Source organism: Cyprinus carpio, chromosome A18, assembly GCF_018340385.1.
Source record: "Cyprinus carpio isolate SPL01 chromosome A18, ASM1834038v1, whole genome shotgun sequence".
Taxonomy (NCBI): Eukaryota; Metazoa; Chordata; class Actinopteri; order Cypriniformes; family Cyprinidae; genus Cyprinus; species Cyprinus carpio.
The window spans coordinates 22,089,459-22,233,637 of record NC_056589.1 but is presented as its reverse complement, the minus strand read 5'-3'; the positions used below and the strand labels follow the sequence as shown (position 1 = coordinate 22,233,637).

The 144,179-nt window shown below is 35.9% G+C and overlaps 5 protein-coding genes and 1 pseudogene across 8 annotated transcripts in view; all 6 read left to right on the top strand.

The window, feature by feature from the left end:
* Positions 1-44,819, top strand: part of LOC109109917 (solute carrier family 66 member 2-like) — a 55,739-nt gene extending 10,920 nt beyond the window's left edge. Inside the window, exons 1-5 of one of the 4 annotated variants that reach the window (XM_042775462.1) lie at positions 2,119-2,412; positions 5,357-5,598; positions 6,548-6,681; positions 28,723-28,939; positions 40,182-44,819. In XM_042775462.1, the coding sequence (XP_042631396.1) occupies positions 5,399-5,598; positions 6,548-6,681; positions 28,723-28,939; positions 40,182-40,356 (726 nt within the window). In that variant the 5' untranslated portion in view covers positions 2,119-2,412; positions 5,357-5,398 and the 3' untranslated portion in view covers positions 40,357-44,819. Of the gene's footprint in view, positions 1-2,118; positions 2,413-2,456; positions 2,838-5,101; positions 5,138-5,356; positions 5,599-6,547; positions 6,682-28,722; positions 28,940-40,181 lie in introns of those variants that run through there. The other 3 variants (XM_042775463.1, XM_042775465.1, XM_042775464.1) reach the window with 3 other exon arrangements.
* Positions 44,820-59,659: 14,840 nt separating this feature from the next.
* Positions 59,660-83,451, top strand: LOC122148602 (potassium voltage-gated channel subfamily G member 4-like). Its single transcript, XM_042775460.1, has 3 exons — positions 59,660-60,208; positions 61,880-62,798; positions 81,451-83,451. Exons 2-3 carry the CDS (start codon positions 62,049-62,051, stop codon positions 82,315-82,317), a joined length of 1,617 nt encoding a protein of 538 aa, XP_042631394.1. The 5' UTR covers positions 59,660-60,208; positions 61,880-62,048; the 3' UTR covers positions 82,318-83,451.
* A 5,878-nt stretch (positions 83,452-89,329) lies between these two features.
* Positions 89,330-107,066, top strand: LOC109110534 (annotated as a pseudogene).
* A 3,531-nt stretch (positions 107,067-110,597) lies between these two features.
* Positions 110,598-118,872, top strand: LOC109110728 (WAP four-disulfide core domain protein 1-like). The gene is made up of 7 exons (XM_019123703.2): positions 110,598-110,723; positions 116,551-116,746; positions 116,958-117,041; positions 117,425-117,565; positions 117,785-117,835; positions 117,941-118,004; positions 118,086-118,872. Exons 1-6 carry the CDS (start codon positions 110,610-110,612, stop codon positions 117,997-117,999), a joined length of 645 nt encoding a protein of 214 aa, XP_018979248.1. The 5' UTR covers positions 110,598-110,609; the 3' UTR covers positions 118,000-118,004; positions 118,086-118,872.
* Positions 118,873-119,608: 736 nt separating this feature from the next.
* LOC109110043 (U3 small nucleolar RNA-associated protein 4 homolog) lies at positions 119,609-125,589 on the top strand. Its single transcript, XM_042775458.1, is given in 18 exon segments — positions 119,609-119,743; positions 120,057-120,229; positions 120,372-120,560; positions 120,972-121,056; positions 121,156-121,245; positions 121,352-121,563; positions 121,950-122,121; positions 122,229-122,320; positions 122,413-122,509; positions 123,201-123,265; positions 123,449-123,571; positions 123,695-123,851; positions 124,245-124,351; positions 124,434-124,529; positions 124,625-124,810; positions 125,134-125,176; positions 125,179-125,243; positions 125,341-125,589. Coding segments are annotated over 17 exon segments (2,055 nt in total). The 5' UTR covers positions 119,609-119,743; positions 120,057-120,070; the 3' UTR covers positions 125,458-125,589.
* Positions 125,590-126,338: 749 nt separating this feature from the next.
* Positions 126,339-143,819, top strand: LOC109110042 (VPS9 domain-containing protein 1-like). The gene is made up of 16 exons (XM_042775457.1): positions 126,339-126,494; positions 127,028-127,100; positions 128,349-128,516; positions 129,247-129,406; positions 130,254-130,365; positions 131,809-131,871; positions 132,557-132,609; positions 132,855-132,942; positions 133,260-133,345; positions 133,432-133,955; positions 134,220-134,349; positions 135,184-135,389; positions 136,742-136,826; positions 139,323-139,427; positions 142,100-142,216; positions 143,433-143,819. Exons 1-15 carry the CDS (start codon positions 126,396-126,398, stop codon positions 142,209-142,211), a joined length of 2,064 nt encoding a protein of 687 aa, XP_042631391.1. The 5' UTR covers positions 126,339-126,395; the 3' UTR covers positions 142,212-142,216; positions 143,433-143,819.
* Positions 143,820-144,179: the final 360 nt, after the last annotated feature.

Sequence of the window (144,179 nt, the reverse complement as noted above, 5' to 3'; positions counted from 1 at the left end):
GTATGGTTTGTTAGGAGGACAATATTTGTCTGAGATACAACTATTTGAAAATCTGGAATCTGAGGGTGCAAAAAAAAATATAAATATTGCGAAAAATATTTGAAGTCCAAAGCAAAGCATTTTTTTAATCAAAAATAAAGTTTTGATACATTTATGGTAGGAAATTTACAAAATATATTCATGGAACATGATCTTTACTTAAAATCCTAATGATTTTTGGCATGAAAGAAAAATCGATAATTTTGTCCCATACAATGTTTTGTTGCCTATTGCTACAAATAAACCCCAGCGACTTAAAACTGCTTTTGTGCTCCAGGGACACATTTATTCACTCACTCATAACAACAAACAACACTGAACTACACCTAAACCATTGAGATATTCAACACAGCAGACAATAATTAATGACAATATGCATCTATTAAAGCAGCGTATAAGATAAATTAAAAATTATCTGCTTTAAAAAATGTGTCCATGGACAAAAGTTCATATCTGTCAAGAATTTGAATCTGCTCAAAGTGCCCCAAAGTGTTGGACGAATTTAAACATGATGATGTTTTGTCAACAACTAAGTTTTTGCAACTTTTTTGAGATTGCCATATAAATATATGTATGGATAATCTCACATACTGGTAATGTGGTTTAAGTGGTACATTGTCCTAACAAATTTTCCTTCTCTTTTGCAGGTCTAAGACAGCTACAATGAAGCCACAAATGCAGTTCATAGTTCCTGTATTTCTATAATGCATTAATGAATAACAGTAATTAAAAAAAAATTTAATGTCAAGGTTTTGTGTTAATTCCAGCTATGTTGAGTATTCTGTGAATAATTTAGATTTTAGGTGCATATTCTTAATTCTTTGCAAAACAACCTGAACTGTTTGCTATTGAAAGGTTGGTATGTAGTTTAAATAAATAAAAATGATATTCTTGACAAAACCTGTGTATAGTTGTATTAATAATTTAAATTATTTAATTAATCAATGGCCTAATTACCAGTTATCAGGTAAACATTAAAATCAGAACCAATACAAAACTGCAAAGGAAACCAATAAATATGTGCAAATAAAGACCAATAGAATCTTGTAATGGAACCATCAGAACCAATACAAAACTGTGATGGAAACCATTAAATATGTGCAAATAAAGACCAATACAAACTTGTAATGGAAACACCAGAACCATTACAAAACTGTGATGGAAACCATTAAATATGTGCAAATAAAGACCAATACAAACTTGTAATGGAACCATCAGAACCATTACAAAACTGTCATGGAAACCATTATGTGCAAATCGTGACCAATACAAATTTGTAATGGAAACCTATACAAACCAATAAATCCTAATGGAATATGCCCAAAACACACTACGTAATGGAAACCATTTGGTAATGGTTTTAATGGTTAATTGCTGATGGTTTGTAATGGAAACCATTAGAATTTCTGTAATGGTTTCTATTGTTTTTTTCAGCAGGGATATGATATACATATTTTTGCATATTTAGGGAAATTTTCTAAGAAAACAGGCGTAGGTAGGTTAATGGGTACATATAGACTGGATGATAAATTATTTTTTAAAGCTGTTGTGGGTAAGCGGAATATATACACAATATATACATGGTAAGCCACACATAATCTAATCATAGTTACATATTTAATTTATTTTAAATTTCAAAAAAACTTAAAAAATACAGAATTCAACAGCAAGTTCTTGACATATTTCTAACATTTACATATTTTCTGAGTACAAATTGAAACACAATTTAAATAAAATAAACTTAAAATACAAATTAATTAGAATACAACTTAACAAAATAGGCTACGTTAAATTAATTTAACAGACGAGACTTTTTTGTGCTTTTCGATTTTTTAAAAAACTTTACAGATTCTAAATAAATGACAGTGGAAAGAACATGAGCAGAAGTGGATACTACTGGATTTTAAACAATTCGCTTTTATTAAATTATGAATTTAAGTGTGAAATCTTTAAGAATAATAGGTAAATAGACTACTATAAACGGGGCTTGAAATAACCAATACGGGCTGCTCTGGGATCTTATGAAATATAGCGAGTTTAGACATTACAATGAGTAAAACAATTGCCAGAAATAAGCTGGGGGACGTTGTTTTGTTATTGCCACGTTTTACCTTAGGCTACTCTAACCTCAAAATGAAGACTATGTGAGTAGTAGCGCTACTCAAACAAATACTTGGTTAGATCTCGTGGTGTTCCCTGTTTATTTTTTTCCTTCCTGTTCCTCTGTAACATTAGACCGATGAGAGCTGCGCGGTCAAGCCCACATCTCCAAACTGCATCAGCCTGATTTAGATTAGATGATGGCTAGATGAGACAGCATATGCTCATGAGTGTGTGTGTGCTAGTTGTCAAACAAAGTCTTCGCCCGAAAAGGTATGCTTGAACTCCCTAAGGCTTTTCTTTGCTTTGCAACTTCTTTCTGTTAGGCTATATCAAGCTGTTTCGTTAAAAGTAAACCAAAACCTTTGCAGCGAAAATGCAAAAAGAGTTTGAGTTCAGCGTTTAAAGCGAAAAGCATCACGGTGTTCTTGCGTTTCTGCTGATCGGAGAGTTCTTGCACGCGATTATACATTAATTTTCACTTTGATTTATCAGGTTCTCTTGATACTGAACAAGACCATCAGTCGTTAAAACATGTAGGCTACTATCGGATTCATGTGGCTTGTCCATATCCTTGATTTGGACAAAACTGTCCGTGAACGAATTGTTCTTTTGAATCGAATCTTTTTCAATGAATTATTTGAACCGGATCACAATGTCGCTCGTGAAAAAATCTGAAGCAACATCGAGTTAACCAGGTGGGTGGGTGTTTATCTTTTGTTTCTCGAAATAATACATAACTCTTTGGATATGTCCAATTTGTTATGAGCCGAGAAGCCATCGTGATTTTATATAACTTTAAAGTAGACTAAATTTATTCAAGTCAAAAGTTGCTTCTGTTTCTAAATAGCTGAAATGTTAATTAACAGAACTGAGGATTTTTACTACTCCATTGTATGGCGGTTTTAAATAACTTTCCGCCTTGTGGCAAATAAATTTTATTATTTAGTACTGTAAATTCAAATCAACCTACATTTGGGTTCTAATTTACATTTTATGAGTTGAATCATGGCTGTGACAAAGTAGCTGACAAATGATTAAACTCCAAAACTTAATAAAAGTATAATAAATGTGCATACACGGCCTTATTCTTTAACTCAAAGCTTAGAAATTTGATACATGACGTAAAAGAACAACTGAATCATTTTTGAACCGATCGATCGAAACGAATTGTTCAAAAGAATCGATTCAAATTATTCAGACTTCCCATCACGCACGGGGCTTTATTGGTCTTAAAACAGCTATCGGAGTGCAAGTGAACTACTTTTTAAGATGCAACTTTCACAAATGCTTTATACAGGGGAAAAAAAAGTTTCAAATGCAGTAAAACCTGTTTTTAAGTAAACCAACTCTTTAGGTTGGAACCAATTTAAGGGATTTCCCTGTTGTCCAAATTTGCTGCTGGATCCGATTTCTAAAGATCATAACACAGATGTGCACCTGGCATTATGAAGTGCCAAAAGCATAGGCCTACCAAACGTATGTTATGCGCATGTTTGCCATTCCAGAAAAATGATAGCCTTCTTATGTCCAGCAAATCTGTTTACAGTAGGTTTGGATCTAAACATCTGTTCATGTAAGAGACAAAAGAGAGAGAAGTCAGACATGTCAGAAGAGCCCAACCCCCTACGGAATGCAGAAGTTATGCAACACCTCTATATACAGTAGCAGTTCTCATTAGACCTCCTGATCACGAGCAATGCTCAAGTACTTGGTTCCAGCTGACTTCATGGGGATTAGGGAACATTCCTTACTAATCTGATCACTTAAACCCACGAAATCTCCTTTAAAATGTTGCAGGACCTTTAGACTTGATTTTGATCTTGAGTTTTAAAATTGCAAATTTTCCTTGTCAACCTTCAACACTAGCATAGAGTACTGGTTAAAAAGATAAAGTTTTGTTGAAAGTAATGACATCTGTAAGAATTGTTTGAAAATGACAAACCACTCTCTTTTGCCATTTATGCCACTATATTCCATTTATTAATATTATTTATTTTTTATGGGTAGTATTTCTTTTATAGTTTTATGTAAATGGTTATACTGTATGTGTTTTAAAATAAAAATAAAAATTCAATTAAAATAAATTGTTTATTTTTCCTCTTTTTTTTGAACACGCGAGGAAAAAACAAGAAAAGTGAGGTAATGATAAAAATAAAATACATGTATATAAAAATATGTACACACAAAAGTAAGACACTGAAATGTACATAAAATAGGACCTCATAATTTTTAGCAAAATGCAATATTGTTTATGGATTTATAGCTATCTTGAGGTTTCTGATTAATTGTAATGACTGTTTAATTTCCAGCAATTGTTTTGTTTTTGTAAAGAAAATGTAACATTTGATGAAAAATAAATTATATGCGTGAAAAACATAATAAATATTTAAGTGTTTTTTTTGTAAAAGGATGTATTTTAAAAGCTCTTATATTTATTTTACTTAAATTATAATTCATGTATATTTAAAAATATGCGTAATATAAAAATACAATTTAAATTCATAATTTTCTTTCTTTCTTTCTTATGTGTGTGGGCCAGTAAAGCTGCTGGTCAAGTAGAAATCTGAATTAGTCAGAAAAATAATTAAATGTAATGTAAGCATAGATTACACTTTCTTGCATCACAAACCTTTTCTTACATCCTTTAAAGAACATTCACACCCTCAGGAAACATATCTGTTCTGAATTGGGGAACTGATGCTGCAAACTAAGCTCAAAACTATTTCATAACTTCTCATCTGTGTATTCTAGAACGTGCAACTCAGCCTGTTCTTTTGATGTGACGTTTGGTCAGAAACAAAAAGGAGCCTTATCTTTTAGTGCACAGTCTTCCTGTGAGCACAAGAGTCCTGTTTAGCTGAGATACCGTCAGAATGGGTGGCAGCATGTAGATGACTATTACTGTTCCAATTTACTGTTCCTCACTACTAATTTTCCCTCATTGTATTTCATGTCCAGAAAGGCCCAGATGAATCATTTACAGTGCGTTTATATTGTAGGTATTGTTGTTCCTGTGGGAGCTTTAAGGTTACTGAAGGTGGCACTGTTGCTTTTATTGGTGCTGTAAGGGTTTGTTGCAGCAATATATGCCTTTTTTATTAGTTTTAGCTTCTTTTACCTAGCAGACAGCTACAGTAATTTAATCTTGACTACATTGCATTGCACTTTCTATATTTGTGATCAAATATAAAAGTTTCCTAACCTCTTCTTGCAGGGTATGGGAGTATACAGACAGTAGTTTGTGAAGGACTAAACAATGGAGCAGGGATCAGAGGAGAACATGGAGAGCTCATGGACTCTGCTCTCCGGGCTGGCTTCTGGCGTGATGGTGTTTGGAGGTGCGTTGCCCTACATCCCCCAGTACCAGGACATCCAGAGGACCAATAACGCTGAGGGATTCTCAACAAGAGTCTGTCTGGTGCTGCTCGTTGCTAATATACTTCGCATTTTCTTCTGGTGAGTAGAGGAAAGTTAAATCTAAATTAATAAAGGCTGAATTGTAGTATATGTATTTATTTATTTATTTATTTAGGTCGCATTTTGTTTTTAAAATAGAATTTCTTCACTGAAATGCAAATCAATTTCTAACCTTTATATAATGTGTTTTTTTAAATTTTTTGGTTTATATTCTGTCTCTAACCGTTAAAATAAACCTACCATAAAAATGACCAACCCTTCATTCCTTTGTAAGTGGGCAAACTTACAAAATCAGCAGGGGATCAAATAAATATTTTCCCCACTGTATGATATATGCTGGACTTCTAAAATAATTTAGTCTGCTTGAACCCGCCCCTTTTTTGAAAATTTGCATTCAGATCTGCCTCCATCCAATGAATGACCGGAGGATAGAACCAATCCCCACGCACATTTTATTTATTTTTTATTTTTGACAATCCGTTTCACTTGCATATGCATCACAATGCAGAAGAAAAGATCTGTCTCTGTTTTAGTTACATCATGACTTTAAAGGAATAGTTCACTGCAAAAAAAAAAAAAAAACACTTGCTGAATATTTACTCACCCTCAGGCTAAGATGATGAGTTTGTTTCTTCACCAAAACAGATTGGCAGAAATGTAGTATTACAGTAGTGAATGGATGCGGTCAGAATGAGAGTTAAAAACATAACAATAATCAACAAGTAATAATAAGGTTAATCCACATTACAGATGTTTTTTTTTTTTTTTTTTTTTTTTTTTTTACAAAGACAACTTTAATAAGCCATTCATACATGTTTCTTTGTTTGAGTATCTGAATCAGCCTAACATAGCAACAGTGGCTCAACAAATGGCGTGCGTTTGGGGCAGGGTTCTTTTTCTCAACAGTTCTTTTTGCAGTTCTTTTTGGTTTCTCCAGTGGCATAGTTTATACACACTTCACCTTTAAGTCAATTGCTTTGTTTTGCAGGATAGGCAAGCAGTTTGAGCTGCCTTTGCTCCTGCAGAGTGTGGTGATGATTCTCACCATGTTGGCTATGTTACATTTGTGCTGTTCCATCCAGAGCAGTAACCGTGTCAGTAGTAAACAGCACCACATCACAGGTAATCACTTTAAACACTCTGTATCCAGTTATAGTCTGAAACACTTTGCTTGAAAACTTTGCTACATAATCTTTGGTTCAATATTTTGTTATCTCATACATTTTTAAGTGTGGTTAAAGTGTCCAGTATTTTGGGGGATCATATTAAGACATAAATCATTGAAAGGTAGTGATAATCTCTGGGTTGAAAGTAGAAATATGAAAAGTGCCAGTGGTATATAAACTTCAGCATGTGAGAACATTACTAAGCAGATATCACCACCTCCTCTACTGTCATATAGATGGGATTAAAACAGCATAAATGTAAGTCATTGCCCGGGGTGCCAGTCTAGTCCCATATTCATTTATAATAAAGATGTAAAGTGTATGAGAATACGGGCGTAACGTGGGCCAAGGTGCAAACTGTGTGTAATTTCCTTTTTGCTCTTCCACAGAACTGATTTATGATAAAGTTAGACTCCAACTGATTGGCTTTTTCTGGGTCTCTTTTTTTTAATGAGATCACTGTCTGGGAGGGAGCTTGGATGATAACATTTTGTTATGTTGTAATAATTTGAAAATTGAATGTGAAATCAGACAGTGCCATAATTTACCAGTCATGTTGACTGATTAAGCTGGAGGCTGTAGCTTGCTCTTTCACTTTGTTATAAGGTTACAGTGTAAAAAGTCTGTGTTAATGCTGATCAGCACACATTGTTAGATTTAAAGAAATCGACATTTCGACAAATCGACTGAATTCTAATGTCACCCCCCAAAATAATGTTTAGGTCTTAATTTAAGATTTATGTATCTGAACAATTTTCCACCATTTGGATTATACAGTTTTAACATAAACTAATAATTTAATGCATATTTGTCAGTTATACATAAATGAAACGGGTAAAAAAAGAAATAAATATTTGATAAACTAAATGTTTTGTCCCAAATACACAATAACCAGGTTTATACATTTATCATCAATAAGTCTTTTTTTTTTCAATCTTATACATTTTTAAATAATTGAATATTGATTGTTCTATAACTTGTCATATTTTAGTGGTTTATACTTTTTAATTGAATAAATTTGTTTTCACAGTGAGCAGATTTATGCTGATACTAAACAATTTGAATAATTGCATTTTAAAAATATGATTAAATGAAATCAAATAGATACATATAGTAATAATAAACTATGCTGTGATGTTTTTGAGGGCAACAATCATACCTTGTTACCTATGCATAAGTCCAATTAGAAATGCCTAAACTTATGCAAGTATTTATTTATTTATTAATGTTTTTTATACTCTAAGTTGGAGAAAAGAATTTGCTTTAACAGTTAATTTCTGTAAAATGTATTTTCTGATTGAACACTAACATTTGGATTTTAACACCATTTTCAAATTTGATTTATTATTATTTAATAAGACGTTTTTTCTTGTATCAGCTCCCCCTAGTGTGTCTGCTAACAGCAGTTTCAGTGCTGAACAGTGTGCATTAGTGGGTTTGTCTGAATGGCAGTTAAGGTGTCCGGTTACAGCAGGGAAAGAAGGGAAGGGTGTGTGCTGGACCCAGAATAGCACGGACATTGGGCTGCACTGAAAGTTAGACATCATGTGAGACCCTCTTTAATCACTGACTATCCCGTTGGCTATGTGCGACCTACTGCCCACCTGTCCCTGCATACCTTTACACCTACACTCACAAACACACACACACAAGCTGTCAGGCTACAAGAACAAATCTTTAAAAACAACACCTACATTTTTGAAGGTATATGCTCAAAGTGACAAGTTAACCTATGTTCTTATGTACATGTGATGTATGATGTACCCTCACACATTTCTATTGTCAGTGACAGGGAATATGTAAGGTCATGTCACATGTTAAGCTTGAGTCTGTTTACTGCAGTGAGCTATGAATGAGTTTGCGTTGACTCACACTGATTGCCCTCAGGCTGCTCATTAGACTCCTGCTGTTGTCTTGACATGAATTTGTATATGTTGAGAGAGGTGTTACAGTGTGACCTTTAGAAGACCAAATTAAGGAAGCCAATGTCCCATATCTGTTTCATTTGTTGTTTTAGAGTGTGCTTTAAATGCCAGTGTGCTTTGCCCTGGAGTTTGTGCCAGTTCGATTTCATTCAGTCTACTTTTCCTTCTTGTGGCCTTTTCAGAGTATATCTACACATATTTTAGCAAAACTGTGTCGCTGCTTCACAATAATTAGCCATTTTATTACTGTCATTATAACAAAACTACATTCACCCTGCAGCAAAGATCTTACACTATCATTCAAAAGTTTGTGGTCAGTTTTTTATTGTTTTTGAAAGAAGTCTTTTATGTTTATCCAGGCTGAATTTATGAAGTGTGCAGTAAAACAGTAACATTGTGAAATATATATTACCATTTAAAATGAATGTTCTACTAAATTTCTATTTTGATATTTTTTTTTTTAAATGTAATTTATTTCTGTGACGACAAACCTATATTTTACAGTCTTCTGTGTCACATGATCCTTTAGAAATCATTTTAATATGCTGATTTGGTGCTTAAGAATAGCTGTACTGCTTAATATTTTGTTGAAACCATTATTCTGGAATCTTTACGAATAGAATTTTCAAAAGGACAGCATTTATTTGACATATTTAAGATTATAAATGTCCTTACTGTCACTTTTAGTCAATTTAATTAGTTCTTTCTTGATCAAAGTATTAATTAAAAAACATTTTACTGACCCAAACTGTAAATATTTAGGCCGCTGGGATGTCTTGGGTTATTGATTTTTTTTTTAATTATTATTTATTTACTGATGTTTTAAAGTGGATCCCTGACATTTAAAGGACCGTTTTAGTAAATTAAAGTAATGAGACATTAAAAACTAGGACAGCAGAGCCCTCTTGTGGAGACATGTAGATCATGTTTGAATGTACAGGGCCCTAAAAAGTATTTAGTAGTGATAGTAATGATTTTACATTATTATTTATTTTTATGGGATATACATGAACTTAGTTGAGGAACAAACTTGTGTGAGAAACAAACAAGTGTGGCCACTTACTGGGGTCTCAGCTCTGATACTCATTTAATTAACACCTTGGTGTGTCTCCAATTAAGTCAAATTGTAATTTAATAAGTACGTGCAACAAGGTGACACTGTTTTGCTGAAGATGCAGTTGCATAATACAACAGTTAAGTTGTATCCATTATGTATTTGTTAGAATGTCTTTGTGTGTTCGTGTGTGCACACTTCAGCTTTACAGCAGTGTGAAGTACTGATTCATTTATATGTGAAAAGTCCACCTGGAGCTCCCGCTGTCTTGTGAATATTTGACACAATTGTAAGGCTTAACACTTCTGCTGTAAAGATGCTTACAGTACGTGAATTATTAAGACTACATGGAATATATCACCCCTGCCTTGCCTTTCCCTCCCACTGAACATGTTTTGATGTTTTATATAGGCTCCTGTGTAAATGTCAGATTATGTGAAATATGGATAATATCATACAGCAGGAATTAATCTGCTTACATTTCCATCTTCCTGCTAAGTCAGGCATCACTATTTGGCATGTTACAGGTCCTGCATTGTTTGTGCTACAGATTTAAAAGATATTTCAAATAGTATTGCAGATGTGCTATTACGTTTAAAAGCAATAAGGCTCGGCATGAATGAACGGAGCTAGGCCTGGGACTACTGATGCATGGCAATGTTTTTTCTTCTGACATTTTGGAGTATGTACAGGAATGAAAATGTTTTTTTTTTTTCGTCTCTTTCAGATTGTGAATTGTTGATTGTATGTCTGTTGCTCCCCCTTCCCTGTTTGTTAAAAAAAAGTTGATCACAAAAAAAATAAATAAAACGCAATAATAATAATGATTTTTCCGTGGAACACAATAAGATAAAAAAAAAATATGTATTCTCGAGTTTGAATGTAAAGTTTCCACAAAAAGCATTAAATATAATAATAATAATAATAATAATAAATCATTATTTTTAATAAGCGCACACATAACATTAAATAAGAATAAATTACTATTTTTAGAAGTTTAGTTATATATGAATAAATATGAAAATTAGTTATAAAAATACATTACATCTACAAATTAAATTTATTTGTGTGTGTGTGTGTGTGTGTGTGTGTATATATATATATATAATATATAATATATATATGTATATATATATATAACTATATACCAATGCCTTGGAAACCACATCCTTGCACTTTTATATGCATTGCACCACTCACATTTTTTACATTTTTAAAATAGTCATTTTCCCCATTCACTCTGCACATATCTGTCTCACTTTACTTTGAGTCAGGAGTTCGTACAGCTCATGCATTAGCGCAGGAAAGCTCTTTAGTTCTTTAGTGTGGCTGTGTCTGCTGGTTATTTGTGAGGTGCTTTTATAAATTCATAATCTTTGACCCTCGGTTCTGGTGTCTGGTCTCAGCAGGGGCTTCTCTCTCACTGAATCAGCAGTGGATTCTGACAGGTGGGTCACCTCCCCATCCCTCAGTCACTCCATCCTTACTGAGCTCTGACAGAACAGTCAAATGGCACGCAACAATGTGAAAACTTAGTAAGGAGACAGTCTTATAGACCTTGAAACAACACCGCAGGGTCATCGTCTCTAAGCTCTACTTACGATGCCTTTTCAAGAGCTCTTCAGCGAGTCTAAATCCCTTTCTCCTTCTGAGCACTTTCATTTTCCTGCTGCCCTTTTGCTGCTCTTTCCCAAACCTGATCTCCATAATACCTTTGGCTCCTTCTCTATCATTCGCTACTTTTTTTCTCTAGCTGGGTGAATCTCATAAAACCTGTGCTTAAATTTCATTAAAATAATGTTGCAATGAAAAAAAAATAATTCTTTATGAAAAATATTTTTTTCTTTTGGATAAAATGTGACCCTGGACATGTTTTAATGAGATTCACCCCTCTAATTTTCTCTTTGTATTGATTTTTTTCCACTCATTATTTTTTTTAGGGAATGCTGCCTTGGTTATTTCTGATGCAAGATTCATAATAAAAGTATGATCCTATTATTTTAGTTTACATGTAATGTATAATACCGTTCAAAACTTTAAAAAATGTACATTGCATGATTCATTTGACTCCTCATGAGCTCACACCTAAGTTCACATTTTACAGTTACAGATACCATTATGGACGAACATTACGTAGTATGCCACATGAAAGTATCTTTATAATAGACAATGCAATGACTCCTCAATTCTCCTCTTTTCTCAAATGTAGATGTGGCAGCTCTGGTGACAGTCCAGATGGATTATAAATGAGAGTGCTGGTTAGCCACCGCTTGCCCCCAGGGGCCTCAATTCCACATGTTGCCTGCCTCATTTCTATTATTAAAGATAACTCACACACAACACACAAAAAAAAAAAAAGTCAAATTAACAGTATAAAAAAAAAAAAAAACTCCTGTGATAGTTTCTGGTATTAATTGCATATTGGTGCCTATATATAGGCTATATTCAAAAACTTATTTCAATAATTTTCAAAATTTTATTTTTTATCTTCAAATGTACTGATAAGCATCATAATAATAGAGGTGGCACAGTAGAAAGCTACATGATGAATTAGAGTTCATCGTTCATTGCCTGTCCAATACTTGTATATAGATGGTCCATATACTATATTTTTTCGTACGTACTTAAAGGGATACTCCACCCCAGAATGAAAAGTTTGTCATTAATCACTTACCCCCATGTCGTTCCAAACCCGTAAAAGCTTTGTTCGTCTTCGGAACACAATTTAAGATATTTTGGATGATAACGGGAGGCTTGTGACTGTCCCATAGACCAGTGACTGTCCCATAGACTGCCAAGTAAGTAACACTGTCAAGGTACAGAAAAGTATGAAAAGCATCATCAGAATAGTCCATCTGCTATCAGTGTAACGTTATGAAGTGACGAGAATATAACAAAAATAACGACTTTATTCAGCAATTTGTCTCCTCTGTATCTCTCCACATCACCGTAGCGCCATTTTGGAGAATATATACAGGTCCTTCTCAAAAAATTAGCATATTGTGAAAAAGTTCATCATTATTTTCCATAATGTAAATGATAAAAATTAAACTTTCATATATTTTAGATTCATGCACACCAACTGAAATATTTCAGGTCTTTTATTGTTTTAATACTGATGATTCTGGCATACAGCTCATGAAAACCCAAAATTCCTATCTCAAAAAATTAGCATATTTCATCCGACCATAAAAGAAAAGTGTTTTTAATACAAAAAAAAGTCAACCTTCAAATATTATGTTCAGTATGCATCAATACTTGGTCGGGAATCCTTTTGCAGAAATGACTGCTTCAATGCGGCGTGGCATGGAGGCAATCAGCCTGTGGCACTGCTGAGGTGTTATGGAGGCCCAGGATGTCTTCGATAGCGGCCTTAAGCTCATCCAGAGTGTTGGGTCTTGCGGTCTCTCTCACTTTCTCTTCACAATATCCCACAGATTCTCTATGGGGTTCAGGTCAGGAGAGTTGTGCAGGCCAATTGAGCACAGTAATACCATGGTCAGTAAACCATTTACCAGTGGTTTTGGCACTGTGAGCAGGTGCCAGGTCGTGCTGAAAAACGAAATCTGCATCTCCATAAAGCTTTTCAGCAGATGGAAGCATGAAGTGCTCCCAAAATCTCCTGATAGCTAGCTGCATTGACCCTGCCCTTGATAAAACACTGTGGACCAACACCAGCAGCTGACATGGCACCCCAGACCATCACTGATGTGGGTACTTGACACTGGACTTCAGGCATTTTGGCATTTCCTTCTCCCCAGTCTTCCTCCAGACTCTGGCACCTTGATTTCCGAATGACATGCAAAATTTGCTTTCATCCGAAAAAAGTACTTTGGACCACTGAGCAACAGTCCAGTGCTGCTTCTCTGTAGCCCCAGGTCAGGCGCTTCTGCCGCTGTTTCTGGTTCAAAAGCACACGCCTGTGCACGGTGGCTCTGGATATTTCTACTCCAGACTCAGTCCATGCTTCCGCAGGTCCCCCAAGGTCTGGAATCAGTCCTTCTCCACAATCTTCCTCAGGGTCCGGTCACCTCTTCTCGTTGTGCAGCGTTTTTTGCCACACTTTTTTCTTCCCCACAGACTTCCCACTGAGGTGCCTTGATACAGCACTCTGGGAACAGCCCAATTCGTTCAGAAATTTCTTTCTGTGTCTTACCCTCTCGCTTGAGGGTGTCAATGATGGCCTTCTGGACAGCAGTCAGGTCGGCAGTCTTACCCATGATTGCGGTTTTGAGTAATGAACCAGGCTGGGAGTTTTTAAAAGCCTCAGGAATCTTTTGCAGGTATTTAGAGTTAATTAGTTGATTCAGATGATTAGGTTAATAGCTCGTTTAGAGAACCTTTTCATGATATGCTAATTTTTTGAGATAGGAATTTTGGGTTTTCATGAACTGTATGCCAAAATCATCAGTATTAAAACAATAAAAGACCTGAAATATTTCAGTTGGTGTGCAATGAAATATATATATATAATTATTTTTATTTTTTTTCAATGTATATGGCAGTTTGTTTGGTACAATACAATACAATTTTATTTGTAAAGCACATTTAAAACAACCGAGGTTAGCCAAAGTGCTGGACACTGACATAATTTCAGACAAATTTATAAACACATGACATGAGTACAAAATACAAGTTAAACAGGTGACAGACTCAAAGATTAAAATGCAGAATATAAACTCTCAGGCTGGTTTAAAAGCCAATGAATAAAAATGAGTTTTGAGTCGTGATTTAAAAATGTCAAGGCTGGAAGCTACTCTGACATGAATAGGCTGATCATTCCACAACCTAGGGGCCACGATTAAAAAGGCTCGATCTCCCCTATTTTTAAGTCCTGTTCTAGGGACAGATCAGAGTTGGTCAGCAGACCTTAATGACCTCAGAGGAGTATGCGTCTTCAGTAGATCATCTATGTAAGCTGGGGCTTGACCATGAAGAGATTTAAAAACAAACAATAAAATCTTAAACTTTATTCTAAAACAAAACTGGTAGCCAATGAAGAAAGGCAATGTGGTTTACATGTACATTTTTTATCCTTATAACTTTTAAGTTAACCAAGCTGTTTTACGTTCCTTTTCTCTATTTAAAAAAATATATAAAATATTTTAGTATCCTCATCTTAACTTGGTATAATGCAGTTTAGGTGCTCCATAGTTAGCTGGAGGTTTCATCTGGGCTTTGTTCTGCCCTGTCCATGCGTATCATGCTGTGCTTTCTGGACTTCAGTTCCCTTGCTGCCTCATTAAAAGATATCAAATACAGCTCTCCGATGCCTACTCGGACCCTGGAGTTGGGTTCTGCCTTACGGTTAGCACAGCTGCATATTTCTTCTAATGGTCCCCACTATTCTTCACTTCTTCCTTTTGCTTTCTCCAGTGACCTCAGACTCATTCCTTTGATTGCGCTCTCTCATTCTGTCTAGGACTCTTTGTTCTTTATCTCTCTCTCTCTCTCTCTCTCTCTCTCTCTCTCTCTCTCTCTCTCTCTCTCTCTCTCTCTCTCTCTCTCGGCTTGTCTCTTTCTCTCATTTCCTCATTCGCTTTCTCTTTCTCATTTTCTTTGCTTTCTCTCTCTCAAGGCCCATTAAAACCAGATCTGTATCATCCATCAAACGTGTGCAGACAGATTCCACCCATTTCATTACGTAGAAGATAAAAGGTGCCCACTGCTCTGTGCTACACTGAGCTACTTGAGGAGTAGACAACTTTTATTCATCTACTAAAAAGTTTTGATTATGTTTTTGTTTTGAAAGCTTTTGTGGAAAGCTGTTTCTGGATCTCCCGGTGTTACAGACCCACGTTTTGTTTTGACTATAGTCATAGCCATTTCATATGGAAGATATCTGTTCTAGATCAACCACATCTATTTGCTGATGCTTTTATTTTATATAAGGGAATTTTATGTCTCAAAGGTTGGTTTTTATCCAAATTAACACGTTGTTTGGTTTTTATTTAATAAACAGTTGATAGTTGACAGTTGAATTTTCAATCCTGATTCTGGGAAAATAAATAAAAATATGAATTATTACATATAAGTATGAAGTTCAAAGTATTATAATCTAAGCAAAGAGTAAAATAACCAAAAATGCATTATATATGCAAAAAATAAAGAGAAATCATGGTAAATATCACTTGTGAATAAAATATGTCTCTTGAAGCTGAATTAAATTTTATGAAATTATGCAAAAAGTGTAAAAAAAAAAAAAAAAAACGTATTTAATTGTTAGTATTAAGGGTACATAAAATGTTAGCTATGAAATTAGCCTTAGCAAGGAAAAATGTTGACAATTTAATTACATACTATACCAAACTATTTTAAAGTTATTTCCAACACAGAATTCTATTGAACAACACATAATTTGAGGTGTGGTGAAAGTGACACTGTGGTATGACTTTCATGAAAATAAATAAATAAAACAACTTTATTTAAATAAATTCTATAAATATTTATTTATATTCTATGAATATAAATCATTATAAGTTATACAAATTTCACATTTTTAAGTCATTTAATTATAATTTAAGTTGAACTTATAAGAACGGCCTTATACTTAAAAAAAATTGAGCATTTTAAGTTGAATTAGGTGTACATTTGTTTACAGTGTATATTTATTGTTGGACATTGTTTGTAGAAATAAACTAGTGAGAGTGTGAAAAGTGAATTTTTATTTTAATAGTTGAAGAAAAACGCTTTTTTACATCATTGTGCCATCTATGAAGATGTCATCCATGTCCTCCGATATACACTGAGGCATGAGCATCAAGATAAAATTAACACAATGACCTTTAACCCTCTTGACCTTGTGGTGAGACAGTAAGATGAAGGTGACAGTAAAGCATCAATATTAAATATGAATGATGGATGGAAAGCAAGAGGGGATTTGCTGAAATGCATTTGCACAAAGAGTCTCAGCCCGTAATGGGATGATGTGTTAAAAGTGCAAGTGTGTGTATGTACATGGTTATGTGTCTGTGTGTGATTCGCGTGGCTCTATAGTTCTGTCCTGTCCATTTCTTTCTGTGTCTGGTGGGGCAAATAGCTGACAGTCAGTGTAGTGCACTGCACCACACTGTAAATTTCTTTAGGGAGACACGCAATATAACAGACGCTCAAACTAAATAATTCATTCAAGTCCTGTGGCTATACATCCTGCTTTTTATTACACAGCTCTCTTAAATATTTGAGCCATGGCATTGAGCGGTCAGATATTTTTGACTAATGACTGCTAAGATGTATATCGCTGTTGTCTCTGGCAACATGCCAGTGTTACTTTCATATCGCTTTTATAACCTAAATATACAATATTATATATTTTTCACACTTTTTCATAATTTGGTCAGTTTACAGAGAATATGTTGTTCAAAAGTATATTTTCCTTCATTTTCACAGTTTTCTTTGCACTTGTCTCATATGGCATGCTCTTTACTGACATTCTCTCCATAATAAACAAGTCCACACATTTCTGTTGATTATACATAATTTTCACTAACTAAATATTGATATTAAGCCTATCGCAGGGTTATTATAGCTAACTAAAACTAAAATTAAAACCAATTTTTAATACACATTAATTAAATAAAATACAAAAAACTTTTGTATTTCAGCTAGTGGCCAAGGCAACATTTATTATTACTTAATAAGAAAATGATTAATTAATTTATTATTTATTAAGAAATTATAATTTCTTAAAACTAAAACACAACAAAATGACTGAAACTTTACCTAATTGAAATGAAAACAGAAAATGTAGAAATGAAAACACATGAAAAAAAATATATATAGTAAAACTCTAATAGTATCTCAGTAATGCTAAAATAACACTTTTTTTTTTTTTTGATGACAGTGTATAGGAATTAAATAGATGTTTTAATCTTGCTGTATTTAATGATGGAAGCCTAAAGAATCAGTTATCAAAATAAACCTTGAATGTCATATTAAAAAGTTTCCAGGACAGTTTTAATGTGACCTTCATATAACAGAAAGAAAAAGATGTTAATTTTATTAAAATCAACTCCTTTGAAGACAAAGATAAAGTATATTTGAAGAACCACACATTGATGAAATGACAGATTCACCTTGCTTGTTGATGAATTGTTCTGTTCTGACTTTGAAAGTTTCTAATCTCTCTTCACACCCACTCTCCATTTGTACTTTGTCCGTTTTTGTCCTGATGGCACTTTTTCCCCCTTTCTCATTAGCATGAGTTTCACACCCTTCCCTTTCACTGTGAATTATGTCATTGACTGAATTGTGCAGCACATCCTGGACCTCTGCAGTCTTTATGCAGTCATGGTGCGGCACAAACGGCTGCATTGTCATAGCAGGTAAATCTTGCATTGGCTCAGCCTCATTGTTTGGGGAATCCCTCCTGCACCGTCTGTGTGTGTGTGTGTGTGTGTGTTCTTTGTGCTGTGTCCTTGACTCACCGTCAGTGTCTTGCGTAGTCTTATGTAACCCGTATCAGAGTTGCTTTTAGTGCTCTCCACTCTCTCTCATCCAGCCTTTCTCTCCTTCTCCTGCATGCCTAATGCTGCCTCGTAACTCCAGAATCCCTGAAGAAATACAGGCAGTGTTTTTGCCCAGGTAATCACTGACAGGCCAAGAGGAAAGCAGTGAGGGTAAGATTTCATCATATAGTAGAGTGTCCATCACTTGACATTGATGGGGTAGTATGTGGACGCTTGAGTTTAGAGTTACTTAATTGCTTTTCAATGATCTCACACATCCCTTGCAGTGAACTGTGGCCCCCTTATTGGTTGACTGGTTGAGTTCTATGTGCCCTACTAATTAGAGTAAAACTACATATTAGACTAGTTCACTAATTTATCTTACAGTGTCCCTGAATAGGCTAGGTTCAAGTTCAGCTAACCTGTTTAGACACATTTCTTAAGTAGCATTCACATGTCATTTCAAGTCACCTTTATTTATATAGCGCTTTATACAATACAGATTGTGTCAAAGCAGCTTTACAGTGATAAACAGGATTAGTAAAATGTGTGCTGATAATGCAAGAGGACAATAAAAAAACAGTCAGTTTATCAGTTAAAGTCAGTTCATTGTTGATGCAGTGATGTCATCATCCAGCTTAGTTCAGTTCTTTTCTATTAGTGTCTGTGCAGTCAAGTCACCAATGTTTCCTGAAATTGTGTCCCCAACTAAGCAAGCCAAAAGTGACGGTGGTAATGAACCAAAGCTCCATCGGTGACAGAAATTGAGAAAAAAACCATGGGAGAAACTAGGCTCAGTCGTGAGGGCCAGTTCTCCTCTGGTCTCCGGGCTGCAATGCACGTCAGATTGAGCAGAGGACTCGTCTGGTTCTCATGGTCTTGTGAAGATGGCCAACGAGTATGCACAGGTGGACATGAAGAATTGCCTTGGCAAAGCGATCTCGATGTCATTGTCTGAGGTTAGAGAACGGTCGAGCATGACTGGTAAACTCAAACAGAATATAGTCATGCAGGCCACAGTCTGAGAAAATGCTTTTACCCTTAAACACCTAATCTCTCTTTTTCCTCTCTCATTTTATGGCCATTTAGATTTATCACAGAGAAAGATTAAGGTTTTGTAGCATAATCCTGACACATGCACGCACACATACACACACCGGTGTGAAGGTGATCTGGATGTCCATCAGTAGCAAAGCAGCTGTACGGAGAAGAAGTGTGATAAGCAGAGATGGACTAAAAAAAAATTAGGCCTCTGTTCAATAATGGCTTTAATTATCGACCAGTACACACCATCGACAAGGCAGCTGAGAGGCAGATAAAATGCTTTAAATTACCCATAATCCCTAGTGTATGTTCTCTGATGAGGCAGCTGGGCCTTCTTCCATACGATTAATTTACAATCAACAAAGATTGATCTAATAGATAAAAAATATGGTGAACCTAACAAGGAATTTATTGTATACTAAATTCTGTTTTTATTTAACAAAAAATAAAGCATCAACAGGTGCAGACATTTCTGCTATGCTGTCGGGAAATGTCTGCACCTGCTGATGCTTTATTTTTTGTTAATTTAGCCAGTGTATTGAATAAATACCTGGGGTTGTGTTTCTTTTCTTCTGAAAGAAATGAAAAGTAAGCAGAGCTAGCTCCATTTAACGCTCTTCTTTATTAAGAACAACTCTTCGGACTGTCAACATTAAACACCTCTAGTTTTGTTTTCTTCCAGCTGTGCTCCATTTTCCGGGCTGCTTTCTTGAGGTCATGGTGTCGGACTGTTTTCCTTAATCTTCTTTAAGCGTTAAGGAGGGACCATGTCTAAAGTGCTAGGAAAGAAAGAGTCAATAATTTCTGTTACGCCATCAAATTTTTCTGATCTTTTGGGTATGCTGAGGATTTGAGACAAATTGGGAAGATTATTTACAAAGCAGTTTTTTGTTGTAGAAGTGATGGTTCTACCATATTTTTAACAAGGAGTTGAATTTGCAGCTTTAGCTATATGGAGTATACATGGGACTGATCTGAAATATCTCTGCTCTGCTGCAAAATTTCAACGCCATTAACATCAATTCCATGTGTTAGTATTAAATCTAAAGTATGATTATGACAATGTTGTCTAACCCCAGCATAGTTTAGAATGTCTATAAATGCTGATCTCAAAGCATCTTTTTCATTATCTACATGGATATTTAAACTACCAACAATTAAGACTATCTGCAGCCAGCACTAACTCAGATTGGCAAATTCATTGATAGAATCTGTATGGTGCCCTGGTGGCCTGTATACATTACCTTTGTAAAATGAGCATGCATATGCCTGTATAAAATAGCCTATAAAAAATCACAAGGAATTTTCAATAACACTTATTACACTAGATTATGTTATATAAAGCACGATTACTTCAAACAAATTATACTTGAAGCCAGACCTCTTAGGAATACTGAAAATATTGCTATAAATTGTAGCAACACCTCCCCCTTTCCCTTTTGGATGCAGCTCATGTTTATAACAGTAATCTTGGGGGTAGACTCATTGTTTCGGCCAAATAGAGCACATCTAGTTTATGATCTGTGATCATATTATTTACAAAAAGCACTTTTGTAGAAAGGGATCTAATTTTCATTAAACCAAGCTTTATCGTGTGTTAATCTTTATTATATCTGTTTTTTAATTGTTGAACATCAATTTAAGTTTTCTGTAATTGCTAGTTCGGGGAATCGACACAGTATCTATCGTATGATATCTAGGTGAAAGAGTCTCTGAGTGTTGAGAATTAACTGACTTCTGTGACATGAGATAGCAAGCAGATGGTTGGTTTAGCCAGTCTGTCTGCTTTCTGACCTGGGCCCCAGTTAGTCAAGTGCAAACTCTAAGACTGCCATATTTCCAGAGAGAAGAGCAGCACCACCCCTAGAAGGATGAAGACCATCTCTTTTCAACAGGTCAGGTCTGCCCCAAAAACTCATCCAATTGTCTATGAAACCTATAGTATATTATTCTGTGGGCATCACTTAGACATCCAGCCATTGAGTGACGACAGTCTGTTTTTTATCTCATCACCACGGTAAGCAGAAGGCTGCCAGAGCATATTACAGTGTCTGTCATCGTCCTTGAAAGTTCACATACCTCTATAATGTTATTTTTAGTGATCTCCGACTAGCGATGTCGAATATCATTAGTGCCGGTGTGAATATCAATCTTACTGAATTTACGTTTAGCATTTGCCAGCACTTTTAAAGGGATAGTTCACCCAAAAATGAAAATTTGATGTTTATCTGCTTACCCCCAGGGCATCCAAGATGTAGGTACCTATCTCTCAATTTGACCATTGACACTCTATCTACAATCTCAATTAGGTGGCGGTAATGCACTTATAAGTCTGCAATCCGCCATAAAGCAAGAAGAAGAAGAAGATGCCTTAGACACCTGCTGCTGTGAATGCGCGTTCACAAGAATTTTAACAGTTCGGACATTATGTGAATCAGAGGTAAAAAAAAAAAAAAAAACACTATATAAATACTGTTCAGTTTCTTGCACAGACCAATCGTTTTGTCTTTACACATCAATGTATCGTCACAAGCCGCAGGGTTTAATTTGGATTTGTCTGTGCATGTTTTTTTTACTCTCATAGATTTTCTTACCATTGCCATGCATTATACGGCTGAGAGACTGCAACAGCTGGAGTTAAAAATCATAATTTGTGTTCTACTGAAGAAACAAAGTCACCTACATCTTGGATGCCCTGGTGGTAAGCAGATAAAAATCAAATTTTCATTTTTGGGTGAACTATCCCTTTAAATTTGCCAAGATGTCAGGCGCTCTGGCTCCCTGTAAACATGGTACTATGGTGGCTGGTGGCTCTATTTTCATTTTCCGTACAATAGAATCGCCAATAAAAAGGTCACTTTCAGCAGATTTCTCATTGGGTGCGTCACTGAGTGGGGAGAACCTGTTTAATGTTTTGATCGGAATGAAAGAGCGTTGTTGTGTCCCGCAACAATGCCGCCTCACACAGTCAGCCATTTGCCCTGCTGCAGGGGTAACAGTTAGTTGAATGCAAAGCCATATCTAAGAGCCCTCATATTCTTACTATCCTAAATTAAAGTTTGGATGCATGTCTCCATTTCTGAAATCTTCTCTGTCAGCCTAACTATTTCCCTCCATTTATCATATGTGAATCCCTCACCGCTGATGGAGAAGGCTACACTTTACATGTGGGAAGCAGTGCAAGTGACAATAACAGGAGAAGAAGCCATGACTCACCATGATTGCTGAATGATTCTAATTTACCAAAGTTGTTTGATGAATTTGTGCAAAATGGAGTGTGAGATAAAAGAAATGATAGGCACTAAAGACATACTAACAGAATGCTAACATGATGCGCTAGCAGTTAAGATCAAAAAGTGAACAATGTCCAATTAGTTTGATGGATAATATCAGACATATGGTGATAATTAAGTTATATTTTAGCAGTTTAAACAACAGAGAGTGATAGTAAGAGAGATCCCAATAGTAAAACAGCTACACGGAGCTACAATCGTAAACCACTCAGCAGCATGGCTAAACTTTTCAAAATCGGCTATACAAACTTTTTAAAATCCTAAGTTTGTGTTTTTTTAGGTTTAAATTTCAATTACCTAGACTCTTAAAAAAAAAAAAAAAAAAAAAAAACTCTGCATTGTACCACTGTACCTGTGCTTATTTTTTATATGTGTTTTACCTGTATTTTGAAATAAGCATTGCATTGTTTGATGTTTTAGGGTTGAAGGAAATGGTAATTATAGTTTTGTTGGTTGTTTTGATAGAGTTACCATACTGAAGGTTATGGGTGATGTTTGTCTGAAGATGTCAATCTTCCTGAGTCACCACCCTCTATGGTCCAAGGATGCTTTGTGAAAGAAGCACATTAACCATCATGGATCACAAAAGGTCACACTGCAGTGCTGTGACTTACTAAGGTTAAATTAATCATTTGACTTTGTATTGACAGGTAGTCAAACCACTAGTAACATTTCTCTGCATTGTCACACAGATGTTCAACCTTTAGATGCTGAGGTGTTTTCTCAGCACATGCTGTTCTAGTCACTTCCCTTGGGCAAAACCTCAAAAACACCCCCTAAAAAACCACCAAATAATCATCTTTCATCATCTAATTTAAAGTCTCTATTTAAGCAGGATCTCAATCGATTACCTATTTCCAACACAAAATGCTAGCCAACCAAGGGCAAACCTTGAGGCATCCCATCACACTATCGTAGTTTTCACAACCATCTTCCAATTATTTCACAATGTATTGCTGTAAAGTTGCATCAGGGCTATCAGAGCTCACCAAGGTTACCTGTAGTTTGTGGAGACGTTCAGGTTGGTGCATTCGGAGTGGGACTCGCTCGGTGCCTGTTCCAGATGTTTCCTCATATTCCCAACAAAACATTTCACAAATACGACACATGCATGTAAAAAAGCATGTTTTCTTAATGAACTGCTTCACTAATTAACCTACAAGGTTGCTAATTAATATTCATTGAGCTCTAAATAGATGTTAATGTAGATAGACTGGTCACACTTGGCAGGAAATAAGTGCATGCTATGGGTACGCATGCACGAAATCCATTTCGAAGTAGTGTGCGTGTCATTGTATTTCATGAATATTCAGTGAGTGGATCAACTCAGAGTAGTTTTGACAGTCAAAAAGAAGGTTCATTAGGACTCATACTGCTTATCATGGATGAACTGTGTGTAAGAGAGAAAGAACTGGTTAATGTAAATAGAACCGTCACACTTGAGAGAAAATATACTGAACGCATGAATACTAATCATCAATGCAAAGTAGTATCACCAAATTGTATAAATATTCATGAAGTGCATCAGGTTTAAGCAGCTGTGATTATGTCAGTCAAAAAGAAAATAGAAATGTTCTGAATATTCAAATGAGGAGGCGGGGTTAAGACTTCTGTGGGTTATTGATAGACCAAAGTGTGTGTGAACTAAACATGGCTATTCCTGATGATGTTATCAGCTTCAGCAGTTCTGGACATCTGTTCTTCAGCATGCCTTTAATTTTAATGTTCTCAAAACCCAGAAACCTACTGCAGCCACCATAGATAGGGTCCACATATTGGGACGTAGGAACGATCCTTCTCAGCACATTAAAAAATCTCATCAGGCTCTTTTCGTAAGTATGACACAGTTCTAAATGCCTAACTAACAAGAACATAAGAATCAATACAAAAAATGAAAATTTCAAAAAACATAATTTATTTCATTGATAAATTCTCACTAATTACACATTTTCACACTTTACTTAAAAAGTGATGATTAATTTTGTCCATTCCAGTGAGGGGCAATGATTTATGATTTTGGATGCATCAATATTAATATTCTGGCTGATAAAGATAAGCTGTTATTTTTATGTATTAAAAATGAAATCCAAACATTAAAATTAAATATTGGCTGGTAAGTGATGAAGCTAAAATGGAAAATTATGCAATGTCGGCAACAGCCCACATATCATGCATCCTAAGTATGTACACATATACATATATACATACATATACACACATAAATATATATTAGGAACACACACACACACATATATATAAAATATACATAAAAGTGTAAAAATACATTTACATTTTTTACATCATTTTTTTTTCTTACGTCCTCTTGCATCTTGGATTGACTTTTTATGGCAGCACATAATCAAGGATTCATATCATACCAGAGACATGTGCATCTGCAAATAAATATGCATGATCATGCATGCAAAATAAATTTGTGCATAAATAAACACTCATGGGATTCTGCAAAACTTCAACATGGCCTTGAATGGCTTTGAGTTTGCTGCTAAATAGGGAATAGCCCAGAAAAATGACAGAGCCTGGACAAGCATCTGCCATAGGGCCCTTGGCCTTCATGCAGGCATGAACAGAACTTGAGAAAGGGCTCATCAGGCTGTAAACCTTGGAAACAGGGCCACTGTAAGAGAAGCAGAAGAGATGGTTTATTTGGATGGGCCTCCTTATTAGTTGTCATTCTCTTCAAAGGTTCATCTAGCCTTTTTTTTTAGCTAAGATAAGACTGAAGTGGCCAATGAAGATGTAGGAAGCTAAGTTTTTTTTTTGTTGTTGTTGTTTTTTTTTGTTTTTTTTTTCAAGAGATTAGTGCCACAACACACACACAAAGGTTAAGGCACACTTCTGACTTTGAGGTGCTGTGTGTTACTAATTGAAATGTTTGATCTATGGACATCTGAGAAGAAAAGGCTGTGCTCGATATCTTTCGTTTTGAAGTGTGACCGTTCCATTCTGAATGCCACTAGTGGAGAACAAGACATCCGGAGCATGACAGGTTATAGCTTGCACGCCAGCCAGGATGAAGAATGATGGCATTTTATAAACTGCTACAAAAAAGTAATAGGTACATGCTGGTCAAAAAAACCATGATGATCTTGTCCTAAATTATGGTTTGGATGACTCGTTCAATGTGAGTCTGCTGGATTTTTTTGCTGTTGTATCGTCTATCAGTTCATTTCTATAGAAAAGTAATAGCACATCTCTCAGGAACAACCCATATGATTTGAGATTTCATTTACAGTGCGGGATGAGCTACATGGGGCATTTTAATACTTAACGATTTGTTCTGAATTTATGAACGGAGTATATTTTTATGCAGCTCTGCACACAGATGAATAATGAAATTGTTAGAGCTTTTTATTTAATGCTGCTTTTTACAAATGAAGTATCAGTGTTTGTCCTGTGCACCAAATGATGGTAGTGCATTTGTGCTTCATTTGTGGATATCTGAATTTGCATAGTAGTGCTTCATTTTCAGAGCTGCTAACCAGAAAGCTACTGCTTTGATTCCTGCAAGGAGCTTGTAGACTTGTAATATTGTGAATTAGTATTAGTTTTAAATCTGGTTTCTATTTGAATATATTTTAAAATTAAACTTTTTCCTGTGATGCCAAAGCTACATTTTCAGCAACAATTACTCCATTGTCACATGATCCTTCAGAAATTAATTTAATAAACTGATTTGATGAAACACTTCTGATAATTATGTGTTGAAAACAGTTATTTTATTATGTGTATAAACAGTTACTTATTAATATTTTAGTAGAAACTGATACTTATATTAGTGTTGGTCGATGAATATAAAGTTCAAATAATTATATATTTAGTGCAAGATTTTCTTAATTGATGGCTAATTTTGGACCATGACTATATCACATGCATTCATGGAAACAATTCTTTCATATTGTCAGGTAGAGGCCGTTCCCTTTTTTTTCTTCCTAGCTTTGCACTTAACATTTATGTGATTTATGAGGCTTTTTAATTCCTGATCCTATCTGTTCTCCAATTTCAAGCTGTGAGTTTTCTGATAATATATGGTGCATTAATCACACAAACACTCATCCGGACGTCTCGCCCCTTGCTTTACCACACAGTCATGCAAATGTTTCCAGACAGTGGATGGCACGGCAGCCACACTACAGTGTCGGTGCCTGTCAGGTAAATGCATGCAAGTAATCAGAACATAAAACCTACTAAATGACAGCGTGTGGTCTGTGGGCTCTTTGCCGCTGAACATGACACTCCAGTCAGAGCTGTAACAAATAGGGCTATTATTTAGCTATCAGTTCTCTGGAGCTGATGTCAGCTCATTTCAGGATCCTGTGCCATCAGTTTGGGTGAGAGACAGGTACTCGTTGATCATGTCAAGATGTCTTACACGGTGCGCGATCACTAATGTAGAGATGACCAATGTGACGCAGAAGCTGTCCTTATCTTGTGTCTTATTTGTTTGTCTCCTCTCTGATTCTTAAGAGACTGGACAAAACATGTCCCACATTTGCCATTAATTTGAATAACATTTCCATTTTGACATTAATTAGAGATGATCACTAGATACAAATGTAGTAATTCAATTATTTGATCAAAATACTACAATTCAACAATAATACTAAAATACAACTTCACTTGGCACTTTTTAAATTCATATAGAAAAAAAAAAATTAGGTTACTTGGTGCACTTTTATATAACACATTTTTAATGCTTTAATTATTTGTTGTTTGTAATGCCACCATAGTTGTATGATTTCTTGAAAATGTCTGTTAAAATACAATATAGTACTTAATCTATTCATTGTTTCAATTTTAGAAAGTATAATGCATTGCAAACAACTTACAACAAATTAAAACATTGCAAACAACTAATTTCAGATGTAACATGGAATCTGCTTATATTATAATGCTTTTTAATTTGGTTACAAATAGATACGAAAATATTTAATGCATTACAGGGTACATTATGAATACCTTTATAATGCTTTATGAAAGGCTTCAAGTGTTACCAAAATATTATAATGATTTCCATTTTTGTTAAGTTTATTTATGCATTTATTTATTCGTTATTTTTGCTGCAATCTCTGTATAATTTCTGTACATATTTTATACAAAGTTTTTAGTAAGGATAAAATACATTGTGTGTGTGTGTGTATATATACTGTATATATACTGTAAAAAATAAAACGGTAAAAAATGGCAGCTGTGGTTGCTGAAATTGTACCATAAAAAATATGCTAGCACCATTTTAGGGTTTACGTGTTTTTACTGTAAATTTACAGTTAAATACCGTAATTTCATTAACTGCTATAATGTTAATATACCGATCTATTGAGGTACTGAAATCTGTTTTGTACCTTTGTAATACACTAATAACTACCAAATGCAGGTGGTGATGAGAAAGTCACATGATGAACCAAAGGCCATCTCAAGCAGCTTTTAAATAATAACATATATAGAAGGTGCACAGTATTATTCACACAAACACTAAACACCATCATGGTGACACACATGAAACTGACAAAATGCAATAAACTTTCATTTAACAACATTAGGTGTAACACAGAACCCTAATATACAAAACTGATACATACAAAAAAATCTAAGAAGAAACATAGTTATTTCAACAAAAAAAACCTAAAATTTGAGATGTAAAGCAGGGAATTCTGGGAATGTCAATTTATGGTTATTCACTGTAAATTATACGTTTTCTTTTTCACTTCCAAAACCGCGTAACCGTGTTAACGGTAAAAGACTGTAATGTTTTTGCAGTCTTTTACCGTTAAATTCACGGTCATTTTTTTACAGTGTATATACATGGTCTCTTTCCTGCTGACTATAGAACAGTCAAGGTTTTGTCTTTATTTTATGCGAGTGCTTAATCCTCACTGCAGAATGTTTGGCTGTGTTCCCCTGGAGAGCCTGGTCATTTATTTCACGGTTCTCAGGAAAATTGTAAATGAAATGTTGAGTTGTCGTAAATGAGTTTCTTTATATAATGGAGATTTGAAGAAAGAGGCACAGGTTTCAAAGCTCATTTAACTTTTCATATAGCATGAGAGAGTTTGTGTGAGGTGTTGAGCATTGTGATGCATACTAATGATAAAATGCTTTTCCCTTTCCTATTTTCTTGGGTAGTATTATAGAGAGATGCTTGGAGATAACACATTGTCTGTATGTGAAATATTTTTATGATCCTTTTTTGTCTTTCTTTCTTTGTCTCTCCTACAGATTTGGACCTTCGGTATTTCTGGAGCTGGGGTTCTTTTGAGGACTATCTAATATTCTGCTTTGCCTTTACGCTGCTGTGTGCTTTCATAACGTTCCTCTTTCTGGATTGGGTCCTATTTGTGGAGGCCTTGGGCTCTTTGGCTGTGATGTTTGAAGCCATGTTGGGAATGCCTCAGCTGCTGCAGAACTACAACAACCGCTCCACACGAGGCATGAGGTAAACAAGGCCCCAACTGTTATTGATCTTTTATTAAAATGTTTAATTTAGGCCTTAAATTACATTAAAATGTTACATTAAAATACCAAGTGGAAAATGCAATCCCAGAATTCATTGGGTATAGTATATAAATGCAGTTTAAGTAATGCTGACCGTAAATATTAGGGATGCACAATATATCAGTACCATATTAGAAGTAATTTATCACTATTGGATATTTAATTGTTCATGCTCATTTCCCCTAATATCAAGTGAGTATTAGATTACAGCAAAGGTGAAGTTATTCTTTAAAAGCACTAATCATTTAATAACAGCTCTATGCCAAATGATTCTGAAAATGAATAAACATTTTTCATAATGTACATGATAATGTTATGACGCTTAAAGGTATATTTCACCCAAAAATGAAAATTTGCTGAAAATGCACTCACCATCTGACCATCCAAGATGTAGATGAGTTTATTTCTTCATTGTAACAGATTTGGAGAAATTTAGCATTACATCACTTGCTCACCAGTGGATCCTCTGCAGTGAATGGGTGCCGTCAGAATGAGAGTCCAAACAGCTGTTAAAAACATTACAAAAATCCACAAGTAACCCACACAACTTCAGTTCATCAATTAACATTTAGTGAAGTGGAAAGCTGCATATTTTTAAGAAACAAATGATGGATTTTGTTTCTTACAAACAAGTTTTAGCAGCTGTTTAAACTCTCATATTGGTGCATGCCTAGTAAATATATAGTTACATTTTTTTAAGCAGTGCTGAAATTATTTCAGTCTATTAGAGAAATTACTTTTTATCCAGTATTGATGAATATAATGAAATGAGGTCTTCTGTTCACTTTACGTGAGGAGCTCACACAGTTCTGCCCATGTAAAAAATAAATAAATAAATAACTACAACAGAACTGTTCATTTATGTTATGTTCCATGTAGCATTCAAAACGTGCAACAGCAAATGTATCAAATCCTCTTGTGGCAGTTTTTTTTTCATTGTTGCCATAATGCGTGTCACCTGTGCCATGACAGAAGGTGAGAATGCTAAATTCACATATGGTAAATGTTTGCAGGACATGCCTCCACCAAGACATCATTCATTAAAGGCACGTAATGATGATAATTAATATTAGACATCTAATGAGCTTGTTTACTGATGCCATAGCCCACTCTGCTTGATTCTGAAGACTGAAACAAAGTTGACTGTACTGGTACCTTAAAAAAAAAAGCCTGCAATGAGCACCAGAGAATTTGGAGTAAAGCTAATATCTTTAGCCTTAGGCTTCAGTCAGCAATAGTAATCACAGCTCAATTTCAGCTCCACTTCAGCTGAAGCAAGCTCTTTTCCCCTCTTTTTATTTAAAAAAAAAAGGAAAAAGCCCTTATCTCATGGTCTGCTCCACAGAACTCAGTGTGACACACGCTCCAGGCTCCCCTTTATGAGCCAAATTAAACATTGTGAGCACAGTTTAGGCTGAGAGAGGGAAAATGGATGCTAATGTAAATGGCATTCCTCCGGAAATCCATCTTTTTATGAACACAGTGAATGTGTCACTGCCATAATGTGTAGTGTGTAATGCCTTTGCCGTTGATGGGATTTCAGAGTGTCTGCAGGCGTCGATGGCCCTCGACCGATCACTGCACTGACATCTGTGTTTCTTTGCGGAATGTGAGTGAATTTATTATTGGAAAAGCCTTTAGAGACATAGTTCAGAGTGTGTATTTAAAGCCGTCCTTCAACATCTAGGAGTGAAAAATATCTGTCACCAAGACAATGCTGCAGTGTTTGTGTGTGTATACAGTATATTGTGTGCATATATCTGCGTATAAATATGTAGTGAACCTGACAAGGCTCCACACAAACTTGTTGGGATTGTCTAAAATGATTAAATGTGCAGTGACTACAATATTAAAAAAAATTATTCAGTAAAAAAAAAAAAAAATCTATCAACATTTACTCATCCTGAAGTAAAAGTGCATCATGCCAGGTTTGACATATTGCATTTGTGATCTGTCTGTAATTATGTTTCAGTATACAGACATGTGAAAGAGAATTGAGAGCTTCTGCAGATAATGAATAATTGAGAAATTTCGGTTTGTTCCTTGTACAAAGTTATTGTTTGACTATAGAAAACTCAAAATATAATGAACAAATTTTATAAACTATTTTATGGCACTTTGGGGAGCTTGACAGCCACTGGTGACTATAGCTCCATTCCAAAACTTACTGATCTGCTTATGTTGATTATATGTAAATATCTTTTTTTTTTTTTTTTTTTTTTTTTGAATAAAGAATGCTCAGTACCTCAACAAGTCAACTTTGTTGAAATCAATTGTGGGTTAAGTCTTCACGCGAGGAGTGCTACTGTCAATGTAGAGAGTTACAAATTGATCTCTTATTAGATTCTGTTTCAATTAGTATGCTACCTTAGAAGGCAGCTCACTATGCTTTGGGAATTTAGCCTATATGCTTTCACTGAATAGAAAACAGCAGTGGCAAACCTTCTTTAAACATCTGTTCCAGAAAAGAAAAAGTCATACAGTTTGAAATGACATGATGGTGACAGAATTGCCATTTTGGGTGAACTATTTCTTTAATGTACTTGAAAATATTAACAATAATATCTTAAAATTTGAACCCAGGCTTATCGGAAAACGTACCTGTGGCAATATTTTTGCAAAATTATATTTGCATTTTGCACATTTGCCAGCACTTTCAAAGTTAATAGTCCAGTAGATGTTTTAAAAAGAGATGAATCTGGTAATGTTTTATTATGTTGGTTGCTGTATATATTGCAGCTCTACAGTGGCTCTTATAGGACTCTACTATGTTAAAAAATAACATACAGTACCATGTACACTAAACCAAACTGAGATAGAAGCACATTTGCTGGAACAACCATGCCATTTTAGCTTGCTTCTACAAGTCTTTGAGCTCTTTTATCATGACGCTTGTTTCACAGTACCCTTACCTGAGTGTATTGCTCTACCAGGTGTGCTACCAAGCAAGTTTGCTATGTAAGAAAAGCCATACATATGGAGCTAGTTATGTGATACAAATGTCATTTTCAAATCATGCACTATGGTAAAAGTGTTTAAGCACATAACATATAGTATTGAGCAAGTTACCATACTTAAATCTATGTTAACATTATATCTGCTTCTCTAAACACTTTTTGTGTGAAAAGTTTTTGGTGTTTTAATGTTCATTTCACATGGAAACTGCAATGAATTGTATGTGTAGGTACATTTTTGGAATTTTGCAAAAATGTCAGTATAGGCACTGCTTTTTCCCACATTGAGTTTTGGTTGTAAAATGCTGTTGAGGTGGGAAGCTAGATTGTGGAGCAGAGCTTGTGTTTGTGTTGCTGTGCCCTTGTAGAGAGAGTTTTATGAGGTATTGTGATAGTCTACACATCAGTAGCTCTACCAATGACACATGCACTACTGTCTTTAACAAGACCAACCATCCATACCCCCTAACAGTCCTTAATACGGGCCACTGAAGCAGGGAGGGTCCAATGCTGTGCCCTTGAGCCAGACATTTATTGAACCTGATGGATTTAAATGGCCCATCTCCCCTTGCTATTCTCTGAAAGCTACCATCTCTTGTTGATCTCCTTTCTTCTCATTTGAACTTCTCGTTGATTCTGTGTCCACTTCTGCTTCTGTTTAAATTCATGTTGCTCTGGTGGAAACACAGATGTAAGAACAGGATGAAGTGAGAAACATAAGGGCAATGTGTGTCACAGAGTGTGACTGACATTAATGGGCCGGGTATCCAGCGACACACTGGCTCCCTTCTCCCATGAGGCTTTATCGCATTTTTCAAGTTCTGAAAGGCCCTCAGAAGTCTTGACATAGGGTTTTTTTTTTGTGTGTTCACATTTGTATTTTTACAGAAATTGATTCCTTATATTTTTCATTTCAGATTTTTGACCCTGAGGGCTCTGTTGACGCATGTGAGCAAAAGGAGCTCAACCTATTTTATCTAAGATTTTTTTTTTCTCTTCACGCTATCGTGTGTGTGTGTCTGATATTTCAAATGGCTATCGTCTTTAGCCTTGGTGTGGACTTTTTGATAAATTAACTAAATATAAAAACAACAACAAAAAAACGTATCATATCCACCACAACAAACACATTCTCTAACACAAATCACACACTCTAATAACATTGACTCATTCTCATTATCCTCGGTTTAAAACATTTTGTCTGATGCAAGCAAAGACCTTACAAGTTGTTGTAGTCGAGGGCCATTCACACCAAGACTGATAATGACAACTATAACTATAAAGTTTTAATAATTGTTCTAAAAGTTAGAATCTAATGATGAAATAACTGCAGCTTGTGCTTAAAATAAAATATTATTATGGTTAGTGTGGGTGCTGATATATATTATAGGTTATCGATATGTATATACCTATTATTCTTGGTGTTAATGGGCCTCAAGAAAATGAAAACCTTTTCTGATTTTCCAGTACTGGCTCATCTGCTCCAACAGTGTTAAAGTCTTTAGGTATTCATAAAACCTGATATTTTAGCACAATTTAGTATGTAAATAAAGGTAAAACAAAAGAGTATTCATAATTCAGTATGCAAATTTTTTAGTGATAGCATCAGTGTTGGTTCAAGTCAGTTGTAATATGAGTCAAAGGTAGATTCTCAACAAAATAGTGTTGAAGTTTTAGGTGAACTGAGGTTTTAGACTTTGGATTTGAGCAATTTAAATGTTGCATCACAGACGCATTTGTTTCTTATGTCATGACACTGCTGCATTAGATCCAACAAATAACCTGACAGTGTCTTTGTGTTGTAAGATTATGTTCAAATTAAAGAGAAAAGGAAATTGAGGCATTTCTATGCATTTCTTTAATTCAAAAGCACTAGATTTAATAATTTAATAAGTCCCAAATACTCAGATTACACAACATCACTATGCTGTCGCTGTCTCTCACCTGCTTTCTCTCACTTCTCCTAGTTCAGATGCCTCCACGGCAGCTTTAAAAAAATGTTTAAAAAGTTAACAAAAAAAAACTTCAAGCCATTCAGCTCTAATATCGGCTGAAAGCAGTTTCTGGGGTTTGGGCTCCATGCTAAGAGTGTAGTTAGCATCAGGACCCTGCTGTGTTGATGAAGCCAAGTGTGCTGTAATCTGTCTCCCTAACAAGCAGAGACATGCAGCCAGATTCTCCCTCGAAACTGAGCTTCGCCATGGGCCTTGCTGCTCACACAGAGCCCTGATCGGCTTTGATTACCCCTGGGAGTTTCACGCTCATAGGAAATGTTTCCGATATTTATAAAAATAAGGAAGCAGTGGATATAACTTCACTGTACAGGGTATCTGGGGAACAGAAACTGTCCTCACTAGTATAGATGCAGTTCTGATTTGTTGTGGCTGCTGTTATGACAACAGGTGGGAGCTATTTGTCTTTCTGTGGTCTGTTTGTGCATGTGATCTACCTAATATTGGCTTCAAATGGTGCTCAGCGATACACCCAGGTGGCAAAAACTCATTTATCATAGCTAGCTAAGCAAAATACATAAAAAATGGATACACGCAGAGTGAAAGAAATGCTTTATTAATCTAAAATAAGTCAACAATGAGGGATGCCTTTACTCTTTCTACTTAACAACAAGAACATGGGCTACTGTACTTTTAGAATGGAGTATACATTGTATAATACTTACTGTTGTTTAATAACATGAAATACGTATGTATATTCTCTGAAAATAAGTCTTATTATCTTACACAGTTTTGCTTTGCAAGTAAAACTACCTTGTTTTAGGGATTTTACTGAAAAAAACAAATTAAATGCATATTAAGAAAATATTATTTCACAATGTAGAAGTTTGGGGTCAGTAAAATGTTTCTAAAAGAAGTCTCTTATTCTCATCAAGGCTTTTTTTAAGGTTAAAAACAAAAATCACTATTTTCAATTTTAATATAGGTATGAAAAACCAAAAGTGAAAGTGAAAGTGAAAGTGAAAGTGAAAGTGACGTGACATTCAGCCAAGTATGGTGACCCATACTCAGAATTAGTGCTCTGCATTTAACCCATCCGAAGTGCACACACACAGAGCAGTGAACACACACACGGAGCAGTGGACAGTCGTTTATGCTGCGGCGCCCGGGGAGCAGTTGGGGGTTCGTTCGATGCCTTGCTCAAGGGCACCTAAGTCGTGGTATTGAAGGTGGAGAGAGAACTGTACATGCACTCCCCCCACCCACAATTCCTGCCGGCCCGGGACTCGAACTCACAACCCTTCGATTGGGAGTCCGACTCTCTAACCATTAGGCCACGACTCACACGACTCACTAGTGAAATCACTATTTTCAATTTTAATATATTTTAAAATGTAATTTATTCCTTTGGTGCCAAGGCTGATTTTTCATGAATACTCCAGTATTCAGTGTCACATGATCCTTCAAAAATCATTCTATTTTGCTGATTTGCTGCTCAAAAACATTTCTTATTATTATTTCTCCATCAATGTAGTTTACGTCAGTTATTCCCTGCATATAGAAAATAAACATACTGTATAGAGTTGCACAATATTAAATACAAGCCAATAATTGCAATCTGATGAGCCAGTAATTATTTTCATGTTATACCCAATAACTGATAAATTGTATATATTGTAAATCTAATCTAAACAAATTTTATTTAAGAGTGGCAGGAGTTATCTAAATCTTAAAAGTATTTGAATACCCAATATAGTCCCCTACTGTTAAATCAAAGAATTCATCCTTCATGGCTGATAACCAATATTTTGCGAATGTTTATTGCATCCCTAATACAGAGCATAGAATTCATTATTCATAGTCCAGAAATAGTATGGTAGTATTGTGTTCTAAACATAGCCATTGACTTTCTGATACCTGAAAATTATGTTTCACCTCCACACATATTAGCAAGGTATGTCAAGACAAAATTCGATCTTTGAGTTGCTATCGCTTAGAGGCACGCAAACATACAGAACTTTATCAGTAGAGTTGTTGCCCTCACAGTTGTTGGCTGCCATGTCTGGGTTAATTAGAGAAGAAAAAGCCATTGGAGTGGATCCCCAAATGATCCAAGGTGAGCTCTGGTTTGCCGGCATACTGCACATTCCCCATTGATCAGACTGAGCCGTGTGATTGAATTAGAGGAGCCGCTAGCAACCACGGCTTGCCAGGACCAGTACCGCAACAGAATTATTCACATTCCCTCCAGGGCAAAGCACAGCAGAGTAGGGGGAGAGGAACAAGAAATATACAAGAGAGCAGAGTGCTGGCGTTCTGGAGGGAATGAAAGAGAAAACCATCGTTTTTTCTGGCTGACATGCAAATTTGTATGACATTAGCGTCACTCTTAATGGGTTTCTGTATACAGAAGTAGAAATATATCACGGAGGATGTTATAATGTCCAACCATACTGATTTAAAGGTCGCTTGAACACTCTACTTCCATCCAAAGTACGTCGCAGCTGTGCTGAATGTATTTCCAGACTGTTTTGATTGGTTAAGCTTTGTTTGTAAGACAGTGATCTGTGTGAGCTTGTTTGATAGCCATATGGTGGAGAAACATAATTTGATTTGAGGCCTTTAATGTCTCCATCACTTTTTCGCTGTCTTTCTTTTGGAGGTTTTTCTGTGGTTTTTCTTTTTTGTGTGTGTGTGGTGGAGACTAATCTCTTTTAGGAAAAGTGCAAACTCTTCTGTGTTTGAGCCGGATGGATCGATCTACATACATATTTCATTTTTTATTCCTTTTTTTTCTTTTGAGGATGGCCTGTCTTTTCTCTCATCACCCATCTTCAAATGTGCCAAAGTTTTGAAGAGCTCACTTTACCATGAATAGTTCATACACTAGCTTTCCCTGGCCGATTCTGAAGATTTTGTTTTCGCTTGTCTTTTTCTTTTCACAGGCGAAGAGCGACTAGAAGCAGGATGAATTTCTGTTTTTCTTCAGTCCCTTTGTGGACATTTCATCACCTTGGAATTATAAGGCTCTATCTGCATTCTGAGGAGTTTCGAGATATTCATCAAAAAAGTTGCATCACACAAAATAGTGATATGGGATATGGGGAACAAGTCTCTTTCATACATCAGTCCCAAAATGTAGACAATACAAAAAAATCACAATGTAATTAAGTTGTCACAGAATAAGAAAATGTGAATAACTATATTTTGACAAACAGAACCTTATAATTGCAAGGTGGCAATTTGTAGTGAGTGAGGGTCTTTATGAGAGAGTTTTGGTGCCTCTTTCAGAGTTTCTATTTATCCCTCCAGTAGAGAGAAACCGGAGAGACTGTAAAGAAGGAAGAAGCCGGTTTGTCGATACATCTGTCTGGAGCAGATCTTCAGCATGTTGCCCCTTCTTATCTCATCAGAAGCCCTAGTAGAAAACTCAAATCTCATAAAAAGCCCTAGTAGAAAAATAAATAAACATAAAAAACCTTTTAAAAAAAAAAAAAATCGAAAAAACCTTTTAACTATCGACATGAAGTCTGCTTTACCAGACCAACTACAGACCAGTTATACAGGAAGAGGTTGTATTATTCTATGTATTGTTCTAACTACAATTCTGTTTGTCTGCTGGTCTATCTATCATTCTTTCTGTCATTCTATAAATCGTTGCATCTATCTATCTATCTATCTATCTATCTGTCTGTCTGTCTGTCTGTCTGTCTGTCTGTCTGTCTGTCTGTCTTGATTGATTGTTGTCTATCAATCAATTGATCATTCTATCACTTTATCACTATATCACTATTTATCATTCTGTCTGTCTGCCTGTCTGTCTGTCTGTAGTTGTTTATATTTATACATAAACATTTTAAAGTTCTTAAACGTTTAATAAAAGTTTTTATTTTTCTATTGCTCTCTATTTTTCAATCATTCTGTCTTTTCTGTTTTTCTTTTGTTCCATCATTCTATTATTCTATCTATTGTTCTATCACTCTTTCATTCTATCTGTGTCTCTATCATTCTATATACCATCCTATAAATTCTATAAAATCTTTCATTCTGTCTATTCTTCTATCTTGGATAAATATTTCCATTTCTTATTTTTTCTATAGTTGTATCATTCTGCTGTTCCTTCATCACTCTATCATTCTTCCTGTTGTTCTGTTATTCTATCTATCATTTTTTGTTCTGTCTATCTGTTGTTCTAATGTTCTTTTTATAATTGTCATTTTTCATTTTGTCATTCTATTTATCCTCATATCCTTCTTTGTGTTGTTCTAACACTCTTTTCCTCATTCTGTTTGTCTGTTGTAACTTTTTATCTGTCTATTTATGATGGTAACGTTCTATCTAGTGCTCTATCGTTCGTTCTGTTAATTTATCTGTCTTTATCTATTTGTCTTTTCTTCCATTTTGGCTACTATTAATCCTTTCTTTCTTTCTTTCTTTCTTTCTTTCTTTCTTTCTTTCTTTCTTTCTTTCTTTCTTTCTTTCTTTCTTTCTTCACTAGCCACCTCTCTCTTTCCTCTCAGTGCAGATATGAGTGTGTCGGGTTGAAGAGGATCAATTGAAGGCTTGTCAGGGTTGAGTGCAGAGCTGCTCAGTGTGGACTGGGAGTGCTGTAACCGTGGCCTCAGTTCTTCTAATCAATGCAATAATCACTTCTACCTCTCTCACAGGCCCTGAAGCACTGCTCACTGTTTGCTGAGCATTTCTTTCATCTGCTGTCAATCCGCATAGGGCTCGGAGGGGAAGCGGAGCAGGGAAAAAGATAGCGGTTTGTTTTTGTGAGCAAAAAAAAGGGTGGTGTTTGTCTTAGAATGAATGTTTGGGAACAATTGAAAGTGTGTCTGCTCTCTAGGTGGTTGATGGAGAACCATTAAGTGGTTTTTATTGCGGAGTCACTGTTATCATTGCTCTTGTACAGATGACCCACCCTCCTTAATTACCTCATTAATGTTTCATCCCCATTAATGATGTTTGAAGATGGTCTCTACAGTAAACTAATGCTAAAGATGAATGAAGGAGGAGAAGAGTGAGGGGTGTAACTTAAAGATCATATAACTTTCAGCTTCCATATTGTGCTTTTCCAGTTCATTGCTATACCTTATTCACCTCCATTGCACTGTTCAGTTTGTTTGGAGCACCAATTATCAGCGTTTGGTGGAGAAAGTGCTCCAGGACTATGAAGATGTAGTGCCTAATCTTTTTCATTTAGCAGGGCAGTGTCCATAAAAGGACATTTTAGCACTGTAAAGTGTCTGAGATCCAGATAAATGAAGATATTTCACACTGCTGTTAGCAAACATCGCATCTCCTCCCAACAGATGTTCCTACATCCTCATTCACGATCTTCCTGTGACACTAAAACAATGCACAGACAGTGTTAAGGAAGAACATAATGCACAATAATCAATTGTGTCATGTTAACTTATTTAACTTATAACTTATTGTATGACTTATTTCTTTTGTTGGGGCAACTGCCATGAGTGCGAAAAGTCCAATGATCATTTCTCTCTGTCTGTGACAGCTGATGTATAGTCTGTACTCATCTTTATACCACCTTTTCTCTCTTTACACTTGAATGAAGTTAATGAACTCATTCAGCAGAAATACCGCTGAGAGAGCAGCGTCTATCCTTGGTGGCTTCTTGGAAGTTTTCACAGCTAAACTTTTCAAAAATGGAGGATTGACATTTACAAGTATTGTGCTACGGTGGTCCCACCTGTCCCAGGATGCACCATTCCTCCTGTCTCTTAAGGTCAAATTGACATTTGAATGTGAATTTTCTGCATATAATGCATAAATGGATCTATTCATAGCTTCTATGAGCCGCTATATACCTTAAGTTAGACAATTGTGTCTACCCATTTCCTCACCCCTTCACGATTTTATAGAAGTTTTATATTAATAATTGCTTACTCTAAATTCACTTAAGTGTAGCTGAAAGCTGCACCACATTGCACTCAATTGCACAAGACTTCAGAGTCTTGTAAATGTGTGAGATATACAGATGTATGACTTTATCAAGTAGGAGGACAGGACATTGTATAATACATTAGTCTGATGTATTGGTGACGCCTTAAAAGGTTTCGAATGAGGTTCATTTGTCAGAGCTTTATAGCTAAGTGGGATGTTTACAACTGCTGAGAGATTTTTCATATATATATATATATATATATATATATATGTGTGTGTGTGTATGTATGTATGTATGTATGTATATGTATATATTTCTGAATACTTCAATAAAATTTTTGATTTCTCTGTCTCTCTCCCTCTTTTTCAGCGTAAAGATGGTGCTTTTATGGACGGCTGGTGACATCTTTAAGACCACGTATTTTGTGATCAATGAAAGCCCCACCCAGTTCGTGGTCTGTGGTGCGGTACAGATCTTAATTGACGTTGCTATTCTACTACAGGTGGGCTACTACGGACAGGACACCAGAATCAAACTGGGCTGAGATCACTACAGTAATGATGGTGATCAACACTCCTAAATAAGGATATTCTGCATGCTTCTTACCTGCAAAACTACATGCTTTTACTTTCACAATTTTTATTTTATTTATTTTTTTAATACACAGTGGGGTTCAAAAGTCTGAGGCTGCTAGTGAAAAAAAAGTCCCATTTTGCTTTTCTCTAGTTGAATATGTCTTAGATTTAATGATTATATTTAATCATATATTTATTTATTATTTTATCGAATGTTTTTCTTTTTAAGAATTGCATTATTAGCAATTTGTGTGAAACTTTAAATTGAAAATGTTAATTTATTTGGAGAAGCAAATTATTATTATTTTTTTTAAATCTGAGCTTTAGTATAAAGCTTAATTAGTGGCCTAGAAGTAGAAGTTCTAATATTTTGTATTTGATAAGTTGTAATGCTTTTTGGTTTTAATTCTATTTAAAATCCTAAAACTTATATTAGATTTATTTTAAATTTGATTTTGGATCCCAGACTTTCAATTTGGTTTCAGTCTGTTGAACCCTGCTGCATATTCATTTTTTATTCAACAAATGCACCTGAGTTCAGGGAAAAATTTCTCTGTCCTTAAGTTATTCACATCTTACCAAACAGCAAGTTTTTCATTCAAAGAAGAGTGAACAGGCCTTATATGCACAGGCTGTTGGCCTTTTTTTTTTTTTTTTTTTTTTTTTTGACTATATCCTGACAAATGAATTGCCCTTCACTTTTTTATTTTTACATTGTTTGTATTTTTGCTAGCTTTTGTGAGAGCCAATATGCTCTTAGTGCAATTGAAGTGCTGGGAAATGCATGTGCCAAATGTGTCTTCCACAAATGGATTCAAACTGTTAGCTTATTTGTCAACAATTTTATGGTCCTTTTTCATTTTAGAGCACTTAAATCATTGTTACTTGCTTAGATGCACACAAAAATCCACATTTTAAGCAGCAGAGTAATGTTAGGCTTTTAAATGTTAGGCTGATGAATGATTTTATTACCTAACCTTAATTACCAAACCGTATCAGTGGAAATGCATGAGGGTATGTCATAAATATATAATGCTCAACTGATTTATCACGTATGATTGCATTGCAAACGAGAAAAACAGACAGATTTGTTTCGTTTTGTTATCTCAGATCAATAGTCCCTTTTAAGCACAATAATTTCACTTTAATGTTGGAGCCAGTGTTTTTTTTTAAATATGTATTTTTATCCAAAGTTTTTGATTGGGAAATATGTAATGAAAATGTGTAATATTCCAATGAAAAAGCAGTTGTAGTTAATAGTAACCACACAAAGCCAGAGATGGACAACTTTGAGCCATATTGGGTTCATCGTCTGCCATGTCCTTTAAAGATGACAGTGATTACCTCAACCAGTCATATATCATACATGTTTATCCATGCATGTCACACCAAGATGAAGGACAGTCTACCCACAAAATACATTTGGACTGTTTTTATGCCTAAGTTGAATGGAATGATGAGAGAAAACAATGCTGTCACCTCAACTCAGATGCTTCTGTGGTTGATCAGCTATGAGGAGACCTCATCATAAAATAGTTACACTCTATAAAGTTACCATTCACGCCGGCACAGAGTTATGTGCTATTTATCACGGCAAAGAAAAGGTCATTACAACTTTAAATCCCACTATAGCGCCAGGCTGCTCAGGGAGGACTACAGATGTGGCCTTAAAAAAGCACTTTCAGATTCCTTCTCAGTTTTGGCTCTCTTTCTTCCTCACTGCCCATATTTCACAGTAGGGATTTTGACGTGCCAATGGAGTGTTTAAGCCCGTTGGCTCCTTTAGCATTAGTTTATCATCAAAGTTTAGCCGTTGGTTATGACAGATGGTCACAAGGCCTCAGCCTCTCAGCTGTTTACTCCCTGCATGGGCAGCTTTTTTGGCTTTAGTTCTCATTGTGATAAGTCTTTGTGTGTGGTAAATATTTGTTCTGTTGTGCTGTTAACCACCTCATTAACATATCTGACCCCAGCAAAGGTCAAAACCACCAACACATTTAGTCACAGGATGATTATGTGTGAGCCCACTCTCTTCTAAAAAACAATACATTGCATTAATGTAGCACTATGCAGTACATATGTTTGAATGTCATATGGAAATATATACTTTTGTTCATTTTAAGTTAATATTGCCTGATATTGACAACATATACCGTTCAACAGTTTGGGGTCCTTTTTTAATAATAAGAACTGTTAATAAGAAGAAATGTTTTTTGAGCAGCAAATCAGCATATTAGAATGATTTCTGGAGGATCATGTGACACTGAAGACTGGAGTAATGGCGGCTGAAAATTCAGCTTTGTATCACAGGAATAAATTACATTTAAAAATGTATTAAAGAGAAAACCGTTATATTAGATTAGATTAATAATATTTCACAAATATTACTTATCCTACCATCCTCAAACTTTTGAATAGTTGTGTCCATGATTTTTGTCCCATTAAACTGTCCCATCTCACACCAATACACTCCCTAAGAGGAAAGATTTATTGATCAGAGGTTGCACTTTCAGAACTCCGGAGACTTATTGGGTGTATATCAGTTATGTTTATCAGTAATGTATCAGTTTTTCATTTACATTTTCTTAGTGACAGTAAAATAGACGCAAATTAGACACTTGTTGATGATAACATTCAACTATAAAATGAATATGGATATTTAGTTTTGGGAGATTTTGTGTTTGAGTGCATATTGCTGTTTCTCAATTTCTCAGTACATTTACAGTACAGTACAGTTGTCTTATGAAACTCTAGAAGAGACGCACGTGAGATTTCCTGGATCTTTTTCTCCAAAGAAACACGAGAAGCTGATTTCAGCAAATGTCTCAATTTTCTCTACATGTCATCTCAATGCTGTCTAGGGGGAAAATACAGTTATAAGAGATCTCCTTTGCTTGTTCTTTCTTTTGGGCCAACCATTTTGGACCTCATAAAAGTTACTTTAACCAGAAAAAATATGTGGTTACATCCAAAGACTTCCTTTTTTTTCTTTAATAATCATGGATATGTTTCTATTGTGTCTGTTTATGTTTCCAATTTTCACAGTTTTGTTAGTTGCACATGACTGGTGCAGTAAATAGCTTTGCCAAGCTTTGTAATTCTCTCTTCATCAGTGAGGAAATCACACTGATGGGCAAGATAACGGTCTATTATGTGTTTAATGTTGTGGGATAATGATTGTTTAATGTTGCCTCAATGGTCTGAACATTTTTGTCATTCAGGTCAAAAATGTGCCTTAAAAAATGACATGTCAAACAATCTTTAACCTGTCATTATTAATGCAGCATTATGGACATTATTTTTTTCAGGATATTAGTGATTATATCATGATGTATGTACACACACACACACACACATACACATTAAATGACTGAAATGTTATTGTATGAAAAAAATCTATGTTTCATATAAAAACATAAAATAACCAAACAATACTCTGTACTTTTGTCCTTACTTTATTTAGTTTGTCTTTTTCTTCCTTATATCCTGTTGTAAATACCAGATGAACCCACGTTGTCAGCATGTTATGTAACAATATCTGTATTGCTTGTTGAATTTTATTTTTTTTTAATTTGCTGAATTATTTGTATTTGCAAAGCTTTAGCGACGTACTTGATTTAATAACATCTTATGCATGATTGCACATTTGAAATTACATGTAAATTGCTTGTGTGACCAGTGTAGTGGGGTGTAAAATTGAAAAGCCAAATTCCATCCTTTCCTGATTCTATACTGAGCGTGTGTGACAGAAGACAGTGAATGACCCTTACTGATAATAAAAACCGCTTCACTGATCAGAAAGTGTTCAGCTTTCCTGCACTGCACTTTGACCCACAGTCCTGAACTTGACAGTACTGTACTTTACAAGGCTGCATGATCATTTGGTGTCAGCAGTGAAAGAGGCTCGGTATGAAATATTCAAAGTTGTGGGTAAGACTGGATTATAGATGAGAGACAACGCCTTCAGGATACCTGTATCCCTCCATTAAATGAAATCCCATACATAAATGATATGGTTAAGGATGTCACACTGATGACTGAGGGAATCCTGGGTGTTCTTGGTCAGTCCTAAGAATGGGGCGTTTGGGTGGGAGGTAGAGGAGCAGGGACAGGGAAATGACGTGTTGAGTTACCACATTTGCTCGTTTTTATCTCCTGTAGACAGTCCATTACAATGATGAAAGTTTACGTTTCAAGTTTTTATTACTGTATTTTTGATCAAATAAAATCTTTATTTCAAAAACATAAAAAAAGAAATCATGTTTCAAGGCTTCAGCAGCACAAAGAAAAGCAAGGACCGACAGTCAGTCAGGTCAGATTTAACCCCTTTGGGGTTGGTGAGATTTATTTAATTAAAAATACAGTCAAAATGTCAAAATTGTTAATATTATTGTTAATATGTATATATTTTAAAATGTAACATAGTGATGCAAAGTTGAATTTTCAGCAGCCATTACTCCATGTTCCTTCAGAAATCATTCTAGTATGCTGACTTATTATTATTATTATCAATGTTGAAAACAGTTGTGCTTTTTGGGGAACCATGATACACTTTTTAAAATCATTATCAATGTTTTTACTGTCAGTTTCTTATCAATTTAATGTGTCTTTGATGATTAATTAAAACAAATTTTACCCCAAACCTTTTAATGGTATTATATACTTTTTTATTATTGTGTATTATTCTTTATTTGTATTATTAATACTTAAATTGTAAAATTAATTTAGACCATTTTAATGTATATAATTAAAATAATTATTTTACTCATATAATGCAATACATACATCATGGTAATGAGAATCTGAGGGCAACTGAGGTTAAACTGTCATTAAAATAATTTTTGTTTTTTAATATTGGGGAGAAATGTGACCTGGGTATGTTTTCATCAAGAGATTTACCACTTTCACCTGCATGTTACGTCAAGATTTATATGGGGAGAAATGTGTGGTTGATTTCTCTGATATCTAATAACAAATGATTCTTGCTCAACCTTCTTGATGCACCATATTATGTCATGTGGAACATCTCTGCTGTGCTTTAAAGCTGTTCTTGAGATGTCCTGATAATTGCTTCTGCAGCGGTGGCTTGACCTGACGTAATATGACCTGACCTGAGTTATGGTACATTTCTCCTTTGCCTTAATATCGGTTTTCCTATTTGTATACAGTTACGTGAGAGAAAAGGCAATTGTGTCATCTGTGACATGATTGATGTTTATATTAACTTCCTTTTATAGAGACAAAAGCATGTGGAATGTTGCCAGTGGAGCAGTCCTTCAGCATGATGTGTGTTACCTAACTATAGTGCAGGTGTCATATTTCTCAGGACATAAGCTATTTTGATAAAGTCAACATGCCAGAAAGTATGTACTGTACAATAATGCAATGCTTTTTAAGGTTCTTAAAGCATGCAGTATATGTCTAGATTCAGCTGCTGGTGATGATGTATTGTAGATGCTTTATGAAGTATGTGGGCAGTTGGATATTTTGTTCCTAACTGCACAACATCAGCTGATGGGGTCAAGGGGTCATGCTGTACTTTAGCTCTTCACTTGAGATACCATAACAGATATCATTACACATATGCAAGTGACACACACACACCGCTTAATATTTTTGTGGAAACAGTTATAAAAAAAATGCTTTTATCAACAAGAATGCATTAAATTAGTGATGTGACATACAGCCAAGTATGGTGACCCATACTCAGAATTCGTGCTCTGCATTTAACCCATCCAAAAGTTCACACACACATACACCGTGAATACACACCCGGAGCAGTGGGCAGCCATTTATGCTGCGGCACCAAGGGAGCAGTTGGGCGTTCGGTGCCTTGCTCAAGGGCACCTAAGTCATGTTATTGCCTACCCGAGACTCTCACCCACAACCTTAGGGTTAGGAGTCAAACTCTCTAACCATTAGGCCACAACTTCCCAACTTTTCAATAAAAGTGCATCAAATTTATCAAAAGTGACAGTAATAATTTTTATTTCAAATGAATTCTGTTCTTTTGAACTTTCTATTCATCAAAGAATAAAGATTTCCACAAAAATATTAATCAGCAAGAAGTTTTTGACATTGAATAATAACTGAGCACCAGTAATCATTTTTAATAACTGAGCACCAAATCAGCAAATTAGAATGCACCAGAAGAGGCTGAAATATCTTCCTTGTCGCCAGGCTACACCTGGCTTACTACTGCATATTGCAGCGCAAGGAAATGTATTTATGTACATATGCTATATTTAAGTACAAAAAAAGGCAGAAATTCACTGTTAAAAAACAAAAAAAGAGGCATTCCACTGTTAAGTAATATTATATGTAAAAATATATATATATATATATATATATATATATATATATATATATATATATATATATATATATATATATATATATAGTGGCAGTATTTCAGGTATTATGGGATGGCATTTTTATGTCTGCATTTTTTTGCATATTTTCATAGCCGTGTATTTCAAATGTTTGGAATCATTCAGATAATGTTAAGATAATCCCTTTGATGTCGCTTTTGATAAATTTAATGCATCCTTTCTGAATGTGTAGCCTATGTACATAGAATTTTATTGATATTGAAATTTTAAATTTAAATGATACTTTTCCGTATAATATTAATAATTTTAACTGTAGAAAATGTAAATGTATTGTCCTGTTAAATTAAATATATATATTTATACTATATGGTATGATAACTTATAAACAATTTAAGTTTTTTTCTAAAGCATTTTTTCTTTCTTCGTCTGTTAACATTTTTTAAAGTGCTTTAGACTTGCCATTTATTACTTTTGCTTCCCTTTGGATTTTTCTTTCTTTCATTCTTTCTTTTCTGTGTAAGGTCAGGCTGTCAGCTCACACAGCCTCGCAGACAAACTGCAGCACCAAAGATAGTCAACAAAATGACTCACTCACTGCCACCGATACTGTGTGCTGCTACTGCTGTTCCAAATGGTTAGCAGAGTGGCTGCACTCACTGACTTCCCTGAATGACTTCCTCTGAATGCCCCCAGGCTCCTTTACTCGAGCAATTAGCCCTAAATCTGATTGAGGGCAGTCTCCATCTCAGCCTGAATCACTGTGCTACACCATATTTAAATCAATATCAGTTTCTCTCCCACCAATTACAACTTTTTTCTCATTACTGGTGATTCAAATGAAACAATCACTAATCGGGCAGTTTGGCAGTGGAGCTATTTTCTGCTCACAGGTTATTATGAGCCATGTTAAATTACTACTGTGAGTTTATGGTGCACACAACCTTTCCCTTACTTTCCTCCATTTATTAACGGGGAAATATCGATTTAAGTTTTTAGCATAATGATGAAGCATATATTCCTATGACTCATATAGATCATAACTGTCATTGCCTTCTCATCCATGCTATAGGCACACCAGAGAAAATGTCCAACTGGGGAATTGCAAAAAGTCATTCAAAGGCTTTGGAAATGGAGCGTAACTATGGTACGAAGGCATCTGTGAGAGATTATGACAGAGGAATATCACTTTTGTTTATGGCCGCACCCCTCCCCTTGCTTTTAAAGGGACAGTTCACTCAAAATGGAAGGTTCTGTCATTACTTATTTATCCTCATGTTATTCCCAACAAGTATCAGCCATAATTTATATATATATATTCTACCAATTTCTATTTTTATAGATGTTGGTAATACTTTTTAGCTAACATCTTTGTAAGAGTTAGCACAACCTCTCTTAACCTTCCTTGAAAAGTGATCAAAGAGCAGAGGAGACATTAGGAGTCACACTAATATGGTGTGTTCCAACTCAGAAATGGCCCTTGTGTCTCCGTTTCCTTCCTCACATCACAGAAAATGAGATTTCAGGAACAGAACCAAGCACTCTATTTCCAAACTGCTCCCTGGTAGGCTTATACAAAAACATGGATGAGTGCAGGTGGGATTTTATTAAAACAATGATATTTCAGTTCAGTCAGAGAAGTTTCCCATGATTATCTATCTATCTATCTTGCGGTACATCCGTCCATTGTTTAATTTACAAATTACATTTATGTAAAAATAATATGAAAAATATGTATTTATTTGAATTTCAGTTAATTTTAGTTCTACTTCCTTACATTTCTTAGAATTGGACCCTGTTTTATTATGAACATTTATGAGCAGCTGCACATTTATTGCGTTGTGTGTATCCTCTCCATAAGAATCCATAAGATTAATCCAATCCAGTCCTTGAAACCTCTTGTATTTGCCTGCATTGACGTTGTGCTCATGCTATAGACACAGCCTCTGGGAAATGCAAATATATGTAGCGCTGAAGCTAATCATTATTTCTATCCACACTTGCTGAACTGTATCTCCTATCAGTCACAGCTCCCATCTCTCTCACCTTTACCTGTTCCATATGCCTCCTCATTTCCAATCCATCTCTTTGGTGAAAATCTGCCTGAATATGTCCTTGCCATACATCGCTATACATTGTGTCCCCCAGGGTAGACCCCTTTTGTTAGGTATGACTCTCATTCCATGGCAGGGGATGTCAAGGGTATCCTGGTCTATTATGTGGCCTGCTCCAACCACCTCCCCCCTGGCGATTGTTATTGCCCATCCCCTGGGCAGTAATCCCACACAGACTAATTAAACAGGGTCAAAACCGTTACAGAACATAGTACCGGACCTTCCTTGTCACTGCTGAAGGTGACCATGAGAATCTCATGACGCAGGTAACTTTGTTTTATTCATTCGATGCTAATGTGCATTTCAGCAAGAAGATATAAAGTTACCAAATGTATAATCTTCTATATAGCTCTGCTTGTTCCTGTATATTTCGTTACTTATTTATATCTTATGAGGTGCTTTATCTTTCATTCTCTCCATTGATATTCACTGCTTCTCATGTTGCCATCTCAAATAGAAATGGATTCACATTACATGATATAGAATTCATCACTTTAGTTTCAGCATGCAGGGAGCATGTGCGACATCAGACTTAAGGCCAGTTTTGGTGGTCTCTAAAACAAAAAAAAATAATATGCATCATTAAGCAGAAATAGATTCAAAGAATCATGTAAAATTTCAGAGTTGTCAGAACCTCTAAACTGACCCTCAGTCGAAGCACTTTACTCATTATGAACAAGTTTGTTCAGTGTAGTGATGAGAGGAAATGCAATTATGGGAAACCAAGACCATTTCTACAAAGTTAGGTTTCAATTAATTCCAACAAATCCAACTCTGGCAGGCATAGCAGAATCACTAGCTAAAAATGTGCATTTGGGATTTGTCTGTTTCAGTACACTGGATATTTTAGGGGTCTTCACTTCATTTAGACAGAAAAAAAAGAAAACGATGAGCCTTTGCTTCATTTGCATAATTTCTTCATTTCTTATATATTCACTGTTCTCTGCTGAAGTGTTCAGGTAAGATTTGGCTACTCCATTATGTGGGCAAAAATCTGTTTTCCAGTGACAGCCTTTCAAAGGTAGCTATATATTCTGACTGGTGCTGACTGGAAACTGCAATTGAGATGAATAGGAATGCTGCTAACAGATAGTTTTCAATAGGTATTGTAGACCTCCTTGGGCCAGACAGGTGGGGAGAGTTCTTTGGAGAAGGTGAAAATCTTGCCAAGATTAAATGGAAATTTAACCCCTTCTGCCCTACAGACATTGGAGCAGATCCAAGCAGTTTTCAGAGGACTTACATTTACTCTTTTTCTATCCCATCTACAAGACACCTCATGAAAAATTAACAGCACATCTAGTTCACTCAGTGGACCTGACTTGCAGATTGTTCTTTAGGTTCAGTCCTCTGCTGCAGTGGTCTATTCCTTCTTCTTCAGTCTTTCTCCCTCCCCTTTTTATTTTAAATAATGAATGTTCTGTGTAAGATAATCTGAGCTTGGGAAAGTCTGAGATCATTGAAAGGGATCCTGAGCATTGTGGGTTAAGTTTCCATGCCGTTTTAAGCCCTGCTCAGGTTGGCAGACGAAAAGTAACAATTTTTGGAGAGAGAAAGCGTTTTACAGACGTCACCCTTCCCTGTAATATTGTGCTGAAATCTTCTGAGCCTCATGTAAGAGTTTTTGAAAGGTCTCTTATGCTCACCAAAGCTGCATTTATTTGATCAAAAATGTGTGTGTGTCTGTGTGTCTATGTCTGTGTGTGTGTGTGTGTGTGTGTGTGTGTGTGTCTGTCTGTCTCTGCGTGCGTGCGTGCGTGCGTGTGTGCGTGCATGCATGCGTGTGCGCGCGCGTTTATGTGTGATCAGTGTGATGGCACCACAGCGAGTTTCATTGCCCTGTTTAAAAACTGTTCTGTCAGGATTTATTTATTTAGTACTCTGTAATGACGGACAAAGCAGTGTGACTTTAGCAATAGCCGACTTTTTTAAATGCCTAGAGATTAAGATAAAAAACTAGGAGCATTCTCCTCCTTTCCTGAAATTGATCATGGGATGAGCGTCTTCTATCTAAACATCTCTCTTTCCTACTTCCTCTCACCTGTCCCTGGCCCACTTAACAGTGCTATGTGAACACTGAAAATGCATTAAACAAACCCAGTGATTTACCACAAGCTGACCTATGGTGACACTCAGGCCCTCCCACACCTAAGGGGAAATTGATGGGACCACCAGTATAAAGTCTTTGAAGTTGTGACATTTCAGTGTCCTTTCTCATAAGATGTGAAAAAGATTTGTACCCTTTATTCTGAACAGTTGTTAGTAACTGCTGTATATTATCACAAGTGAGTTCAACAGGTGGTCACTTTTTACCAACTAGAGTAGCAAGTAAATGTTTATTCTAAATACTCCTAAGTGTATTGTATTCCATTTGATCATGTAGAATCATGATTTGTGTTTGTACTGTAAGGTATAATGTTTAGTCATTCAGTCATTATCACAAAATAAACATCCCAAAGGAATTGTTGATTTAAGAAGAAATTATGCTATTGTTTAAGAGAAAAGAGGCTGAGGATTAATATAAAAGACTAGTCAGATGATTATACAAATATATATTTGTGCAAAAATGATATAGGGGTCATTATACAAAAATGTTCTAACTGCTGAAACCAACCACAGTCATTTATAACTGAGAGCTGTGTAATAAATTGTAATAGGTTCTTGGTATTTAAATGTAAGACTTGTATTGTTAACTATCAGGGAAAAAAAGTTAATTTTTTTTTTCTTTTTTTTCCATACAACACTACATAGAAGAGTAAACGAATACAAAGTATCATCTATAAAAAATAAAGACCATAAAAATAAACCACTTAATAGGTTTGTTTTGTGAATACCAATGAAGGATTTAATATGAGACCAGAAGAAAAGAATGAGAAAATGAGCTTTTCAAATGAAAGATCTCATTAAAAGCCCCCATCTCTCTCTGTTTCTTAATTTCTCTTCATTTTCTCTCACAATTCAAAGATTTTTTTGATAGCCTCGTGGCAACAGCTTGAAATGATGTGGTTTCTGACCAACCATATGTGTCTTTGTTTACCCCCTTCAATATCTGCAGGCAAATCTACTCTTCTTACCATATGTGTTGCTCTCATTTCTGTCCACTATACATTAGTCTCCCTGCTGTGACGTCAAAATGGGCCAGATTTACATTTTATATTGGTAATTATGTTGAGAGTGGAGGTGAATACACTATAACCATATCAGCAATGGATTAGAAAAAGCTCCCCAGTTCTGCCCTTTGAGTCCCAGAGCAGAGGTTTCAAGTTAATTTCCATTTACAGAGTTTACTTCATGCTTCACTACCAGAATAATTTCCATCCATAGAAACAGAAAGACAGTGGTAAAAGAGAAAATCACTACAAGAAGGACTGCCATCAGTTTCTTTGGTTGTTATGTATATAATAGTAACATATTTGAAATAACTACTGGGTAATGATGTCGGCTTCACACCTGATAGGAAAGCAACATTTATTTGCTCAGACAGAATTTAATTCAATTGGTATAGTGCTTATAGTATTGGTCTGTGTGATTAGTGAGACTGGAGATCAAATGTTACTTTCTCTGTTTCTTAGTCTGCTGCATGGCCAATGAAAAATGTACTTTATGTTTTTAACCTACTATACAGTACATATCAAATCAAATTTATAATTGCTATAAAGTGCAGTTCATGGGCATTTTGAGTTACTTTTTTATATTTAAATGGGATGGTAGCACACTTGTCTTTTTTATGAGAAAAGATATAATCGCTAGATTTGCATTTTGTAATAAATTCTAAATTTAACCTATATAATATTAATGAACCTAACTGGTGACACATAATTCAAATATGATCCATCCAGAGAGATTTACTGACTTTAATCCTCTTAAATACTGCCTCTAATTTGGAATGTACTGTATGTTTTATAGGGATAGTTAATCTTTAAAATGCACAATTCAGTCATCATCTTCTCATCGTTTTATCACTTGGTAACTGTTAGATCTGATTTCAGAGCAATTTAGACAACCAACAGCCAGAGTGAAAACCATTGAGAAAAAAAAATAAGTTCTGTGAATTCTTCTGTGAAGAAATGTGGGTCTCTGTTAAATCAACAATCTGTACAATCAAGAATGAGTAATTTATTTCAAATTAATAAATTTTTTAAATGTTCAATGTTTGTAATGTGCTTTTTACATACACGTTTTTCAAAGTGCATATTTAAATACACATATTGCTCATGCATATTTCTAGATATCTTTTATGACAGCACATGTCCTCATCCACTTTCACTATATTGAATGGCCAGGTTATTCTTCAGGAAGTCACACTATGCATTCCATGGAGGAATAAAGTTGTGTGGTCTTTGTTTCAGCATGAGAGTGAGTAGATAATGACAATTTTATTTTTTGATGAACTGTTCCTTTAACAAGTGTGTATGTGAGTGTGTGAGATTGAAAGCAAAGGAGGTGAGAACGGCCCATGATGAAAGGAGAATAGGGAGGCTGGCTGATTTTGACCTGTATTTGATTAGGAAGAATGCCGAGAGCTTGCTGCTGAGTTCTGTACCCTAAAGGTGTGTGTGTCTTTCTGTGTCTGTATCAGCATTTTAATCTGTCCGCTACAATCCAGAGTGTACCTCAAATACAAGGCATTACCATTAATTGTCATCTTAAACACATTTCACAACACAGCTATATTACATCAGCTAATCATAGCTGAGATGTTTTGAATTGTTTACCAAGGATCCCTTTATGCTCATGATTAAGATGCTTTGTTTCTCTGTTTTGTTTTTGTTTTGTTTTGGCACTAGTGAGAGTTAGCAATTCTAGAAATTGATACCAATCTCTAAACCTTCTGAAACAAAGTTTTCGAAGATACAGTGTATGACATCATGCTCTCATGACTATCATGTTCTCTTTGGTGTTTGTGAGACCCCAAGGCCATTTATAGCTTGAAAAAATATGCTTATCATTGAAACGTCAGGTCATATGATGCGATTTTAATTTTTCCTTTCACTTTGGAGTGTTACAAAATCTTGGTGCATAAAGAAGATCTGTAAAGTTGCAAAGACTAAAGTCTCAAATCCAAAGAGATATTCTTTATAAAAGTTAATACTCATCCACAGCCCCCTCAAATGGCTCGTTCTAACACGCCCCCACATATCTACGTCAGTATGTGGGAAGATTTTCCAAGCCGGCCGCAGCTCACTCTAGGCTTTCGGCCTCCACTCACTCAAGGGCGCGGTGTGTGACGCTGTTTCGTTGAGAAAGCGAAACTACTTTGTTTTTGCCTTCTAAAAGAAATGCATTTGACCAAACAAAACTCACATGACATCTCTCGTCTCTCAGGCCGGACAGGGCATCCCAATATGTTAAGGGGCATAACATTTCTGTCACACGCTTGATGCATTTGACCAATCACAACGCACTGGATAGCTGGCCAATCAGAGCACACCTCGCTTTTCAGAACGATGAAAATAATAAAAATTTACAACCTTAAAAAGCAAAAACAGTATAATAGAAACAATTATTTACATTCTGTCAACTTATCTACCCACAGAACAATGTTACTACAATGGATCATTGTTACACCAATACAAGTTCTTTTTAGCAGCATCATATGACCCCTTTAATAACTTCTTCTGACCTGATAACGTACTTCATCTGTCTTTTAAGTTTATTTCGGGGGGGGCAGTGTTGTTGTTGTTGTTGTTGTTTTTCTGTCATCTTATCTACCCACAGAACAATGTTACTACAATGGATACCAATCACATTTCTGGAAAGTGCTTGCCTTTTATGTGGTAAAATAGAGGAATAACACTTTTGTAATGCCTGTCTAATTGGTTTTGATAAGGTTTCTGGTCTCAAACTTTAATTTCAACAGAGCATGAGAGTTAAAGACCTTGGTTTATGTTCATACAGTATTTGTCATCATTGGTGTATTTTAAAGTATGTATCACAGGATTCATTTCAGCAGATTTCATTACATTTCTAGTCAGAGGCAGCTGCATCATATTCAGCAGGCAGGACTGGGAGCACTGATCCTTTCTCTCTTTATGATCAGACCGGCCATTCCTCTTTACTCCTATCTGATCACAGAGGGTTGTACTGTACACTGCTGTCACAAGAGAACATGACTCAGGCCTAGCCGGTCGCACATGTTTTTTAGATGAGGTCTGAAGCTTTGTCATGTACTTTAGAGGTCATTCATTAACCTTGTTCTGTTTGTCTTGAGCTTGTCTTCTTAGGCAATGGCAATCCTGTGGTATTTAATATGGACTGTACGCAAAGGCGAACATTTTGTGAGCTTGTATGTGTGTTCACCATTTACTCACAAACCTGTTTTCCAAACCTACTGCTTCATGGAAAACAAAGGTCCAAAGCACTCTTTTTTTATAATAGGATCTGAAGCATTTTAGCCCAATAAATAAATGAGCGAAAAGAAAAACAAACAGAGCATGCTATATTCAAAGTCTCCTGAAAGGTACTATATACAGACATTTTAACGATGTTATTTTAGTATTTTTTATTTTATTTTATTTATATACTATTATAGTATTTATTAAAACTTTGATACCTATTTCAGTTTTTATTTTAATTTCAGTTTAACTTTAAGTGCTTTTAAAAAATATTATTTAGTCATTTTTATTAGATTTTATTTTTAATTTTATTTAGCTCAATTTTATTTCAGTAAGATGTCAAGGTAACATTTCTCATTTTCATTTAGGTTTTAATTTTTTTGTATTTCAGTTAATAAAAACAATATTAAGTTTATTTTTTATTTAGCAACACTGTTTAAAACAGATATTTAAGCTGCTATTCACTGAACATATTCTTAAGAATCTTAGCAGAATATTTTTAATTTCAGTAATATTTATATTATCTTTTCCATGCAATAAAACTTTTTTGAAGTTTGATAGTTTAGTTACATCAAACATTCTGATAAAGTTTTATTTTTTTAATTTTTTTATTTTTTTCATGGAAGAAGTCATACAGGTTTGGAATGGCATGATATCAGAATAACAATAAAAAAAACTAAACTCTAAAACGTCATTAAACTTACTCTGAACCAGCCTTGCTCCTCGTGTTTGATTAACACGTTTAAATATCATGGCCTTGCTCCTTTTGTGGTATCAGAATTCATCATGTACAGAGCTCTGATCTAAACCCAGCTAGCTAGCAAATACTTCCTGACAAGAATATTGAATTCTGTTGGAGTGTAATGATTAATTGGACCAGGCAATGTAACAGCCCAGCATGTGTTTGCTTATCAGAGTTAGTTCTCAGCTAAAATTAAAATAGATAATTTCTGCCCGGTTTTAATTATTGAAAACTTTTTTCCCCCTTTTATTTGCCCCTGGGCTTGGATAGGTGTGGAGGAGAGAGGCTGACTGATTCAATCTATTGGGGGGGTTGTTATAATATCAATGTCAATGGCTGAAGGAACTTAATTTTAAAGCTGGAATTTATTGTAATGAGTTAATGATTCTTAAAAGGAATTGAGATTTAGATGATCTACTGAGCAAGTTTGCTATATCAGAAAAGGCATACATTTGGAGCTGACTATATGACGCAAACACCAAAATGTATTACTTTACAAATCAAACACTATGGTAAGAATGTTTTAAGGTAATAATAGTATTAAGGAACCTTTTTAATGTTAATCTGCCCCTGAAATCATAATTGGTGTAAACAGGAATAAAAGTTGTTGGTGTCACTGACACTAGAGTAAGTTTCAGCTGGAAATTGCAGTGAATTTCATGAAATAGGTATGTTTTTTTTTTCCATTTTGGAAAACTAGAGACATGTATTTCCAATGTATGCTGGTCTTTTGGAGTATTATTTAACCAATATTGAAAAATCCAGCAATTTTTGTGATGGCACAACTGATTTGAAAAAGATTTGCATTGGGATACTGAGGGTGATCCTGACCTTCGGGGTCAAAAAATCATCCTCAAAAGTGTGTTCTGGTGGTTCTAGTACTCAGCGCCCAATTTCTTTCAATTTCTGATGGATAAGATCAAATCTCAATCTATATTTGTTCCTCGCCCTGTTTGCTCGTAAATGTATCACATTACAAACTTTAAATGGGTTGGAAAAGCAGTTTTATGTTGACTTTAACAGGAGATGAGACATTGCAATCTTATAAAGGAAGGAAGAAAGAAAAAGAAAGAAAGAAAGAAAGAAAGAAAGAAAGAAAGAAAAAGAAAGAAAGTTAGGATTTCCGGTGTTCTGATTTGATTCATGATGTGCTGGGAAATGGAGCTGCGCTGTCTGTAAACTGATCAGAGATCAGGGAAGTGAGACGATCGGGTTGAGCTCTCAAGTTCTTATCCAGGTGTGTCATTACAGGTAACGCGAGCAGCAGGGTAAAGGCTGCTGATGTAAATAGACTCAATTATTGTGGAAATAATACACTGCACACACAGCAGAGACCACAGAAAGTCCCTCACTGTGAGACGGCCGGTCCCCTGTTAGTTTCACTGCTGGCTGCAGTTATGGCAATGTCATGTGTCCTTGTCAACTATATAATTTGATGGTGTCAAGAAGAAGTGGACAGTTCTAAAGTTGCATGTGAGAGTTAGTTGATAGGCAGACGGATTCATTCTATAGGACATGAGGTTTGTTCGAAATGCTGACAGGGCACTTTTGGTACAGGAAAGGCTCAGATGTGCTTCACCCTGCACAGATGATGAAGACCACGCTATTTTTGGCCCTCCTGTATGGGGATATCCGGTCTGCAGTTTGCTTTCTCACAAGCACACACACATGCACACACGCAGAGAGGTGGTGTGACTCAGGGAGTTCTACATTCCTGGCTATTCTCAAATTCAATTTTAGCTCAAAGGGGGGTTTGATGTCTGCATAAAGGGATAGGTCCACTCATTCAGTCCTCCAGCATTAATTTTTAATATGGAACACCATGGAAGGCTTCAGACTGCATAACTCTCTCTTCAAAAATCTCCAGCACTATTACCGCCCCAAATTACAGATGACTGACATCTGCCATCCCCCAGGAGAAAAGCTTCCCTTGGTTGCCTTCAGGATTTGATTACAAATTTGAATGTTATGTAAATCATCCTGGATGAGGTTTGCCGTCCAAATAACAAAACAGAGAATGGTTATGTCAAAACCAGCATTTCATGCTCAATCATACCTAGTCACGGTGCTTTACACACATAAAAATCATGTCTTTGATTATATTGACTCAAATGATGGGGGAGGGAATTAATCAAGATAGTCTTATAGCTCTACAGCTCATTCTTCTCCATACTTTCTCTTTTTCTTGTCAGGCCACAGATCGACAGTAATCTAGCTATTCACACATCTGCTTGTGGAGCAATTAGGTTGATCGGAACATTCACTGGATCATCTGAATACCACATACCACTTCCCATCCAGTTAGGCCAGAGCTGCTCCCTTTCCTGACCCCCAGCACAATTCTCTCATCAGTCTGACCCCATCTCGCTGTTGCTGGGGATTACAGTTTAATCCTCCAACTGATTCCTGTCCTTTTCCCCCTACGTCTCATTCTCAAAATGTTGTAGGTCCGTCACTTCAACCACGGTATCCTTATCCTCCTGTTTGTGTATATAAAGAAAGACAACACCACAGAAGGGTGTTATCTGGGAGACAATAGGAACATTGTCCTGTGCACTTGGGGAGTCCACTTAGGTATGAGCGGTCTTCGAACTTTGAATTCAAGTAATGGCCCTGAAATCGCATATAGAGTAGGATTGGGACCTCTAATCGGTAAAATCAATAACATATGTAATGAAAATAATTGAAGACAGATTTCAATATTGATTTGTCTTTTGATAGGCAGATGAATCTTACTGCCTATCAAAGCATTGGAAAACAATTCTATGCAGAAAAGTACACATTTACTTAAAAATTTCTGTATATACTGTATCCATGCTTTTAGATTATGTAAAACAAATTTACAGCAAGCATGTGATTAAAAGTGAAATGTTGCTCTCATCGTTAAACTAAATACATAAATAACTATTTATATTTTATACTTCCTTGTTTGAAGGAAATTGGATGGAAGAAACATTTAACAAATTAAATGATTATCAAAATACACTGAATTAAAAAGATTTTTTCTAAGTTGTAAATAAAACAAAGATTACTGGAGTGTATTTTACAAGAAAATACTTTTTCAAAATTTTATACAATATAATCTTTGTACTTCAACGTTTCATGCTTAATTCAGTGTGTTACTTGCCATTTCTTTGTAATTGTTTGTGAATTTTATTAGTTACTTCTGCAGTGAAAATTGTGAAAATCCTCCAATTTTTCCCAGTGTACAGAGTATTAAAAATGCACTGAAACTTAGTACAGCTTTATTATGTAGGAAAATAAGTAAATGTTTATAATTGAAGGGGTACAAATAAAATGAAACAGCGAGGAGGGGTGGCAGTACATATCTGTGCAATTATTCATGGGTTTTATGTGTGCAGACCTTTGGCATCCAGTGATGGAGAGTGTGAGTGCACAATTACAGGTGTCTCGCATTCATATGCCACCAGGACCAGTGCAAACTGCTTAGTTATTTTAGCATTTCCCTAGGCAACCTAATGAGTACAGTATGCACACTTTGTAAGCGTCTGTTTTGGACTCAATAATAGTGCTGCCAGTTGAACAGCATGTATGCAAATACTGAATCAAACTAATTGGGCTGTCCCGAGGTGTTTGCACTGTGTGCAATGCATAAATATGACATTATGATATCTACAGTGTGTGCAGCAAACAAAGAATCTAGACGCTCTTACCTGTAGATTTGTGAATAGTTGTAATGGAACAATATTGCGGCTGAAACAACCCTCATGAGACAAATATCCTTTTGGGAATGCAGACTATGCCTTATGCTCTTCATATTCATTTAATAAATTCAGAAATAGCTTGAAAACTACAATTGTGACCACAAACGGGTTCAAATAGAGAATTCAAGTGTCCATTGCGAGTGTAATAATTCATCACGCAATGACTTGCACGTCTCAAACTCGTTTAATACAGGAACAGATAAAATAATAAAATTATCTGCTGTTTATAAGGTTTATTGTCGGAGTGCGAACGGTACGTGACCAGGGTTACATTCAGTACATCCCCACGACGATTTAGAGTTCGCTTTGAACTCACAGTGCCTCTCTCGAGCGCAAGAGGGGCGCGCGACCGACCTGCCTTCACTCACGCACACATTAGCTCTGGTCTGAGCGCGCGGGACAGTGATGATGTGTCAGCGAAGAATATTTGCGTTCTGATCATTTCCCCGCTCCTGACTTCAGCATTCCACCAAGAACCGTTAAGTAAATCCTAAAGTGAGTTCGTTTAACCGGTTATGGATCATTGTGGAGGGAAAATGTCTCTGCTGAAAGTGAGGACCGGAGTCGTGTCGTGGGGTGAGTTGGGAGTTTCTACTTTGATGCTCTTGTAGATTTCATTTAATAAACTTATATAATCATTAACGTATGTATTGTTGTATTTATTGCGTGTTTATCAACTTTTAGACTGTCAACTGAGCTTTTTGATTTCGCTTAGTTTGATTTGATGTTTGTTCTTTCGTGAATTGACTGTACACAGCCTAATAATTGTATTCAGCGAAATGTTATTTGAACCTTTTTGTTTATTGTAGCCTATATTGTATGCCATTTGAACCTATTAGTTAAATTCAGCAGTATAATTTCTATTTTATATATTAGGGTCAGTAAATGAGCCAGCTGTTTTAATAAATGTTTAAGTACGTATTTGTGATACATGACAGTGATGGGATAGGGATAGGAATGTATGATGCATCTTGCCGATTCTGATTCTTCTTAAACGATTCCGATTCCTTAACCGTTCCATAAACGATTCTGTTGGGACTTTTGATGAAGAAGTTTCTTTATAAAAAAATAAAAATAAAATGCAGTTTTGTGTACTGTGTTGACAAATGGTCAGATAATTTCAGATTTCAACAGAACGTGTATAGAACAAGTCAGAAATAAATTTAATTCAGTTATTGCAAAATGTGTTTCCGTAGAATTTAAAAAACTTGTAGTTTCTTTTAGTGGTGGCATAAATATGATACTTAAAAAATTGTTCTAAAATTGTTGAATAAAATACTTACACATAACTAACTGCTATTCAGTAAGTGAGATTAATTCAGTAACTGCCCTGATGTGATTTAAAAGCTAAAATGATCTGGATCTTTCTTCAGAAATAATATATTATAAGGCTATACTTAAAAATATTTGGGATTTAAACGTTGCTTGCAAAAAGATTTGTCGGAATAAGCATTTTTGAATGGTTGGCAATGAAGAAAAATGCTCTTTGCAACCAGATGGCAGATATGAACACTGGAAATGTTTTTTTTTTTTTTTTTTAATGGAACTCCCTCTGAGTTAAAGTTACAGTATAATGATCTTTTAAATTTGCAGTCGGTAAATCAATCAGACATGCAGAGATTTTCAAATAAGCTTTTTAAAGACAACAGAAGTGGCTCTGACCCTTCTTGCATGCTGTTTTTGTAAAAGTATGCCCATTATTTTGCCATTGTTTAGACACATTTGCAATTATCATGCATTGTGTGCTTGGTGCACACTTTCTAATTTCCACCCTATTTTAACACCTGCTTATGTGTGATTATGAAGAATCTTGCTCCCCTCACTTTCTGTTCATCAGCCTGTACTGGAGAGAATGTTCCTAATAGAGCCACTGCCAGTGGGCTGCTTAACACACTTCCCTCAATTAACTTTCCACACAGTAAAGCAAGCCTTGCTCCCGACGGGAATATGCTTCTATTAATAAATAGTTTATCACTCTAGCTCCCACCCTAGCATAATGGAACACCTTGACAACAGCAAATTATTAAATCTCTGTTAGAAGTTGTGGGATGTCTGGAGGTTTCTGCTAATACTGCCAGCCTCCAGGGACTGCCAAACAACAGTGTCCTTCTTTACTGAAATACGAATAACATTTTATGCAATTTTCATGTCATTTTAGAAAGTTATAGTACTATTGCAAACTTTGCTGTTTTATGAACACAACTTCTTGACATCTTTGTATTTTGTATTCTTTTTTTTCTCCAACAGTGTGCAAATGATGTGGGCTGTTTGGGTCTTCACTGAACTGTGCACGAGATCCTTTTGGATCTACCTTCGAATAAACACCTCAGTGCCCAAAACCCAGGTATCAGGCTAACGCTAAGACAACCTGAGCTTCGCCCAACCCATTTGATTAACTTTCCTCTTCAGTGCCATCATGCCAATCATCAGCAATGCCAATCATGACTTCAGCAACCTCTCGGTCAGTGACGACAGCAGCTTGGACCACATCTTTACCGAGATCCCGGAAACTGAGACCATCAAGGGAGTTTATTATCAGCGTGCTCAGTTCATTCGCCGACCAGAAGATCTGCTTTCTGTGGACCATGGTCTGCAGGCCCTCATCAATGTGGGGGGCAACCGTTACACCTTCCCTTGGAGTACATTGGAGAAGTTCCCCTTGACGCGTTTAGGACGTCTTCGATCATGCAGCAGTCCTGAGGAGATTGCTTGTGTTTGTGATGATTATGATGAGGCACGCCGTGAATTCTTCTTTGATCGTAGTCCCAGTGCATTCCGTGTAATCCTCAACTTCCTAGCAGCAGGAAAGCTCAGAATGTTACGGGAAATGTGTGTGCTCTCACTGCATGAGGAGCTCAACTATTGGGGCATAGAAATGGCCTACATGGAACGCTGCTGTAAGCGCAAGATCTACACTCGCATTGAGGAAGTCGCTGAGCTCGAGCGGCGGGAGGAGGAACGCCGTCAACGCAATATGCAGCTGGGCCCTCCTGTTGAGGAGACACGTTACCGAAAGTTCATGAATGATTTGAGGGACATGGTGGAGAACCCTCAATCGGGTTTGCCGGGAAAGATGTTCGCCTGTTTGTCTGTGTTGATGGTGGCAGTAACAGTGATCAGCCTGTGCATCAGCACCATGCCAGACCTCAGAGAGGAGGAGAACAGGGTGAGTGCATACAAAATGTCTCAGCCTGATCAAGAGGATGGTTCACCCAAAAAATTAAAAGTCTGTCATCGTGTCATTCCAAACCAATATGACTTTTTCAAAATATCTTTGTTTGTGTTCCACCAAAGAAAGAAAGTCATACAGGTTTGGAAGGACAAGAGAGTGAGTATGTGGATTTTAAAGGGATAGTTCACCCAAAAAATTAAAATTCTGTCATCATTTACTCACCCTCATGTCCTTCCAAACCCATAACACTTTGGTTAAGCTTTAAAACACAATCTAAGATATTTTTAATGTAGTTTCGGTACCCCCATTGAAAGTCCAGGTAGCCAAAACTTAGAAGATCATGAAGTCAAAAAGCATCATAAAATGAATCCATATGAATCGAGTGGTTTAAAGGTGCATTAGGAGATCTTGGAAAATGCTAACTTTAGCCTGATAGCAATGAAAGCGTACATTCCACCCTCCCTGCAAATCGCTGTTCAAAGCCATGCCTTCGAAATGCATGAATGCGCACAGACCAGAGAACCAGAGACAACGTTACTACAATACATCATGTGTCATTCACTGGTGAGAAAACTTTATAGTACAGTTAGTAGCAGTTCCAAGAAAGGAAGGAAGGAAGGTAGGTCAGGTTTTTGATGTTTACCTGCCATTCTCGCTCTGTCTGCACAGCGTTCGTGAACAGGCTGATGATGTATTCTGTCTGCGCAAACAGGGTGGGCAAAGGTATGCAAATACATATGTTGACAGGCAGGTAGGAAAGCCTATCATAATGTTCAGACCAAACATTTTGATTAGACAAACATTTCTTGAAATGATGACAGAATTTAAATTTTTGGTTAAAGTAATGATTTCTATATAATCTGAAACATTTCTGTGCTCTCAAATACATAGATCCTTTCATATCGAGCTAATACACTGAAAATCAAATTATTTATATGGAAATGCATGTCTTACAATTCTCTTTGGTACATTTTATTCTCTTCATCTTTACCTTTGAGTTCATACAAGATGCAAGCAGAAAAAGCCAAATGCATGTTCAGCTGTTAACACAGACCCACTTCTCCTCAGGTAGAATGTAAGTTTGTGACTGGAGGTGTGTTTCCGGTCTTCAAGCAGTCCTGTGCATGCTGTTCCTAGTGAGAAATAATGAATGCACCTCAGCAGGGCTCCCCAATGTCAGTAAATACCCAGAGAGTAATGAACTGGACCAGCAATGCCTCCACAATTTCAGCAAACACACACAGAGAATAATGAACCAGATCCATAGAGACCTATGGAATGTCAGCAGGCACACAGGGGGGTCCACTTGAGAAGACTAGACCTTTTTGCTGTTAAATGACTATGCATTTTAATCGCCCTTAGGCAGACACCTCACACCATCCAAAGTGGAAGTGGTAGACCGCTGGCTGTAGCTTCATTTGACTGAAGTTTCACTCCACATGTTTGCATCGGAAAAATGAATACTGTGCGTGTTTGATTGGATTTGCTTGTGTATATGTCAAGGTAAGATTCTGGCGGTGTCTAGGCAGTTATGCCAGCATGTTGCGTCCAACAGACAGCAGGACTGTCATATTTAATTCACACTGCTGGGCCGTTTGTCAATGTCAGCGGCACGGTAGAAAAGGAATGGCCTGAGCATGGAGTCATTCATCTCTGCTCATAAATGTGTGTCTGTGCACAGATACGTGTGTGTGCATGTGTACATTGAGTGATAACAAGATGACCTCTATCTCTCACAGCACTTTCAGTTCTGTGTAGTCAAATGTGAAGACGTTCAGATTGATGTTCCACAGTTTTGTATGTTTACAAACCTAAAACTTTTCTGCAAAGTTGTATGCCCCTGTAAATTATATACACGATTTTAGCTTGAGCTCAATATCAGATTCAGAAAGACAAGGCATCAAATCTCTAGTAAACAGGAAACACAAAAAAACACTCTGTGAGCAAACTTGCAATGAGCTGATAGAGAAAAGCAGTAAATAATCTCAACAACCCACAGGCTTATCTGAATACTTGACATCAGTGTGACAGAATAGAAGTCTTCTCGGGTCCTAAAATCTGTACCCGACCTGAATCAACCCGAATCACTTCTTACCCTAACCAAACATGCGTAATATTTAGAGTAAAGTTAAGTTAGTTCTGCAATAAGGGCTAGTATAATTTATGCAACTACATTCAGGCATTTTAAGTGCCCCAGTGTATTTTTAGGGCCTCTGCATGCCTGTATAGCCCCTTTCACAATGCAATTCTAGAAAATACACTGCCAGTGATTACCCGGAATATGTGCGTGCGTTCACACACAACCCTTAAAGGTCCCGTAATGACACGTGACATCAGGATGTGACATGTAATGTACACGTTCGAAAAAGCCAGGCACGTTAACTTTCACTTAAGCTGGCAAACGATCTCAGCTTCAGCGTGGAAAGTGAGGAACTAACTGATCTCTCATACATTACATTTTGCACATAACTCTTATCTTCCCTCAAAACAACTTCTAAAATAAAAACACCTGGTGAAAGAGTTTTGCGATAACGTGCGTCATCACTGCGACACACCCTTTACGGCATTAGTTCTGCCTTTTGTTCACACAGAGCTCATTCCGGGACTGAACCCGGCAATGTTACTAGGTCCCCAACCCGGGATCAGTCCCGGAATCAATCCCGGGACGTGTTTGCGTTCACACAGAAGGCGATCCGACAATGTTCTGGCAATTTTCCTGGTCCAACATATAGTGTGAAAGGTGCTTATCATTATTAAATGTACTATTTAATTTTTGTTTGGTATTTTAAGTGTGATATGTATGAAGCCGTTTTAGTGCCACGTAAAAATAATAATAATAAGATTACCAGAATAAAGTCGTAATATTTTTTAATTGCTACGAGATTTGAGAACTGTCTTTTTAAGCGTTACGTTGCATATTGCGCTGCATAAACAAAAAAACATGTCTGCATTTGTGATCGGAGAAACAACATACAACAAGCTCTACTCTAAACTGCTCAAAACTCACATTTGAATCATCAGTGCCAAATCCTTTACATATGTAAACATACTTATAGACTGTGTGTCAGAAGTGCCAGGCTGTCCTTGCAAAGTTGAAATTTCCCCACTTTATAGAAACAGACACCGACATTGTAGGATACTCTCACTGGAAACAGTCCTTGTTTTCCACAAAATGCGCTGCACACATCTGAATATTTGGGTTGGACTGTTCTGGAACAGTGATTTCTAGTTGTGTCCTCTTTTGGAAGGCCAAACAAAGTAGCTTCGCTTTCACAATGAAACACAGCGTTTCCACAACATGGCACCAGCGGCAACAGCGAGAATTAAAGTTGCCTTCTTTCATTGCATGAACATTTGGGCACCGTTATGCAAATATTGACACATCGTGACGTAGACATGTGGGGGCCTGTTAGAACGAGCTGTTTTTGAGGGCGTGGTTGACTCTTAACTTTTATAAAGAATATCTCTTTGGATTTGAGACTTTAGTCTTTGCAACTTTACAGATATTATTTATGCACCAAGAGCTTGTAACACTCCAAAGAGAAAGGAAAAATTGAAATCGCATCATATGACCCCTTTAATTAAATATATGTGAAGAATGAAAGGTTGGGAGTCACAGATGTTTTTGCTACGACTCAAAATATAATGACTTTACCTTTACCTTTACTTTTACTAGTCAAGATAATCTGCCCTATGGATCTGTGCTTCACTGCTTCTTATGGCGTAAGATAATGCCCTATGACTTTGCTTCACTGCTTTTATGGATCAAAAGACTTTTTTCCCCTCTTGTCATACAGTAGATTCACTATGAATCTAGTTTTTCTCGTGCTTTCTTTTTAATTTCTACCTTTGGTTTCTAAAAACTGCTTTTCTCTTTCTTCTTTCTCTGCCTTTTCTCACCTTTATCTTGTTATTCTCTGCCCCTTTTTCCGCTGGCATGAAACGGCCTTTTCATAGCTGATATGTAAATAGTCTTTGTTTGAACTACATTCACAGTGTCCTGTAAAAGTGAAGCTGTATCACAAACAAAAATAAGTCACAAAAACACATACACAGTGTCCACAAAAACCTAAAAAATATAACCTACAACACTGACAAAGTTAAGGATAAATCTATATATTTTCAAACTCTTCTGTGTCTCTCTCTCTCTCTATATATGTATATATATAATCTCAAGCATATACCTTATATATATATATGGTTTTGAGTTAACCTGATATGGAAATGTGTCTTAAAAATCTGGACAACTAACCATTCAATAAATCAATTAACATTATATGTAAACTATCCATTAAAAAAATCAACTAATAACCATTGGTTTTGAGTTACCTAGATATGGAAATGTCAAAAGCTGGACCTGTCCTGCTTAAAAAATGCAATGCTTTTGGCAGTTTTGAGCATTGTTAATGCTCAATAAACAGTGCGGGACATGATGCTAAAACTGTCAATAACAAAACTAACCAACAACCAAAATAATAATAAAATTAATGTTAAAATAAAAAATAAAAAAATTATGAGAAAAAATTTGTTGAGCTTGTTGTAGTTGGAGGATTGACTATTTAGAGTTGAGCTTGCCCTAGTGGATCTGTTAGATGACTGCTTCCATATGAGCAAAAAAATTAGGACTTTTTCTGCCCTAGCTGGTACTTAAAAAGAAATGGAAAAACTCTCTCTGCCATGACAGTTATATACTATTGCATGTTTGAACTGGCCTGAATTGAAAAATGTAGAAGAGAATAAATGATTTAGTATGATGTCATGAACTCAGTCTTTTTAATTTGGCTAAAAGTCTCCAGCCAGTTCATCAAGCAAAGTGTGGATTTGTGTTTGCTACAAAAAAGACAACATAATCAGTTTGATTTGATGGAAACCTTCCTCGCTTGACCTGGCATATACTTACCTCTACAGCAATCAAAATTTTTGTATTCACTAGATTACATGCATTAAGACATAATGAACAGCTTCGTTTCTGAGCCACAAAGGTGAGCACATTATCTTGTGCACTGCTAGATGAAGGACTGAAAACTGAACAGGTAAATGTATGCATCTGAGCCCAAAGCTGGTTTCAGAAGGAGAGAACATTTAAAGCCATTTTATAGCTCTGCATCACTTTCACGCCTGTGAGATTCATGAGACATATGAAGCTGGTCTCTGAACCTTTAGTCAGTGTACCAAAGCTGGTTTCATTTTCCTCTTGACCGATCATAGTCTCCACACACCCATCAGTGACAGACTAGCTAATGCTATACATGTCCTGTCCATGCTCTGTCTCTCTAGTATTACAGAGGGCCATATGGTACAGGTGCAGGGCATGAGTATTTTTCTTACTATAAGGCAGGAGAAGGTGAATAATTTGCAAGAAGGGGAGTTCCTGGAGCAGGTGGTGATGCAGGGTTAGCAATGATCTCAGCTACAGTTCTTTAGCCTGGGTTCTTACTATAAGGCAGGAGAAGGTGAAAAATCCACTGTGCAATCTGGACAATGTGCCGCAGGTTTCCTCTTGAGTGGGAAGATACCACCCAAAACCAGCATGATAAGCCCAGGTGACAAAGTGAGAAAAGGGAAAGGAAACACTAGATGAAGGCTGTGGGTGCGCTTGTAGAGGTTTCCATTAATGCCATGTTTTATGCCATTTAAATTAAGTAATAATGTATACAACAAAGAAGTTCCTCTAAATACTTGGAATTTGTAGGATTTGTTGTTTTTGTTGTTGTTGCACTTATTAGAATGTTCTCACTTATTTTTTTGGTCTGATTTACATGATACAGACCTCAACAATTTGCATTAATAACATTGGTTTACAAATGTGCACATTAGACAGTGATGAGATTTATTGCAGTGGTTCTCAGTGTTCTCAAAGGCCTCTACCCCATTGTTCACAACGAAATTTACAGGACCCATGACATTTCCATTTGTGTTTTTCCTGGATTTTTATAATACAATATTTTAGAGCTTGACCTAAAAAGAAAAAAAATACATATTCTTTATAAAAAATTCCCATGGACTTTTAAGATTTTATTGATTTATATGACTTTTCCAGGTCTAAGAATCACACTTATAATATTAGGTTTCCTCATATATTATTTTATATTAAAGTCCATGGGAGTCCTTGTTCTTCGATTAAAGAAAAATGTTGAGTGATTTAATTGAAATAAGTAATATTTTGTATTAAGTTATTTGGACTTATGCTTATTTTGCCTTGATTTAAATAATTTTAAGTAATCTTTAGGCTCCCTGGAATCTCTTGGAATTGATTTGGCTGATGCACTGACAAAGAAGAACCTTTAATAAGCTGGTACACAAGTTAATTTGTTTGTAAATTAGAAAATACTGTGGGTTGGGAGGGTGGATTACTAATTCCATGGCTTTGAGTGAGCTGAGTTTTAGTTTTTTTCCATTTTATGATAATGCAGACTGCCTTTCTACTGCAAATGGACTAAATTTATTATTATTATTATTATTATTATTATTATTTGTACTTCTACATGCTTTCATTTTGATCAAAAGTGTATAGGAAGAAAGAGAGCTGGCAACCCTGAGGTGTTCCAATATTGATGTAGGAGAAATTGGGAGATGATTGCCCTCACATGCAGGTTACAGAATAGGTTTTTATATAACACTCAACAGCAGGAGTTTCCAAGTCACAAAGTGCCAGTGTAGGTCAAAAGTGTTATTGCACCAGAATCACCTTTGTTAAAGCTGGAGCTGAGGTCCTGAACGAATCGACTTGCTTGAACTCCTTAAATGAGCTGCATGACTTGAAAGAAAATGTTCTAAATGGGAGCTGTGCTTACACCTGCCTGCTGTTTACCATTCCAAGCACTAACATCTTTTCAGTTCCAAGGTTACAGGGTTCACAAAAAGATACTCTGGAGTGTTTCACAGGTGTACATATAAACAAGCACTCACGTGGCTGACTGTATGCAGTAGTGCTTGTCTTTGTTGGTGATATAGTGAAGTGGTTATAAGTTCAGGATAACTGGAAGGTTTCTGGTTTTAGTCAGATTGGCAAGTCACTCAAACCCAGGTTGCTTCAAAAGGCCCAGAATGCTTCATAATACAAAAAGTTATATAATACAAAAATTAAGTGGGCTTCTTGCTTTAAATTTAATGCAATAGAAGAGAAGCTAGGAAACAACAGTGAGATGCATGTGATGCATGGTGTGGTGCTGTAAGGCCATTAATGTATGTGGGCACGTCTGATCATTTTTCTTCTTGTGCTGCATACTCATTTTTGATTCAGCAGATGCAGAGATAGTAAATGGTGTAAATAGTGCCATCCATCAGAAGATTCTTTCCACAAGTAGCTTCATCCCAGAGTTAAAGATGCATTTTTAATGCTCGCCCGTTTGTTATCTTCACCTACAGTATAATTTTCTGTGATTAAATTGCAAGATGTACACAACTTGTGCAGGCCACACTTTGTGGTTTCTTCAATGTCGCTTTAGCTCACTCTTTCACTACTTGCTTGTGCATAGACATATAATACAAACAATTTTTGTTTCAAAAATGATCACAGTTTCAAACTTTTTCACATTGTTTTAAAGTCATGAGGCAATATAAACTCTGTGAAGCTTTTTCATATTTGTGAACTTTGAAAAAGAAAATGTATGGCACTCAAAATGTGTTAAAAATAATACTTTTCGTTATATTTATAAAAATGTACATAATAATTGTATTATAATAATAATATATAATATTTAAATATATTAGTACTTGACTCTCTTTCTAGAGTTAATACTTAGCGTGGTCACCTTTGACAACAATAACTGTGTCTATCAAACATAAAACTGATGCCTCGACTTCATTAAGTTAAGCGGGAACTGTTTGCAAACTGCATTGTTTAAGTCATTTCACAGATTCTTAATTGGAATGACTGGATCTCTCCAGGACATCAAGTGTTGTAAGTGTGTATTTTGTTGTATGCTTAAGGTATCTGTCCTGTTTGAAGATGAATCACCCTTGAAGTCTCAGTGCTGCGGGGGACTGTAACTTGTTTTCTCCTAGGACTTTCTTGTTTTAGCTTTATCCATTATTCTTTGTGCATCTCTGAGTTTTCAGCCCCTGCTGTGGAGAAGCATAGCATTATGCAGCCATCTCTAAGCTTTACTTAAAGGCCTATGCAAGTCCATGAATGCAGACACTTCTAGTTGCGTATGCTCAGTTTTGTGTTGTTTTATGAAAATGTGTTAACAGAGTTGCAACAAGGGGCAATATAGCAACATTAGCATGTAACATTAAACATTCATTTACTGTCAGTTTTCTCTTTTAGCCTCAAAGTATATATTTTAAAAAATCCACTGATTTAAATTTGCCAGCAAGCAGTTATAAATAAATTGTAATGTGCACCAGTTGAATGATTTAATATTCAGTTAATTCAGCTTTTTATTCCATATTAATTCACTTAAATGTCTTGACATTTTCTCACCTTGACATTATAAAATACATTTTCTCTAATTCTAACTAATTCTCAGTTATATACACCAGGGATATCATGTAACTCAATGAAATGAGAATACAAACGAAGATATGTTGAGGAATATTGGTAACCAAACCATTTCGGTGCCCATTGACTGCCATTGTATGGACAAAAAACACTGAAATTCCTCAAAATATCATCTGTTATGTTCCACAGAATATAGAAAGGTCAGAGGGTGAGAAAATATTGACAAAACTTTCATTTTTGGGTGAAATATCCCTTTAAGCATTGTATATTTTCAACAAGCACTCGTTGCCTTCCTACTTTCTCTTTACAGACTAGCAGGATGAATAAATCTATCCGTTGACCTCTTGGTTATTTTTCCACTGTGATGTTTATGGGCTGGCTGTTAGGTATCCATGTCTGTTCAATGTCTCCTGGGTCCTGACTAAAAGCTAGAGATGCTGCTCTGAAAGGAAGGAGAGGATGTTACAGTGCTGTTTACACTTAGGCCAGAAACATACTTGAATGCATGGCCAACAGCGGAAGCAGACTGTCCCATTGTACATACTTTCCATGCATTGTTATGTTACTGTGATGGTAACAAGTAGATAGCTACAACTGGTAGATAGCAAGAAACATGTCAATTTGGTGTGAAAGTCTTTTTTTCTACTAGTCATGCAAGCAAAATTAATTGACTGTCTTTACTTACTGACACCTCTGATTTCTATAGTCTATAGTCTGATGTAGAGATGCTCTGGCAGAAGGAGACCACAAAACTGCAGGTGCAGGACTACAGTAGTAAACCTTGCTTGACAGGATTTGCAGTAACCTGCCATAAAGGACAGATCAAATGGGCAGAGTGCAGCATTGGTCTTCGGTGGGGGGATGCTGAAGAGACTGAACAGAATGAGAGCAATTCATTTAGATGAAAGATGTGGGTGGGTGACCAGTTCCTCCAAAGGTCATGTGGGTGCAGTCACAGTTGTGAGGGTATTCGTTTTTTTGTGTCAGAGATATGTGGGTGAGCCGATCTCTGATTTCTTTCAGCAGACAACCCTTTGCAGCCTTTCTCTACAAACAGCTTATCACAATCAAGTTCAGTGGGCACCGTGACAGATATACACCGATGTACAGCCTAAAACTGCAGACTCCAATCATAAAAATGTAATTAACTTTGTAATGCAGAATGTCAAGGAATTTGGCAATTGTACATTAGAATGTACTTATCAAAGAAATAATAATAATATTTAGACAGTTTATTAAAACAAAGTTTTTTAATGAATATAAGAGTAAATCTCTGTTTTGCAGCAATTTGTTTGCCAAAAAATGATGGTAAAATGTTAAAATTGCATTCATTACATTTTATAAGATTAATTAAATAGTTTGTTAATGACAAATAATCATTTATTAGATTAATCGTTCATTTGATTACCAACAGTTTTGATAATAAATTTGTATTAAATCATAAAACACAGATTCCAGAAAAAAAATGGAAACATACATCACAGAAATTCTGGAGAGAAAAAATAAAATAAAAATCAAAATAAAAAAATCAAATAAAACTATTCAAATAGCACTATTATTGTTAAAATTGTTATTATTATTATTATTATTATTATTATTATTATTATTAAATTGTTCGTTTTATTAAATGAATTGATTAGATGTCCTTTTTGTTGAAATTAATTGATTAGACATTCTTTTTGTAGACATCCTTAAAGTTTAGTTAGACTATTAAAATGGAACCCAGAAAAATTTAAACGAGAATTTGGGGAAAATAAAACTGATTTCATAGTGCCGTACCAACTTGCTCATCCATCCCTTTATTACTCTCCATTATAGGAACATAAGGTGAGGAAAAGAGAACAAGTGTGTCTTAGCAAGCAGGAGATGGAGAGGCAGGTGTTTAATATTCTGAGACCGTCTCGCTGTTAGGTAGAGCAGAGCTGAACCGTATCATCCCACCCTTGGTTTATACTTTGGGTTTCTGGGCTAGGATGGATAGAGATAGAGAAAGACAGAGCAATTTATTGCTGTTTGACAAATTATAATTCAGGAGGAAAAATTGAGTGGAGTGCATTTTGGAGGATTACACAGATTAAAGCATCAGGCTAAAACTGGATATGCATGTGTTGTAAGAAAGACTTGATGAGATAAAGAAAGAGACATTAAAAAATAAGAAGGTAAGGTGACATAACCTGGAAAGCAAAGTCGTTTCAGACGCAGAGCAGTTATGAAGACAAACATTTTACTTTGAAATAACAATAAGATCAGGAACATGTATTAAGAAAAAAGGGTTAGTTTTTGACTTTATATTGACTTTATTATTTCAGCTGTTTCTCCCAGACACAAGTGTGATTAAATAGAGAGCAAACGAGAGAACTTAGTAAAGTCTGCAATCAAATGTCATAGATTTCAATATGAACTATACAATTATTATTATTATTTTTATACATTTTATTTATAGGTGCCTTTCATGGCACTGAAGGACAACTTACAATGTCCATAAAAAATGACATTAAAAAAAATAAAACCAGTAAAACAAACACATTAAAATCACATAAAAGCCTGCCTAAACAAATAAGTTCCAAGATGAGGGAGAGATATGTTCAGAGATGAAAATTTTGGTATTTACTCGAGTGGCGGCATTTTGTACCAACTGTAATTTAAGAAGAGATTTGGAAGGAAGCCCATAAAACAAAGCATTACAATAGTCGATTTGTGATTTTACAAGAGCATGCACAAGAGTAGCAGTACTCTTGAGTGAAGGGAAAGGATGGAGACGATTAATATTCCTAACGTGAAAGAATGCAGAACAGGTAATTCTGTTAATATGAGCTTCAAAAGACAGAGTTCTGTCGAGGATGACACCCAGACTTTTAACCTGATTAGACAGAGGAATAAAGCAATTGTCTATTAGCACAGAGGAAATATTTGACTTAGCTATTATACTTTTTGAACCAACAAGAATTTCTGTTTTACTACTATTCAGTTTCAGAAAATTACTTGAAAACCAAGTTTTTATTTCATCTAGGCACTCGAAAAGAGCGGAAAGAGGAAAATTTGAGGAAGATTTAGAAGACATATAAAGTTGGTTGTTATCAGCATAACAATGGAAATGGATACCATATTTCCTAAAAATGGTGCCAATTGGTAAAAGATAGATAAGAAACAAAAGAGGTCCCACGACAGAACACTGAGTAACAACAATGACAACAAAATTAGGTTTGGATTTAAACTGTTTAAGTTGGGCAAATTGTATGCAGTCTGTGAGATAGGAACGAAACCAGCTTAATGTGATACCAGTAATTCCAATAGATTCCAATCTAGTTAAGAGTATGGAGTGTGAAATGTTATCAAATGCTGCACTAAGATCAAGAAGTATAAGTATTGACAAAAGACCAGAATCAGCAGCTAGTAATACATCGTTAGAAATCTTTACTACAAGTGCAGTCTCAACACTGTGATGGGAACGAAACCCTGATTGGAACTGCTAATATACACTATTACAAGAAAGATGACCACGGAGCTGGAGAGCAACATTTTTTCAAGATTTTTTGACAAGAACGGCAAATTCAAAATGAGACGAAAATTTTTAAAATCTTTGACTCTGTCCCCGGTTTCTTGAGAATGGGTGTTACCACAGCAGTTTTAAGTGCAAAAGGGACAGTACCAGAAATAAGTGAAGCCTGCATGATATCAATGATTAAAGAGAAAAGAAAAGGTAAACCAGCTTTAACCAAGTGAGTAGGTAATGGGTTCAGTTGACACATGACAGACTTAGATTTTTGTACAATGGAACAAATTTCCTTAGCTGTTGGAATTTTAAAAGTAGAAAAAGTAGAAGATTACGGAAATGGCATTGAGCTAGAATGAAATATGTTACAATCAGGGTTAGGTGGAACCAATTGCTGATGATATGTTCAATTTTTTTATTTAAAAAATCTCTGTAGAGTATATATGAAAGTTAGAAGAATCTGGTGGCTTTAAAATAGTGTTAACCACAGAGAAGATTTTGTGTTTCCCACACCAGCCCCAATTAAACTACATGATAATCAGATTTCACAGTGGAAAGTGCAGTCCTATAAACTTGCATGTGGTCAGCATACAGATCTTTATGAACTACAAATCCAGTCTTGGCATATAATCATTCTAATTGACGACCCTTGACTTTTAGCTGATGGAGTTCTGATGTAAACCAGGGTGCAGAGTTGACAAACAAAACAGTCCTGGTTTTCAGCGGAGCACAAGCATCAAGGATCATTTGAAAATAATCATTGTAATGCTGGACTAAATCATCAAGAGTCGATGGATAGTCTTTGTAGGGAAGTGTGGAAAAACATTCTCTAAGGATTGAAGCATCAATGTACTTAATACTACGAAATGTAATGGAATGATTTAGATTAGACTTAGGCACAGGTAAAGAGACATTAAAAGACACCATCAAGTGGTCAGACAGTGATAAATCAGAAGAAGTGCAATTACCAGGAATCACACCTGAACAGCAGACCAAATCAAGAGAATTACCTTTTGAATGAGTTGGCACATTGATAAATTGTTGTAGTCCAAAACTATCTAAACATGATAAAAACTCATTTGAACATAAATTATCTGCATTGTCCACATGGATATTAAAACCAACAACCAACAAACCACACTGGGGGACAAGGAACATAGAGAAGTTAAAAATGTAGAAAATTCCTGTAGGCATTGGCCTTTGGAGGCCTGTACACAATAGCAAGGATAGTTGGATAAGATCCATTGATTTGCAAGGCAACAGATTCAAATGATGTACATTCTGTTACAGGGAGAGTTGATACTTTCCAGTTTTCCTTACATAATATTGCAAGCCCCCCACCCTAACCAACAGTACATGGTTTGCAGGTAAAAACATATCCAGGAGGAATATAATGATTAAAATGGAAAAAGTCATTACTTCATTGCCAAGTCTCAGTTAGACAAAGAAAATCAAACTTACGATCAAGCAGCAGGTCATACATGAAAGGACCTTAATCAGAGAGTGATGGAATATTCCACAGTCCAAATGAAAGATCGTTCTTACCATTGTTAGTGATAGTCGCCTTGGTTACCTTAGCTAACACACTGTGATCCACTGTCCAAATATGTTTCCTTGGAGAACGAGGGTTCGAAGACCAAATGGATGGAATTGCAATTGCAGAGACCACAATGGACATATTTACAGCGTGGTATAAAAGCAATATCCTGATGTAGGTACAAAACAGGTGGAGGCATGCCATAATGAACACGTAGCTGCAACAATTCTGCTGCCGAGTATTGATAGAGTGAAAACACAGGATGAAAAAGTGAGCAGAAGATAATCCACACAACTGCAAGCAATATAGGCAGTTTGACGATCATCATAACCCTAGCTGAGCTGGAGGATAGAGGAGAAGTCTGACAGTCCCGGAAACAGATTTTTCAGGTAAGCAGTAATCCAGCAATGACAGGAACAATCTCCAGGTAGCACCAAAATCTCGGTAGACCAAAATCTTATACAAACATAAGTTTGTATAAGGTAGTCCAGGCAAGTTAATAAAACACGATAACAATACAGGTACACACAGATTAACTAAAATCCTTCTCAGAACAGCGGCTGCTAACTGCGCCAAATTCCTCCAAGAACAAATGACCGGAGCTGTTTCTGTCATTTCTCTACTAAGGACATTTTCTAAAGCAATTTTAAGACAAACATTATTTGTTAAGCACAAAATGCCGTTTTTTGCTTTGTTTTTTTTTTTTTTTTACATTTGATTATTACATTTCTGTAGTATTTCTTTCATGAATGCTACTGTTATACCTGCTGTAACTGAACAACTTAAAGCACTGTTTATTTAATTTATATCCTTATATTTTAATTGTCCTGTTGTTTGTTATTTGCATCTTTGTTCTTATTTTTAATTTTTAGTGTTTTTTCTAGGAGTGTATATGTGCGTTTGTGTGTGCATGTGTGTTTGTATTGTCAAGGGAGTAAAACGGAGGTTGGTTGCCAGAAAGACCTAGACTCGAATATATCTGATCATCTCTCATGTTCCTCTCTGTCTCTGCTCTGTGACTGTATTAGTCCACAGCAGAAGGGTGAGGGTTTCTGGGTTACTGCGATGTAGCACACAGAGTTCTTTCAATGTCCCAATCACTCCATCTCTGTCTCTGCATCTTTCAATCCCTGGCAGTGACCTCAAGGTCATTTTGACATATGCCTTCATCAGCACACACAACCTGGTAAATACCCAACATGACAGATTGAGCACGCTGTTACAGATTTTTTGCTTACTTTATCCTTTATGTCTTTGAAACAACGTTCAATGAGAATATTGAATAGAGAGCAGCCAGGGGAGGCAAGAGTACACCGATTTTAAATAAAAGCAATATGCTGACCTCAACAATTTCCTGCCTGCGGTCTTTTTCTAGGAGCTCAGAATGATGTGGCATTATTGACTCTGCACCAGGAAATGTTCGACAACACATATTTTGGCAAGAGAAAGTAGAAAACAGTGAGATAGAGAATGAGTAATGGACTTAGATGACTGAAGTGAGGTATGAAAAGAGACACTGGTATGTGCTCATGTCTGATTTGTTAGAGCAGCAGTAGTGCGTTGGAGAAGACTTAATCACATTACATCATATCACACTATACTGCTTCTTTCCCTGCACTATGTTAAACATCCATTTACCTCTCTTTCATCCTATTTATGTTTTTTGGGCATCACCCATCACTCTTGCCTGTAGAAAGAGTTCTGAGAGAGTCCTCAGCCTCATATTTTATCACTTTTGTGACAAATTCATGAGCTCAAAAACATCATAGATAGCTTTGTGATATCTGCTTTCCTCCTAGTCTCACTTCAACCTCTCTCTCTCTCTCTCTCTCTCTCTCTCTCTCTCTCTCTCTCTCTTCTCTGTGTGTGTGCATGCTTAAAGGGATAGTTCACCCAAAAATTTGATGTTTATCTGCTTAGCCCCCAGGGCATCTAAGATGTAGGTGACTTTGTTTCTTGAGTAGAACACAAACAAAGATTTTTAACTCAAACCGTTGCAGTCTGTCAGTCATATAATGGAAGTGAATGGGAATCACCGCTTTGAGAGTCAAAAAAACATACACAAACAAAACCCAATTAAACCCTGCTGCTCGTGACGATACATTGATGTGTAAAGACATGAAAGGATAGTTTTTTTGCTATTAACTGAACAGTATTTATATAGTTTTTTACCTATTATTTACCGCAATGTCCGAACTGTCCTGAGTAAGTTCTCAACAGCCGTCGTGTAACGCGTCTTCTTCTTCTTGCTTTACGGCGGATCAGACTTATAAGTGCATTACCGCTATCTATCTCTCAAAAGAATCATCGGAACTCAGAATATTTAACTCTCTTCTCCGGCCCCTTGTCTCTTCCTGACGTCCCCATTCCCTGGTCCCCATATCTCATTCACTAAGCAGCTCACAGATTGGATTATCCCAACTGCATTTCATTTTCAATACATCCATTTATGCATTCTCAGACCCTCCCTCTAGATTCAAACAGCCAGCCAGACCACCTAACATTCAATAAAAGACTCATACTGGAAAGATGGCTGTCAGTTCATATAACCTGCTTAGTGCTAACAAAGGCTGTAATGTGCTGCTAAGACTGCAGTGGTAGTTCTATTTGGTTGTTTCATGTCTTCATTTTGCTCTAATACTACGGCATCCTATTGGTTTTAATTTGTCATTATACTCTGCTTATACTCTGCTATTCAGCCATAATGCATCTGAATCCAACATGTAAAGTCCTGATATTCAAAGCTGAAGTTTGGTCAAAAAAATCATTCTCTTTGAATTGTTAAGACAAGACACTATAGTTGAATATTGTGAAAAGTTTAATAGTTATCACAATGCTTCCCCCTAAATATTTTACATCTATCCTTCTGTTGCTTAGATTTTAAGGCTAAAATCACAGGAAGCATCACATTTTGGTTTTATTTAGATTATTTGTGCAATCCTACCACTATGTATACTGATCTCAGAAGCCCTGGTACAAGTCTTCATGGTAATCTGCTCATCAGCTCTGTAGGTGATTTCTAGATGTATACAGGCTGTATAGATTCAGGGTCTGTGGTTGATTGCTTTGGGCACAAAGGAGGGGGATGTCATTGACATTTCTAGTGACAATGCAGAAATAAGGTCACCCTAAGTGCATTAGCACTGAGAAATTGACAATCAGCCTGACAAGTTGCAAATTGTTGTCCTTCTTTAACATGCATAATGTCTGCAGCTGCTGCAGTCACAACCACTTCACCCTGCCTCAGGGAAAGGAGGAGTAAAAGTCAGAGAAATGAGATGAAAAGAAGGTGTTAGAGTAGAAGTAGAATGAGAGTGACTGAGACTGGGGAGAGTGGCAGAAAGGAGACAGTCTATGTGCTGGACAAAGAGGGAGAAATTATGTGCTGAGCATTTAAAATCGCTGAATTTACACAAATGAATCACCTCAGAGCTTCTCCAGTTTGATAATATGTCCTGCCTAACTGTGAGTCTGTTGCTGTAGTGAAAGCCTGAAAATTTACAAAGCCTTTTCAGACTCGACAAGCAAGAGCATGAATGTGTTTTGAAAGGTTTTTGAAAGATGTAAGAGTTGTAGAGTACGTTTGTTATGGCAAGGCAGGGTGTTTGTGGAGCAGGGAAGCCTGTCTGCAGTATTTCAGCTTTAACCAAGTCATAGTTGAATTCTTGATTCTGACTGTTACAAAATTATGTTTTTTTTTTGTTTTTTGTTTTTTACTGTATTGCTAAGTAGTTTGTACTTGCAACTAGAGATTGACTGAATTGTTTTGTTGTTGTTGTTTTACAGTCAATGCCAATACTAATGATCATTATTTTAAGGGTCCAATGACCAAAATGAAGACACAGTAAATAAATAATAAATAGAGTACAATAATATAAAACATATGCATTAGAAATATTTTTATTCTATTTTTATTTATCATTATTATTAGTAGTAATAGTAACATTTATTCCAGTCTAATAAAAAAAAAATATTATATTATATTTCCTCCTTTTTGGCTGTTTAATATTAAGTTTAAATATTTTGGCATGTATTACTTTTCCACGAGAAGTGGAAAAGTGTTGATATCAGTTAAAAAAATCAAACTAAGTATTGATCTCTATTGAAAAAAAAAATGCTTTGAGGTAAGCACATTAAAAAGAAGACATGTACATGTGTTACAGTGAAACAATCCCTCATCCGTTATTCCTTACATTTGTTCTCTGAGGCTACGTTTCACGTCATAGATCTTACTGCACCTTTCTGAACATTTGCTGAAATCTTTTTTCTTTCACATCATTGTGAACAGTCAGCTAACTTTAAAGTACCTGAGTGAGCATGTACAGAAACAATAACATCACAGGTTATACCAACATATGCAAATAACAACATCAAAACCATTACATCTGCAAGGGCCTTCAAGTAACTGCATATTGAACAGCTAATTTGCTAACAAGGCATGACTGTGATACATTCCCTCGAGTTTTGCTTGAACTAATGCATCTCACCAAATATTAATTCAATCTGCTATCTCAGCATCTTTCCACTGATTCCGCTTGTTCCTCCCTCCGTTTTTAGCAAGGCACTTACTGACACTGAATGATAACAACGTGATAAAATGATGTGATGATACTGTATGCACATAGAATAAGTGATTTCAGATCTGGATGCATCAGATATGTGTAGTTTCAAGGATCACATCTAAAGGCACGTCACATGAAGGGAAAATCAAATTTGGGTCACTTCCAACATGTTGCCTGAATGGGGTGGGGGGGGGGGCTTAATTCAGACATTTCAAGGTCAAAGTGGTATGGTTTGTCTTTTTTGTTTGCCCTCCTTCCCCCACAATTTCAATCTAACCTCTGACTCTGGCTAATTAACTGATACAGCTTGACTTATCGGTTAGTGTGACTTGAATACTAAAAGTAAACACTGAGTTTTTCTGGAAAATGTAGTGGCAGTCTGCCCACTCCTTATCTTATTTATTTTCCTTTCCCCCTTTTTTGTATTAAAGACCAATCTTTTACTCTCTGGCGTATTTTAAACCTCCCTTTCACAAACATTTTTTCTACTTAAACTTCTAACATACTGAGCCTAAATGCATTGATTTTAAATTTAGATGCAAAGCGTTTTAACTGAAAAGAATTGAATCGAGAATTAAATCAGTTTCTCACTCACTCTTCCTCCACAGGGTGTGTGCTCCCAGAAATGCTACCACATGTTCATCGTCGAGACGGTTTGTGTGGGCTGGTTCTCAATGGAGTTTCTGCTACGGTTTGTGCAGGCGGACAGCAAGCTGGCGTTCCTACGTGGACCATTGAATATCGTTGATGCCATGGCCATCCTGCCCTACTATGTGTCTCTGATAGTGGATGAGAACCCCACCAGTGAACATGAGCGACCCTCTGGAGGTAAGGGCTACCTGGACAAGCTCGGGTTGGTGCTGCGGATCCTACGTGCCCTTCGGATCCTGTACGTCATGCGTTTGGCCCGCCACTCTCTGGGCTTGCAGACTCTGGGGATGACGGTACGGCGGAGTACGCGTGAATTTGGCCTGCTGATGCTCTTTCTCTGTGTAGCCGTGACGCTCTTTTCGCCTCTTGTGCACCTGGCAGAGAGCGAGCTGACCGGAGCGCAGGATTTCAGCAGCATTCCTGCCTCTTACTGGTGGGCGATCATCTCCATGACGACAGTGGGTTATGGGGACATGGTACCCAGGAGCATACCCGGTCAGGTGGTGGCTCTCAGTAGCATCCTGAGTGGGATCCTAATCATGGCCTTCCCAGCCACTTCCATTTTCCACATGTTTTCCCGCTCCTACCAGGAGCTGAAACAGGAGCACGACAGGCTCTTTAAAGAGGAGTGTGCAGCGGCCGCAGCTGCTACCACAGGACCTGAGGATGAGCAGGACAGAGGATGGGTGGCCTTTCCTCCTCCCAGACTAGTTCTTACTCCAGACACAGAGACGCCAGGCTCATTTGAAGACCTTTCTCTTCTTGGGAATGGTGGAGAGACTTCCGGGAATAACAAGCACCCGTTACCAGCTGGAGCTTTTTGAGTGATGCACACACATTATACTCTTCTCTAGATTAAACATGTTCTTCCGTGCCCTCATACTGAACCCTTTTGCAGTGGACAGGGTGAATTTTCATAGACAGCTCTGTCTAAAAAGTTTAAAGGTCCTTGAAGCTAATTTGTCTTCCATCAGCCACAAGCTGATCATGTCTCATTAAAGTACTAATTCTTTTGTATTCACACTGTGGAAAGATTTAGCACTCAATGAAAATCCAAACAATAGAAATAAAAAATAAAGCTACATAGTTTAACTTTAAAGCCTTGTTCTACACCGTTAGACATACAGCTGAGAAATTTAGGTTCCTCAAATTGACTGTCAAAGAAAGACTTTTGCGGAATTGCTCTTCCAGAAAACGTGCATATATAATTTCCTGCGCCAGTCTGGGACAGACATGCTCTTGTACAGGTCCAAATAAAAACAGCAGTAATCTGTAATCTGTAATGTCCTGTCCTGTTTTGTAGGGTTCACAGAAGGATTTTCTAATCCTCAATCATTAGACACAGTAACCCTGTTCTCTTCTCTTTATTTTACGAAACAGCACATGTGCCCATACCATCTGCCAGCTCTGACACGCAGTAGTTACAGAGTGGTGAATCTATGATTGTTTTAGTGTTTACTGCTAGAGTTAAGATTCAGCCATGGTGTGACCTCAACAAGGTCAACCTAGTTTTGGCCGTCTTCATCTCTTCTTGTTGAATTCCTTCTAGGAGAGTGTGCTGCCCTCAGGTAAAGAGCTTCTCTGTATAAGGTCAAAAAATGTCCCCACTGCCCAATGCTTGCAGGGTCTAGCGGGTTTGGGGGAGAATCTTGATGAGGCTGGGGATTAAACTTGCAATAAATTCATAGAGATAAAAAGTCCTTCTGGAGTCAGACACTGTGACGGACTTTGCTTTGTCAACAAATACAAATTTGCACCTCTAATCCAATTATTCAGTCATGTTGCATCATAAATGGCCTTGCTGCCGTTCCAAAAGTCCCAGAAGACTGAGTCATGGATCGGGAAAAGGTACAGAGAAAACCAAGAGGCTTTGATTGACCAATCAAATTACATATGTAGCTTTTCGCAGGATTAACCAGCTGGTTGAATCATTAAATGGACATCAGCTTGTTCTTGATGTAAAGACCAAACCATCACATCACTTTCTTTAATTAAATAAAAAACAAAAGCAGAGCCAAGTTAACAACTCAACTAGTCTAGTCTCATCCCACTACAAAATAAACAAACAACCATTTCAACCAACCCAGTCTAAAAAAACTAGAAATGTCATCATGTGTTCTTCATACTTTTCAAAAAAGGAGGATAAGAATATTTAATGATGGTACTGCTACAATAAAGCCAACAAATGATACCATGTCATTCTCTACTGTGATGTTGTTGATAAATGCACAACATTTAATGCACAACTGAAATTGTGTTGCAGGTCATTGAGTCATTGGCGTCCCAATGCTTAGTGCTTAAATTCATGTTCATGTTACACTGATTCCAAACTGTTATGAAATACAACCGGGAAGAGAAAATCATATTCTTAACCATTTTGATAGAACATATTCTATTGCAGTTACAATTCATATGAACTTAATAACCATCTGCACCATTTAACAGCATTAAATGGGGGGAAGCTTCGTGATATATGCCATCAGCTCAGCTATAAAGATGCTTTTAGCCACAGTGCTTACTGAGAAATCTTGTTGAAGGAAGGCTTAACTGATGTATCATATGGCATTATTTATCAAGGCAGGCCATATCTAGATGGCACTTGTCTTCTTCTGGCATCAGTGATTGATGTAGAAAGCATCAAAGAGGGTTTAAGAGGCAATCTGTCAGATGTGCTTGATGGTAACTTGAAGGTTCAATGGGTAAGTTGTTTTTTAGGTTTCAAAGTGTAGTAAACCTAAGATATAGTTCTCAAGTCTTCAAGTCAATCCATTTACAGTGCAGTCTAAGCAACAGGTCAATGATTGTGCGTGTGTGTGAGTTTTAACAAATTTTAGAGTGTATAGGTGTGGTTTATTGTTATGGTTGTGTCGTGTGTTTCTGACAGGTATAAAGTAGTCCACAGATGGATGGATGGCCATTCCTGTCTCTCTCATTTGATGACTTCTGATGGTCTTCATTCATAGTTTAGGATAAAGAAGGCAAACATTCCATTCATTCAATCATGCATTAATTAATTCATTCATTCATTCATTCATTCATTCATTCATTCATTCATTCATTCATTCATACATTCATTTTTCAATTTCCACATGTGAAACCAGTAATAGCACTTTTGTATGTGCTTACATTTTTCAATAACAGCCACTTGGCAAATCCTGCTTTACATTATGATATTTCACAAAACTTTCATCCACACTGAAATGTAGTGCAGAAACTGTGATTTTACTGATATCATTAGTTATTATGGTGTTTAGAATTGTACCTTTTATGTTTCTTACAATTTTCTCATTACTTGACCATGACTGAGCAGCCCAGTTTATGAACGCTGAATAAATGTTATTGATGTGTAAATGTGGGTGGAGTCACACATCAAGATGTTTTGCAGCGTTTTATTAAATGACCTCTTTAATGCTTTTCACTTCTTAAAAAATAAAGGAAAACTGTATTTCCTGTTACATGAATCCTTTACCTGTGTATGATTGGCATGAGTTTCACAGTGCTTTCAAATACACAGGTGGTAGTATAGATTAAAGAAAGAGTCCCTTGTGATGGAACTGAAGGTAGCCTCATGACTTCAAACAGTCCTAACCAGGCATGGTAAGATTAAGTGAAATCTTTCTCATAGTGGTCAAAAATCCTGCTGTATATCAAGTATCAAATGTGTTTTGCTTGACTTGTCACATACTGCAGCTTTTTTCCTTTCCCTGTGGACAGACAAATAGCTTGACGCTGTAAACGTATTTCATTGCTCCTAGCTATGACACAGTGTCATTCTTTTTTCCTCTGTCTGTCATGATGGTAAGAGCCTCAATGGGGCAGTAAGCTTCCCATTAATCTTAGCTGACAGCTTGACCACAGACGTACTGCAGTGTGGCGATGAAATCCTGGAAAAGGTCTCGTTTAGAAAGTTAAAGCATTCCTTTTCTCTGTATCACATGAGCATCATCATTTCAGTAGTTCTAGTCTAGATGTAGGTTTTATTGAACATTAGAAACCTCAGTGTCTTTGACAGACAGCTGCGACTGGAGCCATTCCTAGTATTAAAGGCAAAGTTTTAAAAATGAATCAAATTATTAAGAAGTATTTTCATTCATTTTTTTCTTTCCTTTTTTCCAGGCTTACTTCAGAGTGAGTATCCATGTATTATTTATACCCCACACAAAGCTGAGCGAAAGAGAAGGAGCACTCATTCATATGCAGAATTAGTCCGATTCATTTAAAGGATGCCATGTGATGTGCTATCAGCTAATAAACTCGCTGGGTTTCATGATTAGATTACACACATATGCAATATCAGATATTTCATCTGTTTATTTGCCGCATCTGGCTCATAAACATCCCCCTGTCCTAGCATAAGTCTCATTCTCTCATCAAAAAGAGACCAGGCCCATAAATGTGTTTTGTTGGAACATTGTTCATCATCCTGAGAACCTAGAACAAGGTGGAGTAAAACAATAAATATTCAATGAAGGTTTGATTTCCACAGAATATAAATTCTACTCATCCATCAGTTTGTAAAAGCAAACGTTATGTTTACAGTAATGCACTTACTATGGAAGTCAATGGGCCTTCTACTTTTCACTGTAAGCAAAAAAAAGCCTATACCTGCAATGTACAGTTTATATAATTACAATTTATATAGAGGCTGATGATGCTTTTTACATTTTCTTTCTTATTCAGGCTTCTCAGGCTCTTAAGCAGGTGTTTGTGCATGATGGCTCTTATTCCTGCCATCAGATGAGCCACTTGTGTAGCGGGTGTTCTGCTGAGGTCTGCTTGATGTCCTGCTCAGGTACAAAGTGTATTTTTGTGTCCCTCAGAAACCAACAACAAACTGTGTCAGAGTCCGAATTGTAGCAAGCTTTCCATCTTACAGACAAACCAATATACTTGACTTTCTTAGTATTTTGTGGTGAAAAATGATGCTTTGTCTCTTAGAAGAATGAAACTCACTGCTTATACAGTTTATACGGTATGTCTGCTTTTAGGTGATGCCAGCAACATTTGTTCTTCATTACTCTTTAAGAGGAAAGTGGTGTAGTTAACATTTGAGACAGAAATAGATTGAGAGAGTCAATGAATAATGCTAGTAAATACTAATATGATAAAGTAGATGTAATAGAGAATAGTGACTTTATAATTACTGTAAAGTCATAATTTCACTGTATTGCAACATCATTAGCAAGCTTTGCATTTCATCTCTGGTGCTTGAAATGCTTAAACTGGGTGTTTTATGATATTGAATTTCTGTATATCATCCCATAAACAGATTGGATGTCAAAGGCTATGTTCGGAGTGAAATAATAGCTTACTGCATAGTGCACAATTCGTACTCAAAGCTTTTTTTTTTATATGTGAAATGCATTATAAAACGTTAAACATTTTTTATACAATAGTACAGTACACTATAATGTTGTCACAATTCGCATATTTAATTCAGGTGTTTTGCAGTTTTAACCTAACTTTTGTGTAAAAATATTATAACTTTTAGGTCATTTGTTATTCTGGAAATGGAAGGTTAGGTGGAGTCCATTGTATTGTGGGATGATACATTGTATTCCATACATATATTCCTTGCAGTGTGTTCTGTTGTAAACAGCACATTTTAGCAAAAGTAGTAGGTCATACATTTATTCATTTCATACAGGTGTATTCTATATGCACACTGCAAAGTTTTAAGAGTCTTAAATTATGCCATTAGTAGCTGTTCTGGTTGTTGGAAGTGCTGTAATTGCTTTAATCATACAAACTTGTTCTGATGTCCCACAGAGGCTGATGATGCTGGAATCATGCATGAACAAGAGAGATCAGAGAGACAGGTGGAGAGCCGAGATGAAGCTGGTATCTAGAGATAAGAAGGCAGATACAGGACACTGATGATTACTGTCTTTAAGGGCAGATTAAAGGGCATCGTTAATCATCTCATCACCATGGGTAATTAGTTCCAACTTATAACATCCTTGAACCAATCGATCAAGGCCCACACTAAATAGCCCACAGACAGGGATGAGTTATTCATGGTGACCAGGGTGATGTCAAGTCAAGGAATGTAGAAATGTCCCTGAATCAGTTATGTGACTCTGACTGTAATGTATTAATGAGATTTATCAGACCTCATGGAGGATGGTGGTGAATCCATTAAATGTCCACAGACAAATGGACTGATGATTTCATTTATGTTTTATAATCTCCTTTTCCCAGGTCTGGGTTCATACATTCTGCACAAATTCGATAAAACTACCTTTTATTTTCAGAAGGTACAGTGGAGTAAAAGAATAGACAACCACACACAAAAAATAGAATGGGAAAAACCTAATATGCAATATGGCTGCTATACTATCTATCTATCTATCTATCTATCTATCTATCTATCTATCTATCTATCTATCTATCTATCTGTCTGTCTGTCTGTCTGTCTGTCTGTCTGTCTGTGTATATCTATCTATATGTCTGTCTGTCTGTCTGTCTGTCTATCTATCTATCTATCTATCTATCTATCTATCTATCTATCTATCTATTTCTTTAATCCAAAAGCATAATCAGTGATTTTGGAATTATCAAAAAAGCAGACCACACATAGTTCTGCATTTATGTTAAAAAAGCCAATCACATTTTTGATAGAAGCAAACTGTGAAATATTTGATTTGAGCATGGTTTGTGCTATTACAGTTTTTCTCAGTCGCTTTGGTACATTTCTCGAATCATCCTTGACATTTGTAAAACAGTAAGTGCATTTCTCAAATCAACTCGTACAAATAGCAAAACACCATGGATTACTTGCAAAAGCCATTCTCTTGCTCAAAATCCTTAGTTCATCTCTCCAAAATAAATATCTGTGTCAATGAACATGTCAGTGCCATCAGAATGGCAAGTCCTTGTGTCATTGTGTACGGATAAGTCAAATTGCTAAGTCATGTTGTCAATATAACAGTGTACTCTAGAGGGATGTTCTGATGTAAACTATGGCAACATTTTGGATGACAGTTACTGTATTGAACAGAATGCCATATGCTTATGTATGCCATATATCCATTTCAAAAGTACAAATTTACACATTACTGTATGTGGGATATTGATTGAAAGAGACTGGATAGAATTACTAGTTACACTTTTTACACACACAAAAAAAGAAAAAACCCTTTACAATGTCATTGTGATATAGAAAAGGAAAAAGAAATATGGGCACAAAGATGAAACTAAAAAAATAAGTCCACTGTCAGATTTTGTAACTCTTGTGTTGTCCTCTGTCTATACAGTATATACTTTCCAACTTAAGATTCATGATATGAACCTTTGAGCTATTTCAGAGAAATGGTTTATCATTGGTTGATCTACATTCTCTTCATTAGTCAAGATTCACTTGCACAATTCATGCCAAATTTACAAAAAGTCTAATTATAATGTGTAAAAAAACAACTAGATTAACCATTTTGCATTTATTGACTTATACGATGACCTAAAGACTAGATGTTTTGAGGGGTAAGACTATTGCACAGAAAACTATATAATACATTTTGAGCAACATGATATTAGCAACTGATAATGTAGGAAACCGCAGATAAAGGTGCATAATCAATTGAATGAATGTACAAAAGCAATCGCAACTTGTTCAGAAACTGGTTTTATGATGTGTATAAATGACTAGATGATGTGGAGTTTAAAGTGTGACTTTTAGCAATTTAGGTCTTTACATATTCTTATATATTATATATATATATATATATATATATATATATATATATATATATATATAATAAAAAATGAATTTTGAGTTTTGTCTTCATAATGTCTAAGTACTGTTTATATAATACTACATTACATTATAGAAAAAAAAGTTTTACTGTTATCTTGTCATTCCATTTAATTTTAGTCACTAGTCTTGTAGAACTGGGTTTCATTTCCTTTCTCATCTCTCCTGCACAGCTCCAGCAGAGATATCATCACTGTATCTTCAGTCTCACTCTGGATCGCTGCCAGATGTTAGCTTGCCTAAAATCAAGAAATCGAATGCCACAAAAACATTCAAAAAAAAACACACGCTTGTCCATGGGGAACTCCATATGCCACAGAATCAATCGAACCACCAGTATGACTGCCCCATTTATCTTCAAACATAACGATGGTTGGAGGAAAGAAAGTAGTCCAGTTGGATTGAAATTGTACCCCCCTCCTCCCTCCTTCCTATATTAGATATACAGTGTAATTTGTGATCAATCCAGAGGTAGGGAAAAGCGGTAGAAGAAGACTGTGTCCTCTCAGATGTGGCAGGGCTGGATTGAGTCTTAATCATCCATACTATCAGCACAGACTGTGAATAAGCCCCTGATGAGCCCTTCATTTTGCTTTGTTGGAAATGTACAGAAAACCACCATCTTCCTTTAGTTTCCCAGTGCATGCATATATGCATGTGCGTGTGCACACGTCCACACATTTTGACAGGCCATATAGTAATTTTTTGTTGACTAAATCTCTCTGTGCTCTTGTAAATTAGAATGCCTTGGGCTTTGAGTGCTATCTGTGACACTGGGCAGATGGTGAGGTTGAACTCCAGAGTAATGAATCAATGGTTAAAAAAAAAGAGCACCCTTGAAATAACCTCTAAATTGGTGCTCGAACAAATATAAAATGCACATTTAAAATATCAACCATTTATGGACTATTTAGATTAAAAAATGTTTGCATGAATAAACAAAGAAACAAACAAACAAATAAATAATACAAAATAATATAATAATACAAAAAAGGTATATAATAATACCAAAAAAAATGCTGCTCAGAAGTGGCATAAATGCATTTACACAGCAATTATACTTTGATACTAAGTTCGGAAGTGGGACAGAACAGGCAAAATATAGTCTGGCTTTTATGCAGCAATATGTCTTAACACTGAATTTTGAGCAGGCACAGAGCAGCTTTAACAAGGCTGCTCTGTACCTGCTCAAAATTCTGCTTGAAATAGTGCCTCAAAATCCGTTGAAAAGCCATTGGTGTAAAGACGCCTTAAGTGGCATAATGGCATAAATAACTTTTAATAATAACTTTTTCAAATCAAATCCATTATTAATTTCTTTAATAATGTATTACTTTTTTTCATTTTTACTTCTTAATTTATTTTATTTCAGTTTTTACTTCTGTTATGTTCACGGGTTTGGTCGCCAAAAATTCATACAGAATAGCTTTGTTAAACTTACTTTCTTCTATAGTAAACTAAACTTTTGAGATGTGCAGATATCTTCTAGTTGCTGTTTATAAAGTACAATGAAAATGTTCCAGCCAAATTCAAGCCTAGAATTACACCGCTTAAACTGGATGACATGTAAGCAACACATGCAAAACAAACTCTTACATTACTCAGTATTCTGAATATACAGCCATAGTAACCCTCAGATATAATAACCCTTCTGTCTTCTGTCTCATTTACATAAGCTCCACCTTTTCCTCATCATCCTACTTAACCTGTGGAGTTTAGACATCATCACAGCAGACCAGAGGCTTAGTGCTACAACACACCTGATGGCTACAGGTAAGACTTCTTGTTTTTTTTTTGTTTTTTTTTACCTGAATATACATGTTAGGACAGAAGTTAAGTCTGTTATTTTTTCCATCAGAGTGTGATGCTAAGCTGTGTAAAGATAAGGGGGAAGGGATGTTTTTGGTGCTGTAACACCAAATCCTCTTGAGGAGCACAGATGGTCACCATGGACACCAAAACAAAACCATGACGATAACAGGGGACACCTGTATTGTCACACCTTTTATAGATGCAAACAACAGAATAGAATCAGTGTTAGTGACATAAACACATATGCATAGTAATTGTTAGCAAATACTCAACAGTCCTCAGATCTCTCTTCAATTTCATCCTTTTTTTTTTTCAAAGATGTGAAAAGTGTAACTTATAAACACCTTAAATTTAAGAACTACCTCCCTTTAAATTCATGTGAATTTAAATTGGGAACATGCTCAACAGAGATATAAATAATTGCAGGAAGTTCATCTACAGTAGATACATGCATTCATTCAATTAAAAATTGCCTTTAAATTTTGCTTTCTTTTGTTACTTCTGTTTACATTCAATTCAAATTAGGAACTGAACTGAATTTCTCAATTCATTTTGAAAGTGCACAAACCTGACATACTAACTATATAGAAATTATTTTGAAGATGCCAGTATGGTTTAAATTCACAAAAAATGAGAATCAATGTCTATCTAAACCAGTTCTCTTCTATTCTAAATCAGTATTCTTAGTTGCAATAGACTGGTCAAGACTTTTTCAAGTTTCAAGTCTCATTTTATGATAAGCTTGCTCCTCTCTAGTGGGACAGCTAATCCAAAAACACAGAGAAATCTATTACTTGAAAGAGTAACACCTCATTTTCATTTACATTGATTTATCTCCAAAAATTGAATATGCTTTGTATCACAAGCTTCAGGTATTTAGATGATCTTTATGTTCCAATGAGTTCCTGTGTGGCTGGCTTCTCATCTTTTTGTGATACCCAGGTTTTGTAATCAACAACAAAACCATCTGGGTAAGTGCAGAGACACCTGTGCTTTTTGGGTGAAAGCCACTGAAATGGAAGCACTGCCAGAAGAGAATGCCCTTCTAGCAATGACAATGTAAAAACATAAAGTTCAACGTCACAACATGTTATTCCACCCCACATTATGCATCTTATTGCTATGAACCATTTGGAGGATTAATACTTAACTTACCCTGTCCATCCATGTCACCTAATTAGTTTCATGGTGTGTGTCTTCACATTTTCATCCTATCAGAGGGATCCTGGTTATACAGACCTTATTATGATGAATGATCCTCAGCTCGGCTAATGCTAACCTTCCGTTTAACACCTTGCAGGTCACAGCACCCAAACAGAGATTAATCTGAAAGCTATTTCATACCTGCTGTGATATCCAGTAACTTGAAAATCAGTCTGATTAAGGTACTGTCAGTTTTTACTTTAAGAGCCTGGTCGAAATTCATGCCTAAAATATGAAATCATTAAACAAGATGCCATGGTCTGCTGACCAAGTGTAGTCTGATGCATGTCCAGAGTGTAAAAGATCAGGCACTGCATAATATTTGATAACTAGCTAGCTGGCGGTTGGTTATTGAAGATCTTTTTAACTGGATTTCATCCCGGACTGGATCAGCAATTAGTCAGAGAACATCCAACCTATGAAGCTCTAAACACGGCATGCAACATTTAACTTTACAGCTGATCATGTGAGTATAATGTATGTTATTTAACCTAGTGCTGTTTAACCAAAATAATCATTCTCTCTAGTTATAGTTATCCTTATGCTTCTATTTTAAGAAACACCATTCAAAAGTTTGGGGTCAGTAAGATTGGACAGTCACAGTCCTCCTGGTTTATTTATCACACCTGTCTATTGTTATCCTGATATATATTACATAGACCCATAACTCATATTATCAAGTTTGCATGCTTTGACACTGCGTATATATAAAGCATTAGTAGAAATTAATAATATGAATGCTAATGTGAGCTAAATGACTTCTCATCATGTAGTCCAACGTACTGCCACTCTAGACACAGTAACGTGTACAAACAATGTTCTTTTGGTTCTTCTGTTTGGAAGCTAAACACATCTGATCTAGATTTTACTATCCACATCATTTTTTTAAACATATCCATTTTTACACAAACTTTATTTTAGTGTTTATGTAATATTACTCACCTGTAATATTACTCATCTGTTTTATAATGAATAGTGTTTCAGTGTCTGTCCAGAAGCCAAAAATTACAGCAGAATGAATCTGAAGCTGGCCATTTTAATACACATTTGACAGTTTAACCTTCCTTTTAGGAAACACTTCCCACTTTACATGCATAAAGAGGGAGAGGGAGAACATCAATGAAACAAGTTTTTATTGGCCCTCGAGCTTATTTAATTTCGCTTCCTTTTAATTTGTTTTTCAAAACACTTTGGTTCTCTGCTCTAAGCAGTGTAGATCAAGCATCAGAGGAAGCTTAAATGACCTCCAATCAATGAACTGAGAGCAGTGGCTGAGAGATGAGATTCAGGCTATTACTGAACTGCTTTTGGTTCTCAGAGTTAAGTACTGTTTATGCCTCAATTTTTAGTTGAAATAGTGTCAGTATTTCAAGTCCAAGATTACAGGTTTGCATCCCGATAAAAACATGATTTTTTAAAAAAAAAAAAAACATCTCATCTTCAAAATTCTACTATTATATACTAGGTATTTTGTAAGCCACTGGATAAAAAATAATAAGAAGGAAAAAAATGAAAAAAAAATAAAATATTTAACACAAACGAAATAAAAAGGAATTATGTACCATATTGGAGTCTATCAAAAAAAAAAAAAAAAAAAAAAAGATGATGTCTGTTGCAAATGCACATTTCTAGCTTATCTAACAAAACATGTTTTAAAGTGCTGAATGCACCAGAAAGTTCATCAATTTTATCACAAGGAAAGTTTAAAATGATATAAAGAAGCCTTGTTTTTCTCTTCATAGTGTTTGCTTCCATTGTTGAAATGAATTATAAGATATATTCTAGCTAGCAGGTTAGGATATAAAGGTGATTTAGCTTATAAGTAATTATTAATTTCAACACATCTTGTTATTATTCTCTGGAGAATGATGTCCTACGCACATTACTGTACAGAGTGATTCATTTACAAAACAGCTTATTTATGCTCAGGTCCAGAGATCATTCAAGCATTTGACCAGTGAGGCTCAGTTGGGCAACTCCTGCAGCATAACAAGATAAACTCTCTTTACATGCTCTAAAATAGAGGAATAAGAGGAAACAATAATGCATCACAGTTATTATGGAACAAAGAATTGTAATGACACTATGAGCCAATTCAGCCATGGAATGATATTGCATTATTTTGTACCAGGTATATAATATAATATAATATATTAATATATTGTAAAGCTGTAATTATAAAGTAACATTTGTTGTTAAAACAAAAACAATTTAACAATATTTAATTAATAATAATACAATTTCTCCTTTCTTTTCCCTGATCTCTCCCTCTTATATGAAATAGTTTATAGCCAAGCAGGTTACCTCCCACTTCCTGCTTGTTCCCTATGTTGACCTTTGCATTTCTGTGTACAGTAGTATGGATATGCAGTGTCACTGAAGATGAGTCAGGCTGAACATTGAAGTGGGAATGAGGAGTCTTTTCAGCTGACAGACAGCATGAGAGGTAAGATCATGTTTGTATGGCAAATATAATGACCCTGCAACCCCTTCGGCTGTGAAAAGATTCAGAATAAGGTGCCTTATTGTATTTTAAATGGTTGCTACATGATAGAAATATTATGTGAAATAATGTTTTAATAATGTTTTTTGAAAAACTACATTTCACTCTGAAAATAGATCTTGATTAAATAGCTGTGCTGTATTTTACACAAAAACAGCCTGCATGTGTTGAAAAAGAAGGGAACATTTACAGAGCAATATTTAAATGTAATATTAATGTGTCAATGGCTGATGCTTACACCTTAAAATTATTATGAATATCGCCCTGATGATAACCTTTAAATAAATATTTAAAAAATGCAGAAAAACATGTAAATAACATTAAAAAAATGAAATAATAATAATATGAAAAATATTTAATATATGTGATGGTTATTGAAATGGGTGTTTGTGTTGCTCTACATTGTATTCTATAGTTAAAGGGTGATATGCATTTTATCATGTGTTTACCTGTCCTAAGAGATAACTACTGTCCTGCATGACATGCTAATAGCTCTACAAAACACTATGTAAACACATGGGCTATAAAACAGGACAGACCAACATGTCAGCTGCTCTAGGAAACACCCTTATGTGGATAACGAAAGAGACCACCATCAACTCCAACTGTATGTTCAACTGACTGATAACATTTGCTTCCGGCAGTAAAAAAGAACTAGTTCTCTCACTGTTTATGTGCATTGACCTTATACAGTCGGTCAAGTGAAAACTAGTTTACCGGATGTCCTAAATTATTATACTATTATTGTACTAAATTATTGTATTACTGAGCTCGTAAAACATCAGTGCTGACAAAGCAGTGTGGATTTCTGCATTTCCATTGATATAAAAATAGTCTTATGTATGCTGTATATCTTTTTTAGATTGCAGATGATGCTTTGAACTTCCCTCCTGAGCTTCCAATGGAACTACAAAGGAAGAGCCGAACAGTTCGGCCTACAGGTCCCTTGGATGGAGGCTATGGCTGGTTCATAGTGCTTTCCACCTTCCTTGTCTTTGGTCTGACATTCGGTGTAATCAAGTCCTTTGGTGTGTTCTTCGTTGAAATCCACCACTACTTTGCAACCACAGCGACTGCAAGCTCATGGATCACATCCATCTCTGTGGCAACTGTACATTTTGGGGGTATGTGCCATTTAAAGTTTCAACCAGCAGGGGTCTCTCTACTTTCACCTTTGCCCTTTTAATGTCATACATGGACATATGCTGACTGAGATTGATTTGTTTGTGAATATCAAAATGAAAATGTGACTTGGTAAAAACTCATTGTCACAATTAATAATAAAAGCTTGTTGTAACCTTTTAATATAAATGTGTGTTCTCTTATAAAATATATTTCTTATTTATTCATAATTAAAAAGAGAAAAAAAAATAATATTATGTTTTATTTAATATTTCAAAAAATATTATTTGCACTATTGATATTTTGTGCAGTGTTTGCACAAAATCTAAGCTGCAAACACTTTATACAATAAGATGTCAGCTGGTAAACGCTTGATCATGGTTATGTTATTCATTATGTTATTCATGATTAAGATGCATACTGACACATGATCTTTGTAATCTTTTAATATTTGTTAGAGACACACTCGTATTTTAGTATATTTATTTTCTTATTTATTAATCAGTTTTTATTTATATTATTATTTAAGTATTATTTGTTAATATCCACTTTTTAATCTATTTGCACTAATGTTATTTTGTGCTATTTTAATACAAAATCTAAGCTGCAAACATTTTGGCTATAAATCAAAATGTGATTTTGTAAAAATGCTTGTCACACTTGATTTTTATCATTGTCTGATCTTATTCGCTGCGTGCCAACACATACGTTCTCTTATATTTTTTTTATTTATTAATGATTTTTATTATAAATATTTATTGTTATTTAAATATTATTCATTAATATTAATTGGCACCATCAGACTTTAAAACATTGTGTGGCTGAAATAAATCTAACAGAGCAGGGGACTAGAAATACAAGTTTGTGTTCTACCCTCCATTTCTCTGTCTCCCAGTACGATAGCGTTACTGGGGCTGACAGAGCACTTGGCTCCTGGTGGTACAGTATGTCATGACTGTGAACTTCTTGTTTGTCTGTGATTCAGCCCCAATAGGCTCCGCACTGAGCACGTACTTCGGCCATCGGCCAGTGGTCATGGTGGGGGGCCTGCTGAGCAGCATTGGGATGGTGGCCGGGTCATATGCCCAGGATCTGCTACAGCTGTACATCACTGTGGGGTTCCTTACAGGTAGGAGCGCAACCAGCAGTGGAGCATATGGCTGTACTCACTTGCTTCTGCACACACACATTCACGCTTCCAATGTTTCAATTTGGATTCACAACTTGAAAAGGTCATTAGCCATTTATAGCAGCTGCATGGGATCTTATTCATGAATCTCTCAGATTCAGGAACACTGCAGAGCATATGATGAAACAGAAAATTGTTAGGGAGAGAGAGAGAGAGGGAGAGACCGGGCTGGAGGGAGAGAGAGAGGCTTAACAAACCTTCATATCATCAAAATTATTCCATCAAAAATTACACTAAAATACAGAGAGAGAGAGGCTTAACAAACCTTTATTTTATCACAATTATTCCATCAAAAATTACACTAAAATACAGAAACCATCACATAATAAACTTTCTCTACATTAAAAATATAAAATCAGCACTTCCTCTACAATTTCACACAAAACTTTTCCCACAGTCCAAACAGTTGAAAATTCTAACACATTATTTACCATTTTAAAATATGAAAACTCAACTTTAATTCGAGCGGCAACCAACCCTTTCAGAACACACTCTGCATCGACTGAACCAGTACCTAATAATTTGTTCTTCCTTGTTTTCCATATTGCTAACTTTGCTGATCCCAATAAATAATTTAATAAACACAATTTTCTTCGTTCTTGATAATTATATTTCAAACTGCTAATAAAAATTTTATAAGAAAATTCTACACCAAAGCCTTCAAACCAACTTTTTAAAATATGAAAAAGACCTCCTAACCTCTTACATTGAATAAATAAATGATCCACGGTTTCTTCTATTCCACAGAAAGGACAATTTTTCCCAACTTCTGAATTCAGGTGTGCCACGTGTCTGTTCGTAGCTATAATACCATGAATTAGCCGCCACTGTAAATCTGCTGTACGTTTCTCTATAGGAGATTTGTACAGAGATCTCCAGCAGCCACCAAAGTCTGGCCCAAACAATTCTGACCACCTCCAAGTCTTGACTTTTTCCAGAACTCGCCAGTGATACATTTTGACACACACAGAATAAAGTGCTTTTTTGCTAATGTCCTGAAATGCCCCCAATTCAGGTGTTTTAAAAGACAAAATCATGCCGCTATCTTCCTTAAACTCCTCCAATGCCACTGCAGACACATAAATCAATGGAAACGCACAGTTTTTCTCCTCCTCTTGCACTTGTTGAAGTCCTAACGCTTCTCTGCAGACTCCTGGTAAAGCTGCATTCACTTCCTTCAGCACCTGAGACACGACGCGCCTAGAATGTATTCCAGTGTTCTTCTGCAATGTTTCCTCAGTTTTCCATCCGTTTGCATCTCTAAGATTCTTAACTTTAGTACATCCAGCTCTAATCAGACAGTTCCTCAAACTTTCTGAAGACAAACATTTTGCCTGAATAAATGGATTATGAAGCAACGGTTCCTCCAGAATCCATTCTTGTAAATGTCCAACTCCTCTGCTTACAGAAAAAGTCATTTTCCACGCTTGTAGCATGGAGCGATAGAAAGAAGTCAGATTGCTCAAATCCAGTTCATTCGTTCGAATTAAAAACAACTGTTTATCGTATCCAAGACATGATGTACTCCTCAGCAAAACACAAGCTACCTTACTCCACTCGATGTCTTCTACATACAACAGTCTCTGTAAAGCTTGTAAACGAAAAGTATTGATCCGACTTCTGATGTCCACAAGGCCTTGTCCTCCTTCTTGGGTTGACAAATACAGAGCAGGCCCAGGAATCCAGTGCTGGCCTGACCAAAAGAAATCCACCAACTTTCTCTGTATATCCTTGATCAATTTATCAGGTGGCTCTAGCACATTCAGCTTGTGCCACAGCATGGATGCAGCCAAATTGTTTATGACCAGGACTCTACCCCTATAGGATAGTTCAGGTAATAGCCAATTCCATTTAGACAACTTAGCTAACACCTTATCCAGCATCCCTTCCCAGTTCTTTTTCCCTATAATTTTCTGAACCCAAGAAGACTCCTAAGACTTTAATTCCTTCTGTTCCCCACTTCAATCCTCCTGGAATGTGAGGTATCCCACCATTCCTCCATTCACCCATAATAAACCCCTCACTTTTTCCCCAGTTTACTTTTGCAGAAGAAGCCTTTTCAAATAGAGTTAGACTCTTACAAATTTCTTGAATATCTTCTTGACCCAGTTACAAAACACAGTTATATCATCTGCATATGCGGACACAGAACATTTCACATTTTCTGCAACATAAAAACCTTTCAAATTACTTCTTAAATGACATAATAGAGGTTCAATTACTAAGCTATATAACTGCCCTGAAAGAGGACACCCCTGTCTAATGCCTCTTTTAACAGCTACTGGGCTACTCAATCCCCCTCCTCCTGTCTTGATTAAAACAGATGCATTATTATACAACAACTTTATCCAAGCAACAATATTATTCCCAAACCCAAAAGCTTCTAAAACCTCAAAAAGATATGTATGTCCCACACGATCAAAGGCTTTTTCCTGATCAATAGATAAAAACCCTGACATCACAATTATTATTCATCGAAAAATCTATAACATCTCTCATTAAAAAAAAAATTATCCATAATTGTACGACCTGGAATACAATATGTTTGGTGTTCCTTCTTCACCACACTATGTAAATATTTCTTTAGCCTATTAGCTCAACATTTAGATATTATTTTATAATCTAAACACATTAAAGAAACTGGTCTCCAATTTTTTAACAAACCCAGATCTCCTTTTTTTGGAATTAGAGACAACACCCCCCTTTGACAGCTACTTGGAAGTATTCCTCTCACAAAACATTCACAAACTACTTCATGAAAGTCTCTGCCTAAAAATGCTCCAAAAGTTCTTGTAAAATTCTGCTGGTAGGCCATCAATTCCTGGTGCTCGACTTGTAGAGAGTTGTTGAACTGCTTCAGAGAGTTCATTAAACGAAATCATCTGTTCAAGCTCTTCTTTGTCCATATCATTCAGCCTAGGTAACCCTTGCAACAGCTGATCCATACTTCCAGAAACACAGTCAGTAGGTCCAAATAAATCAGTGTAAAAGTCCATAGCCATTTTTCTAATTTCCAATGGATTTGAAGTCAATGTCCCATTCTCACGACGCAAACAATGCAAAACTTTCTCTTGTGCAACTTTTCTTTCTAAATTAAAAAAATAAGAAGTAGGAGCATCAGTTTCTTTAATAGACATTATCCTTGCTCTAATCAAAGCACCCTTTACTCTTTCCTCCAAAAAAACCTTCAAATCCATTTTCTTATTCTTTAATTTCTTAATTAGTCCTTCATTATTAACATCAATCAAATTTTCCATATCATAAAGATCGTTCTCCAATTGCTTTATTTTCCTTTTTATATGTACCGTTGAGTTATAAGAATACTGCTGACAAAACACCCTGATCTGTGTTTTCCCAACCTCCCACCATTGAGTCAAATTTTCAAAGGCATTCTTATTCAATTTCCACATTTCCCAAAAGAACCTGAACTTCTCACAGAAGGAATTATCCTGCAATAATTTAACATTAAAATGCCAATAATACTTTGGACGCTGTACTATATTAAAATTAAAATCAATGGTAACTATATGATGATCAGAAAAACCATTAGGAAAAATATTTGCATTCATGATACTGTTGTTTTCTTTTTTACTAACATATAATCTGTCTAATCTTGCACCAGTAACAGAGGAATCTAACATCTTGATCCATGTATACTGTTTAACCATCTGATTCCTATCCCTCCAGACATCCATTAACTCAAACTCTTTAGTTAAACTGAGAAGTACATGACTTGACTGTGAGTTTCTTCTCCATTTCTGTCTAATAAGAAATTAGTAGTACAATTCCAATCTCCACCCATTATCACACAGATATCATCATTTTGTTGTCTTAATGTGTCTTGCAACTTTTTAAAAAGCTCTACACGATCTGGTCCTTTATTAGGAGCATAAACATTCAACGAATAAACATACAATACCCTTAATTTCTGCTTTAACTATTAAAACTCTACCCCTTTTCTAATTCTATAGTAGACAAAATATTTAAATCCATATTTTTTGAAAAAAAAGAATAGCCACACCCGCACTTATATTTGATCCATGACTAATGAAACACTTCCCATCCCACCATCTACGCCATTCCACCTCATTATCACAATCTGTATGTGTTTCTTGTAAATAAGTAATGTTTATATTTTTTAACTTAATTATGTCAGCAACCATTGCTCTCTTGCTCCTGTCTCTTCCTCCATTAATATTTAAGGAGCCCACTCTTATAATCTCCATAAGAGGACTAAAAAAGAAAGAAAGAAGAGACAGACAGAAAAGGAAGAGTGTTAAAGTCACCTTATGTGAAGTGCAACTCATTTTGGCCAAATATTAAATTTACGTTTTGCATGACTTTTCCCTCTTCTTATCTTTGAAAGTATCTTTTTTTAACCGAAATCTTTTCCTCTGACTCAGACCTTCTTCTCCAACCCTCTTCTGCCAAAAAAGAACTGAAGTTTCAAACTTTTTCACATCAGGAAAAAAATTCCTCACATCAACTGTTTTTCCAAACGTCTCATCCATAAAATCGTTTAACTCTTCCAACGAATATACTTGTTCACTTGTGATTTGTGAGAAATTAGATACATCTGAACAATCAGACTGCACACTTTCATCATCGTCACCATCCTCATTACCCACTTCCTTATCAGATCCCAACACTATCTTTGGTATAACGTAAAGGAAAATCATCACCACCACTTACAGTCTTCGATTCTACTCCACTTTTACTTTCAATTTCCATCTGACCAACTGTTATCTCATCCACTGCTTCAGTTTGCTGTAGAACTCCTCCATCAGTTACAACAGACTTTCCATTTACAATCTCAACATTTTCCTGAACTTGAACATTGCCAGAACTATTTCCATTCTGATTTTCACTACTGGACAATTTATCATCAGGAAACTGTCCTTCTTGTTGGGAACTTCCTCCAATCTCATCTCCTTTCTCAATATTTAGCGACTTAGCATCCCCACTATTATTTCCTTCCAACACTGGATTATTTGTTCTCTCACCCGATACACCACTCGGGCCAGCCTCACTGTCTACTTCGTTTCTGAAAGGGCACGACAATTTCACGTGTCCAACTGAGTTGCACTCATAGCATCTCATTTCCCCAGCGCTAGCATACACCATATACGACTTACCATCAAAAACGCACCTAAATGAAACATTTAAATTCGGTGAATTCAGAAACATATACACGTGTCGTCTAAACGACAACACATGTTTCAAAGCCGCATTCTTGCATCCAAGCGGGACCATTTTAATTCCACTTGCGAACTTCCCAAAACGTGAAAGTTCCCTTTCTATATCCGCATCGGGAATGAACGGCGGAACATTAGAAATCGTTACCCTTGTTGTTGGAGAAACCAAGGGTTGTACTGGAATAAAATTCCCACTTACCGAAATTCCACTTTCAACCAAACGATTAACGAGTAGTTCGTCCTTCAGGAAAACCACAACGGCCTTATTCATCCGAGAAGCCGATACAATATTTCCATGTCCCACTCGTTCTCCTACATCCACTAGTACATCCTCAACCGCAACTCCCGCGTTAGTAACACATCTAACCCCGTGTCTGAGTGATAGGGATGACGCCTCCACTCTCAGGTGAGACGCCATCCCGCCCAAACACGAGGCCAGGTACCAAAATTACAACGAGCTGAGAGTTAGATTCAAACTAATTACAAATTCTCTTTTAGGTGCAATTTAAAGAAGACTGAAACAAAGATACCAAGAAAAGAAAACAATTTTTTTAAATTCTCACCACCACCTGACTCCCTTGCACTCCCCACTTCCCAGCATGCACCGAGAGAGAGAGAGAGAGAGAGAGAGAGAGAGAGATTTTACGTCAAATGTCAATTTATTTTGTTCAATATAACTACTGGTGCATTTAGTGTTACTTGTTTAATCTTTTTGCACTAATGTTATTTTGCACAAAATCTAAGCCACACAAAAACAAACAAAAAAAATACTGATTTTAGCAGACCAATAAAGCAGCACACTAAAAGAAAGAAAGAAAGAAAGAAAGAAAGAAAGAAAGAAAGAAAAAAGAAAGAAAGAAAGAAAGAAAGAAAAGAAAGAAAAGAAAGAAAGAAAGAAAGAAAGAAAGAAAGAAAGAAAGAAAGAATATTACACCACACAACTTTTTCAACATTTAAAATAATAAGAAATGTTTCTTAAGCATCAAATCAGCATATTAGAATTATATAATATTCTGTATATATACATAGATGGATGGATGGATGGATGGATGAATGGATGGATATATATAGATATAGATATATAGATAAAAATACAGATACATAGATAGATAGATAGATAGATAGATAGATAGATAGATAGATAGATAGATAGACTATATATATTACAACATTTATGAAGGATCACGTGACACTGAAGACTGTATGTTGCTGAAAATTCAGCTTCACATCACAGGAATAAGTTACATTTTAAAATATGTTCAAATAGATAACAGTTATTTTAAATAGTACTAATATTTCACAATATTGCTGTTTTTACTGTATTTTTGATTAAATAAATGCAGCCTTGGTGAGCATAAGAGATGTCTTTTTAAAAAAAAAACAGTAATAAAATCATAATGACCCCAAACTTTTGAATTGTAGCACTGGCTCAATGTCATGCTAAAAGTCTAGTGTTTAATCTACAGTTACAACAGTAGCACAAGTTAAAGGTTAAGTTTAATGATAGCCAAGGTGAAGGCCCCCATGACTGGCAATCATGGCAACACAATGTTTCAAAATGAAGGTGTATTCAGTCATTCAGTGTTACTAGATGGTCATAATACACATAATCTCACAATACTGTTGTCCATTTAACCCTTTGGCATTTTAAACAATGTTTTATCCTAGATAATTTATGACTTGTCAGTAGATTAAATGCTTGCTCAGCTATATCCACCTACTTTGCTCTCTGAATGTCCTTTTTGTTTCGTCCTCTGCAGGATTTGGCTACGCACTGACCTGGACACCTACTGTCACCATGCTGGGCTGGTACTTTGAAAAGAGACTGCCTGTGGCCAATGCTCTGGCCAGCGCAGGAGAGAGCTCGTAGGGGAGAAAGAGCATGAGCTGAAGCTGTTATCCCAAACTTACACAGACTCTAAAATTTCAAATAACAGGTCAGATTCGAAAAAATCTGATCCACTGAAGGTCAAAATAATTCGTTTCATGGACTACACGTTTATCGCTAATGCTCGCTTCATGGTCTACTCAGTGTTCGGTGTCTTCGCTGCTCTCGGCTTCTTCGCTCCATCTCTCTTTCTGGTACCGTACGCCCGCAGTCAAGGAGTGGAGGAGTACCAGGCGGCTGCTCTCATGTCCATCTCTGCGGTGCTAGATTTGTTAGGACGGGTGTTATTCGGGTGGGTGGCTAATCTGCGGCTGGTAAAGACAGTCCATCAACTGACTGTCACAGTGATTCTTTTGGGCATTGTTCTGTTGCTTTGCCCGCTAGCAAGCACATTCACCCAGCTGGCGTTGTTCAGTGCGGGTTATGGACTGGTGTTCGGGGCAACTGTGGCAATTCACATCACGGTACTCGCGGAAGTGGTGGGAGTGGAGAGGCTGGGGAGCGCTCTGGGATTCTTCATGCTCATTCGCAGCAGCGGTGGCCTCCTTGGACCACCTTTGGCAGGTGAGATGTTTAAAAAAAAAATTATCACTAGTGACTATCCTAAGCAGTGACATCAAAATTATTTATATATATACTGTGTATATATATATATATATATATATATATAGTTATATATATTATAGTTATAGTTATAATAATTTATATTTGTGATTTATTTGTTCCTTTAAGTATTTGTTTATGTGTAATTATGAAGTCCACCACCAGTGGCTACATTCTCTTTAATCTCTACAAAGCTCTTTATCAGTCATCTTAATGCATACACTTTTCTAATCATATTTCTTTGATGAGGTTTCAGGACTCAATTTACAGTAATACTATATTATCTTCCCATAAAGCATTGCCTATCAGATAAATGTATTTGGCTATTGTGTTAATTTCATGGATTATTGGTCACTGCATAAATGGCTTTTCCTGTTTCAACAGCAGGCCACGCTTTGACTGCCCTCACCAAATTTAAACCATTTATTTGGTTTCATTGGCTGTAATTTTTCTGTGCCCGCTGCTCAGTACATACAACACATCACAAACGGTAGTGTGATAATACATCAGCGGAGCTCTACAAAAGTGGCCAATAAATCAACAAACAAACAACCAGCCCTGAACAGCAATGTATATAATACTGTAGCCTTAATTGATTAGTTGACGATAAGCTCTGATAAGAAAACTTCGAATAGATGATATGGTAATGTTGAGATAATGACATTTTGCACTTACCCAACAGTTTTTCTTTCAAGAAAATTGCTGCCAAAAAAAAAAAAATTGCACCCCAAGCTGCCAAATACGTCTCCCACACCAGAGGCAGTTCAACACTAAATCATCCAGAAAAACCTCTTCTGTCCTTTTAAAGGCATTGACTGCCAAAACTATGTCTATATCTGTATTCTGATAGACTAATGTACTTCAAATGAATCTCTTGGGTTTTTAGTCCATTAAATAGTAGAGCACAGATTAATGTTTGGGAGGAGAGGAGAGCCTTTATTTTAGGCACTACAGGTTAAGAGTGTAGTCTGCTGGGCTCCATAACCGGCGGTGTAATTACACCATAAATTAGCTCTGCGGCAGTTTTTGTCAGTGAGTTTTAATCGGGCTGGAAAACTCCTTTACTGTGGCATTATAAAAGATGACTCAAATGATCACTGCGTCACTGACTTCACAGGCACTCTATTCCTTGGTGCTTTAATTGATTGATCATTTAAAATAAATGTACAGGGAAATGTGCATTCAGAAAGCAGCTTGGCCCGAAAACGTAAGGTGGGATGATGCACGAACAACTGCGGGCAAATTAGTGGTGCTTGAGCAAGCATCACTATTACGCACAAACAACCACCCAGAACATCCTTTTGCAACCACATACAAATGCCCTTGCAACCACCTACAACATGCTAGAAATATTGCGGCGAGTTTTGCATGCAAGCAGCACCCTCACATTTTGCTCAGATAATGAAAACATTTTAATTTTAATTGCAAGCTAATAAAAATGTCATATTAAATATTACTTATCATTTTTTATGACTGCATAGAAAATGTGACCACATAAGAGATTTTTTCTTAGATTGTGGTTCTGTTTTAGTGATTTGTTTGCATATGTGAATGACCTTTATGTGTATGTTTTAAGCCTTATTTTTCTGCATTAATTCAGTCCTTGTCATTGAATAGTTCACCTAAAACTATGTTGAACTATTGCTTTCAGTGAAAATTTTACTTCAAACTTAACTGACAATTATTAAATATTTTCTACTGTTTCTACAGGAATCTTCATAGACAAAATGAATGACTATGGCGCTGGTTTTCTGATGGCGGGTGTGGCTCTTCTTGTCTCCGCCCTCTTTCTGCTTGTATTACAGCACATGAACAAAAAAGGGACAGAAAAGGGAAAAGACATCAACTTGGAGAATGGGAAAGGGCATGAGGACACGATGATCTGAAACACAGCATAATGTGTAATGTTTCACATGCAGCCATGTAAGCAGAGATTATAATTAGAGATGACTGTCAAAAGTGATATGTGTAAACTGACAACATGACTAATCCTGCTGACATGCACTTTCTGTCCATTCCTGAAGAAAAACTCACTCGTAATGATGCTGAGTGAACAGACATTTCCCACCTAAATGAAGTATTTGATGGATTCTGGGAAGACCTATAATGATACCACTGCAAGCAGATTCATCAGATCTATTGCTCTGGAAAATGGGCACTGCCTTAATGGACTAATGGAAGCTGACTCAGTTCAGCTACAGCCAAAGATGATCACATGCAGTCATGAACAATATCTGCTGCAATTTCTTGTATGACAGTCTGTATGTATTTTATTCAGTCTGTCCAAAATTACACTAATTGAAATTTGGGGGGTTCTCTCTCTTTTTTCCCTGCCCAAAGTGCAATCTGCAGGTCTGGATGTCATATAAATCCCACAGTTCAGAAAACATTCTCATTTATCGCCCTCTAAAGGTGAGAAAAGGGAAATGCAGAATGAATGGCTACAGTGGAACGGTTTTAAATGCATTTCCCCCTCGTTATTATTATTATTATTTATTTATTTTTACATATTATAAATAAGCCTTTTTTTCTTTTTTCAAATCCTTAAAATAAAATAAAATTAAAGCAGCCTAATAAAAGCTGTTTATTTTACATGGAGCAACTGTCACATAAGTAGTGCAACATAAAAGTTACTGAGTGCACATTTAAGAAAGCATAAAACAAGAAAAACGTATTAAAGAGCATTTTGTTCTGCAAAAACCTCACAATAGGTTGATCTTGGGGGATAAATGTGTTTCAGAAGGCATAGACTAAAAACACAGGCAGATCCTGCTGAAGAAAACCACACAATAGATAGTAGTGTCTAGATCTTGCGTGTTTATACTGTGTTATGAAACGGTAACCGTTCAAATCCAAACTATCTTCATAAGATATCAAAGCAAATTTCTCATCTCTCATCTTTTAACAATAATCTGTTCCCAACATCTGCACTTTGATGTGTTTTATTCATGCTGGTCTGTGTGTATCACAGATTAATGGCTTTCCAAACTGGAAAATAACAGAAATAAAATCCAATATGCTTGTTACTTCCCATGCATCTGGGAAAGCAAACATTATGCTAGACAAACAGAGTCTTCAATGGCATACAAATGAAAAATTCTTCACATTTTGGTCTGTACACATGCACAGTTTTGACTTTCCCTTATATTACATTATTTTGTTATATTTTAACTAATTGTTTTCCTTTAAAGTGAAAGTCGTGACATTTGTCAAGTATGGTAACCCATACTCGAAATTGGTGCTCTGCATTTAACCCATCCAAGTGCACAGACACAGCAGTGAGAAGTGAACACACCGTGAACACACACCCGGAGCAGTGGGCAGCTATATCCAGCGCCCGGGGAGCAACTGGGGGTTCAGTGCCTTGCTCAAGGGCACTTCAGCCATGGGTATTGAGGGTGGAAGAGAGCGCTGTTCATTCACTCCCTCCCACCTACAACTCCTGCCAGCACAGAGACTCGAACCTGCGACCTTCTGGTTACAAGTCCAATTCTCTAACCATTAGGCCACAGCTGCCCCCTTGCGAGTGTTGACAGTAAACTAAACAAATACATAAATTGTATTGAGGTTTTAGTGTTATTTATATACCAGTATTTAGTAATATTTTGAATGAACTTTTATTCTGATGTTTATAAATTTTAAGGCTCTTTTGTTATTTTTATTTGATTAGTTTTAGTTTATTATATTTTTACTGTTTTAATTTTTCAGTTTTAGTACTTCAAATTCCTCTTAACTTTGACCTTTGTGTAGTAAGGTTAGATTGGTTAGATTGAATCTAATAATAAAGACAAGGAAAACTACATAAGAAATGACAAAAAAATCAATTCCAATACACAAAATAAATTTTTGGTGTATTTTTCTTGCAGATAAATATTTACCTGTGCTAGTTAATTGTGCTAGTTTTGGTTGGAAGTTTCAGACAATTGTGTAACATTTGAGTACCTGACAAGTGCCTGACAACACACACACTCAAGCCCACATCACCTACATGTACCCACATGCAAGAATCAACGGTATTTGTTTCAAAGAAAGAGACATAAAACAAGAGAATAGAACTTTGTGCACATCATAGCATTTTTTCTTGCAGATATATTTTTTTTTCTTTCCATAAAAACTTATTTCCACAATACACCAATCATGTTGTACAGATATTAATAGGCAACAATCCCACAAACATTGGCAATTTTCAGGATGGGCAACATTAGAGCACAGAAACATGCTCAGGTTATTCTCACACATCAGACTGAATTTTATCAGCCGTCACATGGTTCATGTTTACTCAACAGATGCGGAGAAAGGTCTATATGATCATTATAAAAGTGTTCATTTCATTGTGAGACTGTGTTCCTGGTCTGAATTTGCAGATCATAACTTAAGCAGGTTGGAAACTGATTGCATCAGAGCTCCACAAAAATCATAGATCAAAGAAATCAGACACACATATGCATTCACTTCATTCATTGCAGTCCTGCCATACAGGTGTTTTCATGCAGATTTTTTCACTAGCTGTTCTTTTTTACATTTGTTATTAATTTATCCTTTAAGTTTTATGAATTTAAGTGAAAAAAAAAACAGAACTGTGTACTATAGCGAATAATTGTGAATGCAATATTTCAAAAGAAATATATCAATACAATTTTTTGCATGCTGTTGATTACATCAGATCATTTTTAAATTATTTTATTTTATATGAAAGGGGCAGCACTCATTAATCAGTAAAAACAAGACATGTAAATGTGCCCGATTTAGCCCTGTAGGCTAATTTTCATCAGTTGTCCCTGGCCATTTCTTAAAAAAGAAACCTAAGATTAAAATTAAACAAATTATCACAAATAGAATGTGTTCTGATGCTATTCCTTTCTTTATTTAACTGACATCTTTGCCTATTACCTGGGATATAATGACATTTCTTTCCAGTAAACATGCAACCTGTTTCTTCTGAACTCTGAAATATTCACAGGTGTCTTCTTCCAGTAAAAGCAGTGGTGTTAAAGGGTAAATTGGACTTGGCATTCCCTCTGGGTTTTTTTTTTTTCTTTTCACATTGCAGGGGTACAGAAGGGTACAGAGAGAGTGGGGCTGGAGGCGGGATGTCCTACTTTAGGAGGGAATGTGAATTTTCAAAGACTAGTGGCCCCTTCCTCAGAATTCACCACATGTTTCATTCTTTCTGCTTGTTCACCCAGTCTGTTTTATCCTACGAAAATGAGCACACACAAACACTCACAGATTGGAGGGAAACCTCAGGATAATGGTGCTTGGAATAACTTTTTTTTTTTTTTATGACAAAAGCAAATATGTGAAATTTGATATTTTCTACTGTTCTTTTTTGCTTTATCGCATACTCCACAGATGTATTTTTTTCAGATGAAGATAGAAGTTTGTCATAAAATTATGCCCTGCCAAAGGAAGTGTAAGAAAATCTCATTCTCCAAACTTTGTCTTTTTGTCCTCCTCTTTCCCTTCCTCGCTTCTCATTCCCTCCCTCACTCTCTCAGAGTAACCATGTGCTTTTCGTGTCAGTAGAAACATTTAACCCTCTCCTCAGAATAACCGATGCACAGACAGCTTTCTCTTTTTCTCTTTCTTTTTCTTTGACCTCTCCTCCTCTCCGCTTCTCCTTTTGTAGAGTTCTTTATGTGTTTTTTTATGCAGCTTTTTTCCTCTTTATGGCTCTGGAAACTCTCCTGTAACGGAATTATTGGAACTACAACAGGACAGAGACACCTTAAACACACACATACATGCTTTAGGAAGCCACAACATAAGCACCTCCAAAGGGATCAACTTCAAAATTCGGAGGATTACTGGGAGAGAAGAAGAAGGACAATCGGCCTGAAAGAGTGGGACCATGCCAGGCTGTCAGATCTGGACTGGGTTTGTGCCGGTTCTGCTGGTCTGGATGCTGTTGGCATCTGGTTCAGGGAATGCACGCATGATCGGGAAGAGGGGACTCAGTCAGAAGGTAAGGATTCAGTGCATGTTTGTGTGTGCGTGTGTTGGACACCAGAGGCCTCTTAGGTTCAGCAAGGCTGCATATAGTTAATAATTAGGGCTGTCAAATGATTAATCACGATTAATCACATCCAAAATAAAAATTTTGTTTACATAATATATGTATGTGTACAGGGTATATTTATTATGTATATATAAATACACACACATAAATTATATATTTAGAAAATATTTACATGTATATACATTTATATATTTATATTCTTATATTTTATATTATATATAAATATATATTTAATATATAAACATAACATATTCTTCTTAAATATATACATGCATGTGTGTGTATTTATATATACATAATAAATATACACAGTATACACACATATATTATGTAAACAAAACTTATATTTTGGATGTGATTAATCGTGATTAATCATTTGACAGCCCTATTAATAATATATAATTTATATATAATTTAATGCATGTTTGTTGAATAAAAGTATTAGTAGTAGTAGACATGCACTCTAATATGATATCTGATACACTTGAGCAGGAAAATGGTAATACCATGGCACTCTTTGGCCCTTTGTTGTTAGTGAAGGTAGTGTTGCCAGAGGTTGGCATCTGTGAGTCTTTAAGAGGGTTTTTAGGTCCATTATACAGTAAAAAAATAAAAAATAAAAAAAACCTTAATGAATACACCGTGTCTCTGAGACTCCAGTGGAGCTGATGTGGTTACGGTTGAATACTCAGATGTATGTAGTGTGTGTGTGTGTGTGTGTGTGTGTGTGTGTGTGTGTGTGTGTGTGTGTGTGTGTGTGTGTGTGTGTGTGTGTGTGTGTGTGTGTGTGTGTGTGTGTGTGTGTGTGCAACAGAAGAGAGATTTCAGGCGGGAAGTTTGTGGGCCTCTGCTCATTAGTCCTGCATAAGTGTAGGTTTGATTGATAACAATTAACAAGGGATGGCAAGATGGAATTTACATGGGATAGATATCCCTTCCCAACGAACTGAATTCCAGCATCATTCTGATTACGGCTCTACTGTGGAATTCAAGACGGATCCATTCACATGCCACAGGAAATGGACCGTGCCTGTTACATTATCATACGGATATCTTCGTTCTGATTTTGTCCTTAAAAGTTCTTTCATATGATTAATTTATCTTTCCATTTGACATTATGACAAGCAACATCTGCTTCCTTCCCTAGCTGTCCTCTCTTTCTCACTCTCTCTTTCTGCAGAGTCATTGGAGTGAACCGATGAAGCATGGACAGACACACAGTACAGTGCTGTTATAGCAATAAATCATAATTAGGATCACATTGAGGATAATTGAGATCATTCCACTGATGTGACCTCTCTAAGAAAAACATCAGTAAGGTGAGCTGTGCCTCACATTCAGGGTTTTGTACCATGGGATTGTAGGTGGAGAGATAGAGTGGGTTTAAGCCAGAATTCTGCTGAGCTGGATTTTCTGGGTGGGCCTGAAGCGGTCCAAAAGCCGTGCTGTTCAAACTGGCTACCAGCTCACGCTTGACTGCGAACCATAGACTGTTTATATTTTTCAAAGCATTTGTGTTTGATAAAAATGCTTGTGGCGGAGCATTTCGGGCTTTCATGAACAACTCTGTAATCAGTTCATGCACTGTTTTTGTAGGGTTTGCATTTCTAACGTAAAATATTATGGTTATAAAGCTAATGATTTCTCATTGATCTGTAAAGTTAGTCGTCACAAAAATCTAGTACGGAATCAAGGCTTTTTTCTGCAGAGCATGTAATGGCATGTGAGGGGTCATCTCAGCTCGGCTGTACCCTCACAGCTCCATCAATCTCTATGATGATTACCAGGCCAAGGGATAACACTTTAAAAGCTGACAGAGATGATGACAGATGTGTTAGAGTTACTTGTCAACAACCTTCTAAGGTGATGTGAAGTGTCTGTCATCCTCTTTCAGGTTCTGTTCGCTCATACTCTAAATCAAGAGTGCAGTATCTGCTTTCATGGCAGGTTATTTCAGTTCGGATGGAACATGTTAATGTTTTGAACTGAAAATAACTTTTGCAAGATATGAATCATTCATTTGCCGCTTAAATGATTCACCCTAAATGAACACCCTGGAACTTATTAGAAGCCTATTTAAAACTGTTGTCTACCAAGTTACAAGCCACTAACAAAAATAATCTACATGGAAGCTATTTAAGGAGTTAATATCTTATTAAGTGTATTAGTATCATATGAAATTAAATATTTTATATTCAGAGAAATATTTATGTGGCAGAAGAACAATCTAAATTAGGGTGATATTAAAAAGAACAAAAATGCATAAAATGTTTAACATAAATAATATAGATAAAAATAGAGCATATTTATTTAATAAATGCATTATCGTTTAAAAGTTGGGGTCATAGGTTTGTAAAAATATATCAACATAGAAAACATTTATTTTAAATTGTAATAATATTTCACAATATAACAGTTTTCACTGTATTTTTAAACAAATAAATGCTGCCTTGGTGAACATAAGTGACTTCTTTCAAAAACATAAAAACCTATGGACATTTGAATGGTTGTAAATGACTAATAAAACTATAAAACAAAGCACAGCAGCATTAAACTATTGACACAGAGACTTGAAATGAATCTGAATCATTTATTTGATCATCAAATTGTTTGTTTAAATGAACCATACAAACAAACAAACTGATTTACTAAAATGATTCAATCTTTCCAGCACTGCATACAAAATGACAGATTGGGAGAGTTTAGGTCATCTGTAAAGCATATAACCAAAAGTTATAAGTTCTTAAAGAAGCCTTTGACTGTTATGGTGTTTCAGTTCTATCCAACATGGGTTCAGCCTAAAGCAGTTGAACAGCACTCATGTGTTCTGTTGAAGAGAGAGATCAACAGTAATCCCACTCAGCTGAGGAGACCATGTTTAAATACACACAGAAACAATAAGAATATATTTCTTTGTAAAGTTTACATGAATGTTTCATTAAGGGCTTATTTATAAAGTCTACCCACACATTGGATTTGCAGGGTGGTTGCTGGGTATTCTAGGTCATTGCTAAGGTGTTGCTATGTGGTTGCCAGGGTGATCTGGGTGGTTCCTAGGGTGTTACTAGGCAGTTAGTAAAGTGTACTGTGTGGTTGCAACAGTGTCCTATTGTGCTGATGTTTGGAGTATGGTATTTTCAAAAACATGATGCACATTACCATTAATTTAAACAGTGCATATTACAATTAATTTAGGGCGAAGGAAAATATTGTTTCAAACAAGTACATGACAATTAACTTTATGGCATGTCAATATTGAGGTAGCACAAAACAAAGGACCTGCTACATTTCTTCAAAGAGTTTAGGGATTACCATAATTTATCAGGGTTTATCAGGAAAAGAGGTGAAACGTTGAAACAAGTGACCTTCACCCTGCCCCTCATCAAGCTTTCTGTTCCCATCTTCAGATCTGCCAAGCATCTACAGGTCCTGTCCTACTCACTCCACTCAGTTTAGACTGAGCCAAGCCACCGAAGTACCTAAAAAGAAGCTGTAAAGTACCCAGATCTCGGCAGGAAATGAAGGTGCAGACGTCTAGACTTAAATCACAGCTCACTGCTGGAACTTGGAGAGAGAGAGAGAGAGAGAGAGAGAGGGAGGAAAGGGGGCTATTTAGGTTTCTTCTTGTAATTATCTTAATGATTGCTTGGAAGACCACACTACAGAGTGCTAAGTATGTCAACATGTATTTAGTTCAAATCTTATTGTCCATACTAATAGGGGCCTCAAGTCAGTGAACCTGAAGTATGTAGAGCAGTAACAGGGTGAAGCATTTAAATGGGAAGTGAAGGATATTTTGTGGCTCCTTGGATGGTGAGGGAGTTTAATTTTGCAGTGCTTAACCCTGCATTGGTGACATTAAAATAATAGGCTGCTCTTAGTTAACTGTGCAGGCATTTTTTCAGAATGATTTCTGGAGGATCATGTGACATTGAAGACTTGCGTAATGGCTGCTAAAATTAAGCTTTTCCATCACAGGAATAAATTACATTTTAAAATATATAAAAATAAAAAACATGTAATAATATTTCACAATATAACTGTTTTTCTGTATTTTTTATTAAACAAATACCACCTTTCTGAATGTAAGAAACAAAACATTAAAAATCTTACTAACCCCAATTTTGATAAGACTTATGCTAACTTATGAGTGGTAGTGTATATATAAAATGATAATGACTGTATTGAATTTTTTTTGTACTCTGTAAAAAGACAATAAAAATTAATCTAAGCTAATTGCAAAAACAAAAACAATCGGCTTATTGCCAGACATTTGCTTTTATTTTAACATTTTTTTCGAAAGCATAGCTCCAAACTTGCCAAGTGAACATGCTGAGTTTTAAGATGCATGCAGTTCACAAACCCATAATTTAATTAGTAAACAAAATCACAGCCACATTTCAACTTGGGGCCCATAATAAAAGGAATAAAGTGCTGAATACCAGCTCATGCGTGTCTGCATTCTAAAGCTCTGTTCTGGAGTTTCAGCAGCAGTTTAGTATATATACTTGGCCAGAGTAGCAAGAGAACTGATGAGCTTAAGTAGTGTTGAAATGTAAAAAGAAAATCAAAAGCAAGAGAATGGAGGAGTACTCTCAGAACAATAGGCACCCCTGAACAGTACCTCTGGTGCAAACTGAAACCTGGCTCAGTCAGATCTATGAGCCCCTTGAAGAACCCAGGGGAGGAAGAAAACTAGAGCAGAAAGGCCCAGGGTTGGATGAAAGGCCTTTTTTTCTAACCCAGCATCTCTATGAGAGGCATTATGTTCCTGAACTGTGAACCTGTTACATTATCAGTGCTAAATCAGAGAAGGTCACAGGCTATTGTAGATGCAAAATGTCATCCATGGAAACTGTTATTATTAATGTATACAATTAATGTAAATGTTTTTGTTGTTTTTTTGCTGTTGTTTTTTTTTCTTCTTGTTCTTCTTCTTCTTCTTAGTGGAAGCTTTAAAAAAGTATGTTTTTTGAAAATGTTTTCTTTTATGCTCACCAAGGCTGCATTTATTTGATCAAAAATACAGTAAAACAGTAATATTGTGAAATATTATTACAATTTAAAAATAACTGTTTTCTATTGGAATGTATTTTAAAACATTCATGTGATGGCAAAACTGAATTTTCAGCAGCCATTACTCAGTCTTTAGTGTCACATGATCATTCAGAAATCATTCTAATATACTTATTTGGTCCTTAATTATTAAAAAGAGTTCTTATTATTATCAATGTGGAAAACTATTTGCTGGAATATTTTTGTGAAAACCATGATACAATTTTTTCTGAACTGAAAGATCACTGAACAGCTTTTCTTTGAAATAGACTTTTTTTATATATAACATTATAAATGTCTTTACTGTCACTTTTGATCAATTAAATGCATCCTTGCTGAATATATATATATATATATATATATATATATATATATATATATATATTTTTTTTTTTATTTTATTTTTTTTTAAACATATCCCAAACTTTTGAATCAAGGTGTATCATGGCTCCCATAAAATATTAAGCAGGAAAAATGTTTTCAAAAAAGGAATGTTTCTTAAAGCACCAAATCAGCATATATAATTTCTGAAGGATCATGTGACACTTCACTGGAGTAATAGCTGCTAAAATGAATTACATTTTAAATATATAGTCAGAGAAAAGGGTAAAATTGTAATAATATGTCACAATGTTACTCTTCTTTCAAAAATGTACAAAACACTTTTAGAAATACTAATAATAATATCCCTAACATATGTTGTCTTTAAATCTCTCAGGACTATGAGTACTCCAACCATCCTCAGAACACTCAGCACCAGAAGAACGACCGCTGTCCTCCTCCACCGCAGATGCTGCCCGAGCGAGCCTGTGAGGTGCCGGGCTGCCGGTCGGATTCTGAGTGTGAGAGACACAAGCAGTGCTGTTACAACGGCTGCATCTACGCCTGCCTGGAGTCAGTACAACCTCCACCCGGTAAGAAAAAACACCATGATCTGCTCAAAAATCAATATAAGCAATAGATGCAAACTTCAACTTTAACATTTCTACAAGGCATACTGTTAATGGATTTTTAAAATGAATTGATCCTCTCATGAAGTAGGAGTTACTGAGCTGGATGTGTATATGGTGAATCCAGACTACATTTAACCATGCTGATATTGTGTATTGATTTCTTATTGGTCAGTTCTGGACTGGTTGGTGCAACCCAAGCCACGGTGGTTAGGAGGGAACGGCTGGCTGTTAGATGGACCAGAAGAGGTTCTGCAGGGTATGTATCAATTAATCAGTGATTGAATACTGACTCACCATTAAATGTTGTTTGGAGCATTAATAAAAACATCCAAATAGGCCTTCGTTACGGTAGATGCCATATTCAGTTTTCCATGAATGAAAATGAGGCTTTGAGGGATAGCCTTACAGTCTTTCAGTAAGGCTCAGCTGACTCATTTGTTTCTTCTCAAGGACTCACAAACTATTTAAAAAACTCACCCATGCTGACCAGCAAAACCTCGACCCTCATGATTGTTACTTAATGTTATTTAATACCTTTTCTAACTCCAACACTGCAATCTATTGATGGGTTTCTATTATTACTAAATAATAACACAGTGGGAACATACCAGTAACTTGCTTGACTGTCTTTATGTGTAGCTGAGGCCTGCAGCACCACAGAGGATGGAGATGAGCCTTTGCTCTGCCCAACTGGTTACGAGTGCCACATTATCAACCCTGGAAACCCCTCAGCTGGGATCCCAAACCGAGGCCAGTGCATCAAACAGCGTGGAAACTCAGGTCTGAAGGGACTCCTTTATCCAAACTTTCATCATACATCCATCATGCCATCCACTCACACGTTATGTTATGTGTAGGTTATATAGTATGGTGGTTATAACAATTGTTTCAGAAAACATCTAAGCAAGATTACATTCACACATTCAACAGCAGATTTTATAATTAGTATATTTAAATAAAAATAGTAATACAATAAACAATTAACTGTTCTCTCTCTAGATGGACGTAGCCTGAGACACAAATCCTTCAAAGATTACAAGGATTATTTAGGTTAGTACAACCACCAATTAATTTTGTGTTTCAGCTGTAGGGGAGGGAAGAATAAAAGCAGCCATTATTAATAGAATGACAATTAATTTATTCTTTATTCTTCAGGAAGTAACTCCAACAATGCAGTGAGCTATGAGAAACATCAGCACAAGCATTTGGGCTGAGACAGGTGAGCTGAGTTTCACCACTGAATCACAACTTTTGAATCCTGTTTTTTTTGTGATCTAATGTTTTACTTTTTCTCATTTAGGTGACTGAAAGTTGGTTCCATTTTAGAGGACTGAAGTAACCAGTAACCGCTGACCTTTATACTTGAAGCCCAGCCATCAAATCCAACAGAAATGCACAAGCCTTTCTCTTCAGCTCAAACCAGAGATCGGTTCATATCTGGTGCTCTTTTCTTAGGTGATAATGTGGAGTGACAGAAATGCAAAGCTAAAATTTCCTACCTCTTATAAAAGCCAAAAACAGAGCACAGAAAGTATCAAAGAACTTATACAATAACACGTCTTATACATATGCCTACTTTGGGTAAAAAGCAAAATTAGTTATGTGAGCTGTGTTGAAGGAAGATTCTATGTGTGTTTTTTTTGCTGCTGAGTCTGAACTCCATTGTTTTCACTTTAAACACCAAAAACAGCTAGTTACTGTATGCTGACTGCTCAGTTACTATGTCTGTGGATTTTAATTTTGGTACAGAAGACTTAAATTCCATACCACCCAATTATGTTTCTCCTTTGAAGTTTTTTATTTTTAAAAAAATCATGTGTTGCTTCAACTAGTTCACCTTAAACAAGCAACAGTTAAAATCCAGATGTGCTCTATCACTACAAGATATTTGTTTTTTATATGGTGCTCCAATCAATAACTGTGTTTTTTGTTGTTGTTTTTTACTCACTGTGCAGGTCTGCTCTCTGATAAGTGTGAGTGTGTGAGTGTGACGTGACATTCAGCCAAGTATGGTGACCCATACTCAGAATTCGTGCTCTGCATTTAACCCATCCGAAGTGCACACACACAGAGCAGTGAACACACACACACACACTGTGAACACACACCCGGATGTGGGTCTGACAAGTGGGACAAAAAACCAAAAAGCGTACAAGCTATACCAGTCTGACAAGTGGGACAAACCACGAAAAAGCGTTCAATAAAGCAAAACATTTGAAACTGGTGTTGCATATACTGCCTTGTAATTCCAAATTAAACAGTTGACAAAAAAATATGTGTCATGTTCACGTGTATATTAACATGTTTTAGACTAGGTGTGAGTTTGATTTCAGCTAAAGAAATAAATCTCCTTATTCCAGCAAATCATTATTTATAGAAGTTTAAAAAGGTAAAACATATAAATGGGATCTTTTGTAATAACTCTCATGAAACCACCTTTATTCAGTTATTTTGTTAAAATATTGTGTTCAAGACCGGTCTCACTTTTATGAGAAGTGCGTTTAAACTTCACCGATCATCATGAAGACGATGAAATGGTTTTAATGAATGTACTTATATTTCTAACCAAAGTTAAAATCAATTGATTCTAAATCTTAAAAAAATAAACAAATTTTATCAACATCGTAAAAATCCTTTGTTAACGTGTGTTAACGTTTCTATATCTTTACACACACGCGCGCGCGCTTGATTCTAAATCTGATTTATGTAATTAAATGGTAGCTACATCGTAATTATAGCTTTAACTGGTATGTTGCGCCTACATATTATTATTATACTTATTATACTTATATTTTATTTTATTTTTCTCGGGACCTTTGTTTTGAAATTCATTCTTGTAGACAGCTTCCGTTCCGGGTCAGGGGTAACCAACGTGGTGTGTCTTGTCTTGTAGCCCAACGTGTGCGCTGCTTCTGAGTGGTAAAACATCTGAAAGAGAGCAATATATAAGAAAGGAAGGTAAGGTAAGATATTGTCATTTTAAACTTGCATTCAGTTCTTCTCGGATCATCCGGCATGAAAAATGTGCCACTTAAATCTGTAGTTAACCTACTTCAGAAAGACATTTCAGGGACAAGGCAAACATGATGCGCTTAGTCGAATTGTCAAATAAATAAGCAAATTATGATTTTTTTAAACAGTTACATATGCAGTTATATAAACATTTATGCTCCTCTTGTCGATGACCAGTCCGCGCTGATTCAACTAACGTTACTTGATCAAAATAGCAGACTCTTCTTTGACTAAAACAATGTTCTTATGATGTCTACAGATCTCAGATCAGCGATGGGGGAGTTTAAAGTTCACCGGGTTCGGTTCTTTGATTACATGCCGTCGGGAATCAGAGCTTTGGCTTTCAACCAGGATACTGAAAGGATGGCAGTGGCGAGGATGGACGGATCAGTGGAGGTTTTCCACTGTTCAGACAGATTTTTCCAAGAAAAGGTACGTTCAGACATATTTAGCAAATTGATGCTCATAAGACTCCTCTATCTTAATTCTGGGGACCAGAGCTATGTTGATAAAATGTTTTTTGACCACCAGACAGTTTGTTAAAGATGCTTAATTATGTTGCCCGTGTCCACAGATCATCCCTGGTAGAGAGCAGTGTGGGATTGAAGGTCTGTCCTGGGTTGGAGAGCGTCTGTTCAGTGCGGGACTAAACGGTGGAATCACAGAGTATGATCTGACAAACCAGAAAGTGAAATACACTATAGATGCATATGGAGGGCCAATTTGGACCATTACAGGCAATCAACAAGGAACACACTTAGCGGTAGGTTGGGATCCAATAATGCTTTTTAAGCATCAGATAATGCAAGTAAACACTTGTGGAAAAAATAAGTATGCATAATTGTACTGGATGTGCTCTTGTACTGTACCTCAAATCTAAAAAATAGATAAAAAAAAAGCTTTACTTGCATGTTATATAACACTAATGAAATAAAATGCCACTTAATGGTAATTTAAGAAAGTACACTTTCATGACTGTTTATCTTATTAATCACTTAATTATCACTCCTCAAGTTCAACTGTTAGCATTTGAAATAAAATTACACTAAAACATATTTTCATTTAATTGTAAATAAATATAACATTCCTGTAAGTAAGTGCTGTTTAAATGTGTGCTGAAGTGTACTTCATAAAAAGAAGTTTGTTCAGTTTTTGTGTTTTTTAACGTTTGTAGGTTGGTTGTGAAGATGGAACTGTGAAGCTGTTTGAGGTGAATGAAGACCAAATACAGTTTGAGAGAAATCTGGACAGGCAAAAAAGTGAGATTGTGGTCATATTTGAAACTTTCATATGAATGTCATGATTTGTTATTGTATTAAAAAAAAAAAAATCTGAACATCTGATTACCTGTTCCATAGGCCGCATCATCTCTCTGTCTTGGCACCCATCAGGCTCCAAAATAGCAGCTGGAATGATGGATATGATCCAGGTTTTTAATGTAGAGACAGGTAGACAGCATCTTTCTTCCGGAATGTAATATTGTAGTCAGTGATGTAGAATTAGTACATAAACTGGAATATATGAATGCAATCAAGTGTTTAATATGTTTTTCAGGCCACTCTATACACAGGATGCTGGCTGACAGAGGGGCCGGGACATCCCGCAGTAAGGAGTGTGTGGTGTGGAGTGTGGTCTACCTCTCAGATGGGACAATCATCACTGGAGACTCTGTGGGAATGGTCAAATTGTGGGATGATCAAACTGGTACACTAATCAAAAGCCATAATGTCACAAAATGTGATGTGTTGGCATTATCAGTCTCTCAGGTGAGAAGATTGCCACGTGTTTGTGAGCAAATGTTTCTGTTTCACTATTGCTCAAAAGTTTGGGGTCAGTAAATGTTTATATATATATATATATATGTATATGTGTATATGTTTAAAATATGTAAAAACAGTAATATTGTGGAATATTAAGCATTTATTTGAAATATGAATGTTTTATAACATTAAAAATCTTTACTGCCAACTTTGATTAATTCATCCTTGCTGAATAAAAGTGTTAATTTATTTTAAAAAATTAAATCCCCCAAACTTTTGAATGGTAGAGTACATGTCTTTTCCAAACTTTAAATCTTCCTCTTAAAAGAATACATGACATACTATAAGAATGTGAACAGGATAACATCTTATTGTACCCTCTTGAATGGCAGAATGAGGACAGCCTTGTTGCCGGGACATCAGAAGGAATTGTGGTACAGTTCCAGTTCGTCTCTATGGTTTTGGAAAAGGATGATAAAGAATGGGTCAGAACCAGAACATTTAGGAACCACACGCATGACATCAGAGCTGTGGCGGAGATCACGACGGCTGTGGTTTCAGGAGGTGAGCTTATTCTTAGATGACTCAACAAAGCTGCCTCCATCACACAATTCATCATATGACTGAAGTATTTTTGTTTAAAGTAGTTTAAAAGAACATTCTCTTCTCAGGTATGGATGCACAGCTGGTTGTGAGACCTTTATTAGACAAGATCGAAGTGAGGTCAGCGGCCTCGGCTTTGAGGAAGATTCACTTTCCACATGTGAGTATTGTGGAACTGTGACTTTCACATAGACAACATGTTTGTAATGGATTCTTAATGAGAGGGACTTGTTCTGCTCTGTTGCATTGCAGAGGAGACTGGTGTCCTGCGCAAGGAAGTCAGGCCTGATGCTTTTCCAGTACCCTGGTCATCTGGAGCTCTGGAGACTGGGAGAGAGTGAAGGAAAAGGTGAGGATGGTATTCAGTGTGATCCTTGATATAGAATACTTGGTATAGAATAATTCAATGTTTGGACACTCCTAATCTTTCATTACAATGAGTACTTACCACATTTTAGAAGAATAGCTATGAAATGGTATATATGGAATTAAGGAAATTGTTCAAATTTAAGTAGGTGTTTACAACATTCAAAATAAAAATGTTTCTCAAGCACCATATCAGCATATTAGAATGATTTCTGAAGGGTCATGTGACACTTAAGTTTGGAATAATGACTGCTGAAAATTCAGCTTTGCCATCAGAGGAACAAATGCTATTTTAAAATAGCTGTTTTAATAATATATCACATTATTATTGTTTTTGTTGTAATTTTATCAAATAAATGCAGCCTTGGCTAGTTTTTAGCTTTGTCTTTCTCTCAACTGTCTTCATGAGGTGCATTCTGGGATGCTTTTATACAGTATTCCCATACCGAACATTTTTATTTCTGGTCAAACTAATTTTGGAATGTTTTATAAAACTAATATAAAGCAGAAAAGCATAAGCCTTTGAATGAGAAAATATTTCAAATAATTTGAAACAAGTTTAGTCACGTGTCTCCAGACTTTTGACTGATAACAAATGAAATAATTTCTAGGGTTGACTTTAGTATGAAAGTTCAAAATTTATTTTGTGTTAACTATTGGTTTTCTGTTTCCAGGCACACCAGGAAGCAGTTTATTTGTAAAAAGAAATCCAGAGAAGCTGCTTCAATTGAAAGTGAAGGTACAGTGCTTGCTTTGAAAATCAATGGATATTAATTCTGTTTAAGGCACAAAGTAAATATTTTAAGAAAAATTACAATTGATTACAATGATTTCACAAAATACCCATATTGAATAATCATCTGTATAATTTTCTGCTGTATGTGGTGAGAGTTGTGACATCCACAGTGCTGTTTATCTGCAGGGTGAGGATCACATCCGCTGCAGTGCCGTGTCTCCCTGTGGAGGATGGATTGTGTACTCCACAGCCAGCACCCTACGGCTCTACAGGCTACACTGTGACAATAACAACATCAGCATCACCAAGGTACTGTAGATTTCTGCAGAGCTGCATTGCAATATGAAGAATCTGATGATCTCAGATAAAGGGACCATTAAAACTGAATAAATGGTAGATCAACATCGTTTTTTTTGTTGTTGTTTTTTTCAGATATCAAAACTTCCAAAGGTACTCAGCTCAGCCAATCAGCTTTGCTTCTCCTCAGACTCCTCCCATTTGTTTTCCGCCTCCGCACAGTCATCAGTGCACATAGCTTCTCTCAGCCAATCAGGATGCAAGTTTGTGGGCACCCTTAAACCTAAGTCAGGTGAGAGGACTATAAGGTTTCTTCTCTAGGCTGGTGTGAAAATGTTAGTTTTATAACTAATACTTTATTTTCCAAGTTGATTGAAAATGACAGTAAAGGCATTTATAATGTTACAAAACATTTCTATTTCAAATAAATGCTGTTCTTTGAAACTTTTATTCATCAACTTATCCTGAAAAAAAAAGAATCAAAGTTTCCAAAAATATTAAGAAACACGACTGTTTTCAAAGACTGGAATAATAATATTAAAATAGAAATAAATTGCTGTAACATTTCGCATTATTACTATTTTACTGTATTTTGATCAGATAAATGCAATCTCAGGTATAAGAGAGTTCCAAAAATCTTTTCCAACCCCAAACGTATGGATGTAATAAGTTTGTCCTCCTCCAGGTTCCCATCAGGCCATTCACTTATTAGCAGCCAGCGAGGATGGCAAATGGTTAGCCTCCGCAAACAGTGACCACGAGGTTCACATCTACAACCTTCAGACACAGAAGGTGCATTTTATGACCAGTGTTTGTATACACTTGTAGATATATTTGACAGAAGATGGATGATTAACGATGACCTATGTTTCAGGCTCATTGCACAGTTCCTGTATACAGTTCTGCTGTCACCGCCATGGGCATTCACCCAGCAACAAACTGTCTGTTCATCATGCATGCAGATCAACAGGTAATAACTTTGACAACCTCCACTGAATAGTGTAAGTGTGACATGAAGTGGGTTTGATTGTATTTCTTGGTCTCATGTGTTTTTGTTCACCACAGATGTTTGAGTATTCTATAGAGCAGAAACAGTACACGGATTGGAGCAGGACGGTGCAGAGGAAGGGCCTTCATCGTTTCTGGGTGGAAAGAGACACACCATGTCTCAATGTGATGTTCAATCCCCAAAATCCTTCTCATGTCATCCTGCATGATATGTACATGCTCTGCATCATTGACCAAAGCCTGGTGAGACAGATTCATATTCAGAAAGCATTTTCCACTCTTATTGAAGACAAATAATCAAAAAGTGCTATTATTTTTTCACAAAACGTGTTTTAAAATATATTTTTCATTTTTCTTTTCCTTTTCTATGTTAATATTGTTATTTATTATATCTAAAATGTCATCTATCTTTACAAACTTGACAGCCTAATATTTCTAATGTTGGTAGATTTTTTATGTATTTTTATATATATATATGTGTATATATGTGTGTGTGTGTGTGTGTGTGTGTGTGTTTAGATATATTTTTAAATTCTTTATTTTATATATATTTGTTCCTTTTCTAGCCACTGCCTGATGACAAAACTCAGTTCTACAATCAGCTGACTTTGAGAGCCTCACAGAGGAACAGAGGAAATCTCAGAGCCATGCATTCAAAGTATGCAAGACCTTCAAGGTGCGTGTGAGCCACATAAAATGTTATTTATTTATTTATTTTTTTGTCAGAAATTTGGATGGAAAGTGTATGACTCTCCTCTCTTTCTGTCTTTTAGGATATCCTGTGTGTTGAGCTGATGCCGGATCAGTCTCTGGTGGTGGTTGAGCGCCCTCTAGAGGACATTGCCACTCAGTTGCCTGCACCCATCAAACAAAAGAAATTTGCCACATAAGGATAGACCTCTCCATCTGTATGTGTGTGGCCTCAGTGAGGAAGTGTGTTTTATAAAGAGACTGCAAATTGTTCCCTGTTTCCCCCAATGTAAAAACTGCTGAAACAGTATTAAAAAGAAATATTTACTGTATCTGCTGTGTTGGTCCTTTGTTTAGAATTAAGTTTGATATCTTCAGATATTGTTATTGTTAACAATAAGAAGTCTTCAGTAATTGAAATAATATGAACGTTATTAAATAAAGGAAGAGAAAACTTAAGCTCAACTTGAAAATTTGAAATGTTGCCTTTGCAACTAACTGAAATAAGTTTAAGCTGAAGTACTTAAAACTAATATATAAAACATTAAAAGTTATATAGAAATATTTTAAAAACTTGAAAATGACAAAGCACTTGACAAAAATGAAAATAAAAATTCAAAGCAAATGCAAATAGTTCTAAATACTGTAATGAAGTACAGTATAATTAATGTTGAAATAACAATGCATACGTTTTAAATTATTGCATTATATCATAAGGTATTGCATTGTAACGATACAAAATATAAGGTATTTCAAATAATTCAGTGGCAAGGAAAAAGAACAAAAATAGTTATACGTTATAAAGCCGCTTTTTTATTATTTCCGTTGCAGTTATTTAATATGTATGCCAAGATATGCACATTTTATTCATAGACATTTTATTCGTTTTATTATTGATCTCTATATTGGTCTATTTTCTGAACGATTGCCTTGTTGTATTTATTATATGTTTGTTCATTATTAAGGTATGTGGTTACCATTACTTTATTTTTTCGCTTGTTATATAATATAGGCTGTATTCTATTTGTTTATTTAACGTATGCTGGTTAGTAGCTATGTTTACATCTCCTCCTTTTATTTTGAAAACGCAGTAATTACGTCACTAGTTGTTGCGGACTCACGCGACTGTTTTGGCAGGATGGCTGCATCTGTAAGTGACAGCACTCAGAGACCGCTGCAGAACGCCATGAAACTTGTAAAAGTGGCCATTCAGCTGGATACTGGCAACAGACACAAGGTACATATGTTTAAATCTTTAAACCTGCCCTGTTTGGTCCAGATATGGACATATTTATCCAATAAATGCATGCGAGAGTGACGTAATTTAGCAGCGTAAACACTGATCGAAGCCGATGATCATGAGAACGCCAGTGATTTTCCTCGAAAACCTGCGGTCCAGTCGATCCGGATCCAGTGATATGCAGGGTTTACCTTTTGATTTTAACTAATGTAATTACCTGTTTCATAATCGTCTGAAATTAGAGTGTGTTTAAAGATTCATCAGTGTTAGTTTGAGTTTATGTTGTGAAAATACACACAGTCTCAGTGCAGATTTAGATAAAACATTTAGGTGGTACATTACACTATGTTGTGTCTTTGATTATTTTTTATTTTATTTTATTTTATTTTATTTATTTATTTTGTTAACGGTTGTGGCAATTCAGAACGGGACATATAGCAAAGACTTTAACATAACTGTAAGGCACTGTTTTGCAGAACACATCCAGTAAAATCTTCCTTCCACCCACTATGATTATTCATATCCCTTAGGAGGCATACTGTGAATACTTGAGAAGTATCAGCTACATCTCTCATGCTTTGCTTGAAGATGCCACATCTAAACGTAAGTTATTCATACTTTATCAAGAAATTACTTGGTTTTCCAATTAGACATTCTTCAAACTTTCTACTCAAATGTGATGTGTGCTTTCAGGCTTCAAAGGTTATTTCACAATGTATTTTATTTCCTCTGCATTGGTCATTGTCATATGGTGTAAACTGGCTTCCTATTTCAAGAGAGAACTTTTAAAGGAAGAGATTTGCCCAATGTGCAGTGTAGGAAAGGTTGCTTTGGTAATGTAATAGGTTACAGAATACAAGTTACTATTTAAAATGTAATAAGTAGTGAAGCTATTTCAATTACTTTATTAAAGTAATGTAACTGATTACATTTAATTACCTTTCTAAATTTCTAACAAATGTTTTTAACTATAAATCATTTTGAAACATTTAAAGCATGCAGGGATAAACCTTACAGTAGGACTCAACACTGATTACTGTCAGACTAAGATTAAAAATAATTACATTTTACAGCACAGCCACCACAAAAACAGCACCACTTTTTACTTTGAGATCTTCTTGAGGTTAAATACAGATTTAAAATCATAAGATATAGTTTAATAGCTATGATACTGTTTTTGAAATCAAATCTTTGCATAGCTATGACAGGAAACACAGGCATCTAACAGTTCATCTTAAAAAAAAAACATATACATAAACCCAGACAGGAAATAAAACAGTCATCGTATAAACATGTCCTATTCTGTGTCCTAAACTCCTGAAACATTGGTGTCTCATGTTTTAGAGCAGTCAATGCCGATTGGGAAAAAAATTTATTAAATCTGTATGTGGGTGTGTGTGTAAATATTCAGATGTAACCCCCTTTATAATCATTAACATTTTTATAAGTAACTGTAATTTAATTACACATTTTTTTTCTCAGTAACTGTAACTGATTACAGTTACATTTATTTTGTAATTAAATTATGTAACTCTGTTACATGTAACTAGTTACTCCACAACACTCCTAATGTGTCACACAAATTTGTGTGCTTCATCATGAAATCACAATTAATTTTACTGAAAAGACACACAAGGTTCCAAATGTATCTTAACTTCTGTAGATTGCATTAAATGGTGCTCTAATAAGATAAGGCTAGATCTCACTTTTGTTCATAATTATCTTTTCAGGCTTATTTAAATTTTGCCTGGTTGATTAGGCAGGAGTAACTCCACCGTCAGATCGTACCTTTGAAGTTATATTTTCATGGGCTAAATGAGACATATGACTCTTATGCACTTTTTCTGACAGAGATGGAGACGGTGGAATTGGAGAAAATGGTGAAACTAGTTGAGCAATGTTTAGAGAGGATTAAATCATGCATCATAAGAAAGCGAGAGTCCCCAAAATCTGTCATCTCCTCCACTCCTCTATCCGCTATTCCAGCTATTAATGTGACAAATCATCCCAAATTGACAGGTGAGCCTTTATTTTCTTTGTTCAGGGGTTTCAGTCAGGGTGTCTATGAAGTTTCTTACAGTTAAAACAGAACAACCATGCATTTTAGTCTGGGATAGGCTTAAGCCTTGTCTGTGAAACCGGGGGGTAATGTATTAAACATATAGACATTTCTTTAAAAATATTATTTATACACTACTATTTAAAAGTTTGGAATAATTATGATTTTTTAATGGTTTGAACAAAGTCACTTATGCTCACCAAGGGTGCATTTATTTTATCAAAATACAGTAAAAAAAAAACAGAAATATTGTGAAATATTATTACAATTTCAAATAACAGTTTTTACTTTAATAGATTTTAAAATGTAAATTATTCTTGTGATGACAAAGCTGCATTTTCAGCAGTCTTCAGTGTCACATGATCATTCAGAAATCATTCTAATATGCTAATTTAGTGCTCAGTTATTATTGGTGCTTAATTATTAATAATTATTTAAATTCAATCTTATTATTATTATAATAAGAGTGTTGGAAATTGCTTAATATTTTTGTGATTCTTTGATGTATAGCATTTATTTGAAACAGAAATCTTTTGTAACATTATAAATGTCTTACTGTGGGTTTTGAACAATTTAATGCATCCCTGCAGGATAAAATTATTAATTATTAATATTTTTTAAAAATCTTTCAGACCTCACATTTTTGAGTGGTAGTGTATCTCAGTTTACACAAAACTCTGCTTTCTGTAGAAACACCTAATGCAGCTGCATTGGTTTCTGAGACCCAAAGTAGAGAGCAGCCCACCAGACATCGCAGAGTCCTCTCTGAGGGAGGGGAGACCGACTCCCCCTTCCTGCCACCTGAAGTCTTCCAGAAGCTTCAGTCAATGGAATCAAAAGACAACCAAAAGTAAGTCAGTGAGCTACTGAGCGTTTCATAACCACTGTATACATAACAGCATGTGGGGGAACCTACAAAATGATGGGTACAGAGTCCCAATATCCATTGATCGTTCACATCTGGTTCCCAAAGATATAGTATGATATACAAAGAAATACAAGATAACAAACAAAAACAAGATTAAATAACACTGAAAACTATACATTACTATTATATAATTCTAAAGGCTAATAGAGTTTCATAAATTATGTCTCACCATCTTAGAGCTGTACATTAAATAAAAATGTTGTAATTGACTGTAACTTTCTCCATAATGAATGCCCCAGTTTTATTAAATTAGATTCTCCAAGAACATTATGCTGTGTTTTACAAGAGACAGAATAGCCTCTGTCAGATACTTGAAAACAGTATATAATGGTTCATTTTTAATAGATGATTTAAAAATGCAATAATGTCAACAAGTTTGTTTTTCAACTGGACGATGCCTTTTTAAGAAAAAGAGAACAAGACAAAAAACTGCGAGCTTTTGTTTAAAATTTAAATAACTATTATCAATAATTTATTATTTTAAAAATCTCTATTTTGTTAGCTGCTGTCCAGAACCTTTAACATTTGGTTGTTCACCACTGTAATTTTTTTTTAAATTATAGTTCACATGATGCCCCATGGTTCACACAATTACGTGCACTCCCACTGATCCCGACAATTGATCTTTCAAGGCTATCAGCTCTGTGATAGAGAACAAATCTATTCTGCATCCATATGAAGGAAGTTAATAGGACATCATGTTCTTCTAGTCTCACTGTCCCTAATGTACAGTATGTACACAGTAATAAGTTTTGTATGTGCATGGCAGGGAATTAACGCCTATTGAAGAAGCATCACGTCTCAACCAGAAACTTAAGGCTAATTATGAGGCTCGGCTGGCAAGACTTACCCCAGGTCAGGCCACACAGAAAACCTCATTGGTAAGTCTAAAAAAAAAAAGTATGCTTATGTGTGTGTCTAGGAAATTAATAAATGAATAAATATATGCATACATATAACGAAAGCCCTAAAAAAAACATAAGGTTCTTTAGTCTGTTTTTTTTATTAGCGTTCTGCTGTACTTTTTTACATTTCTCTTTTTTCCAGTTTTTATATTTATCTCCATTTTTTATGTGTATTTTCATTTTTTATTTTATTTATTTATTTATTTATTTTTAATTTGTAAACAAATCCTGAAGAAAACAGTATTTGTCAAAAAATAAAAATAAATAAAAAGGAAGAGGAAAAAAACATTATTTAAATAGAACCAGACAGGCAATTAAAATATTTCACTTTGCGATTATATCCACCTTATGGTTCAAAGCGTTCATAATATATATAAAATTGTATATATATGTGTGGAAAATCCATAAACAATGAACTTATTCTTTAACCCGATTGCAGTTGTTTACGCACATGGTCTGTTACTTTATTGAGCGCGTGCGTAGAACACATCTGACGCCACACCTCCTATTTTAAATGGCTTTGCGCGATTCGTGCCCATGTGGTGCCTGGTGCGACGCCTGCTGTTGTTCTGGGATCCGATCAGAGCGATAGATTGCCTATCGTAGTTTTAATGAGCAATATCGCATTTACTTACACGGTAAGCTCTTTCGTTTAAGTTTTGGTCGCGGGTCAAACTTAATGTTGTTCGGCGGGACACAAACAGTGTGTGCTGTTCAGTTCTTAAGAATGATGCGGAGACGCAGAGAAACACCACTGGATATCCGTTTATACTGGAAAAAAATCAAGACATTCTGGAAGGTTAGTTTTGACTTAGATTGTATTATATTATATTTGCGTGGCGACAAAGTAATATAACCGATGCTTCTCAAACGATTTACATATTAAATTATTTTATGGTTTGGAGGAAAATCGTATAAATTTAAATGCGAACTTGGTATGGTATGCATGCTAAAATGTTTACAGTGAATCTTTGCCATATAGGAAAATCCAGTGCGTAAAGTGGCGTGAAAATATTTAAAGTTTGAGATTTGGCATGTCATGCTGTGACATGGCCCATCTAAAAGTATTTTAATCTGCATTTTACTAATTCTGCATTATGCATGCAGGTTTTTTACTTAATTTTGATCCATACACTACTTTTTGTATTTTTGAAAGCTCATTTGACACTTCAGGATTATTTTTAATTAATTAGGCAAAAGTGTTATTTACAAATAGGAAGTAATTTAGTTTTTGTGACTGTGTTTTTGTTTTCAAACTGTGCTGTAAAATTTAGTGTGCTGTGAGTTTGTTTAATTCCCTCCTTTAAAGCTGCATTGGTGCAGCAGTATTATATGTTTAAAACTTTTTTCTTCTTCCAATGAGTAAATGTTAATATAGTTATAATTACTTGTATAACACTCGTCCTTTTCTTATTATAGACTCTCTCACTCCAGAGGCAGATGATGGAGAATCTGATAATAGCCAGAGCCAGGCAAGATGCAGTATCCTTAACCATTTCTTGAACTGTGGCTTTGGTTAAGATCTGGTTTCAGATTTTCCACCTGAATGCATTGCATTGCGATTCTGTTGTAAAATCAGCCTTGAATTGGACAGGTGTTAAAATTTAGTGAATGGTGGCTGTAATTGGATCGTTCTTGCTAACGTATTTGTTACGTCTATTTTCTTTCCATCAGTAATTTCTGTCAATCACTTATGCTGTTGTAGAGGTTATTACATAAGATTATCAAAGGGTTTTTGATGTTTATTTTAAGTGTATCAATGTTTGACCTTTGAGATGAATGTGTCACGAGTGTTTGGGAAGAAAAGTTTAGAGCTGGAAGGTCAACACCTCTGTGACCCGTTGCACTTTCTTTGCAAACCAGAGGCGTCTATTGTTCAAAATTTCAATGCTGAGTTTAAGTTTTATTTGCAAGTTTCATTGAATCATAGTATTTGCTTTTTATTTTATTTAAAGTATTTAATGTATCATAAGTGAACTCTAATTCATTCTTTTCAAAATCTCATTTATACTAGAATGTGGACATGTGAAAAACCGAAAACTAAACTTTAAGCGTGTTGGGTAAATGTTTAATCAATGTGCTGTGTGCAAGGTTTGCCTTCTGCTGATATCTTTTTCTTAGTGTGGTAATTTTTCAAATGTTTGGGGGTTTTCCTGAGCTCTTGCAGCTTCAAAGAAAAATGGAGGAAAGGAGACTCAGGCTGCAGGAAGAAGCCAACAGGTGAGCCTTCTTGGCCCATAGGCCATATAAAGTTGTTTAGCTAGCTATTTATTTGCAAATGTAATATTAAGAGTTTTGCCTGTTTCATATTTGTTGTTTGCGGTGCTGTGCATGACACAATACCTTGTAATAGCATAATAATTATGTAAACACAATTAATCTGTTTAATGCCCAACAGTTTTTTTTTTTCATTATTATTATACAATGTGTTAATTTGGGTGCATGAAATGGGTGCATTTTTGCAGGAGGTTTGTGACCTGTGGGACCATGACAGCTGAGGAACAAGAGCAGCGGGTTCTGTATGCAAGTGTACTTGAATATGAGCAAGATCATGTACGTTTAATAATAATAATAAATTTCAATTCAAACATTTAGGTTAGGTTATATATATTTTTCAGCATCATTACTCCAGTCTTCAGTTCTACATGGTCCTTCGGAAATCATTCTAATACGCTGATGTGGTGCTTAAGAAACATTTCTTACTATCATAATTGTAGTAAAAAGTTGTGCTGCTTAATATTTTTAATAAGATCAGTGTAATGCATCCTTGGCTTGCTGTATAAGAGTGTTAATTTCTATCAAAAAAAAAAAAAGATACTGACTGAATATTATTGTATGTATAAATAATGATTTTATTGGTTTAATCGTAGGAATGGCCAAAAATTTGGAAAGCTAATCTGAAAAAGAATCCAAATGATCCAACGCTGGTTTCAGGTCTTATCTCATGTCTTCTCAGGTAGGTTAATGTTGTCAGATCATCTATAAGCAGAAGTGTTTCTTCCGTATCTTATGTCATGTGTTTCTTTTCTTTCCCGATCCCAGCTACCCAGACCACCCAGTCATGAAGTTGCTGAAGAGGCTTCAGTATCGGGTGTATAACAGACTCTATCCCATAGTGAGCCAGTGTGTTCCTCTGAGCACAGCGCCTGGTCACTCACTACCCTTAAAGCCCTCCCGCAGTGTCCAAAGCCTGCTCCTGTCCGACAGTCCTATCTCTCCACAGCAGCAGCAGAGCCCGTTCAAATCTGCTATGACGCACAGCTTATCTGACGCCTCCATCTCTTTTTCCCCATCCCACGACCTCAGTGCCAACAACACAACGTCTGAGACAGACCTGGATGAGTCCTCAAATCTGGTCTCTACAGATAGGGAGAACTCTTTTGAGGATCTAGAGAAGTTTCTTACTCAGCTGGACTGGGTTCCTTCTCACAGTGGTGATGATACAGACTCTGATGTGACCTTCGACACAACACACACAGACCTAGAGTCTCGTGTTCATCATCTTGAGGATCGTATTTTGAAGGAACATTTGAAGGCCATCATCAAAGACATCCACAATGCTATTGGTAAATACATGTCTGTTCTTGTGTGATTGAGACCTTAGTTGTGACTCTAGATATGTGGAACATGTGAGTTCAGAATTTTTAGAAATCCCCTGTTATAGCCATTGGGATCTGTATGGTTGTATCATGTGTTTATGCTGCGCCAGGGTGTAACCAACGCCTGAGCATCATAATCCACCATAAACATGTTCGTAAAAAGGTCCTTTCATGAAATGGACTAGTTGGCTGATTGTCTATGGCAAATGGATTTATCTTTGTGTAAAACAGATCGCCTGCTGTCTCTGTGTCTTCTGTCCTTTGAATGTCTCAACACTGCCAGTTCTAAGGACCAATGTGTGGCAAGTATAGAGGAAGTCTTCTTCACCCCTATTTGGTGCCCTCTGTTGGCACTTTTTAGGTAGGTCACAAAACAAATTTTTAAAAACGTATACCACCATTGAAAAGTTTGAGGTCAATGTGGTGCTTTTTTTTCTCACCAAATCTGATTTACTTGATTATATACAATAGTACTGTGAAATTTCAATGTATATGTGTATATATGTGTATATTTCAAAATGTATATTTTAAAATGTAATTTATTTCTGTGATGGTAAAGCTGAATTTTCAGGAGCCATTAATTCAGTCTTCAGTGTCACATGATCCTTCAGAAATCATTCTAATATGCTGATTTGCTACTCAAGAACCTTTTTTTCAATTTTGAAAACAGTTGTGCTGCGTAACATTTTTGTGGAAACTGCTTTTCTGGGAATTCTTCAATGAATAGATGAATAACATTTGTTTAAAATGTCTTTAAAAATGTCTTTACTGTTACTTTTGATCAATTTGATGAATCCTTTTTTAATAAAAGTATTAATTTCTAACTTATTTAATGACTAGTATATAACAAGAATTAGGTTAATCCCTTGTTGCACAGATTTGGATTTAACTGATTTGTACTTATGTGAATTATTATTATTTTTTTTTAAATGTCCTTATTCAAAATCTAGAATATTCAGATTACTACTTTGAATGGCAGAGATTACTGAGTCATATAAATTGTTTAGACACTGAGCAGTAGATGGCACTATTCATCTAACATTCAGTATTCCCAATATGACTGAAAATAACCATCTTCGCTTACAACAGCTCCCAAAAAGCTCTTAGTCATCAAAGCACTTTCACAGAAGTTGTATGGTTTAGATAATTGCATATAAATAACTTATTTGTTCTTTGTGATGCGGTGATGCTTTAGGAAGGTGTATCGAGAACGGGAGCTGGCTGTTGAGAGCCACATGCGTCTTCATCGTAACGTTTCACCTGGTGATGTTGGTGTATCATCCAAGCTGTTCCCCAGAGACCCAGCTGTGCTGCACGGTTCCTACCCATACGAGTCAGCGGTGCAGGAGCTGAAGCTTCTGTGTAGAGACTATTGTCCTCAGAAGAAACTGGAGTGTATAGGTAAGATCTCACTGTAAATTAAAACCACAAACCCTTTCAGTGTGTCGCTTTAGTGTCTAAACGTAATTGCAAAAATAAAATGTTTTCAAACTGGGTTACCAAACACACTCCCCATCTGATCTGACAAACTGATAGTCGTGCCCTTTTTTTTTTTAGGTGATATCAGCCTACAAATTGCTCACCTCTAGCTATTTCTGTATATTAAGTTGGGATAGGAGAATCATAATTATGAACTTAAAGTCTGTGTAAAGCAATATTAAATATGTGTTCTAAGTTTCACACCACAGAAAAATGTGTTATTAACATCCCAGCCAAATTTGAATGATAAAAAAAGCCAAGTAAATAAAATAAGTTACCACAATCTTGAAAAAAATAAGCAGTATTCTCTGCTCTCAAATGCTGGGGGTGTGTCCACTCTCAGCGCTGAAGCCACACCCACTCACAGGAAGGCTGCCACCACCTGAATGGAGACTCCCTCTAGCATTTTAATTGGATTTACAGAGCCATACAACAGGTAATATGTATTTACTTGACGAAGGCATAGTTAGCCAGCAAGTTTAGGCTGTAGCATCTAATGGTAATGACAGTAAATCGTGATTGAGCTGGCGAACCACTGATGCTAATGAGCTCCATCAATAAAAGATTAAGGCAACAAGACATGATCACACGATCCAGTGCGTCATCGAGACATGATTTCAGGCCCACCCAAAAAATCCTGGACACAAAGAATGGTGAAAAACTGTTTAACGGTTTAACTCCACAATACTACATAACTCACAGTCTTTGTAACATGTTTTCAGCATTACATTTCTAACATTTATAATGTTTAGAAATAATTCTCTGAATTGCCTTTACACAGACTTTAAAAGACATAAATGACTAGTAAGACAAAAAATAAAAATCAGAAGTGAAATATTTGACATATTTCTAGTCATATTTATTGACTTTTTATGTCATAATTCAACTTGTAATTATGAGATCTGAAATTAATATATTAAGTCATACTAATGAGATAAAAAGTTATGACTAATTCTGACTTGATCTTATAATTTTGAATTATGTCATGTTTATTAATTCATAAAATCATGCTTTTGTAAATCTTGTTTTCTTTCTCTCTCTCTCTTATGTGGCAGAATGAGATTCTACCCCTAAAGGGTGCATATTATGTACCCTTTGTGATATATTATATGTACTCTTACAGTTTGAGCATGTCTAAAAGTTTACAATTCCTAAAACCTGATTGAGCATCTTGATTGAATCCAAATGGTACCAGTAATGTCCTGTCACTTTTTTAATTATTATTTTTTTATTTAATATTTATTTATTTTGACTGCAGTTGTTTTTCATTGCAGTGAGAACTCTACGAATCATCTGTGGCTGTGCTGAAGAGTACCGTCTCCTGCAAGAAAATTATCCTCCACCCAAATCAGCAGCAATGTGAGTATACACAAATTTTATAAAAGCTGTTGTGTTCCTGTGAAGCTCCATCCTTTATGCTCTCCTTTTCAAAAAAAAAAAAAAAGTTGAAATAAACATGAAGGATCTCCTGTTTGTCCGCTGGCCTTGTGTCAGACTTCATCAGACCTCACAGAGGCCAAAGCTCAGCAGGGGTTCCGTCTTGACCCTCTGGACCCCACGGGGTGCTCAGAGATGACTTCCTCTCTAAGTGGGTCGCCCTGTCTGGAGCAGACTTTGGCCTTGATGCACTGTTAGAGAGAGTCTGAGTATAGAACTGCTTGGGTCATGACAAATTGATCCAGTAATGCTAACCAAAAGGCACCCTTATCTATTGTAAATAAAGACTTGTGGCTCTGCTTAGGTTCTTGTTCATGAGATGTTCACACAGCTTTTGGCCAATGAATTTGCACTGCCCAGATTAAAATGTGAGCTCTTCTAATTTGTAAACTCTTGAATTCTGGATTTGCAGCATGAACGGGTGTGTTCCACGAGAGTAATATCCTGATGACAAACATTTTCTTAAATATGTGGGTTTATTTAGGTTTATAGGAGTGAGTGTACTTGGCTCAGATTCCCTGTGGTAATTCTCCCAGTCCTCAGCGTCCGCTCCACTTTTTTAGAAAACATCTTAAATTTCCTCCTGTCTCAGCTGATGGTTAAAGTGTGAGCTCACGATAGCATCCTAAAAAAGGAAAAACTGTGCTGGGAGATTATGTGGGCCGTTATGATGTCCATAACCTTTTGGCCCTGCCACACCCTTTAAAACAAGCTGCCTGTTCATATTTCTCTCTTGATTTCTTGTTTCACTCTAGGAAACAAGGGTAGATTAAACACTTGCGTCATATCTACATATCTCTTTGCATCATAGTTTGCAGAGCGGTGGGTCGCTGGTGACGCACATGCTCAGCGGTTTGGCAAATCATCTTTTGCAGTATGAGTCATTTTAGATTTCAGTTAGTTATTGTTACCAATTTCAGTTCTTCAGCAAAAGCTTGGTTGGTTAATGTAAGTAAAAAGTCCTCAATTAAGTATTGAAGACAATAAGACTACATTTTTACAACAATAACTGTTTACTGATTTGGACATTGTTTAAGCTTTTAGAGAGAAATGAAAGCGTACAACTTTGAAGGAAGGTGTGCAAGCATGAATGCGGCATAATAATCGTTTACCTCAATTATCTTGATTTAATTGCTGGAAGCCAAAATTGAAAACAAAAATAACAGCCTATGAATCACATTGCCCTAAATTTTAGTTTAAATATATTCATTTTATAATAGTAAAAATATTTTTTGTTGTTTAAAATTACTTAATTTCTGCAGTTAAATAGTTAGTTAATTATATTAGAATTTTTTTTTTAATGTTTATTAATTCACGTTGTTGTTAATCATTTAAGTAGTATACTTTTTTTTTTTTTTTTTTTTTGAAAGCCATATTATATAATTATGATTTTGCAGTTAGATGGTTTGTTCATATTGCCCATCCCTAATTTTTGTATGTTTGTTGATTCTTACCAGAACAGTGTACTGCTGCTTTCCAAATCCAGCGGTTTTGGTTCATTAGCATTATTTGGGTGTTTTCAATTCCATGCTTGAACTTTGGTTTAAAAATGATTATGCTATAAATGCATCAGCGATCCGAAAGGAAATGTGTCATTGCGAGACTTGTCCTGATTTTGCCCTGGTAGCACAGCCAAGGCGCATTCTGCCTTTGTTTTGCCTTTAAGTTTGTGTGTGGTTGTGAGGGAGAATGAATGTCCTCATGCATGCATGAACATGAACAATTTAGCCATTCTCACCCATTTTTTTGGTTGTTCTGTTCTTTTGTCTCTCCTCTTTTAAAACTCGCTCACTTTCTGGATTTCCTTCACTCACACTTAAATTTATATTGTTGTTTCCTTCTGCACAGCAGTCATTTCCTCTGTCTGTCCATTTTTGTATTATTCTTTTGTCTTTTCTCTAGAGGGGGCATATTGGTCTATGATACATCTTTTTTCATTTCATGCAAACACTTGTTCTTTTTTTTTTTTTTTTTTTTTGCTTCAGCAAATTTCATTACCATCATCAACCTTCACACTCACATTGCTAAACTCTATCAAATTTGGCCCTCGCTGGGAAAAAAAGCTGTTTTTTGCCGTAATTTGACAAACAGGCTTGAACAAGCTAACAGCCGAGTCATCCCAGCACGCCTTTGCTGTGCATGAGCGTTATTTTGATAGCAGTAAAAACGGTGTTGGAACAGAGATGATGATGGTATGCAGAGCTATTCTCACCTATATGAGACATATCAGGTGTCCTGCAGTCCGGCAGGAAAGGGGACACCCAGCTATGTTCTCACGCAAACATCCCTCCAATGCACGAATCAAGGGGTTTATGTGTTCTTTCTCAGAATAGCTTAATCTGCAAAGAAATGTAATTTAAATGGATTGATTTACTTCATCACATCACTTCTTAATTTCTTCCGTTTTGTCTTTCTCAGAGGTGCTGATGACCTGTTGCCCATCTTGACGTTCGTGGCTTTACGCAGTCAAATGCCTCAGCTGGTGTCTGAATGTGCTGCGTTGGAAGAATTCATTCACGAGGGGTGTGTCTTCAATATAAAATGCTGTGTATTTTTTTCTATTCTCCGCAGTTATTTATGAACTAAAAATGAACTGAGCCTGCTGTACCACAGGAAATTGTATAGAATGGAGAGAGAAGGCCCTCACTTTTCTATGCGTGTGCCTCCCACCAGGGCACGTCTTATGACATTCTTTCGTAAAAAAGTCAATCTTTTTTTTTTTGGTTTAGATTTTATAAGGAATGAAGTGACCAGTAGAAAATGAGACCAGTGGCAAGTAACCATAGAAGGGGTAATGGGAAGATGCTTTATGCCATACACTACCGTTAAAAAGTTTGGGGTTTGTAAGATTTGTTTTTTTGTTTTTTAAATGCATTTGAAAGAAGTCTCTTATGCTCATCAAGACTGCATTTATTTGATCAAACATACAGTTAAACAGTAATATTGTGAAATAATAATATTATAATTAAAAATAAATTTCTATTTTAATATATTCTGAAATCTTATTTAGTGTATTTATTCCAGTCTTCAGTGTTCCATGATCCTTCAGAAATCATTGTAATATGCTGATTTGGAGTTCAAAAAATATTATCAGTGTTGAAAACGGTGCTGCTTAGTTTTCGTGGAAATCATGATACTTTTAAATGAAGTTTGTGTATATTCAGTTCTTGCCATGGAAATGGCGTAGCATGAAACACGTCAAATAAATAAGCAAACAAAAATTGTAAAAGATTGTCCAGTTGATACCTATATGGCTGAGTTAAATGTTGTTGTTGTTGTTGTTGTTATTATAATGTGTTAAAAGTTACATTTAAAGGCTGACTAAATATTCAGACAGTCTCTCGATTGACAGTCTGTCAAAATTTTGGCATCAGATGTTGATGACAGTGGGATAAGTGATGCTGTTTGTAAATTTGGTTTGTCATATCCTTTTAAGTGCCAGTCCTCCTGTCATTTGGGCATGTATCAAGTATCGACAGAACATGACCTCACTTGCTACCAATAATCGAAATGTCATCTATCTCAGAATTTGTGCATGAATATTTCAGCTAGAAAAATACCCTCCAGTCTAAACATGTTGGAATAAATCCATAAAACAAATATTACAGTTCTTCTCTGTAATATGAGTCAACCTTTGATGCCATCTTTCATGTTTATATACATTTTTGGAGCGGAGGATATCACAGCCGTGAGATCTCTGTTCGTTTAGGTGACCGTTTGACCTGTTTCCTGAGCGGCGTTGTGGGTGTTCATGTCACCCCTCCTGCACTGTACTTTTGCGTGTCTACTCAGACCACAGCCCTGAGCTCTGTTTATCAGTGTAAAACTGGACATTTTTACAGGCTGGTTAGATTGGCACTTAACAAGGAATGTTGGGGATATTCTGGTTTGGGTTTTTTTCTCCCTATAAAATACAAATAAAATCTCTTTAGATGTTTATGCTTCTTGGTGGCTTGGAACTAAGGGTGGAACTCTGCAGCGTGTGAGGAAGATTGTGATAGGAAGTGTACTCATTCTCAGGCACGTTGACAGGTTTAGTTTAATTAAGACTATATGCATGTATCCAAGACTGATTTAAAGTGATAGTTTGACAAAAAAAAAGACTATTTTGTCATCGTGTCATTCCAAACTTGTTTGATGATATTTTTGACATTGAACACAAAACTCTCTCTCGCTCTCTCTCTCTCTCGCTTTCTCTCTTGCTCTCTCTCTCTTCTCTATTCAACGACTGTTTATAGTGGCAGTCTTCAAGTGTCCATCAAGATCAAATAAGGATCTAAAAGTATTTGTAGTGTGTACATGCACTCACCTTCAGACCATCCAAGATGTAGACGTTTTCTTCATCTGAAACAGAGATTTAGCATTGGATCTCTTGCTCACCAGTGGATCCTCAGCAGTGAATTGGTGTCGTTAGAATGTCCAAACATCTGATAAAAACATCACAATAATCCACCAGTAATCCAAATGACTTCAACCAACAATTAACGTCTTGTGAAATGAAAAGCTGTTTGTCCATCAAGACATTTTCAAACCATTGCTTCCAGTCCTCTGTCCATAATATTGTTTTCTCCAGTGAAAAAGTAATCTCATCTGAATCAGGAGAGAAATATGCACAGATCAAGCACAGAGCAGAAGCAACATTTTAAAGTTAAAACACCTTGATGTACTGTATGTTTTTCTTTAAAACCATGTGGCTTTTCACTTCCTAAGATGTTTACTGATGTAGTCATGTGGATTATTGTGATGTTTTTATCAACTGATTGGACCTACAACAAACTCAGCTACTTCTTGGATGGCCTGCGTGTGAATACATTTTCAGCAAATTTTCATTTTTAGGTGAACTTGCTCATATGAGAGACCATCATACAAACTTTTATTGGTAATCCACACCTCAAGCAGGTCTCAGATCAAATAACAGTTCATGACTTGAGGGTTTAAAATGATGATTTTTATATTTGAGCAAACTTCTTTTAATGAATAGAATGATCTGTCTCATACTGCCTTTCTTTTCTCCTTTACTTTATTTTCTGTCATCACACTCCCCAACATGTTACAAACTGACTCTTGGCTTCAGCTTCATCTCGTGTCTTAGTCTCATTAGCAGATGGGTTCACTTGAAGTTGACCCTCGGTGGAAGAGATCTTGTTTTCCCTTGTGAGCAGAAGCACCAATTAAGTGTTTATTTATGTCTACAGGTATCTGATCGGAGAGGAAGGGTACTGCCTGACGTCAATGCAGAGCACGCTGACCTACGTTGAGTCATTGCCCTTGGGTGGGGCTCCGCCCCTGACTGCCAAACCCACCTGACATAGGTAAAGCCAATCATATCATTTCAGGTTCATCCTCTCTGATACACACTGACTCAACCTAGTGAGCTACCTGCATGTAGGTTACATTGTTAGATTACCATCCCAATCCAAGGTCGTTCTTTCCCTTTCTTTCTTTAGTTCATTCTTTTATTCATTCATTCTTTTTCTTTCTTTGCAAAACTAAGTTAAGACATTGTGGTTTAAAAAAAAATCTATTTCAAATGCTGCTCTTTCAACCTTAAAATGAACACAAAAATAGTAATCAGCGATTTATTGATGGCAAAAAAAAGTATAGTATATCGGAGTATATCGGAAAGATTTCTAAATGATCACGTGACACTGAAGACTGGAATAATTACTGAAAATTCAGCTATGCCATCACATGAATAAATGTAAAATATATTCCAATAGAAAACTAATACTTACAATTGTAATATTTTGCAGTATTACCTTTTTTTTCTGTGTTTGTGATAAATAAATGGAGACTTCTTTCAAAAACATTTTAAAAATCTTACCAACTCCACAAACTTTTGAATGATTGTGTATATTATTATTATTGTTGTTGCCTTGATGGGTTTGTGCTCTTCAAATGTCATGGTTCAGTTGAGTAAGGACTTAGTCATATGTTGGGTCAGGGAAAGATAAACCAAACCACTAACTCTATCTGACAACATTGTTCCGCCTCATCAGAAGTTATCCCATTTTATCCAAATGTTTAACTTTGCAGAGCGCCATGTCTGTACTGTTGTCAATTATGCTACGGCGTCCCGTGTTGAAATGCACTCCTCCTTCGTCATCCATCACTGAACAGATTAAATGAAACAAATAGAAAAGGAAGGGCTGGGCTGTACCCCTGGATCACAGCCAGATGTGCTGCTCTTACCTTGATGGATGGATTACATCAACCTTGCTGAACTTTGAACTTCACTTCTTGAAGTGAATTGTTGCTGTTTGTTTTTGCCCACAGGGTGAAGTTTCTATTTAAGGTTGTGTTACTGAAATAATGATAATCTACGGTGGCTTAAGTTCTAATTCGATTACCCATTGGAGACTGTTAAACATGCCAAAACGTCAAACAAACTTCCAGCCTCAGCTAGAATCATGGACAACACTTTCTTTTGCTTCTGTACCAGTCTCTGCTCTTAAAGTAGCTGGCTGGCTCGCTCACATAGTTTGTGTTCATCCAGTTTAATTCGAGCTGTTTGTGTTTTGGTTCCAGGGGCCTTAGCCTACGGAAAGATCTCATGGTGTTTTGACAATCCTCAGGAGTTGGTGTGTCGCCGCTGCTCGGCACTGTGTAGTCCCAAATCAGGCCAGACATCAGTTCTGTTCAAATCATCCCCACCTACTGCTTTGAAGGGACTGGAGAAGGTTATTCACTGCGTTTGGTTCATCCGAATGTGGTTTAAAAAAAATATATATGAGACTGAATGGGATGAAATTAGCAAGATGTTAGGAAAGTACTTGTGGAAAGTTTAGTTAAAATGTTTTTTTTTTTTTCTTGTCCAAATGAATTTCCCAGGGAATTTTACTATGGAGATGAAAGACTAAAGCACTACTAGCATTTGTCATCCTGTAACACCCCATTTATTAAACAATATAAAAAGTGACACTAATTCAGAGTTTTTGTATTATTTTAGCTCTGAATTTGATCCATTTTGAGCTTAACTGGATAGGAGAAAATGGAGAAAAATTGTCGAAACAAGTTCTCTTATATACTCTAGTATTATATATATATATATATCTATATATATTATCTAAGCTCTGTTTTCAACACTAATATAAAAAGAAATAAATATACCACTTAGCAGAACAGGCATCATGGTGTTAAGCAGTATGTTTTATCTGTCTCTTTTTAAATATCTTAACTTAATGCTTTTCACTCTAATAGTCAAGGAAGTGAAATCAATGTGAAAAAAAAAAAGTTTGATGTGCAAGAAAGATTAATGCTGCTGAACCATGTCTT

Bases quoted from the DNA above. Each gene is read 5' to 3' on its own strand.
- LOC122148602 (XM_042775460.1), top strand. From the start codon at position 62,049: ATGCCAATCATCAGCAATGCCAATCATGACTTCAGCAACCTCTCGGTC. The intron at 62,799-81,450 runs GTGAGTGCATAC...CTTCCTCCACAG, and splicing joins TCAGAGAGGAGGAGAACAGG to GGTGTGTGCTCCCAGAAATG.
- LOC109110042 (XM_042775457.1), top strand. From the start codon at position 126,396: ATGGCTGCATCTGTAAGTGACAGCACTCAGAGACCGCTGCAGAACGCC. The intron at 126,495-127,027 runs GTACATATGTTT...CATATCCCTTAG, and splicing joins ATACTGGCAACAGACACAAG to GAGGCATACTGTGAATACTT. The intron at 132,610-132,854 runs GTGAGCCTTCTT...GCATTTTTGCAG, and splicing joins CTGCAGGAAGAAGCCAACAG to GAGGTTTGTGACCTGTGGGA.
- LOC109110728 (XM_019123703.2), top strand. From the start codon at position 110,610: ATGCCAGGCTGTCAGATCTGGACTGGGTTTGTGCCGGTTCTGCTGGTC. The intron at 110,724-116,550 runs GTAAGGATTCAG...TAAATCTCTCAG, and splicing joins AGAGGGGACTCAGTCAGAAG to GACTATGAGTACTCCAACCA. The intron at 116,747-116,957 runs GTAAGAAAAAAC...CTTATTGGTCAG, and splicing joins GTCAGTACAACCTCCACCCG to TTCTGGACTGGTTGGTGCAA.